Source organism: Calypte anna, chromosome 6 (assembly GCF_003957555.1).
Source record: "Calypte anna isolate BGI_N300 chromosome 6, bCalAnn1_v1.p, whole genome shotgun sequence".
Classification (NCBI taxonomy): Eukaryota; Metazoa; Chordata; class Aves; order Apodiformes; family Trochilidae; genus Calypte; species Calypte anna.
In genome coordinates, this window is record NC_044252.1 from 19,119,016 (window position 1) to 19,263,194 (window position 144,179).

The 144,179-nt window shown below is 37.5% G+C and overlaps 4 protein-coding genes across 4 annotated transcripts; 2 read left to right on the forward strand and 2 right to left on the reverse strand.

The window, feature by feature from the left end:
• Positions 1 to 5,596: 5,596 nt before the first annotated feature.
• On the forward strand, positions 5,597 to 12,863 carry RBP4 (retinol binding protein 4). The gene is made up of 6 exons (XM_008502007.2): positions 5,597 to 5,748; positions 5,914 to 6,049; positions 6,674 to 6,810; positions 6,971 to 7,077; positions 8,699 to 8,911; positions 12,480 to 12,863. Exons 2-6 carry the CDS (start codon positions 5,921 to 5,923, stop codon positions 12,491 to 12,493), a joined length of 600 nt encoding a protein of 199 aa, XP_008500229.1. The 5' UTR covers positions 5,597 to 5,748; positions 5,914 to 5,920; the 3' UTR covers positions 12,494 to 12,863.
• A 663-nt stretch (positions 12,864 to 13,526) lies between these two features.
• Positions 13,527 to 18,129, reverse strand: FFAR4 (free fatty acid receptor 4). The gene is made up of 3 exons (XM_030453735.1): positions 17,576 to 18,129; positions 16,653 to 16,781; positions 13,527 to 14,040 (listed from the first exon to the last, which is right to left on the reverse strand). The coding sequence occupies exons 1-3, from the start codon at positions 18,107 to 18,109 to the stop codon at positions 13,636 to 13,638; spliced, it is 1,068 nt and encodes a 355-aa protein (XP_030309595.1). The 5' UTR covers positions 18,110 to 18,129; the 3' UTR covers positions 13,527 to 13,635.
• Positions 18,130 to 28,402: 10,273 nt separating this feature from the next.
• On the reverse strand, positions 28,403 to 41,134 carry CEP55 (centrosomal protein 55). The gene is made up of 9 exons (XM_030453432.1): positions 41,062 to 41,134; positions 40,736 to 40,928; positions 38,777 to 39,061; positions 35,911 to 35,976; positions 34,982 to 35,123; positions 33,062 to 33,363; positions 31,901 to 31,972; positions 29,597 to 29,722; positions 28,403 to 28,609 (listed from the first exon to the last, which is right to left on the reverse strand). Exons 2-9 carry the CDS (start codon positions 40,916 to 40,918, stop codon positions 28,403 to 28,405), a joined length of 1,383 nt encoding a protein of 460 aa, XP_030309292.1. The 5' UTR covers positions 40,919 to 40,928; positions 41,062 to 41,134.
• Positions 41,135 to 43,411: 2,277 nt separating this feature from the next.
• MYOF (myoferlin) lies at positions 43,412 to 108,182 on the forward strand. The gene is made up of 54 exons (XM_008502003.2): positions 43,412 to 43,558; positions 49,366 to 49,421; positions 49,596 to 49,687; positions 55,734 to 55,842; positions 57,151 to 57,235; positions 57,636 to 57,796; positions 58,282 to 58,410; positions 59,299 to 59,361; positions 59,474 to 59,524; positions 61,091 to 61,121; positions 61,593 to 61,708; positions 62,947 to 63,073; positions 64,327 to 64,430; positions 65,388 to 65,456; positions 65,565 to 65,608; positions 66,141 to 66,223; positions 68,302 to 68,340; positions 72,175 to 72,299; positions 72,789 to 72,905; positions 73,223 to 73,400; positions 74,443 to 74,567; positions 75,068 to 75,174; positions 77,376 to 77,568; positions 78,562 to 78,717; positions 79,698 to 79,829; positions 81,127 to 81,290; positions 83,094 to 83,208; positions 83,328 to 83,433; positions 85,374 to 85,516; positions 85,757 to 85,930; positions 86,375 to 86,486; positions 87,902 to 87,979; positions 89,316 to 89,497; positions 89,590 to 89,748; positions 90,695 to 90,793; positions 91,074 to 91,235; positions 91,753 to 91,918; positions 92,376 to 92,452; positions 96,145 to 96,156; positions 97,331 to 97,429; positions 97,954 to 98,079; positions 98,811 to 98,966; positions 99,052 to 99,143; positions 100,676 to 100,846; positions 101,386 to 101,534; positions 101,758 to 101,897; positions 102,765 to 102,853; positions 102,941 to 103,036; positions 103,220 to 103,361; positions 104,318 to 104,417; positions 105,317 to 105,510; positions 106,394 to 106,503; positions 106,849 to 106,996; positions 107,460 to 108,182. Exons 1-54 carry the CDS (start codon positions 43,471 to 43,473, stop codon positions 107,493 to 107,495), a joined length of 6,177 nt encoding a protein of 2,058 aa, XP_008500225.2. The 5' UTR covers positions 43,412 to 43,470; the 3' UTR covers positions 107,496 to 108,182.
• Positions 108,183 to 144,179: the final 35,997 nt, after the last annotated feature.

Here is a 144,179-nt window from a genome sequence, read left to right on the forward strand (position 1 = left end):
TAGATTTTAATGTAGCATCTATTTTATGCATGGAAGTTTAACTCGAGAAACTAACCTCACACACTCATCTTCACTGAACTATCTAAGGCAAAAATAATATGCATTTGTCTTCAGTCCTTTTTCATGCTGCAATAGTTTGAATTAAAGACATGATGAGCAGCATGCTCTATTTTTTTTCAAATTGTTTTAATTTCAGAGACTATCAGAAATATGTGTGCTTTGTGATTTTAATATGTATGATATCATTTGCCTTTGACGTTCGTAGTTACTACCAAAATCAAACTATTTATGGAGTAGTTCTTAGTAGCAGACCGTTCCTGAGCCCTGGTGATACATGGAAACCCTAAGAAGGATAACTGACAGACGTGGTTATTTAAATAGATTGAAGCAGCGTGTAAATGTCAAAGGTATTTATAAGGTTTCCCAGTTCAGCTCAGTGTTTGTGTCTGGGCATCTCTGTCCCACTTGATAGCAGTTAACGTGGTTCACTCCATTAAGATTTTCTGAGGAAACACAGATCAAATCTCTTTCTTTAAATTTCATAGCTTTCAATGTGGATAATTTCATGGTCACTGTCTGTGATTCTTATGTATAATGCAAGAAAATAATATTCAGAAATACTACTGATTCTTTCTAAGTTATTAGTTTGTGAGAATGGATTCTGTAGGTATTTACAATGAGTACTGTGAGTCTCCAATGCAGCCATTTTTTTGGCACTGAAAGGTTTTGATGGCACTGATCTGATAAGTTTTGGGGACCTTTACAACAACCTCAATCTAAACAACCTCAAATTGATGTTTCTTTTAAAATAATTTTCTGTCCCTTTTTTTTACAAAAGTAGTCTTAAAAATGCAAACACTGAAGATAATAAGTTAGCTGATTTTTCCACATGGCTGCAAGTTTAAAACTACAAAGGATTAGCTCAGGGGGTTCATGAAGTAAGTAATCAACAGAGATTTTAGCTTCTAGGGGAGAGTTTCTGAACCAAATGGCAAGTCTAGCATGAAGGGGTTAACCTGGGTTGCCAGATATACTGTAGCTTTGACCATGAGCATGGGTTTCTTGGTATCTTGGCAGGAATGTTATACAAATGGAGCAAAGGATCACAGTCTTTTAATCACATCCACTCTCAAGTTTACTAGAAGGTTATCTTAAGTTACCTGACCATTTTTTATTATTGTGACTATTACTCAGCACAGCTCAGAAGGGTCTGACTCTCTTCTTTATACACTCCTACCAGATATTTATACACTTTGTAAGACCTCCCTGACCCCTTTTCATGCTGAGCAGTCCCAGTTCTCTCATCCTCTTCTTCAGTCGGATTCTCTTACTGCTCAGTGATCTTCATGGCTTTTTGCTGGACTTGCTCCACTATGTCTGATCTTTCAGCACTTGCAGTTTTAAGCTTTCCTCACCACTCTGGCCTTTCTGTCGGCAAACTTTATATCATTGTTTCAAGATGCATATATTTTAGTAACACACCTAGTAAATATATCTAGAAAACCATTTCAATTCAGAATCATAGCTTGCTAAAGAGAATAAAAGTACTATTTTCAGCTAATTTAAAAAATATACTGTTTACAACGAGTTCAAGGTAAATTTACTCCATAAGCAGAATGTCACAACATTAATATTAAAAACAGGTAGCATGCAGGCTGGCATGGTGCAAAGGCCAATCTTTTCAATTGCATTCTGTCCTTGACCTCTGTACTCAGAGTGCCACCAAGGGGAACGTTGTGATGGTGACAGTGTACATAGTTTTCCTTTACAAAGTACACGGAGCTCCTTGGCTCAGCACATGCCATTTTTTTTTTTTGGTGTTGCTTGTTAATGAGTCTGGTTACACAAGGCAGTGGCTTCACTTGAATCCACTGCTCTGTGCAAACAGCAGTCATTGCCCTGCAAAATCTGCCTCTAAGAGAGGCAGGTACTCATGTTTGTGAATGGCACTCTATAAATAAAAGCAAAAAGTCTTTCAATCTGTACTCCTATCTGGCTGGAAATAGATGCTCTATTTCCTATTACTAGTTCTTTGAGCCAGTTTTCTCCTAGGAGTTGGCCTTACTCTTGTGACCATAAACAAAATTCTAAAATTCTAGTTCTTCTAATATTTAAAGCTTCACATTTGAAGTGTTAAAAAGGTCTTAAACAGTAATTTAGGACAAGTCCCTCTCATAGAATCATAAAATAGACTAAAACAGTTCCTACAGTGAAAGCTTTTTTCTGCCATTTCCTTTGAAAATTTGCCTTTTATGTGTATTTTCTTTGCTGTTCCTAATGGAGACCATTGCAGAATTTTACAGGCTATTAATGTAAAAAATACTTCAATCACAAAATCACTGCCAGCGTTTAGCCCCTTTTTTGGCCTCATGGCACAGTTCAAAGGTAGAAGATGTTTCCCACCTTCAGTTAAATACTTTAAAAAATGTTCTATAATATTCAAAATATACTTCCATCTATAAACATCTGAATGGAAATATATGAAATTTATCGAGTTTGGTGTTGAATTTCACACAAGTTTTTTAAATGTGTGCTTTACATTAAAGGTTGTTTGCATGTTTTGTGCTATCCATAGTTTAAAAATTCTTTTAAATTTAATTATCTAAACTTTCCCATAAGCCAGTGATCATTTGATGCCACTGACTTGATCTATGCACATTGCTCTCAGAATCAACTGAAATCCTGGCCCAAATACAGGTCCTTTCTGTTTGCATGAGAAGTACAAATCCACAAGGAGTATATCCAGGTCACAAAGATCTAGATGAGGATCACTTGCTCACATCATTTCTCAACCAAACCCATAGCCCAAGTCAATCCCAATGATGATTAACTGAGGCAAAGTTTACACTGTTTTATGAGTTTACGTAGCTGTGCTGGCATAGCTACATATGTGAGGACTGAGAAAAAATTCACCCTTGAATTGCCATAAGAGTTGTAGTCTTCCAGCAGCCTTCCATCCCCCCTCCCATACACCCCTGATCTAGACACAGCTGAGTTAACAGAAGAGCCTTTTTGGCTAAAAAGCTTGTGCCATTGAACCAAAGAAGTGCTTTAGCTGAATCTGTGAATGGACTCCATGAGTGTAAACTATGGCAGAGTTGGAAGTAGAGCTTACCTAGTAGAGACAGAGACAAATGTTCACTGTGTAACCTTCAAATTGTCCTGACTTGTCCAGGTCCTCTTGTGCAGTTGTTGAAATCTGACAGAAATATGGGTGTGACTTCACTGCAGTTGCTGTCCCACAAAACTACAATGTTGAAAAGAAGGGTGTTCTCAGGCATTGCCTGGAGTTCATAGAGATCACAGACTTAAAGATATGAATGTATTAAAACTCATAATTTCTATGTCTCTGCCAGGCACATCCACCAAATACAAGTTGTGAGACTGCAGAAATTAGTGGAGGCTCGTAATTAAAGAAATGCTGTGTCGTGGCTAATACGAAATTACATGTTTCTGATTTAATTTTGTTGATGAATTCAGATTAATTGAGGATATTATAATTGCTCTCTCACATATATCGACATGATCCTACTATTATTTTTTTTCAGTGGAATCTGGATTGGATAGACTGCTGTGTACAACACAAAATAAGTGTAAGAGGACTGCTGACCTAGATTTTCAGAGGTGATTGAATGTCATCAGGTTTTGATTTATTTGGCTGAATGACTGTAGATTCCTTTGAACACCTCTGCCATAGAATTTTCATGGATCAATATGTTATGGACAACATTTTATAGAGATAGATTTTTTCCTGAATTAACCTCTCTGAGAATATAAAGCAGTATACAGATTTTTGAAGAGGAAAGACTTAAGAGAAATAATATTATTTCACAAATTGGAAGAGAGAAAAGAAATATTTTTTTTTAATTTGGTATCAAAGAAAGTATTAGACTTAAAGGTTAGAAATTAAGCTGTGATCCTCTTCTTTGTATCTGTCATGTGAGACACTGAGCAAAGAAAATCCCTGTTGATTTTGAACTTGTACAATGAATTAACATATTAAGACTAGTGAATGTTTATATATGTTTTGTAAAAATGTTTGTGTGTGTCTATATATACAAAGCTGTATATATAGTATATACAGGTGGCAGAGCAAGGTTCTGAAAGCCACCAGATGGATGTAGATTGCTGTTTCACTTCTGTCACTGGAAATTTGCGAACTTGAAAGATTTCAGTTTAAAAATGTTTGCTTACTGAATGCAACTGTTGAAAGTTTGAGTACAATTAATATGCATCAACCTTTCTAATTACCTGCATTATATATGTTCTTTACTCCAAATAGAAGCTTAATGCTAAACAAAATGGAATCTGATGTTATCAAGGAAATCGAAGGCTTCAGAGCAGACTTGGAACAGCCCTGAGCATTTGATATTCCAGAAAGTGAACAAAAATATACTCTCCATGCAAAATGACTCTAATACAAAACAGAAAAGAAAGAATAACAAATAACAGACCATGCCACTGTTTGTATTACATGTGAAAAAAAGACTGTAAAAGGCAGTAACAGTAAAAATTTTAAATTTTTTTCGAATATATGAGAAGTATATAAGGCTGAAATAAATTTCTGGGAAAGACGATGCTGAATAAATTGGTTTAATTCTGTACATCACTTATTATTGAAGGATTTTAAAAATATTATGTTATCTCCATATTTATGTTATATTTTTGCTTAATTCTTAAAGTAACGAGGACAGACCTTTCAACTAACAAGATTTTGCTTTATTCTTTCAAAATTGGGAAGTGAAAAAAGTGGGTGAATTAATTATCTTGGTAACAATCATTCCTGTCCTGGTCTGGTTACATATCTAGAAAATAATTAACAGGTTTTTCTCTAATGCTTCCTAAAGATGTTGAAACGATAGAGCAAATATTGACTGAGAGGCAGCAAAACTTGCCTGAACAGAAGAAAACAATAATGGTTTATATAACTGAAAACAGTTTGCCAGAAACAGAATAGAAATTCTGGAAGCTCTGATTGAAAATGGGCCAGACGTGGTGCATACATGGGTCTGACCACACGTATGTCCTGTCACTTCTGCACATCTCACTACACAAAGGTGCTCTTACGACTTCCTGAGGATTTGCAGGGCCCCAGCTCTTATGCTTGGGAGCTGATCATGAACCAGCTTTGGGAAGTAAGAGGGAATCAGTCATGAGGTCCTGAAGAGGTTCTGGCATGACCAGGCTTAGCAGAAACGTTAGCAGAAATTTGCAATTATGGTATTTATCACTATTTATCAGGGGAAGAGAAGAAAGGAATTTGGGGAGGAGGTGGAGGAAACAAGTCTGCACCTTGTAACTGGTCTGAGCACATTGGGTAAGAAGGACTTTGAACTGCAGTGTGTAAAATCAGAGAGAGAAGGCAGCTCACTCTCCCCCGTGTAAAGACCAAAGACGGCGGTGCCTCTCTTCTCCTTTGTTATCCCTACACGTGTGCACATCCCTCCCCCAGATGTGAGCTCTGCTTTTGGGCTAGGAAAGCCAAAGAGAGGCATTTGCTGCTAGCGCCTGTTTGGCTCCTGCTCAGGGTCACAGACCACCTGAGCCCACGGGGTTACGCAAGAGGCTGCCGTGATGAGGCCCCCGCCGGGGGCACGCAGCAACCGCTCCCCACTCCCCCTCCAGTGCTGGCTTTGGAGCTCAGGGAGTTGCGAAAGCCCCAGGGCTACATAAATCATTCCGTGTCTGGACCCCTGCTGCTGCCATCAAGCTTTGGCTCTCAAGAGGCTACAGGGACCGGCATTGTCTGTAAGGGATCCTGCTGTGGTGGGCTGGGGACAGCTGGGTGCCTTGCCTGCACATGCATCAGAGAAAGATGCATAATGTCCTGGGGACCTGTCAGGGCAGGCTTCCTTCCTTGCTTGTGTGACAGAGCCTGTTTCTGATGCTATTCTCTGTTCGCTGTTGCTGCAGGGACGAGATGGCCCACAGGGAGGGAGCTCTGCCCTGGCTGCTGCTGCTGGCACTGGCCTTGCTGGGCTGCAGCATGGCAGAGCGGGACTGCCGAGTAAGCAGCTTCAAAGTAAAGGAAAACTTCGACAAGACCAAGGTAAATCTTCTTTCTCTCCTGGATCTGTAATTTCGTCCTCTTCGTAGGCTAGAACATCTGGCATTCAGTAACACCAACGCGTCTGTCTTTTAACTCAGTCACAGTCTGCAATACTGAGAAACAACAAAGGTGTGAGATGCTGCCAGTGCCTCTGCAAATGCTGGATCCTGATGGATCTGATAAAGGGGCACTGCAGAAACTAGGTTTACCAGCTTGGTCTCAAACTGTATGGTCTAAACAAAAGGAATGTAGTGACTGAATTGTTCACATGAAAAAAAATTCTCTGGTGTTTTCAGACATCATTGCAAAGAAAAAGCATACACAGATCTGTCAAGATCTGACAGCTGCTACCCTCTTCTCACCACATTTTGTATTCTAAATACTGGAGAATTGCAGATACAAATAAGATACTAAAAAGTGACAATCTTTTCATAAAGCCTGTCTGCACTATTTGTGGTTTTGTTTTGCTGGAACAGCTAGGTTTGTTTCGTAGGTACAGCTTTCAGGCATGGTGTCAAAGAACTGCATGTCATTCCCTCTGTTATCTCCCGTAGTTTTTAATGTCTGTTTGTAATGCTTTTCATACTTCTAGCTCTAACTGCAGCCTTTCTTATTTCCTTGCAGTACAGTGGCACTTGGTATGCTATGGCAAAAAAAGACCCTGAGGGGCTGTTTCTGCAGGACAATGTGGTAGCTCGATTCACTGTAGATGAGAATGGACAAATGACTGCCACTGCAAAGGGCAGAGTCAGGCTCTTCAAGTAAGTTGTTTGCAATCTTCCTCTGGTTCCATTTCACCAGCCTTTCACTTTGCTTACATGGTGCTCTAATCCTACCTGCTATCCCTGTGATAGGAATACAGCCACACTGAATCTGTGCTCTTCGTTTTGAATATGACATTTTCTCTCTCTCTGTTTACAGTAACTGGGATGTCTGTGCTGACATGATTGGCTCTTTCACTGACACAGAGGATCCTGCAAAGTTCAAGATGAAGTACTGGGGTGTTGCCTCTTTTCTGCAGAAAGGAAGTGAGTACAGCACTATGCTATAGAAGATGCAGAACAGCATGGGAGCCTGGTTATGTTGTATGTCCATGCTAGGGAAGGAAAAAGTAGTGCTGAGTTTCTTAAATACACTTGAAACACATAACTATCATAAATATATAACTATTATAAGCATGTAGTAACTCTCACAAATATCATGCATATTTTATGTGCAACTGCTAATTGTTGTTCTTTAAAGAAATGAAGACCAAGCCTTTGTGTATCTTTGTATTTCTCTTATTTGTTACCCAACTATATAATCTAAGGTCACTGTTTGGAAAGAAATGAAAGGCAGATGAAATATTTTATTGTTCAGAACTCAGTTGCCAGATGCTTTGTTCTCTCTAAAAAGCCTTATGTTAGACTTGGTCAAGCAAGGAAGATGATCTGGCTGCTGTTATTTTGCTTGGTTTCATGTCTTCAAATCTAGAGATGTATCTGTTCTAGGAAACAAATCCAGAACATATATTCATCTTTTCTTGTCTTCTGTCACACCCTACACAAAATATTGAGCCAAGTGGAGGTTCAGGCTTATTATATTTCGATAGTTTCAAAATGCTACTTTAATTGATGATCTAGAAGAAAACTGTAATGCACTGACTGATAAAGAATACACACAGAGTGGGGAATAATAAAGAATGAAGAAGACAGATCAGAATATTTAGGACAAATTAATTGTTTCTAAAAGAAGCAGGTAGAATTTGCAAGTGGTTGGAGGGACATTTTCTCAAACACAAAGAAAGCTTTGGATGCTCCCTTTCTAAAAACTGTATGGTCCCCATGCATAGGAGAGATGGGGAAGAGAACACAGTGTTGCCTTCACCAGCACAGACCAAATGCAAGAGTTGAAGGTGTGCATATGACACTTTTTACTGCAAACACCTAGGTTCACTTCCATTAGCACAGGGTTTCTGTGTTATCAGGCATTTATCACATTACTTAGCTAAATAGTTAAGAATTCTCTGAAAGCGTAACTGCTTGAGAAGAGATTTTATGATAGCACTTGTAGCAAATATGCTTGTAATGCACATTAGTATTTTTCCTTAAAAATACAATTCAAATAACACCCCTGGTAGGAAAATAGTCACGGTTTTGGGTAATCTGGAAGATGGCTAGCATGACCAAGAGCACTTTTATCTTCTCTATTTTTTTTAAACTGTTTTCTGTCTGACCTTTTTTTTGTTAAAATAAGAAAACTTTCTTTGCATCTCATGGTAGATAGCCTAATACATGGCTCTTTTTTGTGGTTTTTGCCACATTTTATAGTGATGTTCTGTCATGGATTTACAAGATGTTTATTAACACTTCATGCTGCTCTTATTTGCTGGCCAGGCTAGAGGAGAAGCAGTGGTGCCAATCATTTCCTCTTCTCTCCATCACTGCTCCTGATAAACAGACTCATTTTCTTTTTTACACAAAAAGCCTCCCCTCAAATTATGGAGTTAAATACTGGACACAGAGAGAAACTGAGAGCTAATCTGTTACCATTTATCCCAATCTTTGTTGTATTATTTTCTTTACAGAATTATGGCAACAATCTCATTAGGTTTACTATATTTTACTTGTGTCTCTAATGCCTTTGCTTCTTTTCAATGGCTTTTTCCAGATGATGATCACTGGGTAGTGGACACAGATTATGACACATATGCTCTTCATTACTCCTGCCGCCAATTAAATGATGATGGCACTTGTGCTGACAGCTATTCCTTTGTGTTCTCCCGGGACCCCAAGGGATTGCCTCCAGAGGCACAGAAAATTGTCAGACAAAGGCAAATAGACCTCTGCTTAGAAAGAAAATACAGAGTTATTGTTCATAATGGTAAGAATGCTTTTTTCTGAAGAATTTTATTTCAGGATTTAATAACTAAAGCGCTGGGAGGCTCTTATTCATCAAAGAGCAAACTCATGAAGTCTTTTACTTGGTGGCTCTAATATTGTCTTTTAAAAACTGGAGCTTTTAGGAAGCTGTTTCCAACTTTTACTTTCCTTATCTGAAAGAGAGCTAAGGTGTACTGCTTTTTAGGCAGCATATTGCATCAGCTGAAACAGTTATTAGAGGAAGTTATAAGACAATTATATCAATGTAGTATGAGTTAACACAGGATAAACTTCATAGTTGCTGTAAGGAGAAATTGTGTCTCTTTAGTCAGAACTCTGCATTTCTCAACAAAATAGTTGCTGAAGAGAATAGAATGTATTTTCAAAAAACTTCTTTGACAAATTCTTCATAAAAGCCTTTTAAGGAAAATGAGAAGTCTTGGAGAGGATACCTTAGAGCAGACCTGACTTCACAGGTCCTCCTTCCAACCATTCACGACAGGTTTCACAAAGGAAGAGGCACAACTACAAACTACTACTCAAACTACAAGTATGACCCTATCTTTAGGCATATAGTCAGGCTGAGCTTGCAACACAGGAAAGGTGCTCAAGTATTTGGAAAAGGCCACATGGTAATTTGTGCTACTTTAATTGGTGATCTAGAAGAAACCTGTAATGCACTGACTGGTTAGACCCAGAGAGGGGAATAATAAAGAATGAAGAAGACAGATCAAAATATTGAGGTCAAATAAAACAGCGTGCCCATCCCCACCCTTGCATTCTGAAAGATTCAGTATCTACAGGAGACTTGACTGGTGAGTGGGATGAACGTGGTCTCACAATGCAATAGTGTGGCCAAGTGAGTAAGTTTCAAAGAGCAGAGAAAATCGTTGAAAGTTGGTAAATGTGTCCTCTAGTGAGTGCTCCAAAGACCTTGATCTTTCCTCATCAGAAAGAGGTTTAAGTCTGACCTGAGCAAAATCTGTACTTGCCCACACAAACAGTGGGAATTGGATAATGAAGGTCTTGCAAAAAGGAATAATAAATTAAAATGGATGAAACTTTAAGCTAGAGACATTCAGAGCAGAAATAAACAAGTGATTTGTTTAACTCCAAAGGCCATTAACCTTTGGAACAGTTTACCAAGAGCTGTTGTATGTTTTGATTGCTGAAATCTGTAAATCAAGATTAAAGGCTTTTCTAAATGACATGTTAGAATAAATTGGCATTGACTGGAGGAACTTTTGTGTTCTCAAGTCAAAACAGATGAGCACAGACAACTCTTGTGGCTCTATTACCTGCTCATCTGATCTGTAAACAGATAGTAATACATTGCCATGTTGTAAAGCTGGTAACAGGTTGCCTGAAAATTCTGCTAAGATGTTTAGAATACTGATTAATGACATGGAAAAAGTGCCTGACAACAATGGAAATAAAGATTTTGTCCTGAATGAGAATTTCAAGACAACATAAAAGAGATTTAAGGCAGTCAGAACTAAAAGACATCATAAATACAAAGGAAAATGGCTTCTGTGAATGATGTGTCTGATTGCACAAAGGATAGGATAGAAAAGAAACAATGTAATTATATAAATTGATACTTTCTTGTTTTGAATGCTACAGTCACTGTTCTTCAAATGAAGTACAGCAAGAATAAGACTTTATGAAGATGAGAGAATGAAATGACGAGTTGATTAGGGATGTTTCTTGCATTTAATCTAGGATAAAGTGTAGATATATAGCTTTTTTGCTGTGGCTTTGGATGTGTGTTCTGGTGGTTCCCTGCATTTCTATCAAACCGAGAGAACATACTATCCAATACCTGTCCAATACTGGTCCAGTTCACTATGGTGGAATCTGTGTTTCTGTATTTCTACACTGTAAGAGGCTTACAAGGCAACAAAGGTATTGCCAATCTTTGGAAGAAAGTATAAACAAAATAAAAAATAGATTAATTTATTATTAATAAATTTATTATTAATTTGTGGTATAACTTTTCCAAATAGTCTCATAACTTGTAGAGAATAGAATGCTTATGTTTTTTTCACAAAATATGGAACCAATGAAAATAAAACCTCAGGATGTCTTTTGAAAGTTCAGCTTTAAATATTCTGTCTTCCTCCCATTAGTTTAAAAGTTGATAATGCTGCCTCTAGTTTTTATAGAAACATCAAATCCAACATAGTTGTACCAAAGTGCTGTATTCTTTCTCTGCTATCCTAATTTATACTTGGATTTTAGGTGTAGAATGCAGTGAACTCATGGACTTAAGACTATGTGAGTTCCATGATGTTTGTAAATGAAAAATAGTTGCTAAGGTCCTTAATGCTGTCTGCTGTTTATTGAAGATTATGCCAGAATGTATTTGTACAAGCCCAGCACCAAAGTATAAATGAAACTTAAAGCTAGAAATTTACATTTTCCCCCTGTAATTACCACAGTATTATTTAATTCTGGATTCTCCTGTATTGTTAAGCCAAAGTTCATGCAAAATGCATACATTTGGGAATGTGAGAATGATTGTGAACTAAACTGAAAGTTAGTTGTAGTTATTAAGTATTATTTATAATTAGTTGTAATTATACTGCAGAATTAATAGCAAAAAAAGCCAGCTTCAATTGTCTGTAGATATCTGCATTCAGTTGTTAGAGTGGTAAAGTGCTGACTGACTGACAATAATAGATGCTTCAAGAATAGGCTTGTATCTGCTTCTAATTGTGCATACTCTGCCCATGTCTTCAAGCTAACATTTTTCAAAAATAGTTTTCATTCACTTTTAAAATTAATGCTGTACTCAAATGAAGTCCAAAAAAAAAGCTATTAGATTTTTTTTTTAGACATACAAGATTTTCTTGCTTGGAAAAAAACCTGAAGTATTTGTTCCTTTTATACTGGCTCCTTAAGGCAAAAAGAAGCATAGGAAATCAAGTTTTTTGGTTGTAACTTATATTGCATTTCTGTTGGTAGCTCCTTCATAGAAATGGATCAGGCTATGACACACTTAGTCTCCCAGCATAATAGCTCAAGTTGCTCTAGGTTTTACGTATGAGTGTGGATGTCACAGTGGGACTACTTGTAAATACAGCACCATGCCATGTTAGTGGAGTTGGAAGCTGAATCTGCTGTTAGCATTTACTAGAAGCAGAAACTGTGAATTAAAGAGTGGCATATTCCTACAGATAATTTACTGTTGCCATTAGACGTTTCAGAGGTCAGGAGACTGTTTTCTTGAAAGACATTCTTAAATTAATACTTGCAAAAAAAGCAAATAATTCAAAGCTTGTGAAGTAAGTAAATAACTCTTATCACTGATATATCCAGCACATTGTTTGCTGAAGTATTAAAATGCTCATGATGAATTCCTGGTTTGTTCTGAGTTGAAAATTCTTTGGAATGATAAACTGCACAGCAAGGTATTGGCATTACCATTACAAGTAGCAAACTACTGAACTCAAAGAGTATTTTAAAGAAATCAGACATGTATGCATTTTAGATTTGGTGAAAGTTTATGTATTTTAATTTTTACTACTACAGTTGGAAACTAACATATTGGTTTTTGTGTATTTCAGGATTTTGCTCTTAAGGAGATCCAGACCTATAGAAAGAAACCATGTAACAGAGCCATGGACATAAAGCTAACACACTGATCAGGTGTTCTCTTCAAAACCTTTTAAATAGCTTCATTTAGATTTTGCTTATATTTATGTGAGCTGCCTAGCTCACTTTGTTAATAAACCAATGAAACATTTTAATAAAATTGGATTACAGGGGATGCAAATTGTTTGCATGCATATCTGTACATACATAGGCATTTGTTTTCTTAGTAAACTGTTAGCTTAATGCACTGTTTTGGATTGGTAACAGATGGTGATCATTAAGAATTTAATATTTCTTTTTTTTAGTGTTTTCAATTTCTGAAAAGAAGAGTTTCAATTAAAAAACCCTAAAATATATGTATTTGCTTTCTAAAAGTTTTAATTTCCTTTCATATACAATGTTTGGGTTTTTTTCCAGGAAATACTGCAAATTGTTCTTGATAGCATTTTAGAAAGGAGAAAGGAATTTCAGTGACTGTATATCACTGATTAACTTTATTCACTTTGCTACCAAAGCATTAAAAATACGCATCTTTTAAAAAGAACTAATTTCTGTATGACAAGTACACAATTACTTATTCTTCATTTACAGATCGACATGCATGATGTTCATATTTTATTTTGAGATAGAACTACATCAGTCATTTGCTTAATAGTTACTTATCATCTTGTTTCCTTACACAAAATTGGTTACTCTGCCCAAACATATGTTCAGGCAGTTATCTAAGTGTATAATCAAGTGTCAGTATAATCATGGATCAGGTGCCATCTTGATATCGATTCCTTATAACTTCATTAAAGTTAATGACATTTATGCAAACTGAAAAAGTGCCCTCATAGAAATTAGCTAGTCTGGTAAGCACTTATTTCAACTCTTTCATAGCCACCAAATTCACTGCTGTATTCCTGTTTCTTTCATTGTAAACGGAGAATACGATCCAGTGGACTAAATTATTCAAACCTTACTGAAGCAAAGCAGTGAATCAAGAGAACTTTATCTGCAGGAATTAAAAATTTAGCTTTTTTTTTTCCTTCTCTGGCATAGAGTACTATAACACAGTGACCTATTCAACCTGGGATAATGCAGACATTAACATCCAAAGTGTGGCATAGCCCAGGCTTTAAGTAATTATCTGGTAATGAAAGACAAATTTGGTTGTTCGTGGTTACTTCTTGCAGTGGTTTCTTTACCAGCCCCACGCCTTACAGGGTTCCCTGTACAACAGAGAAGAATTTCCTGACATTTACGTCTGAAATAGGCAACGTTATACAACACTGGATTGATAGCAGAATTGGCAAAAGTGAATAATACTATCCAGAAGAAAACTGATGGCAAAATATTTAAATTTTGCTCCCCATTCTGGACTAAAATTAAAAGAATAATTATTGTAATTGGGCCCCACATGATGAAGAAAGAGATCATGAGCAAAAAAAGGGCTCGGAACAGTTTGTAGTCTTGCTGGGAAACACGTATCCGATGGTTTTGTGAGTAGGCTAAACCAGCATTTAAACTCCTTCTTGATGCTTTTGTAATCTGCAGAAAAGAGAAGAAAGTAACTTTTGTTGTAGCCTAGAAGAATTATTATCATATTTTTACAAGAGGAATAGTAAATTTTGACACCTGGTATTTCTGTTTTGAAAAGTGACTACAAAAAAGGCATTGTAGATTTTGTAGAATTCCATTTCTACTTTTGTCAATGGTTCAATTTCAAATATTCTCATTTTACAAGCATTTTTTTCATCTCATTTTTTCATCTCACCTGTGAACTCACCACAAATTAGTCAAGCTGGTTGTTTTCCTCATTGCTCTCTACCACCCATAAATACTTTTCAGATAAAAGAGAATCTTAATTACTCATGAAATCCCATTAACTTCAAATTATGATTTCATTTGTTCTATCTAAATAAACCCATTGATTTTCTTCACAAATGCAAACTGGAACACAGTTAACAATCCTGTTGATGTGCAAGCAGGAACGCAATCCAATTCTTCTACAGCTATGCTGACATTATAAGGTGGGTATTAGGTAGAGCATGAATTTATTACAGTAACTAAATCATGAAATATTTCAAATAGGAATGGGATTTTACATTAATTTTTGTGTAAATGGCATTTTTCAGTCAATAATTAGAACTGAACTCTTATGGGTCCTTTTGATGCTATGAAAGTCTGTGGCTTGTAAAAAGTACTGTCTGATGTAATAAACCAGGTGATGGATAGTTTAGGAATCTGGTATTCATGGGTGTGAGTCATCTGTCCTTAGGTAGGATATTGAATCCCAATGGCTTGCAGAACACTAACTCTCATACTATACTTCCCTGTCTTCACTGAAGTTGGCATAACACAGTAGGTCTGTTATATTTACATATCTGATGCAAATAAAAAAATATTTTCAAATACTTAGCAAAGAAACATTTAGGCTAAGTACCTGAGATGCCATTTTACCCCCTGAATGGGTAGAGAAGGGGTTATTTTCAAAATCCTGGATCAATTTTGTGTCTAAGTAGGAAAGTCAAAAGGTATATGACTCTTCCTCCTGCTTTTATGTGTGACATTTCCTCTCAGCATCAACTAAAGGAAGGGTCACACTACTACCAGTAATACTTAATGGCTTCCTGATTAAGGTAAAGATGGGAAATATTTTACATATACGTATATTTTACATAAACTGAATCATCTGTCATTCTTTCTGAAGTTTTCTGAATTTTTCAGAGATAAATGGCCTACTATAAATATTTATTTAGAACCTAGACATCTGCCAAAGATGTATAAACAAAAATTATCCAAAATGGGCTTCTCAGCAGCTGCTGAGCCTCAGAAGGAGACAGTCTCCTGTCTAGCTAATATACAGAGGACTAATATTAAAGTGGGAAAACCAAGTTCTGTACTCTTCTCTGCCTCCACTGTTCAAAATGGCTACAGAACATCCTCATCAGACCATCCTCACTCCAAGAACTGTGGCATTCCTTGTCCTGCAGTGTTTTGCAGTTCTTTCAAAGGGCTCAGGCTCCCCACGGTGTTACTGTATGTTCATTGACTTCAGCAAATACGAGGTTGCAAAAGGCAAGTGGTTCACTTCACTAGAAGAGGTTTACCTAATGTATTTACCTCGAGGTTATAATGAGCTTACAGAGTGTACAGAAACTAAGAGCTGATGATTGTGACTAAGAATTTAAGCCTGAGCAATAAGAAAGTATATGTAGAGCCCAGGTTCTAGGTCCTAGGTTCATCAAAACATTTATGTGCAGCTCTGGTGCATGTACACACAGCCACTTGGTGCTCAGTGTTTCATCAGTTGATTCCCTGCTCAATAATCTGTGCATTTTGGGGTTCCTTTCCAAACTCTCTGATTTTCCATATATGTAGTTTGAAAAGTTTAATTACCTAACACAGGAATCAAGAATCTTCTGGGGGCAGTTGCTAAAAACTAGGCATTGCAGCACCTAGCTTGAAGGTTTCTAGCTCTTCCTCATTCAGTTTGTGGAAGACAAAGGGGTGTTTCAAAATGAAATTTAGGCAACTGCTATCATGCTTGCTATAATACACATTAAAACTCCATGGTGTCTGGTATCTTGGCTTGTATTAGAGCAGTTAAAGAATATCCACTCAGAAAGAATTTACAGTTTTTGTTTGCAAAACTTGAAACTGGGGAGAAATAAGTGTAATAAGAGCTGTGTACTAAAAATATGTGCAGAAAATCAGTAGATCTAAAAGGGGAGGGACTTTCTCTAGTCCTGCCTCTCTTTGCTTTCTTGTAAACCCCTTGTGACAGGAGTTGAGGCTCAAGGAAAGCAGAATCTACTTTTTAGTTATTTCAAATGCTTGACTCTCTTAGTATTTAGGAGACTGGCATTCTTTGAATCTGAACAGCACATAAATGGAGAAGCTTATTAAACACTGTACAAATGAAGACAAACTTTGTGTTGGGCTTCTGGTCATGCACTGCTCAAGCGTGTTCTTAATTAAAACATACAGGTTGTTCTTTACAGGTTAAAGTGCCTCATTTTATATCACATACTTACCATTTACTGAGCATATGTCTATTTCCTTTAGGTGTATTTGTATTCAGTGACAATATGTTGATGCCTAGTGAGCTCCTGTTTACTCCCTTTTGTTCTACAAAAAAATTCAAAGGAAAAACATACCTGTAAGATTTTGGAATAACTGATGACAATGACTAATCCTGGTATTAGAAAGAAAACAATAGCAAAGGTCACATCCCAAGCTATTTCTCCTGCAATGCTGGGCCAAACCAAGGTGCAAATCTGAACATCCTGTTTACAAAGAATAAAGAAGAAAATTAATATTGCACCATTATTTTAACTACAAAGTTGTCCTTAACTCTCCTATTGCCTATAGAAAAAATGGCTGAAAACTAAGTCTAGACTGTGAAAACTTTCTAGTCAGAATATCTAATTAATATATCACTTCATGGTTTTAGAAGCCTTCCACAATCTAAACATTACAATAGATTTCGTATCAGATGCTAACAGCAACTTTAAAAAAGAAATGTATAGACCTTAAACTTAATCACATATTTCTTGTGTCATCTTTGGTGTACTTCTGCATGCATTTCAAAATACTAGGCAGAAAAATCTGTTCATGACCATTTAGCTCATAGGCTGCCGCATGTGCTGGGCAGCTCTCCCAGGACGCCGACCCCTCGGTAACGGGTGTGTGTGTGCTGAAAAGGGGTTTCCGAGCCGCACTGGGAACTCAAAAACCCCAACCTAGCTCACAGGAGGATCCTCCAGGAGAGCGGGACGGGAGGGGATGGCGGGACCGAGTCTCAGGGGCTGCCCTGCCGGGGCGAGAGAGCTCCGGCCACTCCTCCGGGCACAGCCTGGGCGCCCTCCGGGAGCGCAGCACACTGCCGGCCCCCGACAGACAGCGTCCCCCCGGTGGGAGACAGAGGCAGACGAGTCCCCGTCGCCGCACGGCCCCGCGCCCGCCTCCCCCACCGGACTCCCGGCGCCGCCGGTGCCCTCTCTGCCCCGGGCCCACCGTCCCGGGCCGGCTCTCTCCTCCCAGCGCCCTGCCGGCCCTCCCAGGCGGCTTTTGCCCTCACCTCGCCGCCGGCAGCGGGCAGCCGCACCACGGTGAAGAAGCAGCAGAGCGGGAGGGTGGCGAGGGCTGCGAAGCCCCAGATGAGGAGGAGGGCGGCGGCCAGCGCCTTGCGGCGGCGGAGGGCGGTGTGGCGCAGGCGGGCGATGCTGACGACGCGCTCCAGGCTGACGGCCGAGAGGGAGAGGATGACGACGGTGCCGCTGAGGCTCACCACGTAGAAGAGCATGTGGCAAACGACGTCGCCCAGAACCCAGGACTCGGTCCAGCGCACGACAGTGATGAAGGGGATGGCGGTGACGAAGAGCAGGTCGGCACAGAAGAGATTGAGGACGAGGCAGTTGGCAGCGCACAGCCGATGCCGCTGCCGCATCAGCAGGCAGATGCCCCAGATGTTTCCCGCCAAGGCCAGCAGGAAGATGGAGACCAGGGCAGAAGACTCCCCTATGCGCAGGGCCGTCACATTGTGTCCCCTGAAGTCTGAGAAGAAGGGGAAGAAGGTCTTGTTCCTCCCTGGTGCGCCCCTCGACCCCAGCATTGAGATGGCCAGCAGGCATGAGAGACCCGCCACAGGCGGTGGCACCAGCCCTAGGGGAAGGGCTGTGCTCCCAACCACCTCGGTGGCACCCCGGGTGCCCTCCTGGCCGCGAGCAGCGGGCTGGTCACCATCCTCCTCCCTCCTCTTCCTCCTGCCCGTACCTCCGAGGGCTCTGCTGTGCCAGCCGGGTGGTTTATGGCCCTCATGATGGATTGGAACAAGGAAATGGGAGGGTAAACACCACGCAGCTCATACAAGGGTGAGGCTGCTGTGCGTGAGGAGGCAGCGAGGAGCCAGGGGCGAGCAGGGCTGCCTGCCACCACCTGTGGGAGGATGTGGGTCAGAGCAATGGCACCTCTATGCTGAGGATCCCAGGCCTGGACACGTCGCTCAGGGTTGGCCCCGGTCTGCCCTGCTCTCCGGGCAGGCCTGCAGTGATCATGTGTGCATGGTGTGTTCATGGTGTAAAACAGAGGGATGGCTGTGTAATCCTTCTGAGAGCCCTTCTTGAGAGCCTTGGGATAACCAGAACTGCTCCAAGGTATAAAAAAAGGAAGTTACCCATTGCCTCATGTCTTCACAGTGGTGTTTGGAAGCAGCAGTCCTGTGCTAACCACAGTCCAATGTGGTGGGCAAGTGTCACTGTCTGGGTTTTTGATATCCATTTACTGAGTTGATCCAGAGTCTTACCTGCCTGTGTTGTGAGTTCTTGCTGAAGAAGCCTGGTAAATGAAGACATGCCTTGAAAATACCATCTTTTCTCAGGACATCAGTTCCTAAAAGTGATTGCTCAATCTGTAAATTAAAGTAGGACTTTCCACTTGTGTTTTTCACTCCCAGTATTTAGAAATGGACTGGCAATGAAGAGTATGACTTGTCATAGACCAGCAGGTAATGTCTCGTAAAAGGAGATAAAATATTTTCATGAAGTATGCAAACTCTGTTGTTTGCATTGTATAATTTTAGATGGCTCTGGTGAATTTATTTGACTTGGTGCCACTGTATGTGGTTAAGGGTGCAGTTACAGGCTTGGCTGTCTGGAGTTATGCCTCTTAATTAGGTGAGAGCTATTCCAAACCTGTGTGCCAATGGGACCAGGTGACTGGGTGGTGCTTCCACAGCACCTGGGTGTGACCCTGCCATCAACCACTTATGCAATGGCATTAGTGGAGATTCCAGATTAGTGGGGATTCCAGAAACTTCATCCTTCTAAGGAACAATCTGCTAATGAGGAATGACAAGAGTGAGATCTTTCTTGGACCTCTTCCTGCATCTTTGCCAACACAGAACTTACATTGATTTTAGTTAGCATGTTTCCTTTTGCACTCTAAGTGCTTCTAACTAGCTATGCTGTCTCATCAAGTTTACAGGGACACCTTAAACAGATGGATGGATGCTTCTACTAATTCCTGCTGATTTCTTTTGACTGCATGAAATGTGGGCGGATTTGCTGCTTAGTGGGTGGCTGTTTTGAGCTATGAACTCAAATGAAGACAATAAGAGAACTTGTAAAGATTATTTTTTTGACAGCCAGTAACACAAGTGATTGGCAAATGTCTTAAAACATATATTTTATTCTGCATTATTTGCTGGGAGAAAAAACTGTGTGCCCATATTGCAAAAGTTTCAGCACATTAAAGAACTATTGAGAATGACTACTCCTGTTTATGATCAAAATTTGACATACTTTTCCCGATTTGTATTGGCTTTGCTGTGGACTGATTCTGTAAAATCATTACTGAATCTTGAAGCACAGGAGATGCATGCTGGTTACCACAAATTCACAAGTCTTGGACTTTATGCAGCATGACAACTAGCCCTAAAGTTCTCAGCAGCTGGCAGTAGCAGGGATGTAGTCAGCTCTGCATAGAGGCTGGGATTTGAGAAAGAACTGTTGTTAGAAGTCTGCTTATATCTGTGTGAAAACTTCGAAAGCATTAACAAGATGGGTGGTAATGGTAATGGAAATGGTAGCACAGATAAATGCAAATTGTGTTATGAATAAAATTTTCAGCATCCTTGGCATTAGTGGAAAGTAAGATTAGAAACTGGTCCTGTGAATTTAGGGTAAAGAAAATGCACTTGAAACAGAATGGGAGAAGGGAAACAGGGTGAGAAACATTCAAAACAGCAATATTGAAGAAATGAAGATATTTTCAGTCAAGGAGGAAAGGAATGCCATAGGGAAGCAGGTTTGAAAAAGATGATGTGTGGGAGTACCTGGATAGATCTTTGATGTTCATTAAAAAGGATCACCTTTATCTTTGGTTCTTACATACTTGGCATAAGCCAGTAGTTTTCTCAGGAGAACCAAAGCAAAATGATACTTTTACCATGCTGTTAATGAGTGAGCTTTTCTCACCTGTGTACAAAATCCTGTGCTCAGGGGCAGCAGAGGTGTGACGAGACATGCATGTTCCCACGGGGTTTTATGGAATCAAGGGGAGCTCCTTGCAGGAACAAAACCAGTCTGATTACTTACAGGTACAATGGATCCATTATCTAAAAAAAAATTAGTTTTCTTTTCCCTCCCCTGAAGTACAAAAGCTGTTTTTGCTACTGAGTAGCTACAATCATAGCAGCCATCACAGTGTGAATTCTGGAGGAGTCATAACCTTGATGGAGCTACTCTGGCATTACTGTAATAGGTGGAAGCTGTGCACAGTATATGCTCCACATGTGCTTATGAGAAGGAAATTATTAACTGAATGCTTGTAAATCTGTTTTGATTGCTTAACCTACTTATCTTACCTACTTCTCAACCTATCTGCTCTTTTCTACTTAGAAGTGGTGAACCAGGGAGTCAACTCAGATTTCATTCGTATAGGTTAAATGAAAATTGCAGGGACCTCTGTGAAGCTGGTTTGCTATCCTGGTGGAGAAAATATAGCTTCCTGTTTTGTGATATTTTTTTTTTTTCCCTAAACAAAAGCCTGAGTCTGTGTCTTCCCTATGGCAGATACAGGTTGTGTTACTGTAGGTCAGACTTTGTTTTTCAGATTGTTCCCGTGACAACTATGAACTGTCATGACAGATGGGTATAATTAACTTACTCTTTCCTTGGGCATAAGAAAGCTTTCCAAAGAGAGAGATCTCCTGAGCTAGGTGAGTCTGGGAGGTAAGGTTTCTTGTTCCATTTGGACATGACCTAGTAAAGGTCATGGGTTTTGCCTTATATGCATCCTCTTGCATGTAGATTGGTGTTTAAGGTATTGGGTCTATTTTTGTGGCTATATCACAATGAGTAAATAGTACTGACTTCTGTAACAGATGTATTGCATATTTAATGTTTGCTAAGTAATTTAAATTCAGTGGATTAGACATGTTGACTCTTTGTCTTCACAAAAGAAGTTCCAGGCTTGTAGGTGACTCAAGCTGTGTCTATACAATAAGGGTTTTAGCCTAAATTGCAACCAAGGTTAACTTTCTGTTTTCATTTTTGCTTTTACATACCATACTGCAGCTGTTCTGATTCTAGACCCTATTACTTCCATGTTTAGAAGGATTTATGCCATTGTAAGGTTTATTTCAAGTACAACTGTGTTTTGCTTTATTTTGCTTCTTAGGAAGTTTTCTAACCAGCCAACTGAAGCATTTACACCAATGTCCAGGGGACAATTTTATATTTGTATTGCAAATATAAGTGCATCTGTTTGTCTTGATAAACTAGCAAGCTCACCCATTTCAATACCTCAAGCTCACCCACTGGGCATACCATATGCTTCTATGGATCTGTGTGATCATTTCAAGAACTAGACCCTGTTTCTTCTGGGGAGTAAGCAAGCCTTTCCAAAGGCTGGAAATGTGGAGATTCTTCTTGTGTCCCACAAAGACCAAGTAAAGATAACACAGTGTTGAGTGCAACTTCACAATTTTATTGAGTGCAGACAGAACTGGTAGGCATTAAAATTATAGCTGTTAGTCTAATCCAAGAGAGAGAGAAAGAAGAGAAAAGAGAAAGGAAGAGAAAATTAAGAGAAAAGAGAAAGAAAGGAAGAGAAAATAAAGCACCACCCAAAGTTAGAGTGAGAGAGAGAGAGAGAGAGAGAGAGAACAAGAGAGAAAGGGGAGGAAAGTCACTACCCAAGGATCCAGTGGTGTCATAGCAGAGAATAGGGGGGTGTATGTCATGTCTTGAGGGGGGTGGGAGGGTGTTAGTGCTTCCAGTTGCCAATTGTTTGACGAAAAGCCTGTCTGGAACCTCACAGCAAGTCACTTTTTCTTCTGGGGAATCTCATTTTCCTGTGGTCTGCATCCATCAGAAGCTGGCATGCTTCCTGGGATACATGCCAATGGCACTGGAGTTCCAAGCTGCAGCAGCAGCATTACCAGCCAATGCCTCAGTCAAGAGCAGAGCTGCTGCTAATACTCTGAGTAGATGTTCTTTTTAATAAGAGCTGAATCATGTTTTTCTCATCAAGCTAACCAGAAATGTTGCTAACAGCAGTGCTGAACAGTTTCCTCATGACCTACAGTAAAGGAGGGATTTCTCTCTGAACCAAGTGCAAATATGTCATCTATATAACAGAATTCCCCTGAAAGGCCATGGTCTCTGCTATGCTACATGCTAACCAAGCTTCACCAGGGTGACTCAGGTCCAACTAGACTGTTCTAATGAGGTTGTTTCTGAAGAGTTTTAGAACTGTGTTACATTTACACATCTAACCTATGGATTTAAGGTAAATGGTTCATCAGGACATTGCAGGATCAGGTAGAACACTCTATGCAATGAAATGAAGCCCCGAGCAAGATTTCCATTTAGGTACCACTGGACCTTTGCTAACTTTCAGGTGTACATAAAGTTCTGTATGTTCCTTCAGATGAGCTTTGATGCAGAACCATCAGAAAAATTACTATGGTGTGCCTCAGAAGGATTTACAAGGAAAACTTGTCAGCAACCTCTCTTGCTTACGAGACATACTTGGGCATTCCCTTAATCACACTGGTCCACTGGGCTGCACATACTGCAGAGAGCACAGTCATCATCACTTCCCCTCATATTCAGGAACCCACTGCTTAGGGAATTCTCTTATTAATGAGGTTTGAGGAGAATCATCTTGCTTTTTTTACCATATGTCTTATCACAGAACAGTAGCTTGTTGGGAACAACAGGAGTTCTTCAGACCAGAACTAGGATAAAAGCTTTACTTTTAAAAGTCGAGCATTCCTGGAATAAGTTCTATGGAGTGCCTCTCTCTTGCAAAGAAAATCTGGAAGGCAAGGCTTGTGCTTAGCTAGCATCAAACTAGGGCTGGAGAAACAGTAAAACCATTCTTGCAACACCGATGAGAAAATGTCCAGAGAATACGAGATTCTGCTGTAAATGTTTCTGACTTCCCAAGTATAATTAATGCTAAATCATGTTATTCCCTACACTGTTCATGTTTTTCATTATCAGTGGCTGTTGAGGGGTCTGGTTGCATTATAATTTAATATGGAATAATTAAAGACATATGACCTAGATCTAAACCATGTCCAGAAAGTATGAATGCCTAAATTAGGCTGTATAGTTTCCTGTCTAGTTGAATGATATAATACTGACCAGATCACACTTGTTACATTATAAAGCCTGTGTTTTTGCTGATGTAGTGTGCTCATTCGTCAGTTTGAGTTGATCAGGGAAATTAAACTTAGTTGCACTTCTCTCCAGAAGCCATCTGGAAATCAGTGGGATAAGGTTCCAGGCTTGTTTCTTACAGAATATTCTGGGGCTCCTTATATTGGTCTCTCTTTTTGAAACTATTACTTCAGTATGAAATACTTGAACTTTTGGTTGGTCAAAGAGACAGCAGAATGAATATATGGCTCTGACTACTGGTGGGGACCTCTGTCCCAGGTCTGAATGGGGACTGCGTGTAATGGGAGGTTTGACTTCATGGATATGTATCCTGTTTGAAGTATGCTGGTTTTGCAAGGGTTTCCTTTGTCACAAGCAGCCAGTGCTAGAAGAAAATTTACATGGGTGAATCCTCAACAGCACCTCCTTTCTGCACACCCAGGTTCTCAAGGAGATGTTTCTCACTGGATGACTTGGGCAGCTCCCACTCAGTTCACTGGCTTCCTGAATCCTGTTCCTGGGCACTCTTTCTGGGGGAAGCACAACCTCCCCATGTGTCAAAGAAAGGACACCACAATGCTGCTCATTAAAACAATGTGGGAATAAGGTTCTTCCCAGCAGTAAGGAATTAAGTGACATCAAACTGCGCTTGTGTTGTTTATCTTGTTCTCCAGGGGGGTTGAGGTGCACGAGTGTAAATATTGATTGTATATCACTTTATTCAAATTTCAAGTTTATACAGACATAGGAATGCCAGTAATTTTTCCAGTTGAGAAACAAGATGAAACTAAACTGTTATATTGACTGCAGGTGCCATAACTAATAATTTTACATGGAGCAAAATAACATGAAGAGTCTGTGGAAAAAACATTACGTTACCTGGGTTTTTTTTTAATGTAAATCTTATGGTTTTTTGCAGATCTATAGGGGTCATGAAAATGAAGGCTTCAGGGGATGGTGAGAAATCATCAGACTCACCTGTTCAGAATTGTTCAATTACATAAGTGTCCCTCTGAATCTCCAGTGGTGGTGATTTTTATCCTCCGTAAGTGCTGTGTTTCAATGCTCATCTGTTTTAACCACCAGAAAGAATTGTTGAAAAAGTGTTGAAAAATTTTGTTGCAATTTTGAACTTCCTACTTCTCCCAGTGAGCATATGAAGACTTAATTTCTTTCCTCTGTATGCAATTTTGTAATATTTCTTCATGGTCTTTTCTAACCTCATAACCCTGATTATTTCATTAATTTTTTCAGGAAACTGAAAGACATCTACTACATTAATGTTAGTCTAAATTGCTTTTGAAGTGTTATATTTAAAACTGGATACAGTATTCCAGCTAGAAGTCTCATTTGTATTGACTATAAATGAAATCTTACCTGTAAAACATGCAAGAGACAGTTTATTTATCACATTGTAAAACTGTTGTAAAATCAGGCAGGTGGAATATTGAGTCATGTTTAAGTTTCTGTTTACTATAATCCCAATAAACTTTCTGAAGGAGCTGATACACTGTCTTACTATATATTTTGGGTTTTACAAGTGGATTATTCCTACATATAATACTTTATCTTATGTATTTCAGATCATTGGTCTTGATAAATTGAAAATTCCTCTAAAGAGTTCTCAGTTCCTGCCTCAGAATGTCTCAAGATTTTATGTGTGCTTTAGGAGTATCTGTATCACCTACAAAAATACAAAGTTTTGGAATCAAAGTTTTGGACAGATTATTTTGGAATTGTCTAATGCATTATTCTTAGCTAATTATTCCATGTTTTTAAGTGGGCTTAAGGTGACGCTTAAATTCTTTGGCTTCTCTTCTTCCTTGTTAGGCACCACCCTTCTTTACCTTCCAAAATCCCACCTGCACTGCAGAGTTCTCCAATGCAATTGCTTGCTGTGGAGGTGACTTCAGACAGGTCCTGCATTGCCCTTCCCTGGAACATACACAACTGGCTCATTGATGGCTGCCTGGAAAATAACCCAAGCAGAGCCCGATACTGACAACCTCACCAGGCATCCCTCACTGTGAGTATCACTTGGCAACCTAATGCTGTCACATGTTCCAAGCTGAGAAAGAAAAAGAGACAGAAATGCTTTGAGTAGTATTCTGAGTTGCATAGTCCCATTATATGTAATGTACCTGGTACTACTGTAGATATTGCATCTTTCTAGCATATTAGACATAATTGCTTGTCTTTTTTAAGGTTAAACCATAGGCAGCACTGTTACTGTAACCTTAACAGTTCAACCAGATTACAAAACACAGGAACTAACAGACAAGTTAATTGCCAGATTAACATGGAAATGCCTAAAATTCTTCCACTTCTATGTTTTTGTGGCTTGTAAACACACCTAACTCTGCTTTGCTATGGACATATCACAACAGCAATATTCCCCCTAGTTTTCTTGAAGACACTGCACCATTTCTATTAGCATTCTTTACCAGGTGAACAGTGATGTCCTGATGTTTCTAAACCTTTCTGTTGTTCAGTATGATTCTTTTACAGCGTGAGCAGCGCTGTGCCTCCCTGTCACTTATCTGCATATTTAAACATACATGGTTTATTTGATAGTTTCCCTAAACATATGTAAAATAAGAGAAAGTTGTACAAGCAGTAAATTATTAGGTGTTCTATTTGATACAAGAAAAGGATTTCAATCCTCAAACTCTCCTTGCGTAAAAAGAAAAAGAAAAACAAAACCAACAAAAGTAATTTCTTAAGCTGAGTTTGGCTGTGTTTCCAACCACATCACATTGCACCAAGACAACCAAATACACTTGTGTTTACAAAGAAAGCTGGGAAACCAGGGTTTTTAAGTGTGCTAGTATTGGGGAACCCTTGTGTTAATCCAGAAAATTCCCTGGACCAGCATCTTCACATGATGCAGACTTTTACAGAATTTTTGATGTGCTGAAACTCAGTTATCTGAAATGGACATGACCCAGAAAGAGACTGCCCAAGTCTCAGATACAAGGTGCTCGAGATTTTTTAATTACTTCCTGCCTTACAAAGAACTAAACTTCCACCTAAATTAGAGTATTATAATGAGGCACAAACCTCTCTTTCCTACATATAACTGCAAAGCAGAGCAGCAGACCTTTTTTTGTTAGTTTTAGAATAAAAGAATTTTCAGTCCTCGATTCCTTAGCTTCCAAAGAGTGGAAAAAAGCACTGATATGATCTGCATGCTTTATGGAGATGGAGTTTTATAGTTGGTTTTAGTCACCTGTTGACAATAATTGTCATTCTGCCCTCAAAATAGGTATTTTGATGCAGTAGAATGTAATTTTGGTGTTTTTACAATATATACCCCAGTGATGGATATAAATATATCTGGTTCTTTTTTTGCTTAGGTATTAAAGTTAGCAAGCAAGTCTAAATACATTGTTAAAGCTCACAAGAGGTGCTGGAATGAACAAAACTTTTTACAGGTTATCCCATTATCAGCTTTGAGTGCCCCTCTACAGTGCCAGCTTGTAATGAGTGTTCTATGCTACTTTAAGAAGGCCTCAGAACTATTGAAGAGAACATTGCTTACCCTTAGCAAGCAAACTGACTTCATCTATAATACATAAAAGAACAGAATTTCCTTTTGCAGAAACTATGTCAAGTATGCAACTGGGAACATAATACTAGCTGAGAAGTAGTGCTATTAGAGATTAAAATTACTAGGCTGCAAGGAAAACATAGGTATTCTGAATTTAAAAGATGTTTAGGAAGTAAGAGATGGAATTAAGAGAATTTCCCTCATAGAAAAACCTTGAGATTCTGAAGCATAATTTCTGTTTTACTCCTTAGTTCATGATATTTGGTCAGAAAAGAATGTATTGCTAACCTGTTTTCTGTGTTAATCCCAAAATAGCAACACCTCAAGTGCTAGAGCAGTTTATTAAAACTGGACTTCTAATTTCTTAATCTGTCAAATGGAACAGATTGTATAACTCAGATTTCCCAACTTTAGCTTCTAAAACACACAAGTGCAAAGAAGCATACTTCAGCATCTAAAAATGGTCTCTGACATTGTCTACAATACCAACTTCATTGGAAAAAGAAACTTCCTAGCCTATGTAAGGTTTTTTTTCAGTACCAAGGACTTTGGGTTTTTTTGAGAAGAGTTTAAACCTTGGTCAGCATTTTCATATAAACTCTGTCACCCCTGACTGTGGTTCAGGAAAACCAGGTACTTATGACTGATGTTTTCAACATGAATCTTAAGCAGAAAAGACCTCTTAATATGAACCTTCTGAGTTTTAATATATCAAGACAGCAATACATTACACATGCAACACTTGATATATACTATGTGTATAAATACACTATATACACACTATATATACATACACACATCATGTATAAATATATTTATAGTGTGCCTACTAGAGCCAAAAATCTTTTGCAGCTATTATTGTCAATTAAGGTGTAAGCACAGTCATAAGGATTCACCAGCCAAGAACTGGATATGTCAAACATTCAAATGAAGTCTGATAAAATAGGTGTGCTATTACTGTTCTCATTTTTAATAGTGCAAAAAATTAAGTCAGTAGTTTATTAAGATATTTCCAATTCTAAAAAATATTTCCATTTGAACCCAAAAATACAGTATCCATTTTTTGCAAAAAGATCAGGTAAAATAGTCCTTTAGAGCTTAAAAAAACTCTAAAAAGATTTTTTGACTTTGTAGCAGAGCATATTGGCAGTGTGTATAAAGCAAATACAGTAAATCTATTTGAAACTTAAGCTGTACAAATGTCAATATGTGCTAATAATTCTCTATGTTGGCTTGTTGGATACTGTGCTTTACACTTGGGACACTCAAGAAAACTTTCATCAAGAAGGCTTGAATGTTTCAGAGAAGGGCTTGTGTCATACATGGTTAGCTTCTCTTCAAACACAGCTTGCAAATCTTCTTGTGGTTCCATACGTCCAGATTCCTGGAATTTCTGGAAAAGCAGCAGCTTTAGTTTAAGATTGGGGCATGTGCACACTGATCAAATACTGCCCCCCAAATTATAAATGTTTGATGGCAAATGAGCGTTTTATGTGTTATAGCACTAAGGAAAGAATTCTAAAGATGGCTAAATGCAGATACATTACTCATATTAATAACAGAGAGACTTTTGTGCAATTCTACCACCACACTTAGAGCAGACTGTAGGTAGCTTTTCTGCAGAGTATTTAAGACAGGTTTCCCATAATATCTAGCTTGGATTCCTCTCCAATCATCTTTCTAGCTACTCACACGTTATCTTTACTTAATAAAATGATGCCTTGGTCCCCTCTACTTAGGATACTGCCCAGTTACCTTCCCAGAAACTCTGCCCTAATTTTCTCTTCACCTGCAGATCCCATGCATGAAATTTCTTTGTTTATGGGCTGTCCCTACCTGTAAGAAGTACCTGTTTTGTCTGTTCAGCAGTTACTCCTCCTTAGCCCCTAATCTTACAAGGCAACCTATTCCAGAGTTCCAGAAACACCAACAGTCCAAATACATTTCTGTTCAAGACCAGGGCAATCCTGGATATGGCAGAGCAAAACAGATCAATGGCTTGCTTAATACTTTCCCCTATAAATTTCTCCATTAAGTCTAGACTTAAATCTAGGTGCCTTTCTTTGGGCACCTATAATAAACCATAAACAGACCATGGCCCTCCCAATACAGCAGATGTCATTTTTCATTGTAGTAGGAAGCCTGTCTTTTTGGAAATGAAAAAAACTCAGTCCTATTTCTCTGTGCATGCTGCATGGAGAAGTGATGCCTCACTAATCGACACGGGGTTCTGTACCTTGGGGCCACCTAAAGGGTCTAAGGGCTTAGGGTGAATATCTGCTGACAGTAATAGAAGACTCACTACACCCAAAACGAGATTCCAAAGTGAAAAGATGTGCATTTATGCACCAAATTCACCTACAGTTAATAGAGCACATACCGGAGGTTCCAGACGTGTTATTTGCTCCCTGGCCTTGCGCAGTTCCCTGTGGACTTTGTTTAACTGGTGCTGCAGTTTCTGGCGATCGAGCTTTTCATTCTCAAAGTCTGTGGTGCATATTTGGATCTGGCAACCCCAAACAGTTAAAAGTAAAGATTAATGTCAGAATGATTAAGAATTGAGAGTGGGGGGAAGGAGGGAAAGAGGGAAATGTTCCTCCTTTATATATTTACAGTAATTTTTACTCTCCTGTCATATCCTAAAATGGAATATAAATACCAAGTATATATACACACATATATTATGTGTTGCTTTCTGTACAGTGAAATTCATATATGCCCAATTACAAAAATCTCGCTTAGTAGAGGTGAAGTTATAAGTTATTTTGGTTAGAAATCTTAAACTGAACATCTTACAGAAAAACATATAGTGCAAGTTCTCATTAAAAATGCCAGTTTCTACTCGAGGATGGTTCTTAGAGCAAGACATTTTGGACAGAAACTATGGGTAAGACTGTACACCCAAGCTTAGCAGATAAATGTGTCTTTTTTTCCCCCCCAGTAACATAGATAGAATCATGGAGTGGTTTTGGTTGGAAGGGACCTTAAAGATCATCTAGTTTAAACTCCCCTTCATGGGCAGGGACACCTCCCACTAGATCAGGTTGCTTAAAGCACCATCCAACCTGGCCTTGAACACTTCCAGGGATGAGGCAACCACAGCCTCCTTTAGCAACCTATTTCAATGTCTCACTACCCTCACACTAAAGAATTTCTTCCTTATATCTGACCTAAACCTACTCTCTTCCAGTTTAAAGCCATTACCCCCTTGTCCTGTACTTCACCTCAAGGCTGTTCTCTATGCATTCTCCACCCAACCTGTATTTGTGCTTGGGATTTCCCTGATCCAGGTTGAGGACCTTGCAGTTGGTCATGAGGTTAACATGAGAGGGCCCACCTCTCAAGCCTGTCAAGGTCCATCTGGGCATCCCTTCCCTCCAGTGTGTTGATATCACCACAGCTTGATGTGAGCAAACATCCTGAGGGTATACTCAATCCCACTGTCCATGTCTCTGACAAAGATATTAAACAGCACCTGTCCCAGTACCAATCCCTGAGGAATGCCACTTCTTACTCTGCCAGATGAACATAGTTGACCACGCACTCTTTGAGTGTGACCATCCAGCCAAATCCTTATCCACTGAGTGGTTCATCCATCAAATACATATCCTTGCCATTTGAGACCAGGATGTCATGTGGGACAGTGTCTAATGCTTTGCAGGCCAGATAGATTACGTCAGTTGCTCTACTCTTGTCCACCAATGTTGTGACTATGTTGTAAAAGGCCATCAAATTTATCAGGCACAACTTGCCCTTGGTGAAGCCATGTTGGTTGCCACCAACCGCTTGCTCATTTTTCATGTGCCTTAGCAGAGCCTTCAGGAGGATCTGCTCCATGATCTTGACAGGCACCGAGGTGAGCCTGACTGGCCTGTATTTCCATGGGTCTTCTTTCCTTCCTTTTTTGAAAACAGGAATTGTCTCCCCTTTGCCAGTCCATCAGAACTATCAGACTGTCATGACATTTCCAATATGATAGAAAGTAGCTTTGCAACTTCGCAAGTTCCCTCGGGAGCCACAGACAGATCTTGTTAAGTCTCACAGACTTGGGCATTTTCAGGTTCTTTAGGTGGTCTTGAACCTGCTCTTCTCCTACAGTGGACAGATCTTCATTCCAGTCTCTACCTTTGCTTTCTGTGACATGGAAGGTGTGGCCAGAGCCCTTGCCAGTGAAGACTGTGGAAAAAAACTCAATGAGTAGCTCAGCCTTCTCCATATCCCATGTGCCCAGGTCTCCTGTATCTTTCTAGAGTGGGCCCTCATTCTCCCTAGTATCCCTTTTGACACTGATGTACCTGTAGAAGCCCATCTTATTATTCTTGACCAGGTTTAATTCTGTAACAATATACTTGGAAAAAATAAAGATGGAAAACATGATAGTGCAATTATTTGTATAACTTGATCGAGAGTGTACTTCAAAACTTGAACAAGCTGATTTGCTGTAGAATGTTTCCCATACCTAATCTGACACTGTATGGCTGAACAAGTGGTTGAGGAGAAAAGTATCAAGTTTGATCACACCTTCTTCTCTGTAAAAGAAGGCTAAAGATTTTCCTCTTGACAGATACACTGGCATTTTTAGAAGCTTTTAGAAGCATCAAGAATATATTCACAGTTGAATATTCATCTCTAATATTACGTTATTTAATATACTACTAATTTTTAAATTTGAGATGTTCAGTACCTGTTGTTCCAGTAAGTCTATCCTAGTGTGTTCCTCCTGATGTTTGAGCAACAATTTGCGAAGAAGTTGCACCTACAAGGCAGAAAAATATGTTTAATAAAGAACTTCCTTATACAACAATTAATAAGCTTAACAAATACCGAATATAAAAAGGGATGGAAGTAAACTTTTCTATTCAAATGCAAACAGAAAAATGTATGCATGTTATGTAACAGTGAAACTCAATTTACATATTTCTGCTTCTCTGGGGAAAACCCCAGGGAAATGTTATCATTGCACTGAGCAAGGGAAAATGAAGGATGATGTTATAGTTCAAAAAATATCAAAGTTAACTTTCCTAGGTAATTTCTAGGATGCAGAGAAAAATATAAACACAAAGCCTATATTTGCACTAACAAGCTAAGATGTAAGTTTAAGCCTTGAAGTATTATACTATAATGGGTTGACAAATAAAAATATTCTGTATTATGAGCATGTATCAACTTTTATAGTGAATGTTGTGGTTCTTTGGCAAAAAAAAAAAAAATCCACACCTGTTAATTATTAGTAACCAGGGAGAACCATCCTGTGTTTAAAGACCTAAACTGCTGTTCTGGTTTTAGCCTACTTTGGTGCCTAGTATATTTTATGCTTGTATTTCAAATTTCAGTTCTCCTTTCAAATTTCAGTTCTTCTCTCACAAGTTTATCTAAGTAGCAAGTCTATCTTATGCCTCAAGGACAGGCCCTCAAGAAAGACTTTCCAGTTTCTTTTCAGCAGATATATGTGGTCATGATTTCATGTCCAGAAGAAACAACAACAGATTTCTGGTTTAATTAGCATCATCATGCTGATAGGAATATTGCAAGACAGCAGGGTAACATGTAGGGGAAGCAGCATAGTCCTGCCAAGTATTCCAAACAAAAGGAGGTAAGCACTGAATATTTTTAAGTACAAACATATAGCATTTACATGCCTTCTCCCACCTCTAACAAGCCAGAGTGGTTAAAGCCATTGGACTCAAAGAAAAAAAATGAAGGTATTAGTCTAGATACAAGTAAAAAGACCAGTTACCAGGGGAAGTGAGTAATGGTCCATTCTGATTAAGTATGACTTTTCAGCTCTCTGATGATCTTAAATGATTTCTCTAATGATCTTAAACCTCCAAATGCATCCACTCACCTGACACTGAAGATCTTTAGACTTTTTCTGTTCTTCTATGAGCTGAACTTTAATAGCTTCATTCTCTTGTTTTAGTCTCTGCACTTTCTCCCCTTTAATTTTATTTTCATTTTCTAGAGTCTTCATTTCAGACTGCATTAAGGCATTTAAACTTGTTATTTCTTGTGCTTCTTCACACTTTTTTTTTAATTCATTAAGTTCAAATCTCAGCTGGCTTACAGTGCATCTTTCAGTCTCAAGATCACTCTTAGCAGTCAGGAATAGCTGGTCATAATATTTTTGCTTTTCCTCTTGTAGATGACCTTAATGAGAAATAATTGAGATAGTAACATAGGGTGGGAAAAATCATGTAAAAATTAGAACAACAAATTCTTGACAGCATTTTAAGGGACACTGATAGAAATTGATATTCCAGGCTATTACTCAGCTCAAACTGACACTAAACTCTAAACCAGCTCTGATGCTTCTAATGCCATAATGTCTCCTTCCCAAAACAGTTACTGGAAAACTTTTTTTGTCTTCCATGCAGTATTCTGTGCTACAGACATTTCCTTTGCTAAGAATTATAGCAATGATATATCAATGGCATTAACTACACCAACTCCATGACCCACACATTGATCCTACATGGCTTCATGAATTATCCTGACACACAGGAATCAAGGCCTAAGGACATTAGTCTCACTGCCAGATTTAGGCTCCTTAGCCAAGGTTCTGGCATTACCCTCTTCCCAGAGATACCTTGGGGATCTGCTTCAGCACTGATGAATAAAGCCAGACTATCCATTGTCTTTTTCAGACTATCTTCAAGTTGTATCTTCACCATTGAAATTGCAAATAAAAGGAATCAGGATTCAATTCCTTTGATTTAAAAATGTCTGTTTCTTAGCTAGTGACTTAAACTGGAGTTTGAAAAGTCTCTGCTTGTCAAACCAAGGAAAATTTAGTTAAGCAGGAAAAAAAACCCCAAAAAACAAAAAGGAGGAAGTCCATAGAAATTCAGTAGAGATACAAAACATAGCCAAACGCAGAACAAGGAATGCAGGATTTCAATGGTTTTGTTGATTTTTGGCACTGCTAATTTCTTGACTTTGTACTTTTCCTATTGAAGGCTTCCTCTCATTCTCCCTCCCTTTGACTAAGAGCTAAGCCTTACCTTCTCACAAACAATATTCCTTTATAAGTTGGTGAGTTCTTTAGCAAGATATCAAGTTTTTCACTGGAAAAATTCATCATATCTATCTTCAGCTTGTACAGCTTAGGTTCTTAGAAACCTGGGATGTCTGCTCCTGTCTAGCTTCTTAACAATTTTAATCCACATGGTGGTCAAGCACAACTCAGGTCCACCTAAATGTATGGTACTGAGAAGGTGCTCCTTACTGAGGAACATAAGTGAGCACATAAGTGAGCTAAATGTAGCCAGATCCATATTGTGAAACACTGTTTTGGACAGGTGCCAAAACCTACCTGTAAGAACAGTTTAGGTAAGCAAAGAACATGACAGTCTTGAGTCATTTTTATAATATTTATTTTGAATTAAAAAATGTAAAAAACCTGATCCACACCTGGCTAATAAATCTTTAACGCTTCTATTATGTAGGTTGAAAGTGTACATTGAAGGATGGGAGGCATACCTATATTTGCCTCAACACTTTCTTCAAACAGGGAAGTTGTTAATAGAGTGTCAGGGCTTCCCTCTTTGAGGACAATAAGAACTTGAACTTCTGTCAGTTAAGCAATGTAGCTAGATAACAAGAAGCAAAGAAATGTACTCAACCAAGATTTAACTTTAAGAAACCAAAATGTTGGGAAGAAAGTCTTGATTTTGTTTGATTGTGCTTTGTTTTCAGAAAACTCATTCTATAGATAATTAGATAATTATGGTTTGGGTCACTTGTGGGGAAAAAATAAAGTTTATACCTTCTGAAATGGATTCTTTAGATTCTTGTTGGGCAGCCATTCCTGACTTCTGCTCAAGTTCAAAGATCCTCCCAAGGAGTCCCCTGACATATGCTTCACGCTGCTGGTCATACAGTAGCCACTGTTGGTTTTTCTCAAGAGCCTTCATGAAAAGAAACAGAGGAACCACAAAGAAACATGGTAATTTATCAAATTTTAGACCTATTAGTTCTCAAAAATGCAAAAAAAATTGTATATTACATGGTTTGACAATAAGCTAGTTAATTCTGCAGAAAACTGCATTTCTGTACAATAAAGGCAATCTTAATTTGGAAAGATAATGCACATGGTTGAGCATAAGTTAGAACTGCAGCAATATTATAAACTGATTGCCTTATTTCTTGGAATGGGAAAATCACTTTAAAAGAAAGGCTTTAACGACTCATGCCCTAATCAGGTAATCTTTCAATCTCAAATATAAAATGACAGATCTTGAAAATGAAATAAACTAAAACTGTATCATTGCAATTTAAAGTTTATAAGAACAAGGACATGGATTTTATATCTGATTGGATCATAGAACTATTCAGGTTAGAACGGACCTTGGGGCATTTCTCAGCCAACCTCTTACGGTCTCAAGCAGTGTCAGCACTGAAGTCAGACCAAGTTACTTGGGGTTGCTGTTTTGTCAGCAACCACTTTGTTCTGATGTTCCAAGCAAGGTTTTACAAAGATGATGGAAATACTGGGCTTGTTTGGTTGGGGTTTTCTTGCAGATCTTTTTATTTAAACTATTGTCTTGCCAGAAAATAATTGTAGGTATTATGTTTTAGAGGGAAACATACCCTCTGAGGTCCCATACTACCCAATGATGGATATGGTAATAATTTACATTCTTAGGCATCTTGGTATAGATGATTTGTACTTGCAACATTGTACATGAAACTTACATCTTTCAGTTGTTTTTCAACTTCATGAAAATTAGTTGGTAATCCAGTGCTGTTTGTTACTGCTTCCTGTAGACAAAGAAGTGGTTAGTGCTCTTGATAAGTAGATGGCAGAAACAGTAAACCTAGTCCTCTATAATTATTAGTGTCACACAAAGAGCATAAAGATGTTTTGAAAATGAAAAACAGATGCATATATTTATCTTTCATGTTTAAAGATCTTTGCAGATTGTTCGGTTGTTTTTTTTGGGGGGGTTGGAATTTTTTTGTTGTTTGTATCTTGGTTTTTGTTTTCTTTTAAAGGATCTAAATTATATTGAAAACTAGTCCACGGATTTAAAATAAAATCTCCTGCAACATACAGGAAAAAGATTAAATCTCAATTTATTCTGTTACTTTGCAACTCATAGCTAAATGTATTTTTTATCCCCATATGTTTTACAATAAGCTGGGCCTATAGGAGTTGTTTGGGAAAGCTAGAAACCTTGATAACCTCACTGGAATAACAGGAGGATTATAAACACCTCAGCAACCACGCAAGCCTGTCTGGAATGATGATGACATCCAGACTGATTTTCTGATATCTGATCCACAGTAGAGTGCTTACACAATGAGCTGGAGAGTTCTTTAGGCCCATCTAAAAACTAAACAGCAATTATACAGCTGTACTTCTTTCATAATCTGTTTATTCACTTCATGATATTTTTTTAATTGTGTAGATCTGTCAGAAGGAACTTGAAGGACATAAAAATGTAGATGACTACACAAATCCAAGCTACATTTTTCCTAAATTTTCCTGGTTTTTCTTAACATGATTTAGATCAAGCTTTGCAGCTAAAAGCATACAGGATATCTTTGATTGCTATTATTAAACTTCAGCACTTCCTAATGAAAACAAGATTTAGAGACACTAAAAATGCTCAGATTCCTATTTCTATAAACAGAACTCTCAGTGGAAACTTCCTCAACATTGTATCATGAAACTACTGTTTCCATTTCAGAGTATACCTGCTGTTCATATGCCACTTAGCAGTTTCAAGCATCATTGCTAGACTTGTTTTCAAGTTTTCTTAAACAGCCTGTCATAACATTAGTCAATTGTTTTCTTCTGTCGAAAAATACATAAAAAAAATAAAATAGAAAATTCTGATTTTAAACTAGAAGATATTTTGGTAGTTCACTGACAAAAATTTCATGGAAATCTGTTCAATTAACATACATTTTAAAATCTCTAACAAAGCTCAGTCTCCTGACATGTTTTTTAAGATTACATTTAAAGTGGCATTTCCCAAGATCCTGCATTATTGAAGTGATGCATTATTACTGAAGATTCGTAGATAGGTGCTTCACCATGTATTTGGCTATTTCCCGGTAGAGCTTGGGGAACCACTGCCATCTGCAGGTCAAAAGCTGGACAAGACACCAACTACCTACCAAGGGCCCCTTACTGAGATACTACTGCATTTTCCATGGAACATTAGAACAGACAGGAGTGGAAAAACAACTGTGGAAAAGTAAAGGCACTTGTGAAAAAGCAGGCACAGAGGTGAGGCTGACAGGTCAGTAGTTCTTGAGGTCTTCTTTTTACTCCTTTTAAAAATGGGTGCAGAGTTTCCCTGTAGAGTGCAGTCAACAGGGACTGCACCTGACTCTCATGACTTTTCAGATATCACAGAGAATGGCTTGGCAACTACCCAGCCAGTTCCCTCAGGACTCTGGGGTGCATCTCAGCAGGTCTCATACATAGACTTACGTATGCCCAGCTTCCTTAGGTGGTCACAAACCTGATCTTCATGTGGGAGAGACATAAGAGGTGTGGGAAGACAGGTTGCCAGTGATGACTGAGGACAAAGTTAAATACCCTCAGCCTTCTACTCATCCATTGTTACCAGTTTGCCAGTTGTGTTCAGTGGACACACACCCACACCCACACCCGCTTTCTCTGATCTTCCTTTTCTGGCTGACATACCTGTAGAAGCCCTTTTTACTCTTTGCATCCCTTGCCAAGTTCAGCTCCAGCAACACCCTGGCATTCCTGACCTCATCCCTACACAAGCAGGCAGCATCCTTATACTCTTCCCTTGATACTTGTCCCTGCTTTTACTGCCTCTTCTTGCCCTTAAATTTGACCAGCAGGTAGGTCTGAACTCAGCCATGGTGGTCTCTTGCCTTTCTTTTCCAACTTCTTCCACTTGGAAATCGAGAGCTCTTAAACTCTATGGAAAGCATCCTTAAAGATCTCCCAACTCTGTTGTGCTCTCTTGTTCCCAGAGGGTCCCACTGTCTAACTCCTTCAACAGCTGGAAATTTCAGTGTCCTAACTTCATGCTTTGCCTGACCTACATCCCTCAGACTACAAACATCACCAGTGCATGACCACTGCAGCCCAGGCTACCTCCAGGCTTGACATCACCAATTAGCTCATGACTGAAGGTGGGTTAGGTGAGGAGCTTAATTTGTCTTTATTAATGCCCCATGTCTCTTACTGCTGCCTTCACAGCCTGTTTAATCACTGAGCATTCAAACCTGAGAAAGGAATAATATTTGCTGCAGTAACAGTGGATCATTACATGCAGTACCACCAGTCAAACTACACGGTTATGAAAAAAGGACTTTGCAGTACAGCATGAGAGAATTCCCTTCCCAGCTGTGTTGTCTGGAGTTGTGCTCCCTGACTGTTCCTCATTTAGCATTCAACCTGGATATCATCTCTCTTCATACATGAATATTTCAATGCAACATGTAGGAAGGTTAAAAATCCATCCTATTTTGGAACAGATAAAGGTTCTTACTGGGCGCAAGTTCCAAGTCTAACCTGTAAAGATGTTAGGATTGGAATTTGCAATTACCGTGTTTTTTCAGTGCTCACCTGGGATGCCTGAGAAGCCCCAGCTCTGTTTTCAAGCTCAGCATATTTTGCAGTAACAGTGGATAAATTGCACTTTAACCGATTCATTTCTTCTGATATAGAAAAAAGTAACTGTTCTCTCCTCTCTGCTTCCTTTGTTTTCTCCTCTAGTTGACTTTGTAATGAGGAGACTTCAACCATCTTGGGTTTGGATCTAAGCTTGTCTTTCAGGCTTTGGATTTCTTTGTCCTTCTGTTCAAGAAGATGGTTGTATTTTTCTTTTTCCTTTTCCAGGGAAAGTATTTTCTAAATGAAATGGAACATAATAAGAGTCAAATGAGTGTCAGTCTATGCACCTTCAGCATTAGCAAGTTTTGCAACAGTCTGAGAAGATGCTCACTTTGAAAGGTTCTCTCTTAGCTTTAAATGAGCTGCAAGTATTACTTTGTACTCTAAATAGACAATACTATGGTGATCATCACAATACCACAGTAATTACTAAAAAAATTTCAAGTGATAATAGTGAAGACAGATTGAAACAAGGAAAGAACACAAAGAACCAAATGTCACAGACCTGGTACTCCTTAAAATCTCAGGTTTGTATATGAATACTGATCACTATAACAAATGAACCTTAAAACACAAGCAGTACCAAACCTTCTGGACACTTCCAGTGAAGAGGCTGGTGATAAATTTCTTAGTGTTGGTTAGCATATTTACCAGCTTTTGAGAAGCAGCAGAGCCATCTTGCAAACTAAGTGACAGTAAGTGAAGTTACAAAAGAGTTACAGTAAAGCCTTCAGAGGGAGGATCTTGTTTTCCAAATTATTTGGCCTTTTAGTTTCAAAATGTGCTTTAGGAGACATATCCAATAGACACTCTATTTTCAATAGGTGTCTAGCACAGATATTTATCACATAACATTACTGCTGCATTTGAGATACTTCGGGGCTCTACACAAACTTCTAAGAACATTTCCTTTTCCATGAGAAAGGTTGATGTTGAAATCCTACATGTTGATAGAGTCATTAGAGGATGACAGAGAAACTGAAAGAAATTGAATTTTAAAGAGCCTCATTTAGGGAGTGGTTCATTTAAATTAAAATATATAATGGATAGTACCTAGTATATCTACATGACTGATTTTCCACCTGTGAACTAGAAACCCAATGCTAAGTCATCAACACTGAGCAAGCAGCAAACTCCATCAGACACAGCAAACACACCAAGGAACTTAGCGAAACCAGTACATGAGCTGCCTAGACAGGTCACTTCTCAACTGACACTGTAGCACAGACAGATGAAAAGCCTTATTGCAGGGAACCAGCCTAGAAATATTAGTGTGCCTAAACTCCATTAGCTGTATCCATTTAAAATTTCCTGATTTTCCCCATACTGTCAGAAAGCCTGACAGTATGTGACTTGGTCACATAGTAAGCCTGGAACTGAGTGTGCAACCAGATGACTGAACAACCTCGAGTGGACTGCAAGGCAGGGGAACTGCAGTGTCTCAGTTTCTGCTCTTTGGTTCTAATGGAAGAAAAATGCAGAGACCTGTTTACAGCTTTGTTGATGAGAGGGTGCTTTGGAAGACAGTTCAAGCAAATACTCAGAACTTTCTAGTATGTCCTTAGGCAGCTGCTGGCAAACAATCTCTGTGTAGGAAATGCTCAGAATAAATCTGAGCCAACTGTTCCAACCTTTGGACATACGAGGCCCCTTTTAATAGACTAATTGACACCTGTGCCCTCAAGTCTTTTTATTTAACAGCTTTGTCAGATGATTGTAACTGGTTAGTGCAGTTGTCACTGACAGATATTTGAGAACAAAAATGTCAAACTAAATCAGCAGTGCCACCGAGGTAAGATCAGAATGGGGCTTTCAAAGTCGAACACACTCAGACTCACACTAATTGTCCTGTCAGCATCACATTTAACAGGACATCAGAAACGACAGCTCGAGTACAAACATCCACCTCACCTCCAGGAGCTCCTTCCTCTCCGGATCACTCATTTTGCTCTTCCCTTTCAGGGCTTCCTCCAGTGATCTCCTCAGAGCAGCATTCTCCTGCTTACACTTCTCGAGATCACTCTCAGGCCTGAAGCCACCCGGCTTGAAGCCCCACTTGCCCATAATTGTGTCTTTGGCGGTCCTGGAATTCATCTTTAAGCACCTACTGAAAACACAAACCAGGGGTTACAGAGCGGCAAGCGCTTCCGCCGGGCAGAGTGACTGCAGATACAGTGTAAGCCAAGTTCCAGCAGTGCAGAGCTTTCCGGCTCCTGCTGGCGGCTCTCGGACCGAACCTCGGGGAGCAGAGGGGCCTATCCGGGTTCGGGCTGACAGTGGGAGGGAACGGCTCCGGTTCCGATCCGCTTCCGGGAGTTTGAATCCCGCGGCTCCGGGACCGTCACTTCCGTCCGCGCCCACGCTGAGTGGAAGGAAAGGCTACGGCGCCTTCGGTGGGTCAAAAGAGGCGGGGGGCGGGGATAAGGAACGTTTCCGCGAAGAGGGAGGCTCGAGGGCATGGGCGGGGCTGCGGGGCACGCGCTGCCCAGTGTCCGTTAGCGGCCGCAGGGGAGCGGCCTCGGTCTGCGCGGAATGGCGGCGGGGGGGGGATGGCTCCCCACTGCTGGGCAGGCGCAGCTTGGCCACTTGGAGCCGTGTGCTGCGGTGTTTGTTTGCCCTTCCCGAGACGATAATTTACCCTTTGAGGGCATTGCCACTTCGCCATCACAGGGCGGTGGTAAAAAGAGAGGTGGTGGCAGGTGTGCGCCCCTCACGTTGCTGCCCAGCGGTGGCTCTTCCCACCCTTCCCGGGGCTGCGCTTCTCATACTGTTCGGGCAGAAATGGCAGTGGCTGCCATCCCTCTGGGGCCGGGAGCCTGGCCTGTGGCTCTGTATGTGCACCGAGGGAATTGGCCAGGGACTGGGAGGGGCAAGGGTGGAATAACCCGCCATGATGCTTCAGCCAAGTCCTGTGTCTTCAGTGTGTTTATCCTTGCTCCTGATGGTGTTTCCTTTAGATTATCTCCCCAGTAATAATTTTAGAAAGGAAGCAAGGTCCATCTTGGCTCTAAAAGTAATAAACTAGCATAGTTCTTGTGTTAGCATATAAAAACTTGCCTGAACTTTGTCCACATGTGACTCATTTTGCTCAATCTTGCCAGCTTCCCCTCCTATCTCTTCTTAAAAATGTATTTTGCAGTGGTGCTGTGCACTGCTTGGTTTCTTTATATCTGCTCTGCATCTGAGAAAACCTGCTGTAAAGTTTATAAACTGATTATGGGGCAGATTAGAGCAAGGAGTTATTTTATTTGTCAAGTTTTTGCCTCTCTACTCAGCACTGGTGAGCCCACACCTTGAGTCCTGTGTTCAGTTCTGGACCTCTCACTACAAGAAGGACACTGAGCTGCTGGAGTGAGTTCAGAGAAGGGTGACCAAGCTGGTGAAGGGTCTGGAGAACAAGACCTATGAGGAGAGACTCAGGGGTCTCAGGGAATGTTTAGTTTAGAGAAGAGGAGGCTGAGAGGAGACCTTATTGCTCTCTACAGCTACCTGCAAGGAGGTTGTAGGGAGGTGGGTGATGGACTCTTCTCTCAAGTGAACAGTGACAGGACTCGAGGAAATGGCCTGAAGTTGCATGAGGAGAGGTTTAGACTAGAGATGAGGGAGAATTTCTTTGCTGAGAGAGTAGTTACACATTGGAATTGGCTGCCCAGGGAGCTGTTGGAATCACCATCCCTGGAAGTATTTAAAAACTGTGTAGAGACACTTCAGGACATGCTCTAGTGGGTGATACAGGTATTGATATATATATATATACATATATATGCACACATTATTTGGGGGGGAGAGTAATGCTGACAGTTGAACACGGTGGTCTTAGGGGTCTTTTCCAACTGTGACAATTACATGATTCTGTTTTACCTAGTGTCATTCCACTGCAAGGATTTATGTTAAGACAAAATATTTATAGGCCTCCAAACACAAGGGGTCTACCCATATTTTTATGTTATTACCCTAATTCTACTTTATTTTAACTTATACACAGTTATTTTAATAATTTCTTAAGGGTTAAAGAGTTAAATGCAGAACCTCTAATAATTTACTGTGTAAAACGTGGTTGTTACAGAGCGCAGCTGAAGGGGGAGCACTTCAACTGCTTTGAAGACCGAAAGCATTTTGTGATTATCCACTGACACGGTGGCAAGCTGAACACATTTATAAACAAGTTCTAGAAGTTGAAATGCAAAATATATAAGCTATCGCGAAATTTTGCACGTTGTTATACCAAGAGGCAGCTGTGATGTATCTTGAGTAACGGCGTTGTTCTTAATGTTCATGTTGCTTATGCTTATTCTTGCTTTGGTTGCTTACCAGCGACATGCAGCTTAAGAATAAAAGCAGAAAAAAAAATCCGCACTCGTTTTCACTGTGCCCATTCTGTTCCTGGATTCCTGGATTTCATTGGCAAGAGCTCTCTGTGCAGCAACACAGGTTGGTGTCAATTTACAGCTCCTTATTTTTTTTTTTTTCATAGCGTTCAGGAGCTAGTCCGTCATAGATCCACCCATTGACCTTTAATGTAAACCAGTTATTCCCTGCCTCCTCTTCCTGCTAGTATTTCAGTCCAGAAGTTAGGGAGTCTGAAACTTAAGCCTGCCTTGAATTTCTTTGGTAAGGAATCGACTCTTAGCCAAGCCTGGAACGCAATGCTTCGGGTGATTGTGGAATCTGCTACCAATATTCCTAAAACCAAGTTTGGGAAACCAGATCCTATTGTTTCTGTTATTTTTAAAGGTAAGGAAAACTGTCATAAATGTACTCAGGGAGGATGTCTTCTGAAGCATAGTATCCTATAGAAGTATTTCTAATTCTGTGAAAACATGTTTTCCTTAAGTTACATCTGATGTAACTTCATGGACTAAACTTTTGAATCAGTCAGGAGTTACCTGAAGAGTTTGAGCTGGGTGGAATGCATTGGTCTTTCATTTCAGGATCCAAATTTCACAAGCTTTTGCAAGGGCTTAGCCCATTGCTTTAAACTTCAAATAGAAGTCCACAGATAAACCCACTTCATTCTGGAACTGAAGACTGCCCTGTTTTCCATCTGAAAAATGTCATTCCTCTGTCATGATTACTTTGCACAGTCTCTGCTGAGTGTTATACTGTTTGTGTTGTTTGTTTGTTTTTTGTGGCTGGTTTATTGTTATTACCAGGATGTTGAAAAACATCAGTACCATTACTGAAGGTGTTTTGTTTTGGTTTTAACATTTTGTCTAATGAGATTATTTAATTTAAAATGAAGGTTTAGGAAGCAAACCACATTTTATGCTTTCATTGCAGTCTTATAAAACAGTCTTATAAAATTAGCATTTATATATAAAGCTAATTATACTTCACAGTAGATTTTACCTGTTTACATAATTTCTTCACCTGAAGAAATTTCTTCACCCGGCAAGACTAAAGGAACTTGGTTTCAAGGATTGTTTTATCACTAAGGTGTAGAAACCTCGAAGTAACTTTAGATCATGATGCATGTTAAAGCTGACTGTGACAAATGTTCATCTTAATTCCTGGTGACCTGGTTTCCTGTGTCCTGATATGGGAATGGTATTTCCTAAAGTATGAAAAATCATTGCAGGTGTTTGTCACCTTCAGAAACCAAATCTGAAATCATGACATTTTGCTGGAGGCTGCAAAAGGACAAGGCAGCTCACATCCAGTATGTTAACTTACAAAAGAAAAAGTTTTCAGATGCTTTATTTCAGTATCAAATGTGTCATATCATTCCATTTCCTCTCTGTTGCTCCTCTTTTCCAAGTTTGTTATTTTGTTCCCCTCCCCTTTGTGTTAAGGCAGGTGTCTGAGTCTGTCTTGGTAGCTTTTGGAACTTCCTGATTCAAATATTATTTTATTTGCCCTGAAAAAAAGTGCTGTACTGGTGTTCTGTAATTTCTCCAGTTTGTAGCATTTACTTCTGCTGCTTCTTAAGCATTCATAGCCTCAGTTCCTTGTGCTTCTCTGCTTTCCTGTCACAGCTTTGCCTTTCTGTGTTACCTGTGTTCCTCCAGTTTCATGCTCCAGAGTTGTTTTATGCCTTTGCTTCTTTATGCCTTAGAGGCATCTCCTTGTAATCTTTAATCCCTACTGTGTGCTCTAATGGAACTCTATGTTTTACCTAGTAAATCTAAGTAACAGATTTATCTTTTGTCTTCGTCATTGCTGGATTTGTTTTTCAGTCCTTCAGTTATCCAAACACAGGAACTGGGCAGCAAACATGAATGAGTTTATATTCTTTATGTACTCTAACAGGAATTTTTCATGTTCACAAACATGCTTAACCATTGTCTTAGATACAACTTCATAATTGTGGTGGCTTTTTAATTAAGGATATTTAATTTCTCACTTCTTTTTATGTGGTTTTACACAATAGTCTGAATTTTTGCTTTCTGTACAGAGCAGTTCAAGGGAGCCAGAAAATATCAGGCTTTTGCCAGCTATTGAGGAGCTCTGATTTAATTTGTAAGTGGTGCACCTGCTTGCCAGGTGAATGAGAGTAGGGATTGTACCTGAAATATCTTGGACTTCTGGCTACGTATGTTTATAGATATTTTTTGTATACACCCTGTTTCCTCTCACTCTATTGGTGTGTAGAGATAGGAAAACAGCCTCATTTTGGGGAAGCAGTACGTCAAAGGGCAGCAGTCTCTAGCAGCAGTCCATTCCCACTGTAGTTCCTGGGAGACAAAAAAACACAACTGGGAGTTAGTTCTCCAGACTGGGAAAAACTCAGGCATTTGCAGGTCTTTGGTGATGGCCATACAGTCTATTTTCATGTTAATGTTTGGTTCTATTATATTCTTGGGCAAGTCTTAGAGAACAGCAGTCATTTCACAGAAAATTGGTGTGAAAGTTGACATTTCAGTAAACAGTGTTTTGGTTGTTAGCTTTTTCAAACTTAACTTTCATGGGCTTTGCTGATATCAGGTTCAGTTATTTTAAAATGTCATTGAATACACCTGGCATCTCTCAGGATTACACCTTTATGGCTATGAAGAGGCTACGAGGTGGCAAACACTTCCTAGGTTAACACGCTTATATTACTATAGTTTCATGTATATGAATAGAATAGGCTTCAAATTTGAATAACTAAGCTAGCTATAGACTATACAGTCAATGCAGTTAATACAATGGCATAAACTAGGTACATATGAGGAGGAAGCTGTACCTGTTGTTGTATCTTATTTTTACAATAGAGGGGGTTTGTGCAAGCATTTGACTTTTTTTGCACATTTATTTTCAGTCCAGTGGGATGGAACTTCTGTTTACTTTTAAGAACAACTCCTTGTTCAAAGAAAGCTACACCCTGAGAGTAAACACAAGTATTGCTGTCCAGAACTGGGGTGCTGCTACTGCAGAATTAATAATGGAGAAATTATTAGTCAGATTAATATGAAAAACTGTCGCTATCTGCTGAAGTGGCACTAAGTAATAATGGTTGAACCCATAAAATTCTTTTAGTTTGTCAGATATATCAAACTGGAGAAAATATGTCAGATTCTTCTCTCTGAGTGTAAAAATTGACATACTTGCTTATATGTGCAGTCAATACGAGAACATTTATGCTTTGATCGTTCCTTTTGACTACTGCATTCAGCTTTATGCACTAAAACTGATGTGAAATTGCATTCTGTTTAATTTGGCCAACGTGAATAAAATTTCTTTTTTCGTTGGTGCTTAATCTAAGAGCTTTCTGTCAGGCCTGCAGTAGTTCATAACTATGTTTATATTTCAGTGTGTGGAAGAAAAGAGTATTTGAATGCAATGATTTAGTAAATTTATATTTTCTGTTTTGCAGAGAATTAGATTACCCTAACTTTTAATTCCTTGGGCTTTGAAGGGCTGCCTCTTTGATCCTGCAATTGCTGCCAGCAGGCAATCTTAGTACATCATTAATGATTTTTTTAATGGAAAACCTAATGAACTGAAATATGATTCTCTCTTGAATCTTAGCCTTAAAACTGTTCTAAAAGATAATGTTTGCTTCTGCTATTGTCCACCTGCTGAAATGTATAAAATCCTCATGAGAAAGAAAAAAAAATTTACAGCACTGATTGTTCTGCAGTACTGCAATTATCTTTCTAATGATGGAACACATTATTTAAACAGCTCACCCCAAGTAAATATTTTGAACACTGTGTCATTGCATTATCACTAAGTTTTGTAACATTAATTTTTACTTGAGCATATTAAAGAATGTGTTGATATAAAGCCTCCATCAAGATAATGCAAACAAGGATTTATTCTAGAGTACTAAGGCTATTGTAATTACTTAAAATAATAATAATAATATATATATATAGAGAGAGAGAGTGGTTTACTTATATTAGTTATGACTTCTTACTCTTATTTCTTGGTAGGGCCAAGTTAAAAATTATGACTGGCCTGTCTTAGAATTCATAGTGATGTGATCCAGACTTGCCTACTGTGGCTGAATTCATTACCAATAGAGGAGAGCAGACTTCAGGACCTGAGCCTTATCTGAATTCCTGGAAAAACTGGGTGGTTCATTTTACCCTGCTTCTCAAAGATTTTTTTTTTTTTTCCTGGGAAGAAGAAAGCTCTTTGTCAACAGTTAAAACCAAAACAAGACCCCGCATGAAACCAGTGCATTAAAATAATTATATGAAATGTAATAAAAAGAGAGTAAAGTGAAGAAAATGTGTGTGAAAGACATGCTCAAGGAATGTCAATGTTATACTCAGAGTAACTAAAAGTACAAGCAAAACCAAATGTAACTGTGTTTCCCAGTGGTCTTCATGCACCTTCCACACAAATTCGTAACATTTTTTTTTTCACATAATCTAGAGTATGCATATTGCTAGGGAAATCATTAATCTTATTCTAGCTTTTATGCAAATGGATAATCCAGATGGAAAATTTTACTCGTCCTGATTGTTTAAGCCAGAGCTTCCCTTACCTTACAGAGTTATGTTTGTGCTTAGGCAGGGATCATAGGACTCTTATCTTTAGTTCCATCAGGGAACTAAAGGCTCAGGGCTGTGATTCACTACCTCTTTTGCAAGACAGCTGCAACTGTTCCTTTCTTCACCAGCACTAAGACCATCTTTTCCCTAAGTCCCATTTCCTATTTGCAGGGGTCCTTGGAGTACCAGTGCCAACCCCCAGATATTCTGGGATATTCAGTTTTGAAAAACGCTTTGTCTCCTAATGGATAACATGATTTTCTCTTGATTTTCTCATACCAGAATGTTAATTAGTTTTTTTAATTTTTCTGCAAAATGCCAGTCCACAACATGGTATGTCATGAATGCTCTTTCCTTTGTGGTAAGATGTGAGTCAATATCCTGTACAATTGCAGACAATTCCTGTTACATAAATATGAGTCAGATATCACAATTTGCACTGTGGGCTGGCTTTTGTCCTTCCAGTCAGTACATGCCACTCTGATCCAACCAAAAGAGCCACCACAGTCTACTGCATGGATAGTGGGCATATGACCTTGCCCATGTGGTATATCTTGACTCTTGCTTCTCAGGCCTTTGAACATTTTCCTGGCAAAGTATAGCCAGAACCTGCAAATAACAAAAGATGCTGTTACCTTTACTACAGTTGCTAAATACAAGGATTTTGTCTGAAGCTCTGCCTTCTTGTGGTAGCTGAGTATTTAATAGATCGTCAGTTAGTTTACTGACTGTACTTAAATATACTGATTTTTTATCACTAATATATGCAGTTTCTGTTGAGAGCTGCATGTTTGCCAGGGTTCTTTTGTGCTACTGAGTGTTGTCTCAAGAATTGTTCAGCATTGGTGCTGTGTACATATAGTGCAACTAAAAAATAAAGCTGGCACATCTTACTTGCCCTGAGCGTGTTGTAAGACCAAAGTTTGTTTCCCTTTTTAATAGGTGAGGGTAAACTCCAAAGGTAACTTCCTATGCAACACCTGAGTTATTCCTCTCAGGAGAAAGAATTTGAATGTAAATGCCACACAATATGTAATTCACACTGCACCCCACCTCACCCTCCCATTATCTGTAGGTTGACCAATTGCAAATTTTACCATGAAATATAGAAAATTTGTAATTTTTTGCTACAGTAAATGTCAGTGATCTGTATAACCTCTGGAAACCATTTTATCAGGGAAGACTCTATTTCCTCTTATATGCATGTGTATTTCTGCTAACATTTACTCATTTAAAGCAGAAAGTGCTGACACTGTAAGCATATTCTTTTGAGGATTTCTTTTCACCAAGTGATTTAGTTTCAGAACTAAACACTTATAAGTGCTTTCTAACTAGGATATGATAAATGTGTATCATTTCCTTTGCTACTGAAGTTCATCAGTTTGAGGTTACTGTTTGGTTTGATGTCACCAAAGCCTTCAGTCTGCTTTCTTTCATCATTACTGAAGTTATAGTCAAGGGTAATAAAAGGCTGAGAAACCTAAACATTATTTTTCTTTTTGGAAATAATCCTAAGATATATTTAAGCAAAACAGAATAAAAAGTGAGAGGAAAAATTGTGAAATTTGTGTAGTGCTTTAGCAAAAATGGATCATCACACTTTGTTTGTATTTGCAGATGAAAAAAAGAAAACAAAGAAAATTGACAGTGAAATTCATCCTGTTTGGAATGAGGTAAATTTTTTTAATAATGTCTTGGGTTTTTTTGAGACAAAATGTATATAAAATTGGTAAGTCAATTTCTAGAGCTGTGAATGTCAGCATTTCTGAATAATTGTGTTGTGTGATGTTAATCAATTAACACATAACTTGTAATTATAATTTGGTTTTGCTCCATTTTTATTCCAGATCCTTGAATTTGACTTGAGAGGAATTGCTCTGGATAATTCATCTTCCCTGGCAATTATTGTGAAGGATTTTGAAACAATTGGACAGAACAAGTATGGGGTTTTTTTTCCAGTATTATACACAACTTTCAGTGAAAAGTCCAGGTGAAAAATGGAACTGAGAATTGCTGGAGAGAAATGATAAATTAAATCAGATAGTTTCAGGTGTAATACTACTTGTAGCCTATAAGACAGGGGGCTTTCATACCTCCTCAGCTGGATTATTGTTCTGAAGCAAAGTGTCATCTTTCTTTTTATTTTAATTTTGTACACACTAAAGGAAACTTTTAGGCATTTAAGGCAGAATATAGGTAAAATTTAGACTCCCTCTCTGTCATTTTTAAACTATGGCTGCCATATTTCAGTTGGTGCTCACTTTTAACAAAGGTCCTTGTGTAACTAGATTTATGCCAGTACAGATACCTGGTGCAGGTTGTCATCTTGCAGAATGGTGCAGGACACTACTCAAGACTACTATATTTAATAAATGTCCAGAAAGTACTTCTCAATAACTCTTAATTGGTATTCTCAGAGAACTGCTAACACAAACCACTGAATATTACAAAATGCAGTTAACCATCTTGAAAAATCTCCCAGAATGGCTGTATTTTACATCATTTAGTGAAGTGTTGCCTAGGAAGAGTGGAAGCCTAAATCACTTTCTTATACTGTCTGGAGGGACTGAAGTCCTAGACTCGTCTCCTGGGAGACTGACTTAGTTACCAGGATAAAAATGTTGGACAAAATACAAACCCTGTCTTGCGAATGGAATCTGGGTTTCTGTTTTTTTGCATGTCCTGGCTAGTGGAGCCTATGAATTGCTGTGTTCCTACTGTCCTCTTCCTGGCCCTATGAGGCATGAGTTCTCTGCACAGTCATTAAAAACTTGAAAAGAGAAGTAACTTCCCCAAGATCAGCTTGCAGAACTCTTTCATTGTCAGATATGAGAGTGCCTTCTCTCAACTTGATTAGGGAGATGAACTTTTCTGTTTGATTCCAATTGTTGGCTGTGTTACAAGCCTCAGGCTCACTGCCAGTTAGCACACACTGCTGTTGTCTTCAGTGTTATTCCTGACTAGTTCTGGGCACCTGATCCTTTGCTGTGCCTGAGGGGTTACTGCAGAACCCAAACTTACCTCCAGAACAACACAGCATGATTTTTATAGCTCCTAGATGCTTAGATAGCTGCTCATCTTGCCCATTCTTATACTAATGCAGGAGGAGGAGGAGCACAGTGGATGTTTTTATGTTCTTACACTGTGCCAAGACTTGAGTCATTGCTTTGGCATGTTTCTGTAAACCAAGCCTGAAAGAACTTATGAATATTTTTCCATTTCTTTTATTTTCCTGGAGATAGAATGTACTCCTTCTCTTACATGATAACCAAATTTCTGCAGATAGATTAAATTAATGCTCTTCATGGTAAAATTACACAATCAGTGGAAAAAATAAACCACACTATTGTGTGGAGACAGACCATCATAGGGATAAACTACAGAGGACAAATATGATCCATGCTTAGCTAGATTTTCCAGCATAAAGATGTCTGAAAAGAGAACACATCTGTTTTCTGTTATAATACTGCTAATAGAAAGATTTCAAACTCACACAAATCTTTATGCAGTTAAAACACACACAGACACACACACTAACTTCAGTTGTCCCTGTGAAGTTAAGGAAAAAAAAGCGTTAACAGGAAGTTACAGTCATGTCTGAATTAAGTGATTTTCATTCTATTTAAAAGAGAGTTGGGATTATGTGTTTCCCAATGTTCTTTGCTTACTTGGTAACCTCACCACACAGAGGAAATCAGATTGGGCACACCCTTTTCTAAGGCAGAAAAATGCAGTCACAAAGTTGCAGGGCAGCAAATTATTTAATCATGCTTAAGTATTTTCCATAGTTAAACAACTTCTAGATTGTCTGAGTCCTCCTCCAGCTGCACCCTTTTGTGGGGATTCTTTTGCACGTCAGTGTGGCTGTGCTTAGTTGCAGGTTGTCCTTGCATATGTTGTATGCTAGACCCAGCCTCATTAAAATTCAGTTTTGGGGTTTTCTGCCACGCTTTGTTTCTTTTTTAAAGTATGTGTCTGCATAGAGCATTATTAAACAATGAAAGGAGATTAAAATAGTTGGTTTTTTTCTTAATACATATTTTAAACGAAAGCACAAATAACAGAAGGTGCGTGTTGGATCTTGTAACATAGAAAATACAATGGAACATTTACACGGGGAAAGAAACGTTGAGTGTAGCAATTAGAAACTGCAGTGTGGGATCAAGTTTGCTGATGAGAAGAATCAATATAAACCTCTGCCAAAACAAATGCTTAAAACAAAGTCATAAGAATTCAAATGGTTGACTCTCCAGGGACTGGAATCTCGGGGCTTCCAGTAGAAGTAGCATGTAAGGAGCAGGAGGATGTGATATGCTGAAGAATTTAGTAAAAATTGCTACTTTCAAACAGAGGAGGAGTAATAAAATCACTGGTATTGTGAGATCATATTCCCTGACCCAGACATGGGTGGGAAGTTTCACTTCTCTTGGTTATTTGAACAGTTAACAGGAAGTGCTGACCACAGAAGTAACGGATTAATTAGCTTTGGCTAAATGCAACACTCAGTTTAATAATTGGTCATCAGTAATTCATTGATTGCATGCTGATAAACTAAAAATTTCCCTTTGCTTACTGGGGGACAGTCTAGTATTGATAAGGAATATTTGAAGTGGTTTAAAATATTTTTCTAAATGTGGACATTTACCTTTGGTGTCTTATTCAGTGGTAAACAAGAATGTTTAAACTGCTTTTGGCAGGACAAGTTTTTGCTTTACCTCTGCATGTCTGGACAGAGAGATCTGTCTGACTGGGCACTATAGATAAAGAAGTCTTAGGTAGGGATGGCCAAAAAAGTACTTAAGCTGAGTTAATAAACAACACTTACTTGCTGTCAGCTGCCAAAACAGCAGGAAAAGAACAGGTCAGATGACATTATTAGCTACTCCAAAACCCAAAACTATTCCACTTGATGGTGTCAAAAGACCAATGTAATCTGGAATTAAAGGGGTGACTGTTGTCTGCCCAGGCAAGAGGAAGAAAGCTGAATTAGCTTTGCAGCTGAACAGTAGTTGTGCAGAGAACTGTGGGTTTAGCTCCATATCAGAAATGAGTACAGTAGCAGACTTTGCAGTAAAGCAAGTAGTATATGTGACTCCTTCTTCTGTCTTCTGAAGTTCTTTTTAAAATCAAGATTCTATAAGTGATTGCTATATAGCCAACTGTATGCCCAGTTATCATTTGCACAGGACAGAGGAGGATATAGAAATGGGAATGTACACTGCAACATTTCAAAAGTCTGACAGTTTCAGAGCAGTTGTTCTGTTAATCTCAGCAGATAGCAGGGTGTGGCTACTGAAACAGTCGTCCAGATTATCTAAAGCTGGTTGGCTTCTGAACTGAAGTTGGTTTTGGAGTTAATGTAAGTCATTCCCGCTCATATCAAATCAAAACAAGTCTACAAAGTTTTTCTACAAGAGTACATAGGAAAAGGTTTACTCTGCCTTTCACTAGAATTAGATTTGCTTTAGGTGGTTTTGGGTGGTCATGTTGGGTTTTTGCCTTCTATGATACCTCCAACTTTGTTGTTTATATCTGTTACCCTCAAATGGAAAGGCATAGCCATGGTTGAAGGGTTTGGGGAAAATAAGAACATTTGGAACTGAAAGTTTTTTATTAATTTTGTATTGAAGGTAAAAGAGTGAAGAGAAATTGTTCTTTTCAACTGTGTAAATGAAATACAAGCATTAGTTTCTTCCATCTGTTAGAACTGCTTCTTGCTTGCTTATATTATACTTGATTTCAAAGCTATTAACATTTTAGAAGGCTATGTAGGAGAAAAATGCATTAAGCTACCCTGTGTTTCTCTCTTAAGTTCTTTGGGATTTGCAGTCATTATGGAATGAACCTTTTTTTGCTTTTCTTTGACTGTTGAATAGTATCAGTGTCTGTCTGAATGGCATGAAAAATTGGGCCGAATACAGAGGGAGATGTTATTTTTGCTGTGTAATATCAGTTTTACTTGACCTCTATATAACACCAATTTTTGGAGTGTTGAAGCCACTGAGGAAAAAATCTTTCTCTTTGAGAGTTACCATCTACTGTTGTTTCCTGAGATAAATATACATTACTGTTTGGTGTCAAGATTTGCTACATTAAATCATAAGCAATGTCAAATAATACTACAGGTGGGAAGACGAATAAGGCCACTGTATCTGATATGTCAAATCTAGGTTTGTCATGTGGGTTGAATGCAATTTTGATTGCCTGACAGGAGAAACTGCTGCTTAACTCCCTGAAGCTGAGAAATGCATGGAGTCAGTTTTTCAGCTGATGTCCTGTTCTGCAAAAATTTGTAAAAAGTGAGAATCTACGTAGGGGTGATTTAATTCTCACTGAAATAGCTAGATATATTTCTGTAGTCTTTAAAGGGACACTGGATGAAGACTAAAATATTGAATCAAGGTGTCTGTTAATTAAAGGAGGAGAGGCAGGTGTTAGAAATGGCATCAAGTGTTTCAGTTATGGTCATCTTAAAGGTTAGAACAGCTTCACACATTTCCACTGCAGCAAGACCTGATCTTAATCTGCTTTTCATATTTATTTATTTAGTCCCTCCCCAGTTTGTGATGAATATGTGAGGCATAGCTGGGCTATTACTGTGGGTCTGGTGATTTGAGGGGCAGAAATGGAAGGTTTGAGTAGTGAGTCGAAACTATCAAAAAAGACAACTTGGGGTTGAGGAGTGAGATGAACTGGGAAAGAAGATTTAACTGCAAAGGTGGCAGTGCCAAAGTGATTCTAACAGGTCATTTAAACAAGGTGTAGTTATAGTTTGTGCACAGCTAAACAAATATTGTGAGTTGTAATACCTGGAATATATATTTGTAGTAAATGCTTTACAGTTACCTACATTGAAGTACTTTGTGAAATGTAAATTATGTTCTCATGCCATGGCACCTGAGAGTAGTGATAATGATATTCTAGCTTCATGTCAAAAAATCCCCTTGAATCCCTAGCTTTTTAGTGAAAAAAGCACTGTAAACCAAAGGGACCTCAGTAAATTCTCTGTGTACAGCTCTTCTTTCTACATTGGTAGTAAGGCTATTCTTTTGTTTGTGAAACATGTTCTTTGTAGTATTTACAGGGTGAAATTCTCTTGGTTTTGTTTTGGTTTTTTTTCATTGGCAAAAATCTCAGTTATTCCAGTTATTCAGTATAGGAGTAAACTGTTACAACATATTATGGGAATGAAATACAGTGCCAGGTATCATTGGTTATGAGACCAATGCCACATATTTAGAAACTCTGGCTAAAATATTTGATCAGGTTAAAAGTGCATGCAATTTTAACTTTTTATTAAGAGGATGATCATGGTGGATGCTGTCCCAGTGAAGGCATAAGTAGCTCAGGACAGTTTACCATATATTGTGGAGACATATCAAAACATTCTGAACATTCTGAGAATTCAGAGGAAAGGAGATTAATCTATTCTAAGATGTAGAGTAGGGGCAAGAAGATTAATTTTGTGAAGCCTCTAGTAAACACACTGATTTCATTTATTTCATTTCATTGTTTTCATTACAGAGATGATCACATTTTCTGTGTAGCAGAACAGCTATCATGTCTAGCTTTTACACATCTCATCTGAGAGTTTGCAGAGGTCTGTAAGGAAATAAGGTATTACATCCTTTAGCTTACTAGTGAGAAATCTGTGACTGAGACAGGTTATGCAGCTTTTGAGATTGTTTTCAAAAATACAAATAAAATTTATTTAAATTTAGATTTTTGACTCCTTTAGGTTAAAACTGGGTCTTCAGTGAAAAACACCAGTACATTTAAGTGCAGTGAAACAGAAAATTACAAATTAGCAGTACATAATCAGTAGATAACATTTGCAATGGTCTGCTTGTCTTGAATTTCCAAGTCATAGCTGGAGTTACTTGATTGAACGACACTAGCAAAAGACAAAAGGGAACTTCTGTTTATTCTGTTTAATAACTTCTGTTATTACTTGCATTCTAATAATGACTTTTACTTTATTTCAGATTCATTGGCAGTGCATCCATAGCACTTAAGGATCTTGTAGGTAACCAAAACAGATCCTTTCCCTTCAAATTCATACCTCTGCTAAATGAAAGAGGCCAAGAAACTGGAGTGAGTGGCTTACATTTCCTTATTTTACTGTATTCTTGATCCAAGTGCATCAGCAACAGCACTAATAATGAAACAAGAATACCCTCAAGTTATTTTTACTTCATAAATTAAATGCTTGGAATTTTGTAGCAAAAGCACCAAACACAGGAAATTTATAACAAGATATAATTTAGTGTCTACAATGTGAGTTTGTTTAATATTCTTTAAGTTAGAGAATTGCTTTCTGTGTATGTATTATGCATTTGTACATGTATGTTATAAATATTATGAGCCATAGAGTATGTGTGGCTGTTGAAAAGGAGCATTTTTGCCAAATACTATATGGAATTCCTGTATGTGCTTTTTTTCTGCATTCTTTCTAATAGCCACCTGTGTTACAGCACTGATTCTAGGAAGAACAGAATCATGTACATGTTCACTGGCAGATCAATTCAGAAAGGTGGAAAAGAAGGTGCTTAACTTGGTTTAGCATGTGTTTAATAACAGAGTTTCTAACTGGTTAATAACTTTGTTATTAAGCAGTTTCTAAAACTAAGATCTTACTGTGTTTGTGCAGTCAGTCTCTATGTTAAGGCACTTCACACTGCATTCTAGCACACTTAGTAACAAGAGGCTTTAAGGGTAATTTCAGTATCTCATGAGCTGTAGTTTAATATAATAGCTAGCTGTTGCCAGGATTGGCAACATGAGAGGCTTGCTGGCTCCTCATGTTACTGTGGCAACTAGGAATAAAAACAGCATGTTCAATAACCCAAAACTGCAGGCAAGCACAAAAAAAGACAATTCTATGATTAGAATGGAAAATCATGTGGTGGTTTTTTTTTTCCAGAATGGAAGTATGAATAAGCAATTAGAAGAGCCAAATAGGAAATTTACTTTGGCTCACACATATTATGTTGTTAGTTTTACAGATAGTGTGATTTCTCACTGCCTTTGCTCTTCCATCTGAAAATTTAGGATAGCATCTAATCTGGTATGAATATTGTGAAACTAAATATATTGACATTTCCAGAACACCTTATATAGTTGTTTTGCGACAGGTTTTTCTAAATATGAAGTGATTCCATTTGTTAGATATTATTTTAGAGCCTATTCCACCAACTGCAAGTTGTTTAATCTTTATTGTTTGTAGGTACATGAAACTTAATAACAGTTTGTTAATTTGCTAGTAGCTTACATTTTATTATAAACTATGCTGTGACTATGAATAGTTACTGTTCATGTGCAGTGTTGGAACAATTTACTGCTTTATATCAATTGTTATTAATACTGTGAGCTACATAAAAATCCCAGTGTATTTCTTTATAGGCAACAATTGATTTGGTCGTAGGATATGAGCCACCAGCTGGACCTGCAAATCCAAATGATCCAGGAGGGACCAATCCACAAGAAGGTATTTCAAGTCTTTTCTCAGAACAATATTTTTGAAAGAAAATGGACAGCACTGTTTATCAGAAAAAAATATAACAAGAAGCAAGCATGTGAAGTTTGCCAGACAGTGATTTTAAATTAATTAAGGAATATCTGTACTGGAATATCACTGTGTGATACAGTATTGAAGTGTCATGTAGTTGTTGAACAGCCTTCAACAGAGGTATTGTGCTTGGTTTTTAAGCAGGCTAAAATTACTAGCTTTCAAAAGGAACTGGAAGATTGTGGTTGGTGAAAAAACATTAAATTATTTAATAATACAATTTTACTGGATCTCTTGGGTATTAGACTCTTAGTTCTGTAATTTTAATATGAAGCTGCATTATTTGTCTATTAATTTCACTGGTTGTTTACTGTGTGAGATGGAGAAGATGATGGAGGTTATGAGGAAGTTTTGGATGGTCCAGTTGGTGGTATCACACCAACATTTCCCAGTGGCACGAAGGAAGCCCAGCTAGCAAAGCGAATCACTAAGGGAAAGAAAACACGGAGAATCCTTTCTAACAAACCACAAGATTTCCAGGTAACGGATGTGGCATGACATTGCTCCTTTCCCATAGCCTGATGACAATATAATGTCAGGTTGTACAAGTCTAGTGCATTGTAGAGGCAATTAACTTTTTCATTAGAAAGTCTGTATTTCAACAGTATTCCTAAAATTTGCCTCTTGAAGAGATGTCCAGTTTTGTAATTTTGAAAACTAGAACTTTATTTATGGCATAGTTGTATCGATTTCAAACTACAATAGCAGCTTTAGGAGTTGTTAAAGTAAGGAAAAACCAAACCAAACCAAACAAACTGAAATAATTATCCCCAACCTATTTTGCAAAATCCAAGTAAAATTATACTTGCTATAATAACTTTGAAAAGTCTGTCCAGTCCATATCTGCCAGCTACTTTAAGTGTTGTCCAACTTTTTTTTTGTGATATATTAAGAAGCTGTTTTCACCAGGATGCTAGATAATATAAGGAATGAATTACCACAAATATTCAATTTTTTTTTTCCAGATTCGTGTTAGAGTCATTGAAGGTCGCCAGTTGCCTGGAAATAACATAAAACCAGTGGTCAAAGTGCATGTTTGTGGTCAGACACACAGAACAAGAATCAAAAGAGGAAACAACCCCTATTTTGATGAAGTGAGTGGCATAAGAATACCATAGCTGAAATTTTGATGCTATCAAGTATAGGGAAAAAAGTTATAGCTTTAATTATGATCAATAAATAAGAATTTGCTAATATTTAAGGGTAATTTTGAAATTGGGTGGAAAGCACATTTAACACATAGAGGCAAAACCATGGATGTCATAGAACTTTGAGACTTTAATTAAACTGTAGGGATCATTCCAGATTTATGGTGAAAAACAAGGTGGAGAAAGCCATTCTCATCTTGTATTGAATCAGTTCCTAGGCAGTTTCAGTCTCCGGACTAGGCTAAGCAATGGAATATGAGTGGTTATGTTTATGCCCCTTTCCCTTTTGAATAATAAGTACTGACTGGAGTATAGCTGGGTTCTAAGACCAAACTTAGTGAGGCATACCTTATTAATAAACAAATAAGCTAATAAGTAGTGTACCTATTTTCATGCTGTCAAACCATCAGATATATTTCTGTGGCTTTGAATTTCAAAATGCAAATCACTGCTATTACTGTCACCACTAGCCCTTTGTAAGACCTTTTTGAAAGCTGCAACAGAGATGACTGGATCAGGATTGAATGTCCTAAAAATTGAACAACCTTTATAATTCTCAAAGCTTTTCCCCTGCAAAAAAAGTGAAGAGCAGAGCAAAAAGCACAGCTATGCCTGCTGCATTCATTGAATTGGAAGTTGTGACTGTCTTTTGTCTATTTTGTAGTAAATTTATTTACTAAATTTAATTTTTTATTCTGGGCTCAATTATCATTTAGTAAAAGTACTGTAGCAGGGATACTTCAAAAGCCTCTTAGTGTTTTTTCATCTTCTGTTCAGAGAACTATGTGTCTGTGATTTTGAGACAGTTTTTTTTGTTTGTTTTTACCTTAACAGATATTTTTCTACAATGTCCACATGACTCCTTTAGAATTGCTTGATGAAACTGTTAGCATTCGGGTAAGGAAATATGGTGTATATTCAAAGGGCTATGGATATATATAGCATCATCTGGCCAATTCATGGTCATGTTTAGGAACATTCCTTTTTTCATGCTTGCCTGTCTTTTTAGGTGTATGACTCTCATTCTTTACGAGCAGACTGTCTTATAGGAGATTTTAAGGTGGGTATGAAACAACTTCAATATCTTGACTAAATTAAATAAAACGAGAAAATGTTTAAATACTTGTTTTAAATGTTTAAATTTATACTACTTTAGCTTGGGGCCAAAGAATTACCTAATCATGTCTTGCTTCTCATCTTAGAGACCATTTGCTCAAAGCAGTAGTAAATAGTTTTCTTATTTGAGTAGAAGATTGTTGCTAAAGAAAATTGTGTGTTTTATATGCACAGATCTCTAACTTACATCCAAGGGAAAAAATATTTACCAAAAGGTAATTTTTTTCTTCAAAATATATGAGGGTGATTGTTTGGTATGAAGAGGGGCTTAAAGACATAACTTCATTAGGTAGCTAATAGGCAAAATAGTGATACATATGGTTACATAAAGACACACATGCCCAAGTGATGTGGAAAGGTTTTCCTTTGGTTAAGTAAACCTTAAGGCAAGCTTGTTAAGTAGAAGAGATGGTCAAAAACTCTTCATTAAAATAATTTCTGTGGTTCTGATGATATTTGTTATGGTCTATAGTGGGAAGTAGTCATCTGCTTGTTGGAGGTACTACTAAAGCAATACAGACAGAGAATTCACAGGAGAATTGTAATGGCTACTGGGATTCTCTATTATGACATTTCCAAAATAAGTGTTTGCTATATTTTCTGTTTGCTTATTTTGTACTGCATCATTAAGTAGGTCTCTAGACCAGCTTTTCACAAAAGTGTGCCTTTTCTAAATGAGGCAGTTTCTTCCACAAAGTTGGCTGCTTTTGCTTGTCACTGCTTATTATCTATGTAATTTGTAGTGATTTGAACAGATGCATTGCTTTGTTGAGGATGGATCATTCATTAAGCAGGTGACAGTGTGCCATTCAGCTACTGTCTGTTCCTGCAGGCACACATTCCAGGAGAAAATCCCAAGAGTAGTTCTCTGTAGAAAATCACCTTTCAGACTTTACCTGAGGAATACGAGCCCCATCTGTCATGAGCAAACACACTTACCTTCCTGGACATGTTTGAAATCTGATACAATCAATACAGCTGTGGTCTATGTGCAGTCTTGTCTAGATTTGACACAGCCAAGGGGAAAAATTGTCCATCATCCTCATAAAGAAAAAGGAAATAATTCATTAAAAAACAAGCTTCATTTGTGTAACTGAAGGATGAGATGTTAATCAGGAGCTGAGTGAAAACAAGAGTTCTAAAAAGTCCCTCTACCTTAAAATAATATGGGAACACAGAGAATTCAAGAAGCAGTAAGCTAGCCCATGTTATGTCTCTGATAAATGAAAAAGCTTGGGGTCTAAGGAAAGAAGAAAATAACTACAGCTGTTAGTTTGGATACATCCTTTCTTGCATTCTCTTCTCTGCTGCTGTATCCATTCAAAACCTCTCATTTTTCGATGTAAGGCATTTTCTCATTCTCCACACAAGAATATGCTGTGGAAACTTTCTCTTGTTAATGACAAGAGGACAATGTAATAGTAGTTATAAAAAAAGTTGGAGGGAGTTGCTCTAGAACTTTTTTACTTTGGTATTACTTCTGAGGTAATGGCTGTGATCTTTATTTCAGATTGACATTGGCTATGTTTATGATGAGCCTGGTAAGTAACAGTTACTCCAGAGCTTCTTTCCAAAGTTGGTACTTGAAGTTGAAACATTTTATTAAATTTCTAAGGCAAAAGAAGAAACTTAACCAGAAGTTATTTAGGGTTGCTGCTTAAAGAATTAACTTTTAAAAAACAAACAATATAGAGTTCCTTTCAGTGATTTCAGGATGAAGTACTAGAACCTAAAATTTAGGAATTAGTTCTGGTATCAGAGACCTAAAATGTGAAAAATAATGCGAAAGTATTTTATAAGTATGTCAACAAATTAGCATGCCACAATAGTTTAACACCACTAGATTTCTTCTTTTGAGTGGCACTATTGAGACCTGTCTAGGACTGAAAAAAATCTTAAAATAATTAGTTTTAGGATAAAGCGTGCTTCTCCAACAATTGACTTTCATTTTATGATTTCTGCTATTTTGTAATTGATATTACTGGGGGTGGGTGGTGGCTCTTTTATTTTAGGCCATGCAGTCATGAGAAAATGGCTTTTGCTGAGTGATCCTGAAGAGACAAATTCAGGAGCTAAAGGCTACATGAAAGTCAGCATGTTTGTCCTGGGAACTGGAGATGAGCCACCAGTAAGTTTCATTTAAATATTTTTCTTCCCCTTTCCACCCCACATGTATTATTCATGTACCTCTGACATTTTTTGAATACTGTATAATTTGCTCTGTAAGATGTATTTAAAAGCAAGACAAGATTTACAAGTTGTTTCATGGGCATGCAGTACTAGGTGGCTAACCCAAAGCTTATTTTGTTATCCTCTCCAATTAAGCAACATCTGAACCAGCTGTGGGTGTGTTATCTATCATTTGTGGAAACTTCTTCACATCCTAGAAGAAGCAGAGATATGTTAGCCTGGTGCTGCATGCAAGCTGATGTGTAATTCTCCTTAACATAGCTGAGCAATCAGGCTGAGCAACATATTGATATCAGTTCCAGGACTGAGCCAGGAGTGTTTCCACTACTATGCAATGTAGACAAGCCTATAGAGAAACCTGAGTACTAGAAAGATCCAAATATTTGCCAGGTGAAATGGGTGATTTGCCCATCAGTAATTACATATTAGGCATAAGTAATTTGATGCATATGAAAGTAATAGGTAGTTTTAACAATCCTGAAGTCCTAAACTTTCCAGTGTTCTGTCAAGGTGAAAACTGGCCCTCTATTTTGTTGTAACATTTTTCTCACTTGGCCCCTGTACCTTAAGCTCTCCTGTTTTTCCTGCATGATATTCTTGCATCCTGCTACTCCTTAGTTAATTTAATATGGTCCTTGGAAACATGGAAGGTCTCTTTCTTGTTCCATATTAACTCTCCCTTTCTGCTGTCCTCATGATTCTTGAAATCACAAGGATATGTCTAGTTATTTGTGATGAAATCTTTTATTTCCTGTTTATTTTTAAAGGAGGAAGCAGTACATTCTGGTAATTTATATCAGAGTTGAGTGCATTTTCTAACTGAAGTAAGATGCCCTACCACAATATTAATCTTGAGATGAGTATGAAAATTGCATGAAGTTGGCATCATATGAATGCGAAAATCATAATAATTTGATGGTGTTGATTTTTGAAGTGTGGTTATAATGGCCTGATGTAATTGTGTGCAATTGTGAGATAAAAATTTAAGTAAAATAGTTTAGGTAGAATTTTGCAGTTCCATAGTTTGATAGAATTCTCTTTCTTTATAATGAAACTGACAACAGAGTCCTATCTGAAGAGTATTGTGGGCACCAGTTTAACCAGTAATTCTTAATTCTGTACATTACGTGTCTTTCTTACGTACCAGATACTACATACCAGTGTATCTCCCAACAGGTTGAAAAAAGGGAAAGAGATAATGAACACGATGATGTAGAAAGCAATCTGTTATTACCTGCTGGAATTGCTCTTCGATGGGTCACTTTCCTTCTCAAAATCTACAGAGCTGAGGACATTCCACAAAGTACATAGCTTCGTACTACTTGTCCATTGGTGGCTTTGATAACCATTAGAAATATTTGTGTGGGCTGTTCACAAACATTCCTTCAACATAAAATATCTTGAGTGTTTTACAATGCTACATGAGCCAATAATTCTGTGGTGACTTAAGTAGCCCAAGTCCTTTGGTAACGCTCAGTAAGTCTACTTAATTTTTGTAATGTATAATTTAATGTGTTACCTGTTAGGTTATTAATGGTCATCTGGTTGCTGAGTGGGCCAGCAGTGGAGAATGCTCATCATTAGCTCTGCTCCAATTGCACGTTCCATGCAAGTAACTAACACTCAAATACAGCTGCTCTGCAGGTCAGCTGGGTGTCCTGTGGGGGTCTAGCTCAAGTATTCAGTGCATGTGTCAACTTTCTATGGGATGATCCCAACCCCTGGCCACTTTCAAGAGACCATCAGACAGCTGGTTTCCTGCAGCCTTCTTTTCCAAAGCTATTTAGATCCCAGTAGATAAGTAGCACTGCTGATTGCCCCCTGCCCCTTCCTCTTCCCAGCAATGCATAAATTCTCCATAGGTTCTCAGAGCTGCAGATGTTTTGCAATGGGGGAAAAGCCAAAGGACTGCTGGAATCGGGCAGCTGCTGCTGTAATGACCAAGGCAGTCCATATTGCCAGCAACCTGCCCCTCAGCTGCCACAGGAAATAAATAATAGGATCTGGCTGTATCCCAGAAAGCTGCATGCAGTTTATGGGATGTAAATTGAGCACCATAAGCTTAACTAGCTAGCCATGGAGGGCAGGGAAGCTTGTAAGGAGTTTGACCTTAAATTGTTTATTGAGATTTTACTTGTGCCAACTCTATATTGCTGAGACAAAAACTCTACTACTCGTTATATGCCATATGTATTTTCTGATACAATATAGATGGCTTTTTATCTCTTCTTAGAATAATTCCTCACCTATATCTGTGACAACAAATGACAGTGTCTGCAGGTACATGCATGATGTTTTTCAAATACAACAATGCCTTTAAATTCAGGAGCACATCAGCACTTCTTGTGATCTTTCATAAATGTATGTTCTTGAAATAGCTTCTAAGCCTAAATCCCCCATTTTATGAGCAAACCAGAATATTTTCAGATTAGACTTAACCCTGTAAAGCTGAGTGATTTGGGATTGCTATGGGCAATTACTTATTTAGGCTGAATAAATAAATAAAATTAAAATAATAAAGTATAAACTATATTTTCCTCTCTGATGCCTCACCAGTGGATGATGCTTTTGCACAGACTGTCAAGGAAATATTTGGAGGAGAAGCAGACAAGAAAAACCTGGTCGATCCATTTGTAGAAGTTTCTTTTGCTGGTAAAAAGGTAATTTAGTAAATACATGAATCTTTGCATTCTGATTGTAGTCCTGGAAACAGATTTCACAAGCCAATACAAACTTTTAATTTTACTGAAATTATGGCATTAAAAATTCATTAGCCCTAAGGTTCACTTAATATTATAAAGGCAAACTACAAGGTACAGCAGAGTGGGTGTTAAGCTGGTGACTAATGACAGGAATGTATGACTAAATGCTTGGAACCGATGCATGCCAGATTGTTTGCCTATTGCTTGTTCCTGATTGCTTCTTGTCACTGATGGTGCAGTTTTTCTTGTAACTGATAGTACAGAGTTTCAGCTTTTTCTTGCTAAGTTAGCAGCATTTGTATGTTTATTACTAATGTGTTCCTTTTAATACCAGATTTGAATTGAAGTGCAATTGTACCACATATATTAATTGCTAGAAAAAAAAATTTTAATTTTTTTTTTTTTTTAAGAAAAATGCCAGTCTTTTATAATGTCTAATCTGGTTGTCATGCCCAGTAAACATAGACGATCTTCAGTAGATGTGAGTGGCAAATAGTAGAGGTATTCCCATAAAGTATGTTCTTCATCTACTTCATAAAGCATAAAGCAAACTAGAATCAAATTACTCCTCCATCTCCTTTCTTTGCTGTAGTAGGAAGATCAGTAGTAGTGTGAAAGCATATTAAATAGTAGCTCATGGAAATATCAAGTTTTTTACCATAGGATAACTGCAGTTTCAGGTTTAAGCACTATTTCAAATTTTTTTTTCTCTGTCCCATAGTCATTAATATTGCATATTCAGATCAATTTAGCACTCTTTAACAATAGAAAACTAATGACTCAATGCAGCATAAACCACTCATGATTCATCATTAACTGCTAACCCTGTATTAAACAGAACATTATTTAGCCCAAAGCATAACCAGTATATTTTTCCTCTGGTTTATCTTTCATAGTTTATTTCATTTTTTGCAGGTTTGCACAAATATAATTGAGAAAAATGCTAATCCAGAGTGGAATCAAATTATTTATCTTCAAATCAAGGTCAGGTTTTCTTTGTCTTGCTTCTGTAGGAAACAGCCATTCTTTTGGATGTTAGGGCATTAACAGTACAGAGGTGAAAGGGTTATTATTATTTTTTTTTTTTTCCAGTTTCCCTCAATGTGTGAGAAAATAAAACTTGCAGTTGTTGACTGGTAAGTTTTAACTTTAAATCGAAGTACTGGACAAGGTAAATTATATTAAGTGAAAAAACCTGGTTCTACAGATGTCAGGTGTTTTTACAGTCTATGTGAGTATTTAAGCAAACATTTATATCTGCTTCAGTTCTACAGTGCTATAGCAATGGCTTGCAGTTTTAAATTTAGCTATGAGCTTGCAAATATACTTGCAGCTGCAGAGTATATCGTTCTTTATGGTTTCTTTACAGGAGACCTGAGTAGTCTAACATGGGAGTCTTGTTAACTTTGTGCAGTGACCACTGAGCAGTGTTGCTGTTTAGGTGATAGTGTCTAAGTCAGATGAATTCATGATACAGCCCACTTTTGTATCTGTACATCTGTATCTGTTTACCATCTGTGTTGATAATACTAAAACATTCCAGGTGGTACAAAATGTGTGTGTGCATGTGTGCCAACTCAGAATGCATTTATGCACAGGTAACCTGCCTCTGTGTAGGGTGATGGGCAATATATTTAAATAAAATCTTTCTTTTTTTTCTTTTTGTAGGGATCGTCTTACAAAAAATGATGTAGTAGGAACAACATATTTAAGTCTCTCAAAAATTGCTTCTTCTGGAGGAGAAATTGAAGGTAATTGATCAGTATGTAACTTAGGACTGATTTGCTTGTGTTATGAGGAATTAAAGGGTCGGTATTCTTTTATATATATGAAGTTAGTATTACACAATGTTATATATAAACATATATAAAGTTAAATTTGAGAGTACTTTCCCAAAGTCAGAAAACTGTGTGATGTGATATCATCTATCATGAGTCAGATTTGGAAGTTTACTAAAAGACTTAAAAATATATTTATTTCAGAAATCTAGAGTCACTCTTTCAGAATCACTACTTCTTTGGGAGCTAGTAGACAACTCTTCTTTTGCCACCTTATAGCCATGTCTATTCTTTCTCTAGGAATAGCACCTAAAAGCTAGGGAATATTTCTGAGTATCTTCCATAGTAATTACCCTAGAGGATCTGTCTAGAACCACCTGCTTATTTCCTTTATACTACTAGATTGCTTTCAGATGCTGGGGGAACTTGGATCAGTCTCTTCTCTGTTCAGTAGTGTACTAGATATGGGCACCACATCTCATTGTGTGAGTGCTTCAAATTACTACTTAGCTGTCCTCATTTTAGTAGCTTCAACAAATGAATTATTTTGATTGCAATGATATAATTGCAGATGATGAATTTATGTAGTTCAGTTAGTACAGGTGACAGAATTATGTAATTTTGTCACATTTTATAACAACTGAATTCACTGCAAGAAACCAAATTTAGTTTGGCAGGGTATGAAGTTCCTAACATGTACCCATTGTCGATACCTTTGTAGTAAAACACTTCTTTACAATATTATAAGAAACTGTTTTTTTCCAAGATTTTGGCAAGTATATAAAAAAAATCCTGTTATATTTATGCTCTCATATGATGTTACGATTATTGATTGTTTCTTTGTGATCTGTACCTGTAATCTTTTTACAGCAAAATCTTTCATACAATTGAGCAAGTGCCATTACAAGGATTCTGGGTTAATTTGCCAGAAAAATATTGTATCTTTTTAATAAACATAGGATGGCATATTGGATGTCCATACAGAATTATAAAGTTCCTGGCTAAACAGGCTTAACATTTCATTATCTGACTGTCTCCACTAGATTGAAGTGCTGGCTCAAAACTATTCCCACTGTTGCTACAATGAGAATCTAAATTTGTCTTTTTTCTGCTGTGTTTATGAAATCTGTATGTTATGTACCTGTTGTCTGAGACAAACTAATTTGTCCTTAAGTTGGCAGCTGTGTCAGGAGTCGAAAACAAAATGAGTGGCTCCAGTCCTGTAGCCCCTTGAGCAAGTATTTGCTTTACTAGCTGGAACTGTTTTTGAAGCTTGTAATTCAGTCCTCTTAGAAGTACTGCTGTTGAAGTAAGAGTTAATGCAAACATTCTTTTTATATATCAAACACACAAAAGAAAGGACTAAAGAAAAAGGCTATGGGAAGTGAAAGAGAGAAGGGCTGGGCTGGGGAGGAGGAAAGATCTCTGGAGAGATCACTTGTACTGCCCACAGAAGAGTGTAACTTGAACTGCTGCTGAGTCACAGCTCACTTATCCTTCACACCCAGGCACTTTGTAACTGAAAAAATCATATTTGGATTCTCTCTCTTCTAAGGTTATGACATTAGAATAGCCATTTCCATGTGAAATCACAGATTATCTTCTCTTGAGGTTAATGTTATGCCTGAAGCCTTTTCTGGTTTCTGGAGAACTGTGAAACTGAAGTAGTTCGTGATCTTCAGTAAACAAAGATACCTTAATGAGCCCTGAAAGTTAGTGGTTTTCTTAAGTGCTCTTAAGATTCTTAAAGTAAATTTTTATATTCTTAAAGTAAATTTTAATTTTATATAGAGGAGAACTATACAAACCTGAAACAGAAGCATCAAAACAATGTAGTTTGTCAGTTCATACGTTTTTTTTATTTTGGGAACTTGTTCAGAAAGAGTAGTGCCTCCATATTTCAATCAGGAAACAAAATTCTAGCCCATGTGAACTTTAATTTTCTCAGGTCTTCAAATTTACTTGAAAAGCAGATTCCTTTCTGATCTATTTGGGGTTTTTTAAATGCTATTGTTACTTGTCTTGTAACTATTTCTTTTTTCATAATTTAGAATTTTCATCTTCGGGAACAGGGGCTTCATCGTATGAAGGTTTATATCTTTGTCTGTTACTGATTTTGCCTTCCATTGCCCAAACTGAGAAGTATTTCCCAAGAAAAACCATCATCTTAAAAAGAATTTTAAAAGAGTTATTTGTCTAAAAGACTTCCTCATCATGATGAAAGGCTATCAAATATAACTAACTGTATAAAACAGTTTTGGCACTGGAACTGGTTTGAAAGTATTTCTGTTTGGCTGGTGCTTGAAGCTATGTCTTAGAGTTGAGCATGCAGTTGCTTCAGTTCTTCAGTGCTCTAACACTGGTTTGCAATTTTTAACTTAGCTAAGAGATGCAAATATACTTGCAACTGCAGAGCCCTGCAGAAGTAAGTGCCTAAAATAATTACTGGCTGTTTTGCTTATGCTTAGCTAGCTGTATGAATGAAGTCTGAAAAGTAAAATCTGATTCTATTAAAACCTGGAGAGATGGCTTTTTTTTATAACTATTTAGGTTGATGCCAGTTTTGAAAGACTTTGTGGTAAATATTTCTAAAGTGAGAAATAAGTCAAATTTGAGTGCAGTTAAAAGGTAAAAATCATTCATTGTCACAAGTACTTTATTTACTATCTTTCTTTAAAAAGTAGTGTTAAGTTAAAGGCTGAAATAATTTTTTGGACTCACATTCTGTAATACATGATAATCAGCCTTCTGAAGATAAAAAATTGAATTTAAATGCAAAGAAATAAAAAAATTATTTTTTAATTCCAGCTGTGGGAGGAGTTTGTTTAGGTTGGGATTTTTATTTGGTTTTATATTTATATTTGGCTTAATTTATTAACAACTAGTGAATATATTGAATAAACACAGATCTATACCCTAAATGTAATCATATTACTATCTGATGTGAGCATTAGGATTTTTCTTTTAAATTGGAAAATATTCCAACAAGTCTGAATTCTTCTTCAAATACTGATTTGTTCCTGGTTCAGATGTAAGGATGTGAGTATCCAAATGCAAACAGACACCTGCAAATTTTTATATGATTTTTTTGTTGGTATGAAATTACATCAAGACATTACATTATTTTTTATTATTCATATGGATAAGTAGTCACAGTGGTAAAGTCATATGAGATGTAGCCCTTTATTTTCCCTTTCTTATTTCAGCCATCCTTTCCTGTGATAAATGCATTCTTTGTGCTGCAGATGACTCTAAGTGTTATCTGCTGCCAGGATTAGAACCTGATTATCATCTTGTTTTATACCAGTATGAGTTGTTCAAAGGCAAAAGCTAGGATACAAGAAAGAAAACAATATAGAATCTTCCCTGTTGCTTACCTTGTTCTAAGTCCCTTCTTACTAGTCATCAAATTTATCAGTCAGTATCCTTAACATGTGTTTGTTACTGAAAGAACAATTAGCTCCCTTAAATGTAGATTTTAACTGGCTCTAAAAAAAGCTTTTTAGGAATTCATTCATCTAATAAATTTGCAAGGCATGAATGCAAACCTAAAAGATAACACTAATACAAATAAAGCTTCCCTGTCTGTATTTTCCTGCCAAAAACCAGATAATATTCAAAACCACAAAATTATGACAGTAAGGATTAGCAATGGAAATATCTTTTCAAGTTCTTCAATATCTTAAATATTTGAAAATAAACAATAGCTTTGGTGTGCAGTTTCCTAGCTTACCTAATTCAACTGACAATTATACCTAAATCATTATTTATTAAGCTATGGGGAAATTTTATTAGCCACAAAACAAGAATAGTATACAAATTAGAGTTTATTGTTATGAGAATCAACTGAGAATTGAATGAGTTTTCAGACTCTTAAGTCCTGAATGAATTTTAGCTTATTGAAAAGGCAGTGTTTGAGAAACAATGAGCTTTAGCACTTACGATTAGCTTGCAGTAGCCTGTATTTTACCCTGAAGTATAACCATAGAAAAATGATACTAAAAATTAGAACAATAGGATTAACTGTGCTGAACAGCAGGATTTTTTTTTTCCATAACAGTGCATCTTTTTTGTAGCTGTTAACTAGAGCAATGCCTTATGCATTGTATGTTGAATCAACATGCAGATGTCATTGCTAGGCTGCTCTCCATCATCTTGGGTCATTGGGAAAAGGAGAGGTGCCTGAGGACTGGAGGAAAGCAAATGTCACTCCAGTCTTCAGTAAAGGCAAGAAAGAGGACCTGGGTAACTACGGACCGGTCGGCTTCACCTCCATCCTTGGAAAGGTGATGGAACAACTCATTCTTGGTGCTGTCTTCAGGCACATCAAGGACAAGAGGCTTATCAGGAGCAGACACCATGGCTCTACTAAGGGGAAGTAATGTCTGACCAACCTGAGAGCCTTCTATGAGGTTATAACCAGGTGAATGGAAGATGGCAGATCAGTGGATGAAATTCATCTTGATTTCAGGAGGGCCCCAGCATCCTTGGGGCTAAACTGAAGAAGTGTGGCCTGGATGATGGGGTAGTGAGGTGGATCAGGAGCTGGTAGAAGGAGAGAAGCCAGAGAGTTATAAACAGTGAGATAGAGTCTACTTGGAAGTCTGTTTCTAGTGGAGTCCCTTAAGGGTAAATACTGGGGCTGATACTATTCAGTATATTTACTGATGACCTGGATGAGGGAATAGAGTGCACTATCAGCAAGTTTGCTGATGACACAAAACGGACACCCCACCACTCAGAGGGACCTGGACAGGCTGGAGAGTTGGGCAGGGAGAAATTTAATGTATTACAACAAGGGCAAGTGTAAAGTCTTGCATATGGGAAAGAACAACCCCAGGAACTAGGATAGGCTGGGGACTGAGCTGTTGGAGAGCAGCACGGGGGAAAGGGACTTGGGGATGCTGGTGGTGGAAGGATGACCATGAGCCAACAATGTGTCCTTGTGGCCAAGAAGGCCAATGGCATCCTGGGGTGCATTAGAAGGGGGGTGGTTAGTAGGTGGAGAGAGGTTCTCCTCCCCCTCTACTCTGCCCTGGTGAGGCCACATCTGGAGTATTGTGTCCAGTTCTGGGCCCCTCAGTTCCAGAAGGACTGAGAGCTGCTTGAAATAGTCCAGTGCAGAGCAACCAAGATGATGAAGGGAGTGGAACATCTCCCTTATGAGGAAAGGCTGAGGGAGCTGGGTCTGTTCAGCTTGGAGGAGAGGAGAATGAGGGGTGACCTCATCAATGCTTATGAATATGTAAGGGATGAGTACCAGGACAGAGTCAAGCTTTTCTCAGGGGTGACTGACAACAGGACAAGGGACAATGGTTATAAACTGGAGCACATGTGGTTCTGTATAAATATTAGGAAGATTTTTTTCACTCTGAGAATGACAGAGCACTGGCACAGGCTGCCCAGGGAGGTTGTGGAGTCTCCTTCCCTGGAGACAATCAAAGCCCACCTGGACATGTTCCTGTGTGACATGCTGTTGGACCAGATGATCTTTTGAGGTCCCTTGCATCCCCTGAATTTCTATGACTCTATGATTCTATGACTTAAATTATTGCAAATGTTGGTTTACACTGTTTAATTTATTTCAATAAAATAATTTTTCTGTTAACACAAATGCAACACTCTTTCACATAACTGAAAACTTCATATTTGGAGTGGTGCAGAAGTTCTGTTTATGGGTTTTTAGTTCATGAAATTGTATCTAGTGAGTATTGCACAATGAAGAAGAAGGTTAGGTACAAGTACAGAAACCAGTATGATTACTTTAAATTCATATATATGACAGACAATAAAGTGTTCTTTACTAATAACTAATACCTAACTAATATCTAACATTTGTTCTACTGTATTTGATGGTATTGATAATTATTCTTCTGGCTGCGAGGGGTAATTAACAAAGCTGTAATGGTAATGTTTTCTGTTAGCAAACTCAGGAGAAACTGAAGTTGGCTTTTTACCTACATTTGGGCCTTGTTACCTAAACTTTTATGGAAGTCCAAGAGAATATACTGGATTCCCAGACCCATACAATGATTTAAACTCTGGAAAGGTCAGTCTCTTTCTTCATTGTGTTCAATAAAAGGAGTATCCTCGATTGTGTTTAATCAATGAATGAATTAATTTTAAGGGATTTGTTTCTTTCTTTATTTCTTTGTTTTAGATTTCACTCCCTTTGGTGTTTCTGTTTGAATTAAATGTTATATTTATAATTAATAATGAACTATATGTTTTTCAGCCTTATCTGGTTTTGGTTTAATGGTGTTTTTGTAGGAGCAGATGGGTTTTTTTATCATTTTCACTATCTGCATCTCAGCATGGATTTTTATTTCTTAAATCCTTGTTTTTGTAAATACCTATTCTCACTCCTAGCATTAAACTCAACTGCTTTACTTCATAATTGTTCTAATATGTATATCCATGCCTTTACAGAAGTTCTGAGAACACTTCAGTGAAGCCATAATCATGTAAAGCTAAAGAAAATGTATTCTACTTCAGGAGAAATATATAAAATTGGATTCAATGTGTGATTATGTTACAGGGAGAAGGAGTTGCTTATAGAGGGAGAATTTTGGTTGAACTATCTACAATACTTGAAAGCAAACCTGTTAATAAAAAGTTAGAGATGATTCCTAGTGATGACATACTGGTTGTTGAGGTAAACCCTTGTTTTATTATTAGTGTTGGTAATGGACATGTGTTCTGGCTGTTTTTTAGAATGATCTAATTTATTAAAATTGAAACAACTGACTTGTGTTGATGATGTAGCTACAGAAATGTCATACCCTAGTAGCATTTGAGGCATTTTTATAATCTCAAATACAGTAATTTTTAACACATGCTATATATCTTATTTGCTTCTCAGAAATCAGTAAAAATATTTAAAGTAGTATTTCCATAAAGAAGATTAAATTTTTTTCTATAACTGGGGATCCTGTTTTACAAATACTGAAATCCAACAAAAAATTCTTGTAGAAATACCAGCGCAGACGGAAGTTCTGCTTGGCTGCTGTGTTTCATTCTGCTACCATGCTGCAAGACACTGGGGAGCCGATCCAGTTTGAAGTTAGCATTGGTAACTATGGCAACAAGTTTGATACCACCTGTAAACCTCTGGCATCAACAACTCAGTACAGTCGTGCTGTTTTTGATGGTAAGGATGCTACGGGTGTGGGGATACAGTAATGTACTTTTTCCCATGTGCTATTTTATAGTGTTAGAATGAGAGACATTACTGCAGCAAAGACTTACTGCAAACATGGCCAGAAAGGACATGTGGCTTTTCACAGCTTTTGAGATGAAGTTACTTTTATGTAATAAATGCTTCAAAGCCTATTGTGGTTATTATTTTCACAGAATTCAGTGATATCTTTTGACCATGTAATTGATGTGCACAGGAAAATTGGCAAGAAAAAAAAATCATATTATTGTACAGGTATCTAAAAACTAGAGATTAAATAAGTATAATGCCCTTTGAACATTCTGATTTCATGTACAGCAGAAACTTGATTTTAAACCTGGTATCTGGCAGCCTAGAAGAAAAAAGCCTAGCTAGATTACATGAAAGTACATTTTTGATAGAACTTTTTTTTAAGAGTTGTTTTTCTGGATATTAAATGAGGTAATCAGGTTTACTCTGGAAAATAAACATTTGAGTATTTAATTTCAGAGATACACATATTAGTGCTATCTACATCACTAAAATTACTGGAAAGAATCATAGAATAATGTTGATTCATGTTGGAAAGGGCCTTTAAAGGTCATCTACTTCAGTATCCCTGCAGTAAGCAGGGAAATCTTCAACTTTGAGTTCAATTTTAGTTTTGATTTTCAGTTTGCTCAGAGCCCCATCTAACCTGACCTGGAATGCTTCCAGGGATGGGGCTTCTACCATGTCCCTGAGCAACCTGGGTCCACATTGCAAAAAATTTATTCTCCATATCTACTCTAAATCTACCTTCATAATGAACATGTTACCATAATTTATTGAAAAAATCCATTGGCTTTTGAAAGAATTTGAAGCAAAAGTTTAAATTCCATCATATGCTACAGCAGCTAAAAAAATAAAAATACTTCAATAAATTTGGACTAGCTTGTATGCTTTTAATGCATAGTACCTAAATAAATATAGAACATCCGTATAGTGTGTGTGTCTGCCTCAGTTCTAACTCTAACATACAAATGTTTCACACTAGGTAATTATTATTACTACTTGCCATGGGCAAACACAAAACCAGTTGTAACGCTGACTTCTTTTTGGGAGGACATAAGTCACAGATTAGATCCTGTGAATGTAATCCTAAACATGGCTGAAAGACTGGTAAGACAATCTTTCTTTTGCTATTATGCTTTTAATTTTTACTTTTTTTTTCATATAGAGGTATAATCAAAAAGTGACAGGTTGAGCAAGTTGTGGAACAGTTTTCTGATGCTTTTCCCTCAATTTTTCCTATTCAGATTTCAATGCAGCTCTGTGTAACAGATGATGCTGCTGATCATAGGTCTGTGTTCTGGCAATGGACAAAACACTCCTGCTCAAATCTGCAGGGAATTTCCATGGGAAGGAAAAGTCCTTGGTGTTGGTTAGGGCCATGTTAAGTCTCTAGAATTGTTACTTGCTTTGGAAGTTAGGTGCAGTATCATCTATTATTTAGTGAGAAAGAACATAGTCCTGTTAAATATGAATCAAGTTTGAACATCTGAGTCTTTTTATTATTATTTGGGCTTTATACATACAAATAAGTTTTAAGTCTTGAAACTCATATTGACCATAATACTACAATGCTTATACGTGCAAATGTTTTCTTTTAAATTCCTCAGCAATCAAACTTAGCCACCTTAAAATCAGGAATGCAGGCTAAAATTTCTGAAAACCAATTAGCTGAGTTGTGGTTGAAGCTTATTGATGAACTTACAGAAGATACAAGGTAAAAGTACCTTTTTTGTCCCTTATTTTCTTGTGCTGGGCCCGCTTGGTCTTTGCTAGTGCCTTTACTAAGTCAGAAAATAAATTATAATAACTATAAAACTCATTACCCCTGTGAACTGACCTGAGAACTGGAATTCCAAAAGTCTCTGAAAGGAACCAAACAGCATGGATACTGCCAATGAAATAATCTGCCCAGTTTCATAATGCTTCTTTATCCTAGTCACTGACAGTACTAAAACACCATCTCCTGGAAAAATCTAAGACGAGACTGTTCTGAAAATGTGAAACAGTGGAGTTCCACTGCCTGTCTGCAACATTGTCTATTTTAGAATTTCTCACGTACCTTTTGTTTTAGCCATATTTCAATGTTATTTCTGAAATCAAAGCATTTCAATGGTGAAATTCCATTATTTACCTGTAAATCCAGAATTAAAAATGTAAAAGGTATTGGGAGCTTAGGGGAGCATATTTTTGAATAGACCTTTAGTCAACATGTCTATTTGAGAGAGTTCAGAGAAAACAATAGGAGTCAGCACTTAAGGTTTTGAAGAGGAATAAATTGTAAATTGAGAGGAAGGAATTGTACAAGAAAGAGACATTACTAGAAGGAGACACTGAGGTGAGGAGAGGCACTTGAAAAACATTAAGCAAGTGGGTGATAAAACAGCACAAGAAAAAGAAAGAGAAAATGTGAGAACATTAATTATCCATTAGAGGAAATAATGGAGAGCATGAAATGAGAGAACAAGTTCATCAAGCTGTACAGCCAGTATAAAAATTAACAGAGAAAAAACCAAACAGTGGGGATCAGTGTGCACTAACATGGAATTACATGACAGAAAGCTTATGTCAAAATATGAACTCATGACTTCACAGAGTATCAGCTGTGATCTGGAAGCAAGTGTAGAAATAACTGACATACTTTGGAAAGCAAAATGTGAAGGGCAAGTTATTGTCACATGGAGCCATCTAGTTAAGTGTAAGAACTTAAGATTTTGTATCACTTAGGTCAGCCCATACTCCTGACAAACATCTGGACTGTTATTAAGTCAGTCCATTATTTTATAAAATATCACTCTACAATTAGGGAGCAATAGCATCTAGATGCATCAACAAAATGAGCATCCTGCTGTTTGTAGCATAGAATGCTCTTATTTTTCAGCAGACTCATGAAACCAATGTCAAAGACACAATTCCCTATGTTGAATTCATAGAACAATTTATCTTGCCATTCTAAAGTTTAAATGAGTTAGGGGTTTGTGAAAGTTTTAAGTGCACTATTTAAACCTAAATGAGGTGACTTTCTGAAAGTTTTGTTTGATTCATCCATAACTACTTGCACCCAGGGAAGGCAACACTTGCATTCAGGTCAGTAGAATTAACTGTAGTGGAAGGCACAGTATTCAATATCAAGGTTTTGCAGAATCAAAGCCCTTACAAGTACATGGCTTGTCACTAAAAAATGGTTAGAGAAGAGTCAGTCTTTTCAAATTTGGCAGTGTCTTCCGAAGTTTGTGGGGTTTGGTTTTGTTTTAAGTGTAGTATGAAAGACCTCTTAATGAACTCTGTTAAAGGGATACAGTCATTGGTTTTTGAAAAGTTGCCTTTTCCTCAAACGTCCACCCACTCAAAAAACCTCTCATTTTTGTGATGCTGTAGGATTTCTTGGTTCCAGTGAATAGTTATGCTGCCCTCTGGTGACTCAGAAGTTCTATGTCATTAATTTTTTTTTAAGAGTTCCATGTTTTGATGCCAGAGTGTCAGGTAACTAGTCATAGACATAAACCTTATTTCTATATTGATTCTGAGAATTGAGTTTCCAGTGAAAGAACCTACCCTCAATTTGAAGGCACTGATTTAGTCTATGAGATGTACATTCTGAGACAATAATTTTCTTATTTGAATGTATGGGGAAATGGATTTTGCTTAGCTTGACTAACAGCAATTCCATGAAAGTGTACACCTCAAGCTGTTTGGCATTGGTGCTTGTTGTGTAAGCACAGCATTTCCTTTGCTTACTGTAAACACTTTGTCAGGTGGGAATCTCTGCAGAAATAGATGCTATAGCAGTAAACCAGTTGTTTTCAGTCACAGAACTATTAGTACTCAATCTGTTGCCACTGTATGCATGTCTGCATCTAATGTTTGCTAAATAAAATTGACTGCGGTTATTAATCATAATAAATATTCTCTTTTCAGTAAACCATTTCCTCTCATAGAAGGGAAATCTAATATTACAGTCCTTGACACTCAGATAGAAAAACTGCGCCTCAGGTCTCTCAGACAGATTGGAGAAGCAGCAGCAAGGATGAGAAATGAAGCTACTGATGTGACAGCCACTCTGACAGAAATTGAGGATTGGTTGGATAGGTTACTGCAGCTGAGTGAAGAGGTTGGTACTACACAATACCAGTGGTTCTATTAGGTTAAAAATAGCTCTCTAACACAAACCAGTGTGATGTTCACTGCTGATCAAGCAATATCCATTCTCCCAAGAATAGTAATTTTAGATGCTGTGAAAGTAAACATGTTCCCCTCCATAATCAGGTTTTACTTAAATATAATGTTCTAGTGTGTTAGCTGTTTTAACTGAGAATGTTTGTTGGGAAATAACCACTCTGTGATTTGTAGAGTGGTTACTTAAACAGGATAGATGCTATTCTGTTAAAAGCAACAGTGTTTTGTCCTTTCCTCTGTTCCATAATTGCAAGCCACATTGCTGATCCAGGGACTGCAGGATATATGTTGTACTTCTGCAGCTTGTTAGCCATAGAAATCAACTCCTAACAGAGTTAAATCTGTTTCTGTGTTTTGTTTTGTTTTTTTTTTAATTTTCAGGAACATCTCAAGTTTTTATCTCAGTTGTCTTGTCAAATGTTTTTAAACCTTGTAGAATTGCTTCATTTTTGCTTTGTCCCTTTTGCTTTAAAAAGTTGCTGATTAAGAAAAAAAAAAGCAGTCAATTTGGCAGACTTGGAATTAGCATATAAAGGTGTGCACAAAGCTGCAAAAAGATTAAAGAATTAAAAGCATTTAAATAGTTAGCAAGTCAATCCAGAGCATTAGCATTTGGGATCAAGCACTAGAGTTTGCCATAAGGGGAAAATTGCAAAATATAGAGGAACTGTTTTTTTAAATAAAGCTGATTTGCTTTCTGACAATCCCAGTGGTATTTTTAGTGATTGTTTCAGAAACTATGTATTGCAGTACTTGCAAAAAAAAAAAGCCCTGGTGTTTGTCTCAAATTCATGTTAATTATTAATTCTAAGCAGTAAATCCTTTGACATAAATCCTAATTTATATTTCTGTTGTCTAAGCATTAGGTTAGTTTGCAATTATATTAATTACTATTCTTAACTTTCTTTTCCCCACAAATAATCCACAGCCACAAAACAGTATGCCTGATGTAATCATATGGATGATCCGAGGGGAGAGAAGACTGGCTTATGCCCGTGTTCCTGCACACCAAGTGCTGTATTCCACAACAAGCCCTGAATCATCTGGTAAATATTGTGGAAAGACCCAAACAATCTTCTTAAAGGTACTAATCTATTTTTTTCCCCTCCTCAAAATATAATTAACTTTCGCTTCCTAAACTGTGGTGCCTTCTGACATAAGCCTAAACATGAAAACAAATTATGAAGTGTCAGAACTCAGGACATATTAAAAGCCAACTGCATGTGGTTTCTTCAAAATCTCACAGTTGTAAAGTTCATCATAAGCCACTTAGAACCAGCACCAGCCCCTACTCTGAGGCTTTTTGAATTGTCAAGTTTTTCAAAATCATCACAAGACTTCTAAAATATTACTGGGGTTGGTGTATTGGAGTTGGATGTAATCGGAGACTTCAGAGGGAATGAGCAGTGTAAGTTAGAGAAGTTCCAAAAACCTATTCAATGTTCTGGGTGGTTTTCTAAAAGTAATATAGAGCAATGTCTACACCCAGAAAATCCCTAGTATGTGTCTCTACACTGAGTCTCACTCTTGAACAGGAATGCCTTTCTCCATCTATATTGTCTTTAATTGAATAAACTTAACCAGAAAAAAAGGCAATCTGACTGTAGAACACTAACATGTGCAGAGTTTGTCACTGTACCAGTGGCTGTACTGAGTAATGCAGCAAAGCCTGCATCTCCACAGTTTTATGCAGGTTATGATGCATTGCTTCTACATACTGTTCTGGCTACTCTCTGCATTCCCAGTGTCTGCTCATGAGGTACACTAAAGTCAACATTGAAGTTTTAAGTTACTGTCATAATTGAAAAGTAATTTATGGGTGAAGATTGGGAGGGAACAGACATGAACAGGGATAACACCCCTGTTATTGTCTGTGTTCTTTACATGCCCCTTAATGCCATTTAAAGAACGTTTCATTCCTGAACCATTTATTACTGGCTTTTGGAATGCAGTACAGGAAGAGATAAATTTTGTCTTATTACCCATATTGTTGTTTATATATTACTGAAAGTTGCAGTACCTGCATAATATTTAAAAATAAATTTTTTTGTGTTCTTGTGCCAGTACCCACAGGACAAGACAAAAGATGTCAAAATGCCTGTGGAGTTGCGAGTTAACATTTGGCTTGGACTGAGTGCAGTGGAAAAGAAGTTTAACAGCTTTGCAGAGGGAACATTTAGTGTTTTTGCAGAAATGGTATGTCCATCTTTGTTTTCTTGGTGTAAACTTGGGCATGAGTGTTAGGAATTAAATTAAATTGGAGGTATTCAGAAATATTTTTTTTGTTGTATACTGGGCAGAGAGCGTAGTACTTATTGCACTGTAACAAGCAGAGCCCATTCAAGGCAATTAATGATCCAGTACATTGTGCCTACCAGATGAAGTTCAGCAGACCAGATTCTGAACTGGTTAATCAAGTGGAAATCTGTTTAACTCCAGTGATTTCAAAGACATTTATTTTAGATGTTTATCAGCATAATTAAGATTGGGATCTAGACCATTATGTTTTGGCATGTGAATAACACTTTTATTTTAATTGCTTCTTGACTTCTACAAATGATACTTGGATACTTGTGGTTTTGCTTAATAATGGTTCTTTTGTAGTTGTAGAAAATCTACTGTTATAGAAAAACTAGTCAAAACCAGTAGATTTTGCTGCCTAGAGGCTATAATAACATTTCAATGGTAAGACTTAACAAATTTGTAATAAAAATGCTTAAAACAATCCCACAGTATATAATAGAGATTTTAAAAGATAATGGTAAGATGCAGGAGTCTTGTGTATGCCCCAATACCTAATGGTGTATATAATCCAGTATCAGTATAATAGCTAATAAGATATTTTTACAAAGTTTTAGGTCACCATTAAACCCATGCTTAAATATTTAGTAGTGCTGTAGTAAGTTACTCAAAATAGTCAATGGATGGTCAAAGCCATTATTTAAGTAAGAGGTGATGCAAAATCTCATTTTTTGCTCTTCATGCAGCATCCAACAGTTTCACAGGAATAAGAACAGAAAACTCAGGACCATACTAAATTATGAATAATCCCATTAGCATAAAGGGAAATATACTGTATAAAGTGGGATGACATCAGAATCATGCCCCTCTTAGCTTCCATGACCGTTAATCAGTTTTACATGTTACAAAATAAGAGATTATAAATAGGAGAGGATTTGAGATGGGAGAGAATGAGGGTATCATGTTTGGGAACAGAAGAAACTCATTCAAATAATGTAATGGAATTTTATTTAACAAAGTTTTAATTTGGAGAAAGTTTGACTGTAATTTTAGAGGGGCATTAAATTGAGAAGGTAGTGTAGTTTAGCAGTGGAATCATTGTTTACCAAGCAGAAGATTAAAGAAAGAAAGAAAGAAATTATGATACTGCAGAGTAATGTGGGAAGGGAGTACTTAATTTCAGTATGGCAGAATGTTGCAGAATATTACATAATTAATTTTAATACCGAATTTTTTCTTTGTTCTAAAACAGTATGAAAATCAGGCACTTCTTTTTGGAAAGTGGGGTACCTCAGGACTTGTTGGTCGCCACAAGTTTTCTGATGTCACAGGAAAAATCAAACTGAAAGGAGAGTACTTTCTGCCTCCAAAAGGCTGGGAATGGGAAGGAGAATGGATGGTTGATCCTGAAAGAAGGTCAGATTCTTTAAATTGTATGCAGGTGGCAATAAAGGAGTTTAATCTCACAATGTAAAATCTCTTCTCTCTGTTTCCTTGGCTGAGAAAGATTTTAACCTGACCTTTCTGGGACTGCAAAAGCCAATAGTCAAAGATAGGTAATAGCAATAAGGTTAACATTACCTTTTTTAAAAAAGTGAAATAAAACATACAAGAGAAAGAACGCATCCATTTCCTAGGAACCAGCTTATGGTTTATTAATTATTGCTTATTATTTATATTGCACATTGCTTATATTCTGTTTCTCAATGCCTCATCTTTTAAAAAAGAGGTAATAATAGTTTTTCTTTCTGGGAAAGCTACTGTGATGATCACTTCTGTGTATGTGAGGTTCTCAGATCCTGCTTTGATGGTTTGAGACAAGACCCTTGGATAAGCTAAATCTTCCATATGTAGAAATTTAACCCTGCCATCCAGTATAAATCTGCAATTCATGTTGTATAGACATTATTACAGTATTTGCATAGTAATTCACATGCAGTGGAGGGTTTTTGGGGGGTTTGTTTTGTTTTGTTTTGTTGTTTTTTGGGGTTTTTTTTTGCTTTTATTTCACTGAATTACCCTTATTTACCAACTGTCTGAAGCTATTACCCAAAGTGACCCAAGGCAGGTGTTTATAGAGGCTGAGGTTCTGGTGCCATGTGACAATTCCTCCCCTGGTGGACTGACTGCATGAGGTGTCTGTCCTCCCCCAGTTCTAGCTGGTTCTGTATTACTCTGTCAGAGGTTTTCAGCTCCCAAGTTGTGCAGTTCAGCACTTTGTGTTGCCACACTTTTAAACAGTCTGTGTAAATGTTATCTATAACAAACAAAAACCAGCATGAGAGAGATAGTCTTATTTCCTTAGAAGAAAAGGTTCAGCCCAGTTAAAATTCTTGTATTCTGATGGCAAAAAAAAGTAAAATATGGACTGCTGTTACAGAAAAACTGTACAGGAAAAATGTGATTCATTGTAAAATTGTGTTAGTTTATAGTTATGAATGGATGGACTTACTGTCATAGTCGATTAATATTTTTTATTTGAATGAATAGTCTGACATGAAGAAAAGCAATAGCAGATGTGGGATTATATTCCCAGATAATGGAAAGAAAATCCACTGCTACAATACCTGAGCATCCTTATGCCTTGCAACTGCTTTTGTTGGAAAATAAACTACCTGGCTTTGTTTGACCAGCAGATGGCATTTTAGAACACACCTCAGTGCTTTATGAATCACAGTTAATTCCAAGTGGTAATCAAGACTTCTGTCTGATTTAATGTTCTCGTTTCTTTTACCTGCAAAGTAGAAAAATACTAGGCAGCTGATTAGATATCTTGTCAATGGCATAAATGTGAACAAAATGAAGTACATTGCCAGATTTTAGTGCATAGCTACACATATAAAATATATATGTGCATATAACTGTTGTGTGCAGTCTGGGTTTTCCTAAACTTAAATATAGGAAGTTTTTTCTTTTGCTGAGAGGAATTGTTGAAAGCAGATTCTTAATAGCAAAGAAGTTAAAACACTTGCTCAAATCTCTCATTCTTATGAGTAATGTTCCCCCTATTGCTTACTACTGCTGCAGTTGCTTCAGTTTTAGGAAGACATTCTAAGGACAAATAGACACCATACTCTATTAAAAAACAGAACTTCAGAAAGACAGAAAATCCAGAATGTTAGCACGTGTGAACATTCTGTGTGTTGTTTCTATATATTCTCTGTAGCTAACTAAAACACATTTGGTTTAGTACTATATCTGCATGCTTTGGGTTTGCAGTTTGTTGACTGAAGCTGATGCTGGTCACACTGAGTTTACTGATGAAGTATACGAAAATGAGAGTCGCTATCCTGCAGGGGAGTGGAAAGCAGCTGAAGAGAATTACACAGATGTGGTGAGATTTAGATTTTTCACTGGATCAGTAAAAGTTTAAGAGAAAGAGTTCTAGTATTTGCTATGCAGCACATTTCACCTATTAATGCACAGAACTGTTCTGTTTTCTCTACCTAAAAGAATGGAGAAAAAGCTCCACCACCACGTGAGTTCATTTGTCCTCTTGGATGGATGTGGGAAGATGATGCTTGGAAATCTGATTTAAATCGAGCAGTGGATGAGCAAGGTAACATTTGCTGCTTGTCTGCTGATTACCAGGACAATGTCAGAGTCTATGCTGAAGGAGGACCCATTTGAAAACTGTAGCAATGTCCTGCCCTATGGAAAAGTGTCAAGGATATATTTGGATAACATGTGCTTAAGGAATCAGATAAAATTACATTGAGAAAATATTCTCTGCTTCTGTTAATTGTCTGCAGCTGTTTGTATTTCCATTTTAAACACTGTTCCACCAAACTCCTTGTTCTCATTGAGTCTTCCTTGGACTAAAAGGGACCTGTGTTTTTGAGCAGTATATGTAATAAATACATGTTCAAGTGCCTACTAGAGAGAAAATCACAAGTCTAAGAAGCTGTACATTGGTCTTAACTGTGGAAGCAGATGACAATTTTGAGTCAAAAACTTCGACAAATTAAAAAAAAAAATTAAGGTTAATGCAAAGAACAATCTACTGACATGAGAGGTTCCAGTTGGGCAAGTAGTCGGTATAAATAACATGCTTGGAAAGAGATCCATTCTTTTTTAAAATAAATTTCAAAAACATTTTCCCCTCATCGAGTGTTAAGGCAATCCAGTGGTTAGGATCTGGTCTGTAAGAGTGGTTCAGTAGCAGTTACTGGATTCTTTTAGAAAAGTCACAAGCTTATACTGAGACATCAAGCCTCTGTATTTGTATTCCTCCAAGAATGTGTGGCAAAGGCACATTTGGATCTACCTGATAATTTGAGAGCTTTTTGCCAGGGGGAGACTTGTCAAGCAACACTAAGATATGAATCAGGAGGTCTGGGAACCACAGGAAATCAGGAACCTGCTTCTATCAGCCACACACCACGAGTGTTTGAAGGATTCCTACATTGCTGAGTTTGTGTGGGAAGGGAGCTATGCAGCACTGATCAGGATGAAATTTCAACAGTATGCAACTGATAATCTGGCAATCCTGAAATGAAAAAGACTTAAAGGTTTTCTGTGAAGAGTCTGATGTGCTACACAGAGTTTTTCAGATTTGATGTACTGCTAACCTGTTCAGTTAGAAAATTCTAAGCACGTAGAGCCACTGTTTTTCCTGAATTTGCTTTGACTTTTATATGCTTTTTACTTACAGAGAATTAAAACTGTTACCAGCTGAGAAATCTGTGACAGAAGCAACCACATAAAACCATAATTTGGATTCCACAGCAATAGGAAAAAGCCATCAGTCTCTCATAGCAAAGTATTTATGTGACAATCATTTGATGGTTCAAAACAAAAATTAATAATAAAAGCAAAAAGGGAGGTCATAGAAGATCCTGGAAAGCCCGGATTTTTGCAAAACCAGAATGAATTCTGATTTGTTCTAGAATTGTTGAAAACTCAAATAGTTAATTGTTTTTAAGTATAAGTGAAATAAATAGCTATTTCAGTAGGAAAAAAAATATTTACCCTAAAGAATACTGATCTGTCCTGACTGAAACTTCTGGTAGGAGTCTGGAGTAACTTTTTAATAAGACATCAGTCTAAATAGAAGTCTGAGTCCTAGACACCCGGGAGCTGGATTATCATTAAAGTTTTATGATCAGAGTTCAAAGAGCATCCCTCTAAATGCCAAGCTGCTGGAGTTGCAAGAGTACATAGGATATTCCACTCTTAAGATTAAGGATGATTTTCTCTGTAGTGAAGGGTGAAAATGGGATACCAATACACCTAACATGTGAAAAAACAAGAATGCAAAGAACTTCAAATGTATTGTATATGGTTTCATGTTGAGTTTTGTATTGTCATATATATCACATAGCATCACCATAAAATGTCATCAGTTGCCCCCTAACTGTTGGGCATTTAGAGTTTGCAGTATCAAATAGTCATTTGGCTAAAACTTCCTCCTCTGTAGGTGCAATAACTGTATTTCCCATACTTTTTGTACCTTGCTTGTGTTTCTGGAAATATACTAACTAATCAATTCTGGTTTAGGATGGGAATATGGAATTACTATTCCTCCAGACACTAAACCAAAGTCGTGGGTTGCTGCAGAGAAGATGTACCATACACACCGCCGCCGGAGACTGGTGCGGAAAAGGAAGAGAGATCCAGCTCAAGCAGGAACAGCAGGAAGGGTAAGCAGAGGAAAGATGCAGTCAGAGATCTGCATAATGAATAAAGAAAAAGATTTAATACTGAACAAAGCAATCTAGAACAACTGGTATGTTTTTATTGTATTACTTTTGTCTTGTTGTTAGTTCATGTTTCCCACTCTGGTTTGTGAAGGGTTTATTGTACCTGCCAGACCAAGTACTGATTTTTTTTTTCACTACATTTAAATAACACTGTGGATAAAAAGGATTTACATCTTCCAGGGAGCATTACCATATGAAGATGAAGAAGGATGGGAATACGCTTCCTTGATTGGATGGAAATTTCACTGGAAACAACGCAGTTCTGATACTTTCCGTCGAAGACGATGGAGACGAAAAATGGCTCCCTCGGAGACACATGGTGCAGCAGCTATCTTTAAACTTGAAGGTGCCTTGGTAAGGGACAGAGTATAAAAAAGTCTTTAAAAGTTCAATTTGTTAATTTACAATAAATACACCATTAAGCATATGCACTATTTTTGGCTCTGAATTGTTAGTTTTATATATTTCTGAGTAACTAATACTGTTAATATTTTAAAAATTGTTTAAAGTCTGAAAGAGACTGTTAAACTCAGACTAGAGACTCTTGCATAACATGCTTACTGCTTTATTTTTCAAACTAATTTTATTCTTACAGTATGTGATATTTGGCAACAAGAAATCACTTTCAGACATGAGTGAACATCTTTATATTTTTTTTACATTTACTCAGGAAAATAGGTTCTTCCTTGTCCTGCAGGAGAGACTGAAATGCTTATATTCACGTACACAATCTACTTTTATCAGATTTCTTCCACGCTTGTCAATCTGCTGTAACTTTTTTTCTCTTTGTAACTTCAGGGAGCAGACACCAGTGTTGATGATACGGAAGGGAAGAGTTCAGACAAAACCAAGGAATCAGCTACAAAGGTGTTTGGTGCCAATACACCACTTGTTTCCTGCTACTTTGACAGTAGGTTCTTTAAGAATTCCTTTCTTAGAAATCCTGTCTGTTTCTCCCTGGTCTCAAACAGAATTGTAATTGTGTTTTACATCTTGGTTTATGTACCTTCTGTTATAATTATTATCTTATCTTTGATTAGGCCCTATTTAGGCTACTAAAATTACAGTTAGTCATTTTGATACTGCAGTCTACTGTTACACAGACATTTTTAAAACCTGTATGGGACAGGGAATCTAAAGCTAACTGTTGCAAAACCTCAATTTTAGGCTGTCTTAAATGCATCTTCAGTATTAGAGTCCCTCTATAACAATGCAGGGAGCTAAGCCAGCATAGACAATGTATGTACAGTTAATTTTTTGCTGCTTTAGCTCACTGTAGGGGCAGGCAAATGCCTGACCCAGAGGAAGCAGTAAGACCATGGCTAAGCAAAAAACCCTCTAACTTTGCCAATGTGTATTGGCTCTAAATGCCATGGAATTACTGTAATAGGATTCACAAAAGCAGGGGCACTGACATGAGAGCTACCAGTGTTAGTTTATGGGAATAGAGGGCAATCCTATCCACTCCTAAGACTCAAAATCCTTTCTGAGGATTTCTGACTAATACACTTGTCTTCAGTTGGACTCCACAGAACTGGATCTCCCTCCTGGGAGTGGGTGCCTAATTCTTAAATCTTCTCTTTCAGAAGTTGAGGAAGATGATTGTAGTTTCTTTTAAATAATGACCATAATAGGAGGAAAATGCCACCTTTTCCTGCCAGCTTTCAGATAACTAAAGTGAGTGGCTCAAGTTTTGCCAAGGGCTGAAAGGGTTATAGCTGTTATCTTCTAAAGAAAAGCAGTAGTAAGATGTTGTCCTGGGCTTGGGCCATTCTCACATCTTCCTTTAATTCTATTTGACCTTCCCTGCAGTGTTTTTTTTTTTCATCTTTTAGCCAAAGAGACAGAGTTGCAATTGGAATAATCTTCTGACAATAATAGTTAAAAATGTGAAATTCCCAGGTACCTGCAAGTACTGTAGTGCATACTTAATGAAGCACAGCAATGCCCAGTTCCTGATTCTCTTCAGAGGAGCTAGCACAGTTTCAAACAAGAATTTTTGAGAAGGATTTTTAGATGATCATATGGTAAAAAAAGCCCAAATAGTGTTAGTGAGTTTTTTAATTTCTGCTTTTAAGTTGTGTTAGGGCTGGACTCGATGAGGTCCCTTCCAAAATTCTGTGATTTTATGTTGGAGCAAATGTTCTCAGGTGATAGCTCATTGGTATGAGTATACTTGTCACTCAGTAAGCAAAGCAGAAGTGTTACTACAATCCCTGTGCTTGACTTAAAATGTGTAAGGCATTTTTATAAACTCAAAATGTCTTCATTACAGAAAAGAAGCCTGTAAAATGCATTTCAGTGTTTTTTATTTATTTGATACAGGAGTATATACTTACCATCTTCGCTGTTATGTCTACCAGGCACGAAATCTGATGGCTTCAGACAAAGACAGCTTTTCAGGTATGGAAAAATGCTGCTAATGGTGCAGAAAACACACTCCTGCCATAAACTAGTAACTTGATTTAGCTATAGAATATCTTAAATCATCGATCTGTGTGCATAGGTCACAGGTACTGAAACTCTGCCTAAGGGAAGCCTAAGCTTCATTCTGTATGAACCAGATTTGGTTACTATTGCCCCAGAAACTGCAAAAAAAAAAGCAGTGCTCTGATTGTGCAGCACTGACAAATTCTCTAGTTAGGGAATGGCAATTAACCGAAGTCTGAATTTCTCATGACCAATCCCTTCCCCGTGCCTTAGCTTCTCTTTCTAACCAAAGCCTACAGTTTCTAAACATTCCTGTAGAAAAATTGCAGAAGCAAGGATGAAGAAAGCTCAATGGCTACCATGTCACTAACTTCCAGTGTTCAGTATTTTATATTAATCCATTGCTGAGATATGAATAGGGAGCTATAGATATTCTAATGCTGTTTTCTGAAATGAGGGGCTTTTACTACAGCTGTGTATATTCGGTTTTACTTCAATGTACAGCACTTAAAAGCCATACAAAGACACAATAACAAATGCCTCTAATTTGTACATGTAGCATTCAAGAGAAGTACCTCTGATGTAGTTGCACAGAAGCCAACATATCTACATTTTATTTCATTTCAAAATTAGTTTGACAAGTTAGCCAAATTCTGATCAGGTACTTAGTCAGAAGTTGTTGAAACTGACCTAAAGATAACCTTTAAATAGCCTCTAGTTCTTAGTAATTGGAATTTCTAGAGGAAATGTTAATTACCATCATCAGATACTTTCTACAGAGCTCCTGATGATTTAAAGACCTGCCAAAAGCTGGGCCCACACCACTTTAATCATACAGCTGTTTCACAAGACAAGGTTCTTATAAACAAACATGTTTGTGAGCAGGATACACCAGGAGAATTTGTTGTGTGGCAACTAATCAGAATTAGAATTATTTATTTTTATTATTTATGAGTTTATCACTGGAGACGACAGAAAGAAAAAGCTTGTACAGAAGAGAGGAGTTTAACATAGCCAGTGTTTCATTTTAGTTTTCAGGTTCTGCTTCTGATTTGCAAGAGGTTTTTGTATTTTTCATTTATTACTCTGTTAATCAAGACATTGACTTCTAAAATAGCTTTCTTTATACAAATGAAATCTGATCTTTTAAATGTATATGTGTGGGCTTTTGTTTTTACAGAACAGCATACAGATAGTGACAGAAGAAAAATACCAGAGTGCTTGATATAAATTGTGGTTTTGTGCCAGAATGACTTAATGGGGTTTTGTTTGTCTGTAACTTTGCATTTCTAATCTTTGTATATTTCAGATCCATATGCCCATGTGTGTTTCCTCCATCAAAGCAAAACAACTGAGATAATTCATTCAACTCTAAATCCTACATGGGACCAAACTCTTATATTTAATGAAATTGAGATCTATGGGGACCCACAGACAGTAGCCCAAAATCCACCTAGTGTTGTCATTGAAATTTTTGACAGTGACCAAGTGGTAGGTGAATGATTTTTACCCTGACTGTTGTTTTATTTATTTATATTAGTTGAGAATAACATTAATGTGTAGGATTGCTGTTTTGGTTGCAGGGTAAAGATGAATTCCTTGGAAGAAGTATTTGCTCCCCCATGGTCAAGTTAATACCAGAAGAGGATATCACACCAAAACTGCTCTGGTATCCTGTAACAAATCATGGCAAAGCTAGTGGAGACATTCTTTTTGCTGCAGAGCTTATTTTGAAGGACAAGGTATAAATTTCTTTTATATATATATGTATATATATTGTGTGTAAATATAATACCATAAGTCCTTTCACAGTGAGTCATGATGTGAAGAATTGTCTTCACAGAATCACAGAATGCTTTGGGTTTGAAGGGACCTTAAAGATCATCTAGTTCCAACACCCCTGAGCAGGGACACCTTCCGCTGGCCCCAGTTGTTCAAGATTCCATCCAGCCTGGCCTTGAACACTTCCAGGGATGGGGCAACCACAACTTCCTTGGGCAACCTGTTCCAGTGTCTCACCACACTCAAATTAAGAAATTTCTTTCTAATGTCTAATCTAAATCTCCCCTCTTCAAGTTTGAAACCGTTTCCCCTTGTCCTCTCACTGCACACCCATATAAAAAGCCCCTGCCCCAGCTTTCTTGTAGGCCCCTCAGATTATGGAAGGTTGCTATAAGGTCACCTTGGAGCCTCCCCTTCTCCAAGCTTCAACTCCCTCAGCTTATTTTCTTAAGGAAGGTTCTTCAGCCCTCTGGTCATTTTAGTGGTTCTCCTCTGGACACATTCCAGGAACTGTGTCCTTCTCATGCTGGGGACTCCAGAACTGGACACAATACTCCAGGTGGGGTCTCACAAGAGCAGAGCAGAGAGGGAGAATCACCTCCCTCCCCTGTCTGTCTGTGCTGCTTTTGATACAACCCAGGACCTGGTTGGCTTTCTGAGCTGCAAGTGCACATTGTTGGCTCATGTTCAGCTTCTGGTCCTCCATCACCCCCAAGTCCTTCTCCTCAGGGCTGCCCTCAATCCTTTCTCCTCCATTCGTGCATGGTATTGCCTCAACCCAGGTGCAGAACTGTGCGCTTTGTTGAATTTCATGCAGTTCCAAGTGTTTCATAAGGTGTAATACTTCCAAGGTCTTTCATTTAAGGAGAATGAGAGACAGTAATACTCATGTTTGTATCTTTATAGGGTGGTGCCAATCTTCCAATTCTTCCATCACAAAGAGCACCACAGCTGTTCATGGTACCTCAGGGTATCAGACCAGTAGTTCAGCTCACTGCTATTGAGGTATGTTTATTTTTAAAGTAAGTGAACACAAGCGTAGTCATCTCACCCTCTAGATATTAAGTTTGTGTATTTGCTTCAAGAAAAAAGAAATTTCATAGTGAGAGAAATAATTACTGTTTTAAGTCTTTTTTAGTTTCCATTTTTTCCATTGACTTTCCTAGAACAACAACATCTATTATTAAAAAAGACCTCATTTTTTTTTCTTTCCTACTTTTTGAATATCCTGTCTAACATATTGTTCTCTCTCCCTCTTTTGCTTACACTGGATTTGATTTTACAGATTCTGGCTTGGGGGTTGCGGAACATGAAAAACTACCAGCTGGCACCTGTTATGTCTCCGAGCCTCGTTGTGGAATGTGGGGGTGAAATGGTGGAATCTGCAGTGATCAAAAACCTCAAAAAGACACCAAATTTTCCATCTTCTGTTCTCTTCATGAAAGTTGTACGTTGCAGATAGCTATATGCCATCTCTCTGTGGGAAAAGTAATTATCCCATACTTATAGAGGTCAAGGATTTGTTAAGCAAGACTGAATAGAAAAACTTGCACATCCTCTTTTGCCTTAATATAAGCAATTTACTGACCCAGAAAATTCTAAAAAGATCAGATAAACATGTCTGTACAGTCATTGATAAAGTATACAATTTTATATCCACAATCTAGTGCAGTATGTACGTGTGTATATATATGTATTTGAAAAGGGATCCATTTACCTTTAGACATGTGGCTACTTTCCTACTGCTAGGATAGGAGCTGGGCAAGAGTCAAGAAAATTCAAGATCTGAGACAATTAAAATTATTCCTGTCTCTTATTAAATTGTAAGGTTAGAAGTTGTCATTCACCATATAGCCACAGAACATAGTAGTTCAATATTAAATAAATGACATAACAGCTTTTATCATTATTCTTAATTTTCCTACTGTTTGCATTATAATCAAACCTTGACCTTTCATTTTTAGCTTTTGCCAAAAGAGGAGCTATACAGTCCATCTCTTGTTATTAAAGTGATAGACCACAGACCATTTGGACGGAAGCCCATTGTGGGACAGTGTACTATAGATTTACTGGAAAGCTTTCGCTGTGACCCCTACACTACTAAAGAAGACATAGCACCACAAATGAAAGGTAGACAGCTGGAAAATGCAAAGTTCTACTTTCTCATGAGATGCTAAAATAACCTTTCTTCAGTGTTTCTTTACAGTCATCTTGTTTTGTGCATTTATTCAGACACAATGTGATCTGAAGGAAAAAAAACCCCTCTAGTAGTAGTTGGTGCAATATTCTATGAAGCATATTAAGACAGTGTGAAAAGGCAACTCTTACAGTCAAGTGTACTGGTTTCCTGAGGTTGCTTTTTAATATCAGCCTTGAATTTAACTATTTGCAGGCCACTCCTGCACTAAGTACCAAAGTAATGACCTAGTATCCCAGCAACAATGCTCTGAATACAATGCTGACATTTTCCTCAGAAAATTAATTATTTTACATCTTCTGTGACTGTTTAGAATTCAAATCCAATGCAAATGTTTAGTGAGATATTTTTGCTACACCATAGTGTCTTAATGAAATCTTTGGCTTACAGTTAGTCTACTCTCTGCTGCACCTCCCCAGGATACAGTAATTGAAATGGAAGAAACACAGCCCCTGCTGGCAGCTCAGGTAATCTTAGAAACTTGATGCTTTACTTTTATTTTCAGATCTATGATTTCTGGGAAACTATCTAGATAGCAAAATTGTCAAAAACACATACAGCCTTTTGGAAAACCAGATGTAACAAAGTTACTTCGTGGCAGGAAAGCCAAAAAGATATGTTAATAATTTAACCTCTGCTTTCATGTAGTAAACATCAAACTATAGCTTTTTGCACATGGTAGAGTTCACATTGTAGTTTTAGAACAGATTCACTTGCTCAGTAGCTACTGAAAGCGTACGATAGAGCATTTCCCAGCTGTCCACTGGTAATGTAGAGCAGCCTGATTTTGCCAGAGTGAATTGTTCTAAATAAAGGAGCTAGAAGTTGGTGTGTGCTTTGGTGTGACAGAGCCATGGTTACACAGACCTTCACCCCTTCACCTGTCACAAGCATGGCTTTGCCTCTCACACCTGAAGTCATCCAACACTGATACCACTGAAACCATTTATTCTGCACTAACACTTCTTTCCTTTCTTTTTCTGTTGTGTCTTGTGAGCTCTCTACTGCTCTGATTCTTTCAGGACCACCACAATATAATTTTACTGTACAGGTAAAAAATAATTCAGCTTGCAGAATTTTACTCCTGAGTTGAAAATTGAGCAAAGACAAATTCTATATAATACATGTTCAAAGAAAAATTTTCATTATTTTAGGACTGTTAAATGTTCACTTTGCCTAGAAGGTGTTTTTGTAAATTTCTGATGGCCTGTTATTTTAAAGAAAGCACCAAAGTTATGCCTGCCAACATAGAAATTTTGCAGATTCTTAATCCACAACTTGGATTTTCCAAACATGCAGAATTTTTGATATAGAGGTCCCAAAGTAAATACTGAATTTAAACTTTTGAATTCTCACTGCTATTCGACTGCTATTGATTGCATTATTCTTCCTTCATTTCTTCTTCTGTATCTTAATGTCATCATATTCAGACTGCAATTAAGTATCTCATAGACCATGTTCTTGTATTTACCTAATGTTGAATTTAGAACAGTCTTTAACTTTTATATGATTACAGATTCTGTTATAATGTCAGTGCTTTTAGAACTGGTACTGAGAATATTTTTCCTTTGAAAACATCAAGAAAATATATTAAAAACAAAATTTTAGCACTTGTATCGTACTGACAAAATTGATTGAATTTAGGTAGGTGATCTCAGCTGTAAAAGTGAAAGTTTAAATGATACATAAGAAGAAACAGGGTTTTTTAGAGTTTAACATCACTCAGACCAAATATAACATAGGTTACAGTGATAGATAGCATCCATAGGAGAGAGGAAAGTATATTCAAAGCCATTCAAATTGAAATGATTACAAGTTTGATAAAATTTAAGTGATATGCAGGCAACACTCTGAGGACACAAAATGCCAAAATTTCATCAATTACATTCCAATTTTCAGTGTTTAAGCAGTATGTCAGCAGCACTCAGCAAAATGGCTTCTCCAACAGCAGTGCATGTACGTACCAAGCCAATGCATGGAGATGACCATAACAGTGCTGGGTGGGCAAAGAATGTTCATGTCATGTGGTCATGAAGCTGCTTTTTTCTTGTCAATTATTCCACAGAGAGATTTTGGAGATGATGCTTATAAGCCCAGTATGATCAGTTACATGTTTAAGATACCCTGCTTCTGAAAGTACTGCTATTGTGTGTACAGTATGCAATAGCTATTAAAACTTCTTTTGTGTGTCTGCTGATTTGGAATCTAGATATTAAAAGCACCAAAATCAATAGGAATTATTTAAGGACACTACTAGTATTTAAACTTTGTATAAAAGTCTACTTTTAGAGAATAAATCTGCAGTAAATAAAATTATAACTCTAACTTTTCTAGGGATACACAGTTTCTTAATTTTTTTCCCCATAATTTCAAGATGTTCAAAAAGCTAATAGATAGATCAGTGTTAGTGTCTTGAAAACTTCCTTTATAACAAGCTACAGAGAAGTCATGTGGTACACTGTCCAGAGGGCAGTGACTGTTATATGTCTATGTCATGTGAGTATTTCACTCCAAAATCTCAAACTTATCATATAGTGTTTTATTCTATGTTTTGGCATTCTGTAAACACATCCTGCTAACCAGCTTTCCTTGCAATATGCAAATATTAAACACTCATTATTTGCTTTGGGAATTTTTAAAGATGGTCTTAAGGTTTTGGTGGGTTTTTTTCTTAACCTTTCCTTCACAAAGCTCCCAAGTGCATTATTTGAAGAGACATTTGAAGGTATATCAAGGGAAAAACAAAACCCAAAATCCCACAAATTAATTTAAACTCTCCCAGTATTATGCTTTGATGAAGGAGCTCTACACAATGCATTTTGTGAAAATGCTTTAAATTGGGAGATTAAATTATTATTGAATAATTATGCAGACAACCCTTCATGTTATCAACATTACAAACCAGGTTTTAAATAATCAAATTTTAATATGGCAAAGTATTCAAAACTACCTCAAGAATTCTACCTGTAAGTTTTGCAAATCACTCATGGTATGGTTTCTCAGAATAAATCACTCCAATTGCCATTAGAAAATTAGTCAGTCCCATGCAAATCTGAAAAAAAATTATGCTGTATTTCTGATTTGTTTAGACAAGACTACTGAAATACAGTGGAGCCAGGCTACTAAAACACAACCCAGCAAGATAATTACTTACAGAATAGAAATTGGAATAAATTATATGATATGCCAGAGTGATGTCCTGACCTATTTATGCATTTGGCTTGAATTTATAAAATATTTTGCATGTTTCTTCTGCTTTGTGCAAAAATTTATGGCTTATATTTAAATGCAATATCATTTAAATTAAAGTGTAAGGTATGATGTTGAAACAATAGCACAAATCACACTTCCTAATCATGGCTTCCAAATGGGCTGCATGATGCTTGCTCTCAATGGACATCCAGGGTCATAATTATGGTATCTGTGATTGAGCAGGTGAAGCATTTTGGGTTGTGCAGATTGTTGTTATTTTATATGGGGACAGTGACAGACGTGTGTGCTGTTGTTAGTGTACTTCATAGTTCTTCGTGCTGTTTTTCAGACTCCTGGAAATCCAGAGCCTGTACACAATTGAAAAATCACAGTAGAAGGAAAAGGCTGCTAAGCTTTAGCAAATTGTTTTACAAAGAAGTTAATACTCAAAAAGGGCAAAATATCACTTGAGTTTTATGTATGTCAAATTTGTTTGGAAAAGAATCTCTGGAATAGACTCAGTTTTGTAAGATCTTAATCTGAAATAAATCATGCCCAGTGCTCTCTGCAACCATGGATGAATGCAGGAAATGATGCTATTGTGCAACTTGATGAACAGAATCCAGAGTGTAACACTGCAGGTACACTGACATACCTGCAGGTATACAATCAGAAAACAGGGTGCTGATGTCATACATTAAGTCTTGAAAACTTCCTCTTTACAATTTTTATATATACACTCCAGTTCAATATCTAGGACATAGTGACAGCAGCAAAAAAACCCTAAACCCATGGTGTCTGAATATTCTTCAAAAGTCTTTATAAATTATTGTTAGTAACTTACTTTAAATACCTACATATACAAAACCCTAAACTTCTATAGCCTAAATAACTATATAAATCTACAAATTGTCCTTACCATTGTTTTTATTTTGCTCTTTTTTAATGCATTGATCCTCATGAGCAGCTAACAGAAAAGGTAATGTATGTTACTTTAAAAAATCTACATCTTGTTTTCTTATAAATGAGATCTCCAACTGAAAAATCAATACCCTAATACTGGCTCCAAAGTTAGCATTTTAAGTGTGTGGATAACAACAGTGATCTCTGAAAGTGTTTAGCTACAATCAAATCCAATTTGGGGAAAATATGCAAGACTGAAATAATAACCCCTAGATATTAAAAAAAACCCAAACACCTCATGATTGACAATCTTAAATACTTTAAAAATCAAATTTAGACCAACTAAAATATGTTTTCAGGGGCAAATAATTATATTCTGCGATCTCTATGGACAGATACAGAAAACAGCACTCGGTTGAGCAAAGTGCTTATCAGACTTGAGTGGATAAAAATATAGAAAATCCCAAAGAAATACTGAATTAGTGGAATGCACAGATTGCAAGCATCTCAGGTTTCGTGAGGCTCATTCTAGTACTATTTTTTGGAGGGCAAGGCTCACTGCTATTTGTCCACTGCATTTGATAAACATTAAGGAAGCTCTCCAACTAAAACTTTGTCACTATAAAATCTCCACTGGTTTTAATGAAATCTGTTTAGAGAAGTTACAGTTCTATCCCAGTGTTACTATGTGGCCACAGTTTTGAAATAACTGCAAATACTGAAAGCAAATTTTCACATTTATCACTCAGGAAAGAGTTTTCAACGTGTTCATTGTTGGTAACATTGCATTACATGCAATTCCTAAATACCAGGTGTGAAGGTGCTTTTCCTTGGCAGCTGAAACTACTGCAGTGCTAAGTGCACATTCACTTCCTTTGACTTAAGTACTCTAGAACTGAGGTGGCACTGCCAGAAGATGGAGGAAATGCACAGACCTCCAGAAACCAGTCCTTTGAGATAGGTATCTGGATACTAGTAATTAATTGCTTGATAAGAGCTGGCTGTTGACTATTAACACAGCTGGATTATAGATGAGATGCCTAAACTCGGGTAAGAGAAGTTCCATCTTTTTAGCCTTCATATTTGTTATAATTCTCTTTAAGATTAACTTAAATATTACTTAACTGATGGTAAGTTTTAGAGTACACTTAATTTTTCATTATTTCTCCTGTACTGAGTGATATAACAGAGACTTTGATATAACAGAAACTTTATCTCCCAGTAAGACATTTTATTTGCTTTTCTTCAAGGAGGAAGAAATTGTTGATTGGTGGAGCAAATTTTATGCTTCAGTAGGAGACCATGAAAAATGTGGACAGTATATTCAAAAAGGATATGACACTTTAAAGGTACTGCTCAGGATAAAATAATATATCTCAATGTTTCTAGGCCCAAAACCAGGTTTTGAAGTCTGAGCTGTCCTTCAAAATTTAACTATGCATGATTTCTTGCAAATGTCCATTACCAATTCATGTGGTGAAATGAAGGTTTTAAGATGATTTTTGGTTCTTTTCTAACTACTCTTATTAAGAGATGTATTCAGAGTTTAATGTAACCCTCAGTCAAATGGAATTTTGACTTCTTTTGGTGCCAGACAGATTCTGAATAAACTGAGGAACTATAAAAACAGAGGATCAGCACTCTTACTGTCTGTTGGTTAAGACTCGATGGCAGACCACTTTCATTTCTCATCTAATACACTTAATGTAGAGAGCAAGGATAAGTTTGTAAAATGCTATTTATTGTTTTTAACGAGGCCCCTAATAGAAGCTCCATAGCATGTTCTCCACATTGCCTTTGTTTCTCCATACAATTTCTAAACTGCTTTTTTTAGGTTTTTATACTTCTTTTTTTATTTATTTTTTTTTTTTAGGTATATGACTGTGAATTGGAAAAAGTACCCGAATTTAATAGCTTAACAGACTTCTGTGATACATTTAAACTACACAGAGGCAAATCTGAGGATAGTGATGATCCACCAGTGGTTGGGGAATTCAAGGTAACTTTCAAATAATGCACAAGAACAAATTGCTAGATGAAGTCTTTTATATGTAAGTGATTATTATTTAAGTCTGCATGCAAGTATTTCAGCTCCAATAGTGATGCATGTGTTAAGGGGGGGCGACACATGCCTGTGACTACTTAGGTATAGGCCCTTCTTTTTCAAGAAAGTTACAGCTATACATTTCTCACACTAAATGTGATACATGCTCAATTGAAAGAAATATTACTGTGGAAGAGAACCTTTTGGATAACCACTTGAACAAGGCTAAAGATTGACCAGCAGATGTTATGAGCAAAGTACATTTTTAGAATTAATTTGTCAAAGGTATTTTTGTATTACTTCTGTGACTGTCTATGACTTTTAAAGAGTAAAAAAATGTTAACATTTTATGTAAAAAAACAACCAACCAACCAAAAAACCCCCAAAACTCCCAAACATTAAATGATGCTTTTGTATAGGGAAACAACTATGAAATGTTATGTATTCTCAACTGGAGCCGACTGGGTAATTGTGTTGAAATTAAAAGAGCTGTATTAAATCTAGTAAGGGGCTAACCTTGCATTTGGAGTAAGTCAAACAGAAGACTTCTAAGTGACTGTGGATCAGGCTATAATTTTGCTATTCCTATATCGTGCAGTGTGTACAGGATAAATAAGAGAAAAAACGAACTTAGCAGAATGACTTATCTACATTTATTTTGATTGAATCTTTATATTATTTTTTAGGGATCCTTTAAAATCTATGCATTACCTGATGATCCCACTATTCCAGCTCCTCCTCGCCAGTTCCGTGAGCTGCCAGACAGTGGGCCTCAGGAGTGCATTGTGCGGATTTATATTGTTCGAGGTCTGCACCTTCAGCCCCAGGATAATAATGGGCTGGTGAGACTTTTTGCTTCTGGAATGTCTGTGAGCTAACTGTCTTGTCAACTGTTGCTTAACAATGTTTTTTTTATGTTTTAAATAGTGTGATCCTTATATAAAAATATCCCTAAGTAAAAAAGTAATTGAGGACAGAGATAATTACGTGCCTAATACTCTCAACCCAATTTTTGGCAGGTAACAAACTTTTTTGTATTTTCAACTTGAATCTTTCAACTTACTCTTTGGGCTGCTTTCCTAATTTTTAAGATAAAACATTCTTTAAAATATCCAATGCTTTAATAATAGTTATATACTGACAGTTAATTGTGAATAAACTTGAAAAGGCATTTGGAATAAGTCCATTGGAATGGACCACCCAGGAAACTGGTGGAGTCACTGTCCCTGGAAGTGTTTAAGGAAAGGCTGGATGTGGCACCTAGTACCATGTTTTGGCTGATGTGGTAGTGTTAGGTCACAGGCAGGACTTGATGATCTCAGAGGTCTTTTCCAGCCTCAATAATTCTGTGATTCTGTGATTTCCCTTTTAAATCACTGGACAACACAAGTGTTTGGCTAGTCCAGATTTTTCTATATCACGTGGGTAAATTGCACAAAGTCAAACAATGTCTATACCTTAAATATGCCCTGTGCTATGCACAGAAGAATGGCCAAACATGCTTACAGAATAGGGAAGACATTTTAACTCTGAAAGCTCTGTGGATGTCATGATGAGTGATTGACTTGATGCATTCCCAGTACATTGGTCTTTCCTTCAAAGGCTAATGCTAGCTTTGAAATATATGAAAATACTAATTAGGAATGGAGAGGTTACGTCATCCCTAAAATTACTAATGAAATTCTGAGTCTATTTTGGTGTCCAGAGCGAGAGGAGGATTTTGGTTTGGTGGAAAGTAAGGAGAAGAGTAATGGAAGGATTAGAAACAGTTTGGAAAGCGTACTTTACCATGATGTGCTGCAGGATTTCAATTTTTCAGATTATGCAAAGAAATAGACAGTGAAGAGACATTATTACAGGTACAAAGTACCTTCAAAATTCCAGGTTTTTCCAGAATGACTCTGAAAGTCTAAATTTAAAAGCTAGGCTAGAAATGAAACAAATACGATGCCAGGAATAGTTAACCATGGTATATTTTACCTCACAGTAACATACTGAGCATCAGTAGAAACCATGGGGATGCATGTATGGGAAGTAAGTTCAGATAATTAATCTGAGAAGAACCTACAGCCTGTTCTGGGTAGAACAGCTAGATGTCAGCATAATCACTTCTATTCATAGAAGCTAAACTTTTGGACCCTGTTTTTTAAGACTGTGTTTGTATTGTAGATAACAAAAATAAAAATTTCTAATCAAACAGAAACTATGTATTTAACAGCCATATTTTTAACAGAGTGGCTGGCAGAGCCGCACAAGTTTCTTTCTCAGTCCCAATTCAATCTGCTGCACAGAAAACATCTGAGGAATACATTGTGCATTAAGGAAGGATGTAGTAACTGCAGGAAGACAACAAACAAACCGGTGCATTAGTGGCAACTAATGCTAGATTTATCAGCATTGGAAGCATCCCTTTAATGTCTTGCAAAAGCTATTGCTCAAAAATAAACTGAAAAGTAGAGGATTTTTAGGCTTTTTGTGAGGTTTTTAAGTTTGCAAATACAAAGGATTGCTCAAAAGAACAACAGTGTTAACTGGACATTTTTATGCTTAGAATGTATGAACTCAGCTGCTTCTTACCTCAAGAAAAGGATCTGAAAATTTCAGTCTATGACTATGACACATTGACTCGTGATGAAAAAGTGGGTGAAACCATAATTGATCTTGAGAACAGATTCCTTTCTCGTTATGGATCTCACTGTGGCATCCCACAGCAGTATTGTGTGTAAGTAATTTTGTCTATTGAAAATTTTTATCTGTAAGATCTCACTCCCAGTTCCTCTAAAAATCTGCTTCCTTCATCTTAATTATTTGCTTAAATAGCAATGCTATGGCTTCCCCTGGATGTTTGTTGTGCTCACTCTATCATCTGATTTCCAAGATAAGCTACAAAGTCTCCAGGAAAGCCTTTACTGAAAACCACATCAAATATTTTAATATTCTTTTTATGTTGTAACTGTACTTCTGTCCAGAGAACACACACTTAACAGAATTTTCTGACCTGCTCATAGAAGTTAATATAAATACATCAATTAGCATAAATTATTGTGCTACTTAAAGAAAAAAAAAAACCCACTGCCTTGGAAGGTGATTGAGCTAGTATACAAAACTGAATCACTGTGTCAGACTCAAGTGGCCGTAATATAGGTATGCAGTTACAGTCCTGACCTTTATGAATTAGTTTAATAAATACATCTTAGATGACGTGTAAATGTCCTGAATGTTGAGTAATTTTAGGATGTGTTACTGTTGCTTTCTTAAAAGTTCAGGTGTGAATACCTGGCGTGATCAACTAAAACCAACCCAGCTATTGAAAAATGTGGCCAGGTTTAAAGGCTATGCTCCTCCTGTCTTCTCTGAGAATGGTAGAAAGATCAACTACGGAGGACGAGATTATACTTTAGATGAAGCTGGTGAGCTTGTTCACTTACTTTATATTTGTCTTAAATTCATATTGATTCAAATATAAAATTTTCTGTTATTAATGGAAAATTAGGAAAAAATCTTTGATAATTTTTTTTATTGTTGAGCACTTTTCTGCTTAATTTTAAATATTTGATTTTAAAACTTCTTTAAAGTTCAAATGCAAATTCTGGTTCATGACCCCTTGTTCTTTTTCCATTTCTTTCATTTCAGAAGCTAACAAAGTATTGCATCAACATCTTGGTCCAGGTGAAGAGCGATTAGCCCTTCATATCCTCAGAACCCAGGGTTTGGTACCTGAACATGTGGAGACAAGGACCTTGTATAGCACCTTTCAGCCCAACATCTCCCAGGTACCAAAATTTATTTACAGATTTTTGAGTACAGAAGTTGAGTATTCCTGCATTTATATGATGCTGTTAATAGAGTGGCATCACTCAGGATGAAGAGGGCTACAAATTAATATTCTCTGGCCAAGAAACTAAAGCAGATTAGTCTAGAAAAATAGCAAAATGCAGTTATGTTTTGCCATTAGGGTTAGTGGCCATTGGTGGCATCAAATGCCACTTTAAATACTGACAGAGTAGAAATTGGGAAAGATATACTTATGAATTACTGAAATTAACTGGAATATGTGCTTTATACCTCACCAACAATAAAGGAGACACCCTGGCTAAGAGCTTCCTAGCTACATTCAACAAATGAGACCAAACTTGCCATTCCTCTGCAGGGTCCAGTCATGCTCTCTGCTAGAGAGGACAAAAGCCTTACATTTGCTTTCTAGCAATTACTAACTCACCAGTGGTTGTTATTTTAAGACAGTTTCTGCAGCAACCATAACTTATCTGCAAAAATAAAGGGGCTTGCATTTGAAACAGAATGTAAAATCTGTAGAGGTTGCTTTACTTCAACAAGTTAAGGTTAAGGTTAAGGGGAGCAATCACCTACACTGGGTAGGCTGCCAGCTGTGAACTGTCAGCCACATGTGTAACACTGTTACTTAATACTGCCTCTCAGAGAACAGAAACTTGGATTTACATGAAAGATATTTAGGCACCTAACTTGCACTGAATTCACTCAGAATTAATGTCCCCAACATATTCTGAATTCTTGGCACTATTCCTTTGGTACTACACACGTCAATAAGCAGCTTTGGGGAGTTATGATGACAAACCTGTTTGCAAGAAACAATCCCTCATCTATCTTCTCCACTTGTACAGGGAAAACTCCAGATGTGGGTTGATGTTTTCCCCAAAAGCTTAGGACCTCCAGGGCCTCCCTTCAACATCACTCCCCGAAAAGCCAAGAAGTGAGTATTTGTATATATGAGGCACCATCTGGCAGCCCTGACAAAGGCAATTAAATTCTTTTTTTCCCCAAACATCTTCTCTCTTAGGTATATCTTGCGGGTGATTGTCTGGAACACCAAAGATGTCCTTCTGGATGAAAAAAGCATCACAGGAGAAGAAATGAGTGACATTTACGTGAAGGGGTAGGAGCATCCTGTCATGTAACACAAATTATGTTCTGCATGTCCTGGGAATGTTTAGACCACAGGTTCCAAAAATTATTTGGCTTGTTTGCAGCCACTTAATAACATGGTTACAGTGCATGGGAAAAAAGCACCAGAATAGTCCCACTGCAGCCACCAGACACATCTCTTTTTATTTTTTAGATGGATGCCTGGTAATGAAGAAAACAAGCAGAAAACTGATGTTCACTACCGATCACTGGATGGTGAAGGGAACTTTAACTGGAGATTTGTTTTTCCTTTCAACTATCTCCCAGCAGAACAACTCTGCGTAGTTTCCAAAAAGGTAAGTATTTCTAAAGGTTTCAATACTTAGAAAACAGATTGTAAATAGTCTGATAACTTTTGTCTCTATATATTGAAAGAAATAGTTTGGCTCAGTTCTGCACGCTTTCCTCAAACTGCTGTTGTGAACAGATTGAATTTTGCCTTTGAGCCAGGAACAACAAACTGGCAACAACTGCAGTCTCCTGTTACCAAGAGCAAAGATTCCCAGCTCCTCAATATTTTTAGCGTACTACAACCAAAACTTCGTTTCAGTCTCATCTCTAACAGGATGTTTTTATGTATGCACATCAATATTTCTTGATATGCAGATCCACAGAAATCTTAGACCTTGGTTCAGCAATGCTCTCTCTTGTGTCAGTATCATGGAGCTATGCAAGTCCAGAGGAGGGTCACGAAGATGATGAGAGGGCTGGAGCACCTCTCCTACAAAGACAGTCTGAGAGAAATGAGGTTGTTAAGCCTAGAGAAGGCAAGACTCCAGGGAGACCTTAGAGCACCTGTCAGACCTCAGGGGCCTACAGGAAAGCTGCAGAGAGACTTTTTACAAGGGTCTGTAGCAATAGGACAGGGGGGGAAGAGTTCCAAACTAAGCAAGGGTAGATTTATATTAGAAATTAGGAAGAAATTCTGTCTTGTGAAGGTGCTGGGACACTGGAACAGGTTGCCCAGGGAAGCTGTAGATGCCCCCTCTGTGAAAGTGTTCAAGACCAGTTTGGATAGAGCTTTCAGCAACATGATGTACTGGAAGATGTCCGTGCTCATGGGCAGTAGTTCTGGCACTAAATCACATTTAAGGTCCCTTCCAACCCAAATCATTCTATGATTTTGCGATCCTTAATAATTGTACCAACCCCAGAATTCATAAGTACTAACAGACCACAGCTTGATTTTTAAATTAAGACCATATCTTAATTTTTTTAAGGTAATTTGATGATTTTTTTTTTTTAATTTTAGGAACATTTCTGGAGTCTTGACAAGACAGAATTCAGAATCCCACCCAAATTGATCATTCAAATATGGGACAATGACAAGTTCTCCTTGGATGACTATCTGGGTAACACTTCTAAAGACAGAATTATTGTTATCTCAAAATAAGGGATAAAACCAAACAATTTTAAATTAATGCATGAGGATTATGTATAGGAAGTGAGCCATTTAGCATGCAAATACACTTCTGTTTTAGTACACAGTACAGGGTTACCTGTGCTCACGAGTGAATGAGTGAATATTCACTCAGTACTGGCCTACTGAAAGGTAAATGAGGATACTTTTAATTCAGGTAAGCCTTATCACACAGATGATAATGCACACAAAACTTAATTTTCTTCCTTCTTTAAATCAATTTACTTCAGTTCTCAGTACTGATATAAGGATGTAATTTAGGTTAAGCAATCTACTTCACACCATTATTAATTCTACTTCCCTCCATATTAATCCCTATTTTTTGTAGAGATACTAGTCTGCAGAAAATTCTCTGCCCTATACTGAGATACCTCCAAAGTCTTCATCTCACATGTAAACCATATAGGCCTCAAAATCTGAGAACAAATAATTGATTTATAACCATCCTTTAAGTTGGTTACATCATGCATTTCGTTATCTGAAACCATGCTCATCCTACATTGCTGTATTAGGTTATCTTCTGTTTAGGGGTGTGGAGAGAAAGAACTTCAATAAAAAAATCAACTGATCTTGCATTAAAAGAAGGGGATGGGAGCTTTCTAAGTCAAATTTATCAACACAAATGCTTTCAACAGCAGCAAGATGCGCTTAAACACAGCCTGATGTGTCCCATTTCCCTGCCTCACAACATCCTTAGCTGAACACTGTAATGTGTCAGTTGATCATTTTTCCTGTATAACAAGTTTAGAGACAGAAAAGATTGTTGTTGAACTACTATGCTGTATGGTTGGCTTCATTATACAGTGCTTATTTATTTTATTCACCTCCTAGGCTTTGTGGAACTTGATTTACATAAAACAATTATTCCAGCAAAAGTTCCAGAGAAGTGCAATATAGACATGATTCCAGAATACAAGGCAGACAGTTCTCAGAAGGCTCCCAGAACCACCTCTCTCTTTGAACAAAAGTCCATGAAAGGATGGTGGCCATGTTACGTTGAAAAGGAAGGCTCCCGTATTTTAGCGGTATGGTGATTACTTCTTTGAAAAGAACTTAAAATGTGCTCACCTTGCTTTTCAAATTATAAAGAAAGACTTTTCTAAAGAGTCTCCTGCTTTGCTGTTAGCTTTCAGTGGACAGAGGAAGAGTAAATAGAACATTCCCTGCTCAAGTTCAGGAATTTTTCTTTCTCGATTTTTTGTGTTAAAATATGAGTTTAATACTTAGATTAATTCCTTTTGTTTTGAAATCTGTTTAACTTGAAGGACTCTGATGCCAGCCTGAGTCATGTTATCTTTGCTAGAGCAGTTATTTGCCAATAGAGTTATTGTGTGAATGAATTTATCAAGTTATTGCTTAGAAGAAACATTAGACATCCTAAACGGATTAAAGACTAAAGAAAAAAATTAAATCCAAAGCATTTTTATACACAGCAAATATAATGTGTGTATAGATCCATAAAATACAATTAATATACTGAGAAAAAGACTGAGAAACATCCCTCAGCCACAGCATTATAAAAAATGAGATGCTTAGTCTTTTGGAAAAGATGCAGTCTTTGATGTGTTCTTGAAAGAAGAGAATTGGTTTTGTTTTCCTCTTGAAAGAAGACAACTGGGTTTTTTTTTTACTACATTGGAAAAAAAACCACAAAACAATGTTTAGCTTAAAACAGAACAACAAATTAATTAGCAGAACCCAGAATGCTGGTTTTTTCTGTTTGTGCTTCTCCATTACTGTGTTTTGACACTGTCATTGTGAGGAAATAACTATATTTTGAGAACGAAATGGAAAACACGCGTATGCAGACAGTGAGCTGATGCCAAATTCTGCTGTATTTAGTCCCACACAACTGCTATCAGTGCTGTTTCAGTAAGATGCTTACCTCATGCCACATGTTTTCTGAAGGGTAAAGTTGAAATGACGTTGGAAGTTGTCAATGAAAAAGAAGCTGAGGAGAGGCCAGCTGGTAAAGGAAGGGATGAACCCAACATGAACCCCAAACTAGATCTACCAAAGTAAGATATTTTTCTCTCACTGGCTTGAGAAATATATAATATCTGCCTATCATGATGTCCTTGACAAAATCTGTATGCAGTAAAGGGTCTATTAGACATCAATTCTCCTTTGGTAAAACTTCATTTGTAAAAGCCAGTCTTGTTTCCTTCTGCAAGCATTAGGATAAAATGCAAGGTGGTTTCAGGATTAATGGCACACAGTTATTGAAACTACTATTCTGCAGTACAAAACTATCTGTATGTTCTTAAACCTTCAAAACAGAGTGTTTTAACCTACTATACTCTCAATTTTAAGTATTCCCTGGTTTTATCGTATGAATAATACTTGTTTCTGTTAAAATGCAGCCGACCAGATACTTCCTTCCTTTGGTTTACAAATCCCTGCAAGACCATGAAATTTATTGTGTGGCGAAGGTATAAATGTCTCTTTATAGGCCTTATCATCTTGCTGATCTTACTCCTGTTTATAGCAGTGCTCCTCTACTCATTGCCGGTAAGTTTTCTAAATGTTACTGTTCTTCAGCTGTGGTATGAAGAACCACAGAACTTATGTATCAGTCATGAACCCAAAGGAGAGATTCTGTCTATTCATTTTAAGCAGGGAGATAGGGATTATACCTATCAAAAGTTTCAACTGATTTTTAATGAGAAACAATGTAAGATTATGTTAAAAGTAACCTATTAATTAAAGATGAAGCAAAATAATTCTTTAGAAGTGTTGGTAACATAAATAATTATAGATTAATTATATATTAATAGATGTTAATAGATGGTTTAGTCTGAATTTCAGTTGGTGTTATTCTGAAGTATCGTACTCATTCTTAGAGTACTTTATCTGAAATTAACCTGAATACATTCCAATCCATTTTGATAACTTAAATGTCTTTTACAAAGCTACACTGAAATATTTTGTGTACATCTTTCTAACTCTTGTTTATTCCCTCATTCCCCAACAGAACTATTTGTCAATGAAGATTGTGAAACCAATTTAAAGAAAAGTTTTTTACTTCATCTTTTTAAATAGTAATGAGGTTTCGCCTGAGGCTGCAAACCAAATTCAGCAAGGCTCTCCATCCTTTTTATCTCCTAGTATTTGGAACTGTAAAATAGATAAGTAAGAATTTAACTAAGGTTAGCCAAGGTTCAAGGGGTCATGACAGCTGTTTTCAAAAACCAAAGGATAAACCCCCTCATGTTTCATGCACATTTTTTTTACTTCAGTAGTATCTACACATTGTAAAATTCTGACTTCATTGCTTTTAAGCTAGATTTTTCATAAAAATCTCTCGGGATACTGCCTGCTATTTTTAATGGATACTTACATTTGAGAATTCCTTTCTTCTGGGCATACTTTGAAACTTTGCATTTTAACTTAATGAAAAAGAAACACTCTACTTAAAATTATGTATACCAAAGAAACCTCATAATGAAATCAAAGAGAAGGGACAGACATTGTTTCTAGAAAAGTTTTCAGCATCATGCTGCTTAAAAATTCTTACTTACTGTGCTGTAGGTGTGACAGTGCTAGATTTGTATCTTGACAACAGCTGCATGTGCATAGAAATAAATGGTATACTGCTTATTTAGTACAATCTACAAATGTTTAAATAAAGTTATCCACAAGTAAATGCAAGTTTCCAGTTTTCTGTAAGTATCACAAAACTAAAATGCATTACATATTGAATAGTGTCTATTAGAGAATGTAATGCCACACATATGGAGTGTAAGGTATTTTACTGTTATCTTCACAGTGAAGAATACAGAAATACTTCTGCACAAAGTTCTACTGAATTTCCTTCTTTGAAAGAAATTTTCTTTCTCTAATAAAATTTGTTGAATAATTTCAGTATACTATTTGTATTTAGAGCTGATCTTGAATTAAAACATACGAGGATACACAACCTAAACTCTTGTTTGAAATCTCATCTGCACATGGGAAGTATTTCGTTTAGCCTCAGTCTCCTCACGCTAGACACAGTAAAATATAATCTGCACTGAAAGTCAGGTTATAACCTGGGACTTTAACTCACTTTGATGGAGGGCCAAAGCATCAGTGTCATTCTGAACATTCTCTGATGCTTAAAACAAAGGAAATCTGCAACAAAACCTGAAATCAGCATTAACTTATGACTGTCACACTCTTGACTGAATAAAGACTTCAGCTGTCTTTAAAAAGATGACAAAAATAACTGCAAGAATGAAGTGGAGCCTTGGAAAATCTCTGTCAATTTATTTAGTGGCACACTTAAGGCTTTCTCCTAGCACTGTATGCACTTGTCAGGCAAAATAAGTAAATAATACTGACTTAATTCTGTTCAACTAAAGCTAGAGTAAAGGTAATACATAAAGAAATTTCCAGAACGTGAAGTCCCAGTAGCTACAGTGGGACAAGTGGAAGTCACCCTTTCAGAGAGATAGCAGCACCCTTATTTTTGGGTTTTAAAGAAACTCGCAAGGAGTGACCTATGCATGAGAGCTCAGAGCTGGAACTACTGACCATCCAGATGGATTGTCCCTTCAGTAATGACCACTCCAGAAGTAACTGGCAATTTGCATGAGCTAATGTTTGATCAGCCATTGTTAACATTTCTCTCAATCAATGCCATAAATCTTACAGACAGTAAAAATCACAGAATCCTTATTTTCATTGTAAGACAAGAAAGTGTGTTGCCACTAAGGGTTGTAACTGGAAAGCATTTAACTTGAAACAGTATTCTCCAGAAAACAATTATGAAATGGAGCAGAGATCTGAGCAAGCCTCTCCCCTAGCATTTGAAGAGCAGCTTCAGAGGTACACTGCCCTTCTGAGTTGAGTTCACGCTCATGGATTCCTTTGTGTCCAAACATGCATAGGCTTGACAGTTTCACTACAATTAGGCAGTGCTACCTCTCAGCCTGTTCCAGCAACAAATGAAAGAAAACACCTGTTCACAAGAAAGAAAATGTGATCAATAATATTTACATACAATGCTAGTCAAATTTGCAATCCCTGGTGTACCTACTGTGGGTGACTCCAACATACAGTAGCTTATTGCCTAGTTCAAACTGCTAGCTAAGATTTAGCCCTGTGTAGGGAACAACTTTATGCTGTTCCTGTTCTGCCTTGACTATTGGGATGTTTGTTGTGGCCAGGACAACTCTGTACTACCACAGTTGCCAGCAACTTAGGCAAACATCCTTGGAGGCCACAGAAAAATGGCAGAATGTAGATGTGCCTGATATAACTCTTCTTTATAACAGGAAATTATTTAACCCTGGGGATTCCTCCTTCTATGAGTTTGCTTTGCCTATACTGATAAGCTGACAAGTATTTTGGCCTGTGAGCTGATGGGGTTAGTTCAGCTGCATTCCTGTCACTAAGTCCCCAGTACACAGACTCCATGCTTCACAGAGAAGATTATCTGGGTCTAAAATGACTTCTCAGTTCTGGGAAAAGACACTTGATGAGGCTACCTTCTCTGCACCTGTGTGACAGCACCTGTGTGGCTGTCACAGCCAGGGAAAGGCTGAAGATAAACAAAGTGCTTTTAACAAAAAAAGGCTAAATTACAGCAATTATCTAGTAACTTGCTAGCAGTATGTCAGAGTCCCTCTGACATAATGTATGTTCAACCAACAGCAGCTGCACTCTTTGATACACTTGGGTATCCAAAGAGTACATGGCTTCTTGTCAGTTCCTTGTTGTAGTCACCCCAAGCCCTGACTATTGGAATGGGATACTAAGAGGATAAAAGCCACTTTCATGTACTTTATGATTAGTCAGATTGTACAAGAAAGAATTATCATATACCTCAAGAAAAAAATTTGCACTTAAACCAGCTCAGCATAAAATGCAGAGGCAGTAAACTCATCACCTACAAGCTGTTCTTGCATTTCTTTGAACAGCCACAAGATGACATCCCAAGTCTCATGTGTTCACAAAGTTCCTCCAGTACTTGATTTATTCCCTTCCTAAATACATCTCACATATGGACATGAACCACAATGTATATATAATAGTTAAGGGAAAACACAGTTCCATCAAAGTCCATTGCTTCTAAGCATATTTGGAAAGAACAGCCTTTGGAACCTGGCTATTGTATACAAATGAAAAGTGACTGTAAATCTGGTCCCCACTGACTTTAATGCTGTTGTGGTAGTAGGATGTAAGTCCACTCCATGCCACTAGATGCTTAAGAATCTATTGAGGACATTGAAAGCAGTACCAGAGAATGAGATGGCAGCATTCAGTGCTGAATTTTGGTTGGTGCTAGCTCAGCTACTAAAAAGCACTCAGCTCTTTACACAGCTCTTTACATTGCTCAGAATTGAGTTTGTCATGTATACGGACAGGGACCTGAGTTAGAAAGACAATTCTCTAAAGAAAGAAAACTAGAAAGTTCTTTAAAAATTCATACATAAAAAAGAAATGGGAATTAACAACATGTACTCTGACCACAAAGCTACTCCCTAAAGAAGTTTGGCTTCTTTGTAACCTTTGCTGTAGCTAAGAGATTAAATCCATTGACAAGTGCAAGATAAGGAACACAATATGGTAAAAACACACTTCCTGAAAGCCACCAAAAAGCTCCGAATGCATTATAATTGCTTATGGAAGACTCCAAGGCAGTTCTGATCCTTTTCCAGACTTCCAAGATGCCAGGACTAGCAGCAAGAAGCACCGGAACACACAGAACACAGCAGAAGGTACACAAACACCCTGAAAAGAGCAGTGGGACAGCCATTAACCTCACAGGGAGGTGCCAGTGAGTGCCAGCAAAGACAAGAGAGACATGCCTAATAAATACCTCAGGGCTGCAGCAAGGTGTCAGCATCCACGTGAGATCTGCAGACCAAACCATCTCCCCTCCATTCCCCTCTAGAACAGTGCTGCTATCACAGCAGCGCTGGAAAGCATTCCCGCCAACACTGCATCAGGCATCAGATTTGGGGGAAAACTTTTCAGGCTGAGAAGTGAATTGAAGCTGCACTTCCAGCCTCCTGTGTAATCCCTCTCACTCTTCAGCAGTTATGGTAAAACAACAGGAAGACACAATCACCACCATCCTTTGAAAGTAAGTGTAGGCATTTGGTTCTGCAGCTGGTTATACTCTCAGATTGTCAAATGCCTCCTGCCTTGAGAGATACTGAAACTTCTGGTCAAGATGAAGTTTAGGTGCCAAGCTGCTCAGCTATGAGACACACACACTTCTGTAAAAGGAAGAGATGCAGCACTAGAAGTGACTGGTGAGTTTATAAAAACCTTAAGTGCAACTGCTGCTAGGCAGTAATCGAAAAATTACAGAGCTGCACCTAGGTACCTGAACTCCCATCCATACCTCTTTACACAGGTCAGTCCTCTATTGGGTCTGCCATTGAGAGCTTAATATGAAATAATTATGAAAACTGAAAAAGTTAGAGGCATCATCAAAGAGTAAACAATGAATAAACCAGAATATCTTAGTAGTGTTTTATCAATCATAATAAACTTATGTTCAAACTTCATATGTCATTTAGCTACAGAACCCAAAAAAGGCACAATATAAATGAAAAAAGTTTCAAGTATGGACAAGGAAAGTAATCAAGAGAAAGCAGGAAGGATAACACTTCCTGTACAAGAAAAGCTTAGGAGGTCAGCACCAGCTTGGAAAAAGTGACAGTAACAAGAAAATAAGGGATATCTAAAGTAAGCTACATAGAGGTAGAAAACATGAATTTGTGTCTTTCTTCAGGGATTATGCACATGAACTCATGAAGAGTCCTTCCCCCTGATAGTCTTCAAATTAAAAGGCAAAAAAAGTTCCAGAATGTTAAAGGAGTAATTTCCATGCATATTTTTGATAACTGTTGGAACACAGAGGCAGAACAAATTATTTTATATAATAAGACCAAAGAAAAGCTGTAATACTCCTCTGTATTTTTGTATTAGGACAACCTTACAGCATATGCTGGCTCTTACACTTTACCACATCCCATGCTCACTGGCAGGAATCTCCAAAATTACATCCCACTCACAGATAGCATTGTGCAAGTAGGAGCAGGATTATACACTCACAGCTGTAAGAGATGCCCTTCCTTGCACAATTCCCAAATTTTCTAGCCTTGAGTGCATGCTCCTTTATCAGGTAAAATACTACAAATAAGTGATCTCTAAAGATCATGGAACAGCTTCAGAAATTGCAATGGGGCCATGGCTTCACAGTGCATTGGCACTGGTGGCATTACTAACTTGAAATATTTATCCCTGTTCACTATCATGTCCTCAACTGACAGAATCAGACTTAGAACAAAAGGAAAGAAACACTACCAACCTCCTCCTACACCATTTCTGAATTTTTTTGGTGTGGGACCATTCTCTTGTTGGCTTCAAACCATAGTACTCTGGGGTACAAAACAAATCATGGGTTATGGCCTTGAAAAGACTGTCTTCAGCTGAAGTAGTCATCAAACCAAGTACTATAAAAGCGAGTTGTCAGCAAGCTCCCTTTGCTCCAAGACTCTTGTTTCAGGGTGGCAGGCAGACTCTGGGAAACAAGAACACACCAACTGCACAGGAACAACTTTCAGAAGATTTCATTTGCTCATAGAAGAATTTAATAGGAAAAGTAAAAAGAAACATAAATAAATAAATAAATAGCAAAAAAACACCACAGCTTAGCCACCAGTTCACATATGTACCAAAAACTGGGGTGGACATTGCAAATATGACAACTTACTCATCGAGACAAAGAATCCTTTAAGAAGCCAAACACTTTCTCTAATGTAAAAGTCAGACACTAACATACACTAAAACAAGGAAAGCTCCAGTTAGTAGCAAAATACCAGACATCACTATCTAGAAGAAGAGCATCAGGCTTCTGCAGCAAAATTCCAGATTTCTTCACAGTCTTTTTCCTGTTTTCAGGGGGACAAACTTTGCAGAAGCATTTTGTGTAGGAATCTGCTCTGCTTTTACTCATGAATACATGAAGCCTTTGTTTTAATTAACATAGCTAGCAAACATTTTGTTCAGATAGCTATCTGGCTGAGAACTGATAGCACAATGTATAGAACTGATAGCACCTTTGCTTTAGTCACCCCATACTTCTCAGATGCAGGAAACACAGGCACACAGGCAGGCCTCCACAGGTTACTTTGTGGCATCAGGACCTCTGGGGCTCCAGTGTTAGCTCTAGCTCTGGATGTCTGACTCTGCCTGGCCTGGCAGAGGAGATTGATTTCAGTGGGCTTTTGTCAAAGCTAAAGAGTTCAGGGTTTGGAGTAGGAGGCAGCCAATTAAACATTTAAACTAATCCTGCCCACATCATATCAGTCTAGCCCAAAATACACACATTCTACCATATAATCCATCTGACCCCATCTGCCTCATGCAAAAGCCTGCACTGTACATGCACTATAAATGTGTAACAGCTACTATTAGAATTTACTGAGAAAGAAAAAAAAGGACTGAGCCAAGTATATATACAAAAAAGAAAGAAACCGGAACACTTAATGAGATCTTCATCTGATGGTGGCAACACAGGGGCTATGTTTTTGGGGACCTCTTCCAGCTTTTCCTTCTGTTTCTTGGCTTCAAAAATTCTGAAACAAAATGAGATGATCCCCTGGTGCTGTGATTTTAAACACACACAAAAACTAGAGGTAGAAGCAATCAGTGCTAAAAAAGGATTTAGTTTTACTTCAATTGCACAGTATATGTGTGTGTGTTTTTAACTAGAAATAAGATGTCTACTCATCTTGCTCTGATCCATGCTGACAACTTAAACCCTGCTAATGAACCCGAATAGTCAAAGCTCTGTCCTTCCCCAAACATCCACCATTCACATTAAATAAAACACATAACAATGAAGGAAAAACAGACGTGAAAAGAGCTTATTTCCAAATGTAAAGGTCTAACCTGAGGATAGCTATTTTAATGTAAATTTGAATTCTCCTTGCTCATATATATGGACCAAGAATTATCTGTTCACTTGACACTAAGCTTCTCTTATGCGATTAACAGGGAGGAGCAAATTAAAAGAAAGTAGAATGGAAATCCCCCAAAGCAATAAAAGAGAACCCTAACTCCCCTGCTCCCAAACTAGTGAAAGACCCTGAAAACGTGTGCACTAAGGGCAGTAAGGAGAGAAGAAAATGGGTTGGAACCCCAAATACATCTTGCTGTGTAAAAGCCAGGCCAGCCTACCAAATCATGGAAGAGTTCTGCTATTTGCATCAGTTCCAAGGACTGATCTGCTCTTTGTGACTTTTGGAGCACATGGGAAAGCACTTTCAGTTCAGGAAGCCTCCAAATAAGTCTTACCTTTGCAAAGATCATGTAGTACAGATCCCAATGCAAGTCCAAAACCCATTCCCACAGCAATTTTTTAGCATGCAGCCACTTGCTCCTTAAATCTTCAACTATGTTATACATATCCAGTGCTGCATGTCACTACTGGTCCAAAAGTTGAGCTTCCAGTTGGGAAAATGCAAATACCAAATTTCATGTCGTTTTTTAAAAAATCTGAATGCAATGTAACAAACAAACACACAAAAACTGTTTAAATTTGGTGTGCAAGCAATTAAAAAAGGGTAAAAAAAAAAATCCATTGTCCATTGGTGAAACTAGCATGCTTGATGGTTTTACCATGAACAGCAGTTTCAGTGAAAAGCTCCAAAGCTACAAGAATTGCCTGTTGTAGCAAGCAGTTAATCTAAATCCCAATGCAAGACTGCAGCTCTTACAAGCCCTCAGATATACAGGCCAGATATACAGGCTGTAATAGAACCTTGGCCCTGTATCTACAAAAGGTAAACAAACCCACAGCACCTAAACTGAAATTTCAAGTTATGTTTTCTTTTTATGCATAATGAAGTAGTTACATTTTACACTGCTTATCTGAATAGAAAATGGTCTCACTTCTGCTGGTGAAGTAGCTGCTCCCGGCTTTGCACAAGGGAGAAATTGTTTCTGGTTATTCACAGAGACATGTGAGTTAGCTGCTAATTTAAGTCCTAGTCTTTTATTATTATTGTTATTAACTTTTTTTCCAGTCATCATGAGTACATCCAGGATTAAGGTAGTTCTAAAATTTTCAATGGTATGAATTTTCATGTTCTCAATCATGCTGGCATTCACAAAGATTAAACAAGTTGCTGAAACTTTAATTAAAAAAATCACCCAGACCTTATCAGAATGAGATGAAACATTAGTTAGGAGATTGTGAATTGGTTTACTCCAGCAAGTCCTGTCATACTGCAGTTGTCAGACAGTAGTGAAAACAGCATGGAAATGGCTGGCAGACAGGACCATACGATGCACCGTGATTTGAAAGCCAAATGTTAACATGAAGGCACCAGCTCCAGGAACCTCAGTGAACTCTGGTCTTACCTGGTCAGCATTTTCTGTATGAACGCTTTGTAAATGTCTTTCATCTTTGCCTGCATTAAATAAGCAAGAGAATGAAGAATTACTAAGGAATTAAAATATGAGACACAAATTAGTAGTAGATTGAATTATGCTGTATGAGCCACTGCCATTGTTACAAAGAAATGTGGCTTTACAGAATTTTCATGCTTTGTGATGGCGACGAGAAGATATACCAATGATTTATGTTTCTGGAGAAAAAAAAACACTGGTTTGGTGAGACTAACATTATACAGTGAATACGACTGCTTCTGTGGACTGGTACCACAGAATAGCTTGAGTTGGAAAGGACCTTAAAAGCTCATCTAGTCAAACCTCTTCGGTAATTAGCAGGAATCTCTTCAACTAGATCAGGTTGCTCAGAGTCCCATCCTACCTGACCTTGAACACTTCCAGGGATGGAGCAACAAACACCTCTCCAGACAACCTGTTCCAGTGTTTCACCACCCTCATCACAATTTTTTTTTTCTATGTCTAGTCTAAGTTCACTTTCCTTTATTTTAAAACCCCTCATCCTGTCGCAACTGGTCCTACTTAAAAGTTTGTCCCCATCTTTCATGTAAGACCCTTTTAAGGACTGAAAGGCTGCCATAAGGTCTCGCTGAAGGCCTCTTCTTCTCCAGGCTGAAGAAAGTCAACTCTCTCAGCCTTTCTTCACAGGAGAGGTGTTACATCACTCTGATCATTTTTGTGGCCTTTCTCTGGATCTGTTTGAACAGGTCTATCAATGGACTCTTTCCCCAAAATCTACATTACTCATTCATAACTGTCAGAGTCTCTCATTGCAAAGCAGATCTGCACACACAGATACCAATGTATCTTCTTAGCTACCACTTTTGTTGTGGTGTTAGAAAATCCTCTATTAACAATACCCTAGAGTACAAAATAAAACCAAAAGTTTTGCTTATGTTTCTTAGTTTCTTCAGGTAAGTATATCTCTCTGGAAAATTTATGTCTGACAAAGATAAGCATTTTTAACCAATTACAGAGCAAAATGGTATGTCTTGAAGGAAATTCAATTCTAAACTCATTTGTCTTAACATAACTCAGCAGTATCCAATTTAAATAAATTGTCATAGGACATAGAATCACTAAGCATCTCAAGAAGGCTGTAGGGTTTGGGGAAGAGTTTACCTAAGAAGCATCACCCTGTGATATTACAGAAGAAGATTCAGAAACAACAGTGCCCTTATGATACCTGAGATAATAAAGTGAAGTTAGCATTTGTAAAAGGCACTAACAATATCCCAATGTTTTTTCTGTTTATTTCACAGAACAAAATTCCTAACAATACATTTAGCCAGGCTAGAAAACATCTACGGAGGGCATCCTTATTGCTGTGGATGTCAGAGAGTTCAGTCAGAATTAGGAGAATACAAGATCCCATAAACCAGAGTTAAAAAAGGAGATGGTGGTCATGGTTTCTTCAGCAGTCCCAGCTCCCACACAGCTCTTCAGCCACACACCACTCTGACAATCTGCAAAGCCTCCACCTTCCAACAGTATTTGAACAACGTAGCTGATGTGTAAGATCCAAAGAAAAATGGTATTGGAATAATACATGGACTGAGTATGAAGAGCTGCATCACTAAAGTTAATCAGCATTTTCTACAAATGTGTCAAACGATGCTGTTTTCACTGTGCAAACTATCTACAGAAAGAAATGCCACAGCAGGTAATCAATATGTTTCAAAGTTATTAGTAGGTATTACCTTTATATACTACCTCCCTTTTTCCATGTTTTAAGGAAAGTTACTTCTAAGTGTAGCTGGTTTAGTTCACTTACCTACAGAAATTCTTCCTTCACTTCTCAGCACTCTTGACATGATGAATGGAAGGCTCTCCTTCTTAGTAAAGACAGCAATATGCTAAGTCAACATTCTTGTGTAATACCTCTCAAAATTTATAAATACATGAATTGTGAACTCATCTCAAATTATTCGGAAAATAATATACTCGAAATCAAACCAAAGCCAGTGAAATGTTAGGAGACCTACTTTTACTATAGATCATCTTACCTCTTAAAAAAAGTTTGCAAGAACTAAAAGGGATAAACCATGTTCATTCATTCTCCTAGGTGGATATCTGTTAAGTTGGGAAAGGGACTTTTTATCAAGTCAGAATTCTGCCTGTGAAAAGGCCAGGAAGGACTCTTGGGATCTTTTGTTTTCTGTCCTGCACTCAAACTCACAGTGAGACAGTCCCCAATATCAAACTGATAATCAAACTTTTTCTCTTTTTGTCCCCAGGGCTTCACCTAGCAGCACAGTTCTTTTGGTCTGGAAGACTGGATCATTGAATCTATTATTATCAGTCAGGTCATCTTTTATGGTCCACCTACCTCAAGATAAAAGCCTTACTGTTTAAAATCTAATCAGCATCCTATTTGTGTTGCACACAGTAAATCTCCACCGAGTTCAGCTTGCCAGCAGTAAAGACTGTCTGAACTCTAATTAGCACAGAAAATAGCGTGATGCTTACTAGTGCTTATTATGGCATGTAAGCAAGTACTCAGAGTATAGATCATTCAGCCTGTGGATTCATCAGCTTCTACCTCCCCTCAGTATAACTTGTCTGCAGCCTCACCCTTGAGAATATGTCACACAGAGCCCACGATGTTTCACTGAGCCTGGAGGATCCTGGAAAATCCTTGTGAGCTGTTGCCTGTGGAAAGCAAAGGCTCACCCTGCTAACTTCATTCCTTCAACACAAACATTAGTTATGATTTTCTCTTGCTTTTAGAAAGCTAACAGTAATTCCATTTTGCCATGAGGGGGAGGAAAGGAAAGCATCATTATTAGACTGTGATAAGTGCTCTGCTAACAGAGCTTGATGCAGCTTGCAGTCTTGATCTAGCTGTCACTGGAAATGTGCAAGATTCTTCTAGACACTGTCAATAAATGCTTTACTATGTGTATTTCAAAGCAGTATCTCCAGACTATAAAAGCACTGTTTATCAAATGATACATATTATGTTTATAAATTACATTATTTGCAAGTGAAAGGAAAGAAAAGAAAAGGAAAGAAAAGGAAAGAAATTTCACTGTAGCAAATATATTACAAGTACAAGTATCTCATTCCCGGTTCTTTCAGAAATATGAAACCAGTAATTAGCCCTTCTGAACTCCAGAGTCTGTAGCCTGTAATTAATGTGATATTACTAATGCATTTATAAACACCAGACTCCAAGGCCAACGCTGAGATATTTCATCATAATTTAAATCTCTCATTAACTTCACCACCCTGACCAACATGCTGTCACTGGCAGTGTTTGACAGTTTACATTACCTGGAGACATGAATATGTGTCAATTCAATTAAGAAAGATTAATTTCAGAACTGACAATGCATAAATATTTTTAAATTACACCTGGTCTTGTTGGCAGTGGCTGTTCCAAGTATTACTTTACAAAACATGTCTTTAGCCTCCTGGGCAGAAAGGAAAACCAGAAGTAAGGTGAAAGAATTTATTATGAATTCAGTATTCCCTCATACTGTCTGAGTCTATCTTTTTTAATGCCCCCACTTTTCCCTTCCAATAATTAAACAAGCTTATCTCTCACTGTCTATTACAGAATGAAAGGGAACAGGAAAGATTCAATCCAAGCAGCCGCTGCCAGAAAATTGTCAGTGACATCTTTATGATGATTATTTGCTGACTGGTTTAGGTCTAATTTGTGTACATTATTGCTTTGGAAGGCATTCAGATACCATGGTGATAGACACCATATGAGAATGTAGATAGATAACATTTGACATTTATCTTCATGAACAAAGATCTGGGCAACTCCCCACTGATTGCACTTCTGATGAGTGAAGATAAATGTCACATCAGACTAAGCCATCTCATATTCTAGCAAAACACTCTTACTCTTGGCTTGGGTGTGTAAAAATATCTAGCTTAAATGCATATGAACAGGTTTAACAAGGTACATATCAAGAACAGGGTGATAAAATGATTTGTTTGCTGTCAACAAGCAGGTCAGGCACCTGATTTATTAAATTCTGGTCCAGAGTTTAATCTACTAGAAAAAAACTTTCTCTGAGATTTCAATGTAACAATTAAACAGTTGTTGCCTGAAAAGAGAATTTTAAAAAACAAGAACTCACTACCACTATAGTCAAATCAGTGCCATACCCAAACTGTTGAGAAAGAATGCAGTCCCACACGAGTATCACTAGTATCTTGCTTTCAGTACCAGAGCTTTATCTCTGTGATGAATTATGCTGAACTTAATGCAGATGCACGAACTTCAGTGATACTAACGTTGGCTGATGTTAAAAAGTCAGATGTCCTCTGTGCAACTGGAATGGGAATCTCTACTAAAACATAAGCTGGGAGTACAAGAGAGAGCATTCAGCCAGCAATGGGAAAGGCAGGGAGAAGTAACATGCTTCTGCCATTTTAAAGATGAGGGCTCATCGCATGGACTGTTTCTTCTGTCTATTGACTTAGCTTAGTATTAGGTTAAATGGGACAAAACAGAACCATAAGCATGCAGTCTGTCAGGCTTAGACATGACTTCCATAGTTTTTCTGCTCCCACTGCTTGAAAAGATAGATTGAGTGGTTTGTAAGGTATCTTAAACATATCCAATTTGGGTACTTCTGTACTAGACAATATGTGGCAAAAAAATCTGACGAACACGGCAAGAAAAATACAAACCCAGAGAGTCTTAACGTTTTCACATCTCTTCTAAGGTACAGCTTTGCACAGATATTAGAACACAGGGAATTCCCAGTTTTAGCTTGGTTTCCTAAGAAACAAATACTTTATTGAACTGTTTGTTCATCCCTCTCTCAGTCTTGAAGCTACTGGCTGGTGTAAGCATTTTCATGTTGGACAGCAGAGAGATCATATTTTGTACCTCTATACCCTGTGAAGTGTACAGAGCAGAGATGACAAAAATCAGTGTCAAAGTAGTCAGCATGTGGAGCAACATACACCAGTCCAACAGAGAAACACTCAAGGTAGGTGTGTCTGAAATTCACCCTCCACAGGTTTTTTTTCATAGATCTGAAGCCTCCCCTGTGTATAGAGAATAACATAAAGATTCATGCTTAATCCACTCAACATGGAATTTTAGCTCTCAAGGACTATTAATTTTATCCAATGATAATGCTGTATAAAGGTCACACTCTCCTTTTTCTAAATATTTTATTTTTAAATACTTGATTGCATTTGCAAGAGTATTCATTGTTTGCTACAATTGTTCTCATAAGGCATGAAAACAACACATTTCCAAATTCTGTCATCAGTTTATGGGGGAACTTTCAGTGCAGTTTGTCTTTTATAAAGTTTGATGGTTTTTAGGATGTACTAGGAGAAACAAAGTGTTTCAGAGGCTAAACATTTTCCAAGTCACTTCAGGATAAAAGTCAAAAGAGAAATGCCAAAAGCCAAACAAATAAAAAGCTCAAAGAAAATAAAGAAATTGGTCGCAATTGCCACCAAGGCAGCATTTGACTCTTTTATCATCTGAAAAAAAATCTAACAGGAGGTAGGGCAGGTGGGAGGGAAAATTAGTCCATGTGTGACTATGATAGTAGGCCTCTGTATAAACTAGAGATGCTTATAGTGTCTGGAAAATAAACTGTATAAATGCACATTACAGTTCTCATTTATCTGATCAAGCTTTACTATAACATACTTCATCTGATCTGCTCACCACACATATCAAAGCTATTTTCACCAGACTCTGTTATTCCATCTGGCAAAGGCACCCACCGCTGGGTTTCCTGCTTTAACACAGACTTGGCCTTTAGAGCACTGAAATTCATTAATCTTAGCAAAGTGTAGAGAACCATGGCTGAACAGTTTCTTTGGAGATCCTTCATTAGAGCAAGACTTAATGCATTTGTACTCTTAATTCCAAAAGTGCACTAAAGAAATCTGGACTTACTGAAATTTTTTAAAAATTTGAAAACAACTTCACCTAAGCCAATAGGTAGTGACAAATAATGAGACATATGTAGCTATATTAGGGAAGTAAAAGGGAATTAAAAATATCATTGTGATCCTAGGAAGAGTTGTCATCCCATGGAAATGATGTTCCTATGTGCCACGGGAAAATTCAGCCACAAACCAGTGAAGCCATACAGGACAATGCTTCAGCTACATGCAAGCTATTAGCCCAGGGAGAGAAAAACAGGTGATATTTCCCTGTGAGATTTTTTTAGTTCAGCCACCTATTAAATAGTTTCATGGTCCTTCATCTGATCTCTTGGTTTAACAGAACAAATGCTTCAAAACCAGTTTTAAATTATGTTGAATTTCAAAGGTCTCTAAATTAACAATTTGTAAACTATTTCTAAACTAATGCTACTTTCTCCCATCTCAGCTTTGCAAGAGATACATTTCAGAATGAATGAAATTTTTATGATACTCATTAAAAGGTTTGGCTTAATTTACTGTGTGTGGGGCCTTGGGTTTGTTTGTTTGGGGGTTTTTTGTTGTTGTTTTTGTTTGTTGTTTTTTTTGTTGTGGGTTGTTTGTTTTTTTGTTTTTTTTTTTTTTTTGTCTGTTTGGTTTGCTTGTTTCTTTGGGGTTTTTGAGGATTTTTTTTAAACCCAGGTTTTCTTCAAAATAGCACAGGGACAATTGGCTTGGGGATGCAGTGAAAAAACTGATGAGGAGGAAGTCAGAATAAATCTATCCAAAACATCTGCATTAAAACACCAAACCTTATTTCTATGTGAGAAGACCTCTATTCTCTTTCTTTCATTCCGATAGCCATTTTTAGGCAGCTGTCTGGTTTTGCTATGCTATATTTCCCTGGAATATTGCCCTAGCTGGAGGAGAGCCAGCATCATCATTTGATGTCTCAGGAAAGTGAGGGCTTGCACTATGATTTCTCTCAAGGATCAACAACAGGACAAAACTTGCATTTTTAAGGAGTTGAAAACCTGATGTTATGAGCTGTAGGCCAGAAGTCTGATACCAAATTTGTCCTACTGCTGGTAAAGTAGGAGAGCTGAAAAATCTCTTTTTGATTTAAAATCTTCTTTAGAAGTCTGTTTCTTTTGAAGGACTTCTGAGTTCCAAATCCTTTTACAGTGATTTTTAGTCGCACTACTCCCTCCACTGCACAGGTTGTTTTTCCATACAGCCAGTAAGTGATTAAAAGAAAAAAAATTTAAAAAATCAAAAACAAATAATAAAAAAAAAAAGCAGATTGAGTGCAGTAGCAGAAAACTATGTCAAAGCCTTTGGATTCAAGACATTTCACAGTTCTCAAAATTACAGATGAAATACAGTTTGTTAAGTTTTGGAATAGTGTGGCTTTAATGAAGTGGGGAAAATGAAAAATTTGTTTTTTTGAGAGTCCATTCAGTGAGATTACTAAATAAACCGTGAGTAGCAACTGAACAGCACAGCAGAGGCTGCCAGCTTTGGGTCCAGACAACAGTATTTCTTGATATATTGCATTATTTTTTTAAATTACATACAGACAGGTAAAATAACAAGAACAGGATGACTTATGCTGTCCTCTGCAAATAATTTGTCCCTTTAAAACATTTGAATTGCAAAAGTTAGTGCCTGCATTCTTCTTGAGCTCCTCTGTACTCACAAAGGAGGTAGATGATTTCCTTCTCAGTGACAAGTGACATTGATTTCCTTCTTAGTGACAAGAGCATCCTCATATTGGAAGTAACTGACAGGGTTTGTGTCTGGGAGCACACATGCAGGTCACACTGTTACTGTTCCTGCAACCAAGTGAAAGATGTCCCAGGGTGCAATATCCCAGAGCTGGAAAGGATAGAGTAGGCCAGGAGGAGTAAGGACAGCACAGTTTTCATTCTTGCGTTAGATGTGGCACTCAGTGCCATGGTTTAGCAACTGCTCCGGTGGGTCAAGGGTTGGACTAGATGATCTCTGAGGTCCCTTCCAACCCGGCTAATTCTATGATTCTATATTTTCATGACCACGCAGATGCCCAGTGGCTCTGGCACAGCAAGATTACTGGCAGACTGATCATTTCTAATAGGAACCTAAGTGCTAGAGAGAGGCTCCCCCAAGGGCCTGGGGCAACCTAATAGCTTGAATCAGAATACAAAATAATTCTTTTTTACAGCTGAAAGAAATGGCCATACCGAAGTGTGAAAACACAAAAAAGCTAAAAGGAAATGGAAAAACTCATAGAAGTTGCAAGATGATTAGGAAAGGGACACAAGAGACAGCAAGGCAGGTGTGTGCAATGAAGGAAAATACTCAGTAGCTGCATAAAGCAGACAAAGTAGCTACATAGAGCAGCAGAATGGGCATGCCAAAACAATTAAAAAGGGCAAGCGTTTGTATACCCCCTTTTCTCATTTGTTTAACTTGTAAATCTTTAGGCAGAGCACATACTTTCAGACATAACAGAAATAAATAAATACTTCAAGAGAATAACAGTATATCAAGTGGCAGATGGTGCCCTATCAGAACAAAGAAGGCACTGAAAGGCTAATACATTTAAAGTATCTTGTATTTTGGTTCTGGTCATGGAGGAGTGGCTTTGTTCTGACTCTTTTTGAAAAATAATATAATCTGCATTGCTACATGAGCAGTCTCTGCTTTGGGCAACAGAAGACCTCCCTCTGCTATGTTTAGACCTCTATGTTTTCCTTGAGTCCATCTAATATGACCACAGGGATATCCAAGTTCCCTAAAAGAGTGGCCATGAATGACAACAAACAGCATCACTGCTAGCTCTCAAAGCAGCTATTTAAATTCTGTAGAGGCTTTATCCTAACATTAAGTTTTGGTACATTTTTTAAATTTTTTTTTACTATTAATGAATGGCTGTGGGTAACTTTTTGCATTTACCAGTTCAAAATATTAAGAAACCTTTAAATTAATATTGTCCCCTCACACCCTCACATTTTAAACCAGTTTCTTGTTTGCATGAGCCATAATCTAAATAGCATCTTCCAAACACATATGATCTTTGTAATTTTTTAGAAGTAGACTCCAGGCTACGTTAATATAACCACTTTTTCTTGGTTTTTTAAGAGTAAAAAAAGAGTGTGTTCCTTGTACTTTTCAGTTTTGCATAATTTGCTTTTTAAAGTGTGTTGTCAAAATTCTGTGAGTTTCTAAAACATGACAGAGCAAGAACCAATAGCTGCATTAAAATATCATGCTGATTAAATAATGCCAAAAAAAGCTGGCCTAAAATGAAATAGGCAGGAAAAGTTTCATCTTTTAACTCAAGCCACTGAAAAAAAAGGTTAAAATGACAGAGATTCTTTTATCTATGAAATTAATCTGAGGGACTGAAGAGGGAGACAGAAGGTGGTGGACTGTCTGCAAATTGGGCCATCACACTGTCACCTAAATAGTTCACTGTTGACCTGGACAGACAAGAGAACACACTGGACAATCCAGGATGCTGTAAGGAATGGAAAAGGGGTTCAGCAGTTGGCACTACCCCCATGAGGTTCCATTTGGCTTTGGAACACTTTGAACCCTATGCTCAACTATGACAGGCACAACAATATTCCTGATCACTTAGAATATTGGAAGTTTTGGTGTATTTTTAGGGGTAAACATATGGATTCCACCGGAGAATTCTTTTCATTCTTCTACTCTCCTTATAGCTCCAAAGAGTGCATATCCTTTATTCATTGTCTTTATTCATACTCATGTCTCCATTTTAGGAGCAGATGAAGTGATTTTGAATGAATTTGTAAATCTCATCCAACAGACCTCCTCTGTCTAGAACAGGCCAGGAGAGATTCTAAAAGTATCTCGAGCTCTCTGAAGCACCAGCAACTGATCCTCCTCTCAGTAAATTTGAGATCTGAAAAGCAGTGATGACAAATGAGCTTGTGCTCAACAAATATCAAAAAGATCTGGTGATTACGCCAGTAGTAAGAGAGATCCTCACTTACTGTAAACATCTAAGCATTTTGGGTCTCTATCTTATAAGATTGCTTAGACATATATTGCAGATATCCAAAAAAGAAAGCAGTCTCCCCAGTGGTAAGCTGATACACTTTGTTGAGTCATTTCATAGTTAGGTGACAAAAGGTGACAAAAAGATGTAATAAACCACAAGATGTTGCCTTGAACCCCAAAAGCTTCATTAAGTGGAAGTGCTACCCTGACAATTAGTTGGCCATGAAGAAATATCCAAAAGGATATTTCTTAGGCAGAGATCACCAAGTCTCTGCCTGCCTTTGCACTTTTTCTTCTGTAGGAGTTTCTCACCCAGAAAGGTAGAATACAGACACATGGATGACATTAAGCAGCTGCAGTGGATCCAATGGGCACAGTTCTGTGAGGATGAAGAAGTGGGACAGGGCTGAAACTGAGTTTCCACAGCTCTTTTATATTGGTGGCCAGAGAAGCTTGGCCATTGGCTGGGTCTGCTCAGATCTGAATGGTGTCTCCATGACTTCATAGCATAGCATAGCACAGCACAGCATAGCATAGCATAACATATAGTCACAGCTAAGCAGCTACCCAGACTCCCTCCTTCCTTTTGTCTCTCTCTCCTCTGCTTAGACTATGGCTCAGTTTGCACTGAGTGGGATTCTGACCTTTTGCATGCACAAAACCAAGAAAGTCTTCCTGATCCCCTGAAAAGCAGGCATGAGTAATCTCATGGAGCTGCAGGGTGATGGCATTGAATCAAATAGTGGAATTAGTATTAACATGATGTGAAAGTTAGGTGGTCTCCTTCTGGCTTCTTTACAGGACAGGTAGAAGACAGAGATGGATAAAGATGACACTGAAGAGTAGGGAAGAAGACACTGCATGCAACACACACATTCTATATGAAGGAAATACTACAAACCTAAGAAAATATTTCTGAGAAATCTAAAGTTTTAGCTTTTCAATTACTTTCCCTCAAAATGACACTTCAACAGAAGTGCATTTTGCTCTCCTATCATTATTAGGCAGTTTAACCAAACCTCATCTTTGGTAAAAAACTTTTCAAAATCTGTAGATAAAGGAAATCAACAAATTTTATGCAGATGAATGAGAGGCAAACATTACAAGTGCTTCAATGGGTGAATAAAGCATAATGAAAAGTACCAAAGGAAGACAATAGCAACTTAAAACAATATTACACATCTCCAGCCAGCAGATTTTTAAGCATAGAACAGCTTTTTTTCCCTCCTTTTTTGTCCCAGCAATGTCTTAAGTAAGACACTTCCGTAGCATAATTAAAAAATCCCATCACCAAATTTTTAAAAAACCCACAAGAAAGTTACATCAAAATGCAAAAAATTGTCTGAACACAGTAATAACAGAAGGAAGAATTCCAGTTTATTGAAATATATTATCATTATTGATACTACTTGATGCACATGGTATTTCATTCTGACCAAACTTATTACTTCAATTCTGTGTAATTAAATGTATCATGGCAAACACATGTTCATAAACAATCTCCCATTTGTGCTTGATCACAAAATCTTAGGGACTTTGTATAACACTTCAGTAAAGAGTAAAAGATCTCATCTGTAAGTCTTGTTATATGGGTCATGAATAATGTTAGAAAGGATTGCTGTGTCTCAAAACTGGACGACAACAACAAACACGGGAGGTACAGAAGAGGGATAACAAACACAATAGACCAAAAGAAAGAAACATACATCCAAGGCACTATGTCACTGCCCTACTTAATTTATAAAAGAGTTGGCTAGTTATGAGCACCAATTCAGTTTACATTTTTTAATGGTATGACATTATTGTAGACATACATCTGCCATCAAAACAGAGAAGTGGCAGATAGCTTAATTCTGCTAGTTTTACATCCAATGCAATTCCCAAAATAGCTAAAAAGCAAAACCATTTAGGAAAAATATGAAACTAAAATAGGACACACATGTAAAATCTGTTTCAGTCATATGATTTACCCAAAATGAAGTGCAAAATCACCATAAACAGGTCTATTTTCATCTCAACTCACTGTAAATGTTTAGTGTGAAAAAGTGTGATAACGTTTCTATAACTTATGCTTAAGGAGTCATTACAATCAGCCTTTGTTTGCTACAGAGTTGGCAGCACAGACCTGCTGCATTTGAGAAGGGAATGTTTTAGGGTCATTTAACATTATATCACTCTTGGTGATTCAAGAGCTGCTATAATTCTGCCAAAGAGTATAGAGGGTTTCCCAGTCAAGTTTCATCCCGATTTTGATTATTGTTTATCTCTAGCCCACGTCTGAATAGTTGTAGTAAAATAGAGGAAGTTTTACTCCTGAATTTGAGGTCAGCTTGTAATGAACCATGGTTTCAATCGCATGAACAGCTGCTTCTTTTATAAGCAAAAAGGGTTCACTTACAGTTCAGGGTAACACACTAATAATTTAAGGAACAAGGAAGCTTCTATTCATTTCTTTATTTTTTATATGTTTTTGAAACATTTTGACATCTGAGTGCCTATAGTGGACTTGTCTGAATAGAATGTAATATTGACACTATTCTGTTTTACAAAAAAATTAACAAAATTAATTTTAAAACCAGAAATACAGTAGACATATCAATTACCATACAAAAGCCTTTTTCATTGAGAACTTAATTTTTTATATCAAGAAAAACTATTATTGAACTTATAAAACTTTACCTCAAGTTAAAAAGAACATAGTAAATCTAGTATGCCCTTTGAAAACAGGACCAAAAATATCTGGAAATGACAACAAACCATAAGAGAAAAGCATTAAAAAACCCAAGATCTTACTAAAGTCAGTGGAACATAAAATTTCTTGCAATTAACTAAGACCTTGAGAGAAATAAAAGGGCCTATATCACCCCCAACCCCCCATCTAATTTGGAAATGCTCTTCTGGATGAACTACAGATCTAACTAATAGAAGATTAAGAATTTTACATTTGTTCTCTTTTGCTCATTTGTCCAACTAAGATTTGTTAAAGTAATTGTTAAGTTGAATGGTTTTAAGAGGTGAATTTAACAGCCTGTTGGCATTTGTCATCTCAAACATATTATGGCTCCCTATATTCCAAATATCTACGCCAATGTTTTTTCATTAATCTCCCTTTTTGGTTTTGGCAGTGAGTAAGTCACTGGACTGGAAGCCAAGAGACTTAGGCTGTATTCCTGGCAGAGCCACTACCTTGTCATATGATCCTAGGGAAATCTTTGTGGGACAGATTTTCTCATAGTGATCCTTAATCATCCAAGTAATCCCCCATGTCAGCTCACTGAAGTTCATTCTCAAATAATTTCACATTTTAGCATTGACTGTCCGGTATCAAGGGCTCTGCAGTCAGTCCCCCAACTTCTATGGTCGTGGTTTCACTATCTGTACACTAGAGGATGCCCATCTCAGAAAATCCTTCAAGATTAGATTGCCATTTTTTCACTTTATTTATGCTCTAATAAAAGTCTTATGCACTTTGGTGGTTAAATTAGGGTTACTCTCTTGAGCAGAAGAACAAACTGATCACGGGCTCATGGACCCATGACCACAGGCTAAGCATGAAGGTGGAGGTTTACACTTCTTCAGGAATAAACATCCCTATTTCTCACTACTCATTCTTCCTTGAAGGTAGCAAGATGGTATTCCAGATACTCAAGAACTGGAATACAGTAGTAATTCTACTTTTAAGCATAAAATTTAGACAGATTTCTGATTTCTGAATCTCTTCCTTTATATTGTTTTTTCCTTCTTTTACACTTTCTGATACCCACCTGTTTCCAGGGAAGGAGGGGAGAGAGGGAGGGAGGGAGGCAGGGAAGGAAGGAGGGAGGCAGATAGGCAGGCAGGCAGGAGGGAAGGAAGGAAGCTGTACATTTGGTGATTCCCCCATAAGCTTACACAGGTCTTGCCTCAAATCAGTGTCACTCATTGGATCAAAGCAATCTGAGCTATGATGAAACTGCAGCAGGGTTAGCACAGGCTAGGCATAGAAACATATCCACTGTCATTCCTGTGAGACTCTCAATATCTGCTTAACTTTTCCTACACAGTTTATGGCAGGATTTTTCTGCTCCCTGGGATCTGCTTGCTCTGCCAGTGCCAAAGTCACCTCCTCCCTTCATAAGCTACTGTCAACACAGCCTTCTTGCCTTCAGTCTACTCACTTCAAATCATGCACAGGGATCCTCTACATCCCAGTAGTGTTCATTTTCTTATGGTAAAGTCCCAATTAGAAGTGCAGCACTGACTCTAGGAAACACTGGTTATCGGAAGGTCATTAACAAAGGGCAAGAAATAGAAGTATAACTGAAAGCAGAAGTGTATCTGGGATTCAAATCCACTCCAGACGTCACTGATGACTAGGATGAGGCCATCAGCCAGTACCCACTTGATGCTTCAGAAGTCCAAAATTGGGAATGCATTTGAGAGGTTGGAAATTACTATATAATATTTAAGATCATACAGTGAACACCAGAGATAGCAACACAAAAACACATTTCTGGGCAGACACAGGGGTTCCCCCCCACTGACAGCTGTCTTAAAGAGAACTTTATCAGTTCTCCTCCCTCACCTTTACAGAAGACTATACCCTCTTCTCTGCTCCTGCTATTGTGACTTCAATTCAGCCTGGACTTCTCCAAGCTATTCCATACCTGTGCAGTTCTGTTCTGTGGACCTATTCCTTAACTACAGCAATTGTAAAGGTGAAGGGAACCTGGAGCTTTTACTAATTCATTTCATTACTCATCCAGACCCACACATTTTTATCTGTGTTATTTTGCTGATACAGCAGAAGGCTTGATTTCCAATCCTTTTATACAAGATTTTACTTGCCAATACCAGCACACCCCCCAGGCTCTCTCACATGCATTCATTTAAAAGTATCCAATTGCTTTGCAATGCACTTTAATTTCTTTTCTTTCCTCCTCTCCAGCAAGTAACCATCCTCAAATATGAATGTTGCTAGCAGCAATTCACAACTAAAGATTCCCTAAAATTTAGTGGTGTTGCCTTTGGTTTCTTTGTAATGTATTTTAGTGTGGTGATAGCAAGGCAAATCTTTATCTAAATGTCTGAGAGTTTTATTTTATCTAGGAGACAAAGCTCTGGTGACTTCCAACTAACCTGAAGGTAGACTGCCACAAGGAATTCTAAAACCTAAAACCATTTAGAATTTAGAGTAAATTATTTCTTTACCTCTCAGGAAATACCCAGCTGTTCACAGCAGAACAAGCTGACAGAGACAGAATTCCAGGAAAAAGGAGTAAGAATATTAAATGTACGAATAGGTACCTGGCTATCAGGCTCTACGGCTTTCATCTTCTCCCATGGTTGAGCAGTTACTTGCCTCATAACTCAAAGGGGCTCCTGGCTCCTATCTGAAGTGTCTGAGGTAGGGATGAGCTAACTCAGCATTTTATGTGACCTAACTGAGAAAATATGCAGCTATTTCACTACAGCATAGACTGTTCTGCAAAGTTATTTTATTCATGTCTATGTATCTGTAAGTCTTTGGAATGCATGGAAACTTCTGTTTCTGAAACTTGCTGCTCTCCATATGTCCTCCTTCCTCCCTAACTCTCCCTCTATCCCTATTCCTATTCTTACTATTCACCTCTTTACTGAAAAAGTTAGATGAGCCATTTTTAAAATGTCACAGAAGAATGGCAGGATACACCTCCTACCATACATCCAGAGGCACAGCACATTACAAATAAAGACCATGATAAAAGCAATCTCTCCAGAGATGTACAGATCCTTTTTCTGAAGTTGAAAGGTTCTCAAAATGCTTTCTAGTTATTCATTCACTAATAGTTTCAAAAAACGAATGCTATGGCAAAAAAAGAAAAAACAAAAAAACCCCCACAAAAACACAGGCTTTAAGGAAAGGAGAGAATTTTCTCTTAAAGCCTGTGGAATATATAATTCCATTCTCACTTCACATACAGCAATGAAGAAACACTTTATATAAAAACAGAGTCTTATGGATTAGAGAAATGTATTAAATGCTTATTTTAAGGTCATAATCTTATTTGTACATAAATGTACATTTGTATTTTTCTAAATTTATATTAAATATAAAGATATTAATTATATTTAATATATAATACATTAAAACGATAATAAAAACAAAAAGTTGAATAAGAATTGTGTACACTTGAGATTGGCATAAAGGCTATGATACAGGCAATGGGGATTTTCTCAAATATCACCCATAAAACTTTGTCTCATACCATGCAAAGCTCTCCAGACTTGATTAAAAGAGCTCTAGAAATTTTTTCCCACATCTCTGTCTTCCTTCTTTAGAAGCACAGGATGGATAAAACCAAAAATGCCTCCAAGGAGGTGGAAAGAAGGCTGCTCTGAGCCTTTTTGCCAAGGAAGAGTTCCTTTAGCATAATACTGGTTTCATGTTGTTCCTTTTTGTCTAAAGGGTAAACAGAAAAAAAAAAACCCAAAACAAACAGTAAGAAAACAGGAAATTACTAAGATCAAAAATGTCTTTTTCTGATTTAAATTTTGGGAGTCTCTCCATGTGCATTCATCAAGTGATGAAGAGAGCCATGATTTGGAATGAGCATTTTAAAGTTTGCAGACTGTGCAAAAAATCCCCAAAGCAAGCTTTTCTTTGATTATACAAACATGGATGCCATGTTTTTCAGATTTTGGTAGCTGATGATCACTATTATCACAAACAATCAGATCATCTGTGATTAAGTAGCTCTTTATAAAGTTAGACCTACAAACAACAAGCAGTAAAGGAATATGAATTAAATTTAAAATGAGAAAGGAAAAAAAAATATGGTAGCACTAAATAAGTGCATTGTACCAGCTGAAGTATGGAACAAAAAGCTCAGAGCCAAAAAAAGACAGCAGATAAGAAATAGAGGCCTAAAGAGGAAGTAAGCAGATGAATGCCAACAAACGTCTCTGTTTAATAGTGTTATGAACTATACACTAGTGAGCTCTACGAAGTTTGTGAACTCCTAAAGAAGACATTCATAAACAGTTACAAAGTAAACGAGAGAAGTAAGCACTAAAGTTGTTACCCAAACAGGCCCACTTTTTAGTGGGAAACAGAACAGCCTCAATTTTTAAGGTTTTGAAATGAAGTAAGTGAAAATTCCACCTCTGGCAAAGACATAGTAGGTGCCAGGCTCCTGGAAAGACTTGATAAAGTGTAGGCACTTGCAGTTCTTAAGTCCTTGAAAGCCTCTCTCACAATTTAGTTGAAAAACAACTCTCACAGCTCCAGCAGTAATACAAACCTTCCTATCTCTGTGTCCCCATAAAAAAATATTCAGTACAAAAGGTGAAGCTACTGGGTGTCACAGACTCTGACCCTGTAGGAATTCCAAAAGTAAATTAATCACATTTTATGTTTTTCTGCTTTCTTACAAGTATGGTACCTGTAATTGAGGAGATCATTGCCTCTAGGCAGAAAATCCATGCCCTCTAAGATGCTCAGTTCACAGATAGCAGGCAGCTTCTAATAATATTCTGAAAAGGAGAACTACATAAAACATATCTTACATGATAAGACATGTAACAATTTAATTAATAAAAGGACTGTTTATTTCTCAAAGTCAGTTAGAATCAGCATTCTACAAGTAGGCAAAAAAAAAAATAAAAATCTCTGCAATTCAAAGCACAGAGTAGTGCTTTGGTTTTATTTCCACTTTGAATCAGTCTGCATTTTTAAGCTAGGTTACACCCTCATGTGCTTCTAATGTTGCCTACCAGTAGAGCTCATCTGACAAAGAAAACCACCTCTGGGAGTAGTTACTAATCACGTTTGACTACTTGCAGACCTGATTTTACAGTTATAAAAACCAGTAAAACTACAACTTTACCAGGTGGCATCACTTTGTTTCATTGAGATGTATGAAATAGAAAGTCATTAGCTAAAACCATATCCATCACATTGACTCAAAAGAGTATTAAAAGTCATCACTCATTCTTCTTTCCTCTTTTAGCTACTAAGTTTACAACCATCTTTAGTTCTACTTTCATTACCTTTTACTTTTCATACTAACAGTACTTAGCTTTAGCATTCCTCTGAAAGTCTGTTTTTGCTAAGATAATGCTGATATAGGTATTTTATGGATGCAATTTACAATCAGGGATAAGGAATCATGCAGTGCAACAAATCAAGTAAGTCTGAAGAAAACAGAATGCATACTGCAAAGAAGGGGAATACCATTGGTGGGTTAGAAATGTAACATGGTAGAAGGCTATGACAAGTAACTAGAGCAAAACACACATGAGAAACTTCAGTTTTCAAAACACTGCAATGGGACACTGTACTGTGAACTCTGATGCTGGAATTCAGACAGCATTCCTGCATCCTGCCCTTAAAGCATGTGATAAAATACCAAGGAGATGTGTATCTCTGACAGAACAGCAATAGCTTTTTAACTAACCATAGCACATCAAACAACATTTCAACACTAAAATACAATCCCAAAGGAAATATAGCAATCCTAAAATGTAAGGGTGAAAAGGAAACTTTAATAACGTTTGATGTGCATACTAAGAAAGTGTGTCAAGCATGGCGCTTTCGTATCATGCAAAAAAAAAAAAGGCTCCTCAAGATTTTTAATAAATAAACAGCATACACCCACATACAAACATGAGAATGTTTTGATCACCCACAAAGGCAGAGACCTAAAAAAGTAAGTGCTTAAGTCTCAATGCAGTGAGTGGAAAAATAACTACTGTGCACAGGGCTTGCTTTCTTTGCTGTATAACACTGGATGTTTCCATCCTGGTAGCAAATCCAACTACCATTTGTGTTAAACCAAGGAAACATCAGCTCACTAAATTTCCAAGTTGAAATCAGCATGAGAGTTAACAGGAGTTACAGCAATCTAGATTCTCACATCTTTGGTCACACTGATTCGTACCATTAAAAAAATTTAAAACAAAACAAAAAAAAAAAATAAAAATAAAAAAATAAAAACAAACAAGACACAGGCAACAGAACTTCCAAGTATTATGGTTATTAAGGTTATCAGGTTTCTCACTAGACCAATGTGAATGTGCTGCCTGCTCTTGACCCAGTATAAACATTTTTCAGTCAGATGATGTTTCATTTATATGCCTCCAATACAAAGGAGTTTTCTTTACACAGGTAAGACTGCAGCATGCACACATATGTACGTCTGCATATGCATAATGGAATGTGTCTTGACCATGGAAATCCCATCAGACTGTAAAGGTTTATGAATGAAATGCAGAGGCCCCACAGAATGCCATCAATGATGAGCCATTTTATAGACTGGGAAATAACAACAAGACTTTAAAAAAAACTGGAACCTGTAGCCAAAGACATACTAATGTAAAACAGACCTCTTCTCGAATTGCACACTCAGTAGAAACATTCTTCACAAACTATGCTTAAGGATCTGCATTGCTGTTAGGGAAAATGGAATTAGCCTGAGATACAGAGGTAATTGCCAGCATACCATTATGCAACTATTACAGTTTGGGGGAAGGGGTTGATTGTGTTTTCTTTTTTTAAAAAGTATAACAGAAGTACTGGTATGGTCATACTTTGGCCTCCCAACCTCCTTATTCTCAAAAAACGGTAAACTATAAGCAAAAGATGACAGTTTCACTTCTGTGGATACACTCAGGTTATCCAGACCTAGCTTTCTGCCAACATATTTCAGTAACTATTGTGTAAATTCAAGTGTTGTCCCTCACTCTGATCTGTTTTAGAAATACAAAATTACTAAACCAGGACTCAGCTATGACTTTCTTTAGGGTTGTTAAGTTACATAAAGAGTAATAGAGACACTTGATGTAACTGAATACTAGCTGAAATAAATGGCAAGCCTCTCTGTTTAAACAGGTCAAATCCCATGGTCAGCATTCAGAAAAATTCCAAGTGAAGTTAAGGGATTCCACCCTAGATAATTATAGCATATTGGTCCCTATGATAGTGAAAATAAATTAATTCTGCAACTTCAAAGATTTGAAGCAGATTAGAACAGTCACGATGCTTTTGTATTTCTATCTTTATATACAACCGATAGCATTATATTTAGAGAACCACTGTTCTTCAAGGCGCTTTCTCAAAGCTACAGCAAAACATGACACTCATTCCTGTTTCAGTCATGCTACTTTATTCTACATTATTTATCTCAATATCATGTCCTTCTTTTGTCACCAAAACTAGAAAAATACCACAGACTGTTAAAATACTTACAGTAAAAGCATCCATTTAATCTTTCTACTCAAGGAAAACAGTATGCTCTATCAGGAATGAAAAACTAGTTTCATTGAGGCTCCCTTGACATAGGAATGAACCCACTGAGTATGGAAGGTAAAGACAAAGGGTGTTAAAATAGGAGTGAAATGTTGCAAGGAGCATTTCCCCTTAATGAATTACTGGGAGATTTGTAGCAGGCCAGCCAGGGTAAGTCTTTCAGCATGTGTATCCAGAAGTGTCATGGACTTGCTGCACTATATCGTTGCTGCCCTTTCCATGAACTGGGCAGTTTCCTTTCACCAGTTTATTTTCACTTCTATTCTGGCAGCTGTCTACAGCAGTAGGCATTTATCTTAAATAATTTGCTACTTGTTGAAGAATTCGTTGAGGGGGGAGTGGGAAGAGAGAAATAGCCATTCTTGGTGCACCATGTCATAACTGATTAAAAAGAAAATTTAAGATAAAACATATTTCCCACAGATTTTTTTCCTCTGCTTCAGAGGAGATCTTATACATATAGGTATCCCTCCCCTCCCCAAAGCAAAACAACTCCAGAACTTTCTGAATTTAACTTTCTAATTCTTTTAAGTAGCCAAACTTGTGGCAGTTGTTTGTTTTTAAATATTTTAAAGGACTCTCCTCACAGAAAAAAGCTCAGTAATGACTGCAGTAAAAAAGAAATCTACGAATAAAGAAAGTGTGGATTAGGGATTTTCCTTTCTTTTTCACACAGCTAACCTCGGGCAATAATGAGACAGAACTTTGATGCAAACTACTTGTTCCTATGTGCAGTAACTAACCTCAAGAACAGAGTTTCTGGAACAAAAAGGACAGTGAATATGCAAAAGGTAAGAGGAGCATTTAATGGGTATTTTTGCTGAAATGTACTTTACATTACCTTAATTTCTGTGATATGAGCAAAATTATCATTTGACCAGTTTGCAGAGTACTGTGGAAGAAAGAAATGTCAATGTCAGGTGCTATTGGCAATATAAAGGGCTGCTCCAAGCATGAAAAAAAATGAAAAGACACTTAAAAGCAAACATTTGTATCCTCCTTACTGACTACAGTTATGGGAGGCTGGTAGACTTTACAAAGTGTTAGGTAATTTTTATTAAATAGAAGTAAAGTAAAATGGGAGAGAGTGAAAGTTAATTACATTCTTGTGTTGCACATACAAAACCCAAGGGAGCCAGTGGTATTCCAAGCACTAGTTGATACAAATTATTTGATGAAAGACCAGTAGCTGTTAAACACTAATGCTTTTCTAGGCTTTATACAAGCTCTGTGAAGTCAGAAGTTCACTGCAGCAGGTGAAAAACCAGTCAAGTCTCCTTAGCCCTCATTTTCTCTCATTTGAATGCAAGTTTACACTGCGAGTTAGCATACTGTAGCCCCACAATAAAGTAAGCAGAATTGTAATTTGCTATTTAAAGTCACCCATCTTCCAGATTGGGCTAGCACTAAAACTAACCATTTTGCAATTGCAGAGATGATAAAATAATTTTTTTTTAAAACTAAATTTTAAAATCCATGGCTTACATAACACTTTCATTATATTTACTAAACTGCATACACACTGTTCCTGTCCCAGTATCTCAGAAAAGTTTCAAAAAAGCAGGAAAGCAGCAGAAGTCGTTGAAAAACAGAATATTTTCTTTTCACCATAAAGTCTGAGTAAAAACTTACTGGCATTCTCCAAATGGAAAAAAAAATTAAACCAGACCCTGTTCATTTCTCAAGTATCTGTGCCTCAAAAATAACCAATACACATATACTTTGGAAAATCCTACCCCCAAATTCAAAGTCAAGCTTAAACAATACAAAACCAATCTGAACCAATGCCCTCTCCCTACCCCCAGAATGTGACACTTCCTCACTCTATGTATATCCATACAGATAGATATACAAAATAAGCTTTAAAAGTTATACGCGCATGTGATTGTATGAAGTCTCTGAGAGAAGTTATTATCAGAACCTCAACTTTATCGCCCTGATTCACCTAGCATTTAATCAAAAAATTAATTTCAGCTATGAAAGTCAGTCTCCTTGAAGTTGTCCTAGACTGAATCAACAGCTTTGATGGCAGATAAAATCAAAACCAGACAGATTTGATCCAGAACTAGTCTGTCAGGAGCTGGTTGAAATTTTCATGAGAATATGAATTTCCATAAGGATTGAATTTCAAAGAGATGACATCTTATACAATTTTCTAACCATTTAATTTGTGCCCATTTTTTTAATGTGACCTTAAACTACACTGGATCTAAGCCTCTTTACCCAATATTTTTAGGGAAGCACCAGTGAGAGTGCCATCTGTATCTCACCCCGTATAGAGGCTTGCAAACCTATTCAAACTTTAAATTCAAATTTAAATTAAAACTTAGCAAACTGGTTAATTTGCATGTGTGGTGGAAGGGTCTTAGATCTGCTATATGTTTACATAGGAGAGAGAATCTAAAGGGAAATGAACATGCATACAGCATTTTGAATTCTGAAGATCACAAACATTCAACTTGGAAACTAGTCATCTCTGGTAATCTGCTGACCAAAGCATTGTATGAAATCATACTTAGGTACTTTCAAAACTAGATAAGCTTCTGTATTTTAAGTATCAAGTATCAAGAGTGCTGGTATCATTGGTTTACAGTAATACAGATACAGAAGTCAAAGTGCTGATGAGTGATTTACCCATACTCTAGGATTAAAAGTGAATTTAGCCTAATCACATATGAGGTGACAAAGAAGGAGACATTAGCCAGGGACCTGTATGTTATTCAAAAGAAAAGAAGAAATGCAAATTCAGATCACAGGTACCTAGTAAAATTAGTGCAGTCTATCAGTAAAGTTTTGTTTTCTTCACAACTCATCCTGATGGCCGTATTCGTAATGTAACTGCCTCTTGCCAAACCAACATGCCTTTGTCACCTTCATTCAGCTGATTCAGCATAAGCTAAGGTTATCCAATATTTTGCATTACAAAAGTCTCTTTTCAGCTGCTATAATTTTGTGACTCCAGGAGTTCCCTTTCCCATGCTCTAGGACTGTTTTCTAGAGAGCTTCAGTGCAGTTGTACTGCTACTTCCTGAAATGAGAACAATTTTGCCCTATCAATGCATTCAGATGATAATACTTAGCACTGTAGTTCTTAAGAACAAGGACTTAAGACCTGGTTGGGGAGACCATTATTTCACACACCTAAGATCAGCTTGGATACCAGGATAAGGACTTAGTGGATGGAGACAGAAAACAGAAAAGGTTTGATACGACCTCAGCAAAAGAATTATCAGCAGAATTACTCTGCAGCCAAATTATTTCTTCACTGAGTAGACAACAAGCTACAGGTGCTGTCAGTTCAGAACTTGTGACAAAAGCCTCTGTGGAATCAACTCTATGAAACTGCATCTTGTGGAAAAACATTGATGTTGTTCATAAACAAGTAATTTTTTAATTTCATATTCCAACAGCCATTAATATCCAAAATCCTTTAAAACATATTCAGTATAATTTATTTTCCCTGATATCTCCCTGAGGCCTAAACACCTCAGTCAGGAGTTTTAAACTTAGCAGAAACTCTTGCACCAGCTTTCCTGCACTTTTATCATACTTTATAAAACGAAGGAGTGTCCCCGTCACCTTGTGGAGCTGCTCTGAAAACAGAATGTCTTCAGCAAGATCTCTGGAGCCTAAGTGTTCCAGAAGGCACCCTTGAGAAAACTCAGCATGTACCTCAAAGAAGCAAGTTTGAGCCTCAAATTCCAAACAGCAGTATGTTCGGAAGAGGCATCCAAATGTCACTGCATGGGACTACAGAAGTAAGTCTGTCGAAAATACATGTTAAATTATGGCCACTGTTAGGACAAAGGCTTCTAGATTTCTTCCCATTCATGTTTTGCTTTCTGTATTAGCTGAACATGAGCCAGCAGTGTGCCCAGGTGGCCAAGAAAGCCAATGGCATCCTGGCCTGTATCCGGAACAGCGTCGCCAGCAGGTCCAAGGAAGTGATTCTGCCCCTGTACTCAGCCCTGGTGAGGCCACACCTCGAGTACTGTGTCCAGTTCTGGGCCCCCCAGTTCAGGAAGGATATCGGGGTCCTGGAGCAGGTCCAAAGGAGGGCAACCAGGCTGGTGAAGGGACTCGAGCACAGACCCTATGAGGAGAGGCTGAGAGAGCTGGGGCTGTTCAGCCTGGAGAAGAGGAGGCTCAGGGGAGACCTCATCGCTGTCTACAACTACCTGAAAGGAGGTTGTAACCGGGTGGACGTTGGTCTCTTTTGCCAGACGACTTTCAACAAGACAAGAGGGCATGGTCTTAAGTTGTGCCAGGGGAAATTTAGGTTAGATATTAGAAAGAATTTCTTTACGGAGAGAGTGATCAGACATTGGAATGGGCTGCCCAGGGAAGTAGTGTATTCTCCGTCCCTGGAGCTATTTAAAAAGAGACTGGATGTGGCACTCAGTGCCATGGTCTAGCAACCGCAACGGTGGTAAAAGGGTTGGACTCGATGATCTCTGAGGTCCCTTCCAACCCAGCCAATTCTATGATTCTATGATTAGTTGCTGATAAAAAACATTTTGCCATTACTTAGCTGGTCAGAGAAAGAGAGAAAGCCAAAACCAAAAAAAGCTGCTACGTGGTTTATTTACTTTAAAAAATATGTTTTCACTGTAACCTGAACAAGGCTCAATAACTACATTCTTGGAATTAACGATTCAAACTCATTGTGCTTATTTTGTATTTTTACATATTGCCAAGCCTTTCAGAGATGCTGCATTGTCTAGTGATGGCCAGAGAAGACTGGGAGCCTTTAGGATACTGGGTCCTAGTCCAAACTCACAGCACTGATTCATACCCTGGGCAAGTCACTCAACCTCCTATGCCTCAAACAATCCTGCTGGAAAGTGCAGAAAGAAAAACAGCAACCCTGAACTAGAAGCAGTTATTATGACTAAGATCAGCTCCTGGATAAACCAAACATAAAATAAAATGTGTTTTCCATATGGAAGCTGCTTTCCTAAAGTGGAATAAATGTAAATGCCTGTCAGTTATAATGATCTGAGAGGCAAGTGGTGAGAAAAGTAGCTCTGTGACAGATCAATAGGAAAGACTCAGTCAGCTAGGAATGGACAGTTTCTGAGGTGAAGAGAAATGGGAGACAGAAGATAGTCAGGCATCTGGCAGCAACAAAGGTGAAACCGTCATTTGAGGAGGTCAGAAACAACAATGTGTCTGAGTCAGAAAAGGTCACTTATTCAATATTCCAGCTGTAAGATGAAGGAATGCAAGTGGAAATTTTTTAGGGCAGAGAGCACAGATGCAAGAACATCTAAAAGGTGGATTGCTATTTGAAAGTGCCACTGACAGATACGATAAATGCATTCTCTCATGCCAAATAATTTCTCATCAACTCTTGATTCTACCTTTTTACTCTCCTCTTTTGCACTTCTCTAAGTTGTTATCCCTGTTTCCATCCTGCCCAGCAATCCACTCTTTTCACCTAATTTCAATAGGCCAATCCTAACTTTAATATTACTGCATTGGTCTAAATATTGGACCATCTAAAGAACCGTGATCTTCTACAATTCTGATAAAATCCTCACGTCAGAGAGGTACCAGTACAAGGAACTATTATCTAGGAAACAGTGCAGCCAGGTCTTAGACTTACATTTTCCTGCAGATCCAAATGCTGTTCATCAAAAAACCAAAACCAAACATGGATCTCTGTCTGCTACTCTGCTGCCATAAAGACATCATTATGGAAGGCTGAGATAGAAAGTTCTATGCTTTCTTTCTGTATAGATCATTCTTGAGCCCAGGTACTTCAGATTCTCTAGCTGAGACCTCATGGTTTTAGAGAAAACAAAAACTACGAAAAAGTCATACATCTACAGATTTCATGGCAAACTATTTAAAGAAACCTATTTCTTTGGACTGATTTTAGAGTCGAACAAATTATGGAAGTGTTTTACTAACAGCACTAAACAGTTAAAAACCTAGCTTTTAACAGTTATAATAAAAGCAATTTTAAAAATAAGGAAAAAGAGGGCAGCAGGTGAGCAAAGTGTCTGAAGGCTAAAGGAGGCAGTGCTGAAGCCCTAGGCAGCCTGCAGTCTTGCAGTCAGCAAACAATACAAAGAATTAGACCTGCTAACCACATCTTGGCCAGTTACCTAATAGGGTGAGAATATGAAACATGGAATTATTAATTAATTAATTACATTAATTAATTTATTAGTTTACCTGCTGTTAATGACTCTTCTTTGGCAAGAAAATGGGACTTGTTCTGTAAGGGTAATGCAAATCTCCCTCTTGAGGAGATTTCTCTAGCAGGATAGATATCTTTAGCAGCATAGCAAAGAAAACTCTTGAGAACCCCAATGCAGATGAAAACCAAGACAAACTTCTTTCTGGAATTATTACAACTGAGCATTCTCATTTACTCTGTTTCCATTGTCTTCATCATCTGTTTCTTTGCCATTCACAAATATACCACTATGTATTTAAACACTTGTGTTAAGGCAGTTAAAGATACCAACAGGCAAGTCACTAAAAGAAACATCTCACTGCTCCTTGGACCAATGGAAACTCTTGAAGCTACCATCTTACTGCCTCAAACAGTGCAAAGCCTGACCACACTGACTTGAGATGGGACTGCAATTTACCACTTCCCTGTTACCTTCTGAGAGCACATCAGTACTACTACATAATTTTCAGACATCTGAGCAGTCAGATGTTCAGGTTCTTACACTTTTTGGTGTGCTTTCTGTTAACATAGTAAACATTGAGCACTAGCCCACAAATTCTTTGTCTGTGGTCTCAGTGCCACTCTCAGCTTTTCTGTTGTACAGATCTTCTTTCCACTTGAACTCCATGTCAGCCCCCAGAAGACTGATGAATCTAGTAATTAACCAAAGTAAGGACACATTTATGAAGTAAAAATGTAACACTGTAACATTTAAAGGACATTATTTGAAAAACAAGTTAACAGCTTTTACTCTATTGTATGGATAAAATTAGTAAATACTGAATTTGCTTGGAAAATATGTGCAAATTTTCAACTATTGTCATCCAAAACCAAGTTTACATATTTTTACATCAAGTCTAAACAGAATGTTGTGAAATCACCTTTAGTGATTTTTCAGTCTTCATTACCTTGCAAACACAGCCAAAAGTCTTTTCCCCAGATAAGTGCAAATAGACCAGTAAGAGATTAATATTGGAAATTAATTTCTTTTTTTTTAGGTTTTCTAGTCAACATTTGGAGTCTCAAGAAGCTTAAGGAAAACTGACATCATTTTAGGTGCTTAAGTCCACAAAAATCGGAATTTCAGCATTCTTGTAGAATGCAAGTTACTTTCTCTGTATACTGACACACTTTCAGCACATCAACATTAGTAATATAAATAAAAATATGTTTACAATTATAGATTTAAAAATTAGAAAAAATTTCATATTTGTTAAATAGCTTTTATAACCAATTATAATAAATCATTAAAGAAAAGCCTAGTAATTCAAGCTTTCATATGAAATTCAGTATCTATGACTATCTTTCTCCCATCGGAGAGTTATTTCCATTCACTTAATAATCTGTTCACTCCAATCAACAGCAGATTGAATGGAAAAAATTATTTTATTCCACCAACATTATTCTATTTCAGTCAAAACAACAGGAGAGATGAGCACAGTTTAATTTATGAATTGGTACAGTCAGTTTCATCTTTTTTCCTTAGCTTCAATAGTAAATCTCAGTGCCTATCATTTTTTGCTACTTGTACCTACTGAACTGAGATGACCTATAGGAAGAAACATGTAACAAAAATGTGAGTCCCACTTGTTTTCTTATTAATATTTCATTTTTCTCATTCTAACTCAAAACTACATCAAATGCACTGTGTAACAACTACTATATGTTTAGGAAAATTGATGATAAAAACAGGAGACCTATTTAGAAGTACTCACTGGGAGTGAGTAGGACCTGCCACGATGAATGAGACCTTGTTGATTAAAACAGACAACAAAGTGAAAAGTATTGTGTTGCATGAACAGTAGTAGTGCCTGGTTTCAGTAGAACCTCCTTCAGTAAAACTCATGTTAGCAAATGAAAGAAAATGTGTAAAACCACTGGCCATGTACAGAATAGGACAAAAATAATTTACCCTTCCTAGTACTTCATCTGCTATGCCAGCCTCAACAACTAGA

Bases quoted from the DNA above. Each gene is read 5' to 3' on its own strand.
- RBP4 (XM_008502007.2), top strand. From the start codon at position 5,921: ATGGCCCACAGGGAGGGAGCTCTGCCCTGGCTGCTGCTGCTGGCACTG. The intron at 6,811-6,970 runs GTAAGTTGTTTG...CTCTGTTTACAG, and splicing joins GGCAGAGTCAGGCTCTTCAA to TAACTGGGATGTCTGTGCTG. The intron at 7,078-8,698 runs GTGAGTACAGCA...GGCTTTTTCCAG, and splicing joins CTCTTTTCTGCAGAAAGGAA to ATGATGATCACTGGGTAGTG.
- FFAR4 (XM_030453735.1), bottom strand. From the start codon at position 18,109: ATGCTGGGGTCGAGGGGCGCACCAGGGAGGAACAAGACCTTCTTCCCC. The intron at 16,782-17,575 runs GTGAGGGCAAAA...CTTTGTAAACAG, and splicing joins TGCCCGCTGCCGGCGGCGAG to GATGTTCAGATTTGCACCTT. The intron at 14,041-16,652 runs GTATGTTTTTCC...TCTTTTCTGCAG, and splicing joins GTTATTCCAAAATCTTACAG to ATTACAAAAGCATCAAGAAG.
- CEP55 (XM_030453432.1), bottom strand. From the start codon at position 40,918: ATGAATTCCAGGACCGCCAAAGACACAATTATGGGCAAGTGGGGCTTC. The intron at 33,364-34,981 runs GTATAAACTTTA...TTTCTCATTAAG, and splicing joins TAAAGAATCCATTTCAGAAG to GTCATCTACAAGAGGAAAAG. The intron at 31,973-33,061 runs GTGAGTGGATGC...TCTGCCTTGTAG, and splicing joins CTAAAGATCTTCAGTGTCAG to GTGCAACTTCTTCGCAAATT.
- MYOF (XM_008502003.2), top strand. From the start codon at position 43,471: ATGCTTCGGGTGATTGTGGAATCTGCTACCAATATTCCTAAAACCAAG. The intron at 63,074-64,326 runs GTACATAGCTTC...ATGCCTCACCAG, and splicing joins AGCTGAGGACATTCCACAAA to TGGATGATGCTTTTGCACAG. The intron at 66,224-68,301 runs GTAATTGATCAG...TTCATAATTTAG, and splicing joins TTCTGGAGGAGAAATTGAAG to AATTTTCATCTTCGGGAACA.